The 144,179-nt window shown below is 40.9% G+C and overlaps 3 protein-coding genes and 1 long non-coding RNA gene across 8 annotated transcripts; 2 read left to right on the plus strand and 2 right to left on the minus strand.

Moving 5' to 3' along the window:
- The first annotated feature begins 651 nt into the window (after positions 1-651).
- Positions 652-38,179, plus strand: LOC104580756 (neurabin-1). Of its 2 annotated transcripts, XM_010228282.2 has the most exons (18): positions 653-2,328; positions 10,340-10,472; positions 11,012-11,132; positions 11,655-11,759; positions 11,956-12,076; positions 13,497-13,640; positions 14,804-14,857; positions 18,300-18,529; positions 19,128-19,224; positions 19,306-19,489; positions 20,054-20,205; positions 21,722-22,055; positions 24,092-24,179; positions 24,986-25,057; positions 25,329-25,527; positions 30,318-30,434; positions 34,924-35,112; positions 36,742-38,179. In XM_010228282.2, the coding sequence occupies exons 1-18, from the start codon at positions 709-711 to the stop codon at positions 36,907-36,909; spliced, it is 4,128 nt and encodes a 1,375-aa protein (XP_010226584.2). In that variant the 5' UTR covers positions 653-708; the 3' UTR covers positions 36,910-38,179. The 2 variants fall into 2 exon arrangements, 1 of the variants encoding a protein (XP_010226584.2); XR_015913071.1 differs by lacking the exons at positions 25,329-25,527; positions 30,318-30,434; positions 34,924-35,112; positions 36,742-38,179 and having other exon boundaries at positions 652-2,328; positions 21,722-22,069; positions 24,103-24,179; positions 24,986-25,047.
- A 2,952-nt stretch (positions 38,180-41,131) lies between these two features.
- PDK1 (pyruvate dehydrogenase kinase 1) lies at positions 41,132-51,332 on the minus strand. Of its 2 annotated transcripts, XM_088519441.1 has the most exons (11): positions 51,190-51,331; positions 48,989-49,130; positions 47,872-47,943; positions 47,083-47,267; positions 46,664-46,753; positions 46,299-46,376; positions 44,280-44,356; positions 43,503-43,601; positions 42,534-42,644; positions 41,670-41,783; positions 41,132-41,539 (listed from the first exon to the last, which is right to left on the minus strand). In XM_088519441.1, the coding sequence occupies exons 1-11, from the start codon at positions 51,302-51,304 to the stop codon at positions 41,399-41,401; spliced, it is 1,224 nt and encodes a 407-aa protein (XP_088375567.1). In that variant the 5' UTR covers positions 51,305-51,331; the 3' UTR covers positions 41,132-41,398. The 2 variants fall into 2 exon arrangements, with proteins under 2 accessions (XP_088375567.1, XP_088375568.1); XM_088519442.1 differs by lacking the exon at positions 41,670-41,783 and having other exon boundaries at positions 51,190-51,332.
- Positions 51,333-56,352: 5,020 nt separating this feature from the next.
- On the minus strand, positions 56,353-96,996 carry ITGA6 (integrin subunit alpha 6). Of its 3 annotated transcripts, none has more exons than XM_088519431.1 (26): positions 96,818-96,995; positions 76,577-76,704; positions 76,078-76,157; positions 74,806-75,061; positions 73,158-73,289; positions 71,770-71,886; positions 70,658-70,865; positions 69,955-70,148; positions 69,732-69,820; positions 69,015-69,142; positions 67,879-67,974; positions 67,273-67,334; positions 65,844-66,001; positions 64,829-64,984; positions 64,197-64,312; positions 63,092-63,281; positions 62,924-63,007; positions 62,641-62,720; positions 62,370-62,447; positions 62,144-62,246; positions 61,322-61,495; positions 61,069-61,167; positions 60,617-60,727; positions 60,425-60,523; positions 60,015-60,140; positions 56,353-56,709 (listed from the first exon to the last, which is right to left on the minus strand). In XM_088519431.1, the coding sequence occupies exons 1-26, from the start codon at positions 96,976-96,978 to the stop codon at positions 56,551-56,553; spliced, it is 3,384 nt and encodes a 1,127-aa protein (XP_088375557.1). In that variant the 5' UTR covers positions 96,979-96,995; the 3' UTR covers positions 56,353-56,550. The 3 variants fall into 3 exon arrangements, with proteins under 3 accessions (XP_088375557.1, XP_088375555.1, XP_088375556.1); XM_088519430.1 differs by lacking the exon at positions 71,770-71,886 and adding an exon at positions 58,400-58,529 and having other exon boundaries at positions 56,555-56,709; positions 96,818-96,996; XM_088519429.1 differs by lacking the exon at positions 71,770-71,886 and having other exon boundaries at positions 96,818-96,993.
- LOC148595771 (uncharacterized) lies at positions 60,045-70,946 on the plus strand. The gene is made up of 2 exons (XR_015913072.1): positions 60,045-60,165; positions 70,629-70,946. It is a non-coding gene; the product is annotated as an uncharacterized LOC148595771 (long non-coding RNA).
- Positions 96,997-144,179: the final 47,183 nt, after the last annotated feature.

A 144,179-nucleotide genomic window follows, 5' to 3' on the forward strand; every position in this document is an offset into this window, starting at 1 on the left:
CCGGCGGCGCCGAGGGCAGGAGGCGGCGGCCCCTCTGCCTCCCTTCTCCAGGTAGGCTCAAAGTTGGCGGCGGGGCGGCCCCGCGGTGCGGGGCACGGAACTTGCGGCTTCTTCCCCGCGGGCAGCGTGGCGGCCCCCGTTGCATGCGCCGGGGCCCGGCCCGGCCTCGGCCCCTCGCCGCGGCGGCAGGAAGGGCGCGGGCGGCGCCCCTCCCCCCGGGGCGGCCGTTGGCCGGGCGGGGCAGCCCCGGCGGGAGCGGGAGCAGGAGCGGCCGGGGCGGCGCGGCCCGTCCCGTCCCCGCGGACACAATGGGCTCCGTCCCTGGGCAGCCGCGGGGAGGTCTTGGGCGGCCTCTCCCGCCCCGCCACAAGTTTTAGATTCGTGTCACACGCGCCAGCGCGGGCCCGAACTGATTAGAGCTCCGTGTGCCCGCAGATGTCCGGCTGGATGCGGCGCTCCGCAGCGGGGGCGCTGCCCCGCGGAGCCCCGCGCGCGCAGTGATTCCTTTCTCCGTCTGCTGTGGCGCGCGGCGCTTCCACGCGAGCGCCAGGGCTGCCCGAGGCAAAGGCTGCTGCTTGCGTCGCGCTCGTCTCGGAGCTGGGCAGGACCGGAGCTGGGCAGGACGTGGCCGTGTGGCGGCTGGAGGCGTCGCGACCGACAGGTTTCCTTCTCCCGCTCGCTCCGGAGCCCAGGGAGCTCTCTCTGACAATGATGAAGACGGAAGGCAAAGGGGAAAGGACTTTAAGAAGTGCTTCTCCACACAGAAACGCATATAAATCTGATTTCCATGCTATCAAATGCTCTTTTGATGGAGTAAACAATCCTGAAAACACTTCCAACAGAACAGGCCTTCAGCAGAAGCTGAGCACCTCGTCCAATGGAGGGGGAAATGATCCACACAGTCGAGGCAGAGCTGCCACTTATGGCAATAGAGTGCACAAGATCAAAAATATGTTTCTGCAGATGGGAGGCACCTCCTCAACACCCTCGTGTGAAAGCAGTCCCCCTGCTGAGACCAAATTAATCAGCCGGGCCCCACCAGCAGATCATGGACCTTCTTCAGGTAGCCCATCTTTCCTTATTGTCCAAAAAAACAATCTTCTTAATACAAGTACTAGCCCCTGCGGCAGTCCTGTGGATTCACTGTCTGTGCCTTCTACTGCTGACAAGATCATCCGTAGCAATGATGAGGCAGATCTGGACAAAGTTGCTCTGGCAGAAAAATTTTCTGAGACCAGGAAACTTTTTGAGAGAAATATAAAACAGCGAAGCTCAGTGGACAGATATTCTCCCAACAAATGTGAAAGAAGCGAGGACAAGAGGAGACGTGGTTCAGCCTCTCCTGATTGCAGCAGCAGTGCCGCGGACCATTTCAGTTTTAATACAGAAGTGAGTCTTCCAGTTGCCCTGGAGAGAGTTGAAAATCAAGGCAGTGAGGAACTGAAGCAGCAACATGCTAGCAGTGGCCCCAAATCCTCCTTCCTGAATGCAGGACCTATTTCTAGGAGACTGGAAAGCTTTCTGGGTGACAGTGATACTGAAGAATCCAAAGAAACTTCCAAAAATGATAGTACTTCAAATCAAGATCATGTGAGAGGCCACTGCAGTTTGGATTCATCTGCTGCTGCTGAAAGATCTTCAGAGAGGACGGCATCCTCCAAAGTGTGTGTGATCATCGGCAATGAACCAAGCAAGGCACTTGGAAAAGACAAGAGAGAGCAAGCACTCCTCGAGAGAAGTGGGCAGGACATGAGCAGTGGACCTGCTCAGGAGGCTAAGTGGAGACCAGGTGGTGATCTCTACCAGATTTCCCCCACAGAGGGGACTTGTACAAAGCTGGTGGTGCAAGACGAAAGCTCAGGGTACAAAAAAGAGAGTTTGGAGAAAGATCATGTTGTTCTAGAGGATCAGTCACTCAAACATCAAGCAGAGGAAGAGAAAGGGAGTGCCTATTCCTTGGAGGTATCAGAAGAGTGTAGAGAACACAGTGAGACCAATCAGGAAGAAATAGGAGATGGGATGTCTGTGAAAGATGGTCAAGTTACAAAAGTTCAAGATGTTCAAGAGTGGGAAGAGGGTACTGAAGGAGAAGAGGAGCGAGTTCTGGAAAATCAGAGAGAGAACTTCAGTGGTTTTGGAATAGAGAATGAGGCTTTTGATGAAGATAGGAATACAGAGCCAGAAAGCCAAGGGCCTGAAGGTAAAGACATTTTGGAGGGAGAGGAGGAGTATACGTGTGATAGTGAATATGAGGAGTTCCCTGGACTTTCTGAAGAAGAAGATCCTGAGCCAGACCGAAAAGTCAAGTTCTCAACAGCTCCTATTAAGGTAAGGAAATTTGATTTTTCAGTTTTTTGTTTGTTTTGTTTCTTTTTCTTTTGCAATCAAAAAATACCCAGTAATTACATTTTTGCGGTGGTTGCTTTTTTCTTTTTTTTTTATTTTTTTCAAACCATTTAAACTCTTTGAAGATTGTGAATGGATGACTGTTATTTAAAGCTGCTTGGTTTTCTAATCAAGAAAAAATGTTCAAGGTTAGTAACAAGTGATTTATAAAACAGATAACACAGCTGACATAAGAAAATATTATTATATGTAGTGAAACATTTTTACGTATTGGGTGCTTCCATGAACCCTAAACTTTTATGAATAAGCAAATGGCCTTTAATATTGCATTCATTTGTTTAAAACTTGGTACTGTATTAGGAGGGGCCTTTTCTATGGTATTGAGTGTACAAATGTTATTAAAAAAGAAATATTAAACTTCAGATTTGCTTTCAGAATTGCCCACAAGAAAATATCAAAAGACTGATTCCTATTATACATGATTATAGGATTTTCTCTAATAATACTCATAATTTTATATACTTGGTCAATATTCTGTAGCAGTGTTAACATGGATGTTAAGTGGTTAAGAAGTTGTGGAAGCAGGAGGAGTGACAAGGAGTAGTGTATAAGGCAATGTTGACAATTAAAAGATTTAGGAATCTGATCCTTACACAGCCAAAATAGCCGGTAGTGAACAAAATTGTTCCACAACTCCAGCCCTCTTTACCTGTAGTCTTATTGCAGATTTCAGTTACTCTGGTCCCACGCAGAGTTTGAGAAGAGAACGGGGGAATTCGGGGACAGGATGGAGCAGGAAGCTGTCTAGGCTTTCTCAAACATACTTTCCTTCTTATGCTATTGCAGGAAGGAAAAATTTAATCCTTTATGAGCAGTTTTTCCCCTTTGTTCATTTCTGTCTTATCGATCAGATGTAAAAATTCCGAGCACTCTATTTCTTGCAGCAGAGGATTGTAATTTCTCAGATTGATAATCATTCATCAGCCAGTGTGTACTCCAGAAAATGTTTTGGGTGGGGCAAAATGCTAGCTTTGTTAATTGTGGTTTTTCTTATAGGCTCTCCATAGGGAGGATGACTTTATATGGCTTTCTTGTAGCTGTTTTAGTGGTGCCCTGGAGCACTGAAGGAGAGTGCCAGTACTGGAGTTGCACAATGCCCATGGCTGAGGGCACATCTCCATGAGAGAGCCAGAGGAAAGGAAGCTCCCTTGAATTTGTGCACTTGAGCATCTGAGGAGAGGGCCGTGTATGTTGTCTGAAATGTGTGTTAGGTTACTGATCGTTGCTTTCCTGCTGTAGGCAAGAGCAACATCTGATGATTGCTGAATTCCTACTGAAGTAGCCATGGTTGTAGTTGACTTTTCCTGCATTCTTTGTTATGTCTGTGCCAGATTTAGTTCAAAGTATAAATATAGATCTCTGTGCCAACTTTGAAAACTGTCTTGTAGACAAAACTGAGGTAGTTTCCTGTAACTAGCACTGCTCAATTCACCTGCTTCTGTAAAAGGGTTGGGGCCACCCTGTTCCAGATTCTCAATTTCGCAACCAAAAGATTAACTGTTAATAGCAACTGTTACTGCTTTTCCATTAAAATTACATAGTTATTTCCATAATGTCTAGCTGTTGGATTAACAGAATAAACAATTGTTTATGTGCTTAATAGTGAGCTGTTGTGTGTTCAGTGGTAATATGGGCAGGGAACTTCAATTTCAAGGCCTTAAAAAGAAAACTTGTGATACTTGTCTTCTTTTGTCCCTTTTCATTGAAACCTGACTATATGTTTCCTGTAACAGGTATATGAATGTCTTGTATGCTATTTTCTCCTTTTTTTTTGGCTTCACATATAGGTTTTAGTACACTTTAAATTGGAAGAAGAAAAAAATCCTGAGTGTAACAAAAATTTATTTCTGCTGCCTACTTATAGCTGTAGGGAGAAATATATCCTACAAACCCCCACTCATTTTACCATTTTGGTCTAGACTTAGATTTAACTTGACTTGAAATATAGCTGCCATTCAGGTGTCTGTGGGCACTGAAGGAGAAGTTCTGTTTTTCACCTTTTCTTAGAACCACCTGAGTGAGGCCAGGTGGGCCTGGCACTTTTGTTTTTGTTTTTCTCCTGCACAGTGTTATGATGAATCCTGTTGCTCTGCCCAGTCTAACTTTGTAGTGGTTATGAAGCAATATTCTCTGTATTTTCACAGTTGCTGTTTAGCAGGTGTCTCACAGAGCTTGGAGATGGAGCTTGGTGATGGAGCCCTGACCGCTGTGCTTTATTTACTCAAAATAGAAGCTGGGTCTCTTTGTGGCTAATGGCTATAGCATATAGAGAAGGACTTGAAAAACAGTATTTATGCTTCAGTAGCAGAGAGAACTTAATTCATGTCTCTAAGGAGAAGCTTCTAGCCAGTTGTAAAATTGGCAAACTTAGAAAAAATTTAAGCTTAGATAAAAAAAGAACAAGAGGGGATGGAGATGGATCTGGGAGCTGTGAGGGGGCATAGGATGAAGCCACAGGTAAAGCTATATGTGAACCATGCCAGGTTTGTGTAAATATTGACATCTGGAGCATGGCTTGAGAGCCTAATTTGATTTGATGATTTCTAGGAAGATGGAACATAATGATGTAAATGCTACATTAATCTAAGAAGCTCTGTGCCTTTGAAAATAAACATAGATGTGGTTTTCTAAAATAAATGTTTTAGTTCTGTTGCTGTTCAGAAGCTCATTGTATTGTGCCTTGGGAAGCTTTCTTGCCTTGGGTGACCCGACTCTTAAGTCCTGCTGCTGTTTGATCTCTGCAGACCTTAAGGAGCATTATGTCATGGTTCCTTTTTCCTGCGGTGATGAAAAGAGTAATACTGTACACTTAGTAGCAGGTCTCCACTAGCACACAGGGTTTGTGTTATGGGGCATGGGCTATTTTTAGTCTCTTGTTGCCACTGATGAAGCCAGTAAGAAATGAAAAGCACACTCAGCTGTCCAAGGTATTCACATGGGAGCTGAATTTGTTCTGAAGTTTTCTAAATAAACTGTAAATACAGTCAGCACTGCAGATAGTGCAAATAATGTCAGGTAACTGTGCAGCCATCCCTTTATATTTCAATATGCTTTTGCAGAGATTAAACTGACTTTCAATTATGTGGTTACCTTGACAGTTCCTGGTTAACATGAATGTAATGACAAAAGTGCTATTTGGCACTTGCAGGTTTGACACTTTCCATTGGCAAAATGAATGCCAGTTTCCAGATTGACTTCTTGGGATGTTTTTTCCTCAGATTGTGTCAAACTTCCTTCCAAACTTTTAAGAGCACGGTTACTAAGTTCTATAATGATTGTGATCCCTACAAAATCTGTGTTCAGGTAAACTTAAAAGACTGTTCTGCTATTATTTGCATTCATGGATCTGTTTAGGTTAGTGTCATGCAGTTTATGTTGCATGGGAGTGTCTGTCCCCAGCTATTTGTGGATAGGACTTTCTTTCAAGATTGGAAAGTCAAGTGGGGAAAAAAAAACTTTCTAAAGGCTTTGCTATGGTATTTGTCATAACTGAGCGGTAGTCTAAACGTCTTAATTCTTCTGAATAAAGGAACTGAAAGGTTTTTTGTAGCTTGTGTGTTCTGATTCTATCCAAGTTTTGGGGAGGATATACAAGTCCTTCATAATTTTGCTATTTTTCCAAAATGTGTAACTGTTGTATGTATAACTGGGACATAAACAGTAATTTTGTTCAGGTTGATATACTCTTCAGTCTTTAATGCAAAACTGTTTATTCTGGAAGTTAGTGAAGAAATGAATGAAGATTTTTCTGTCCAGTGGCATTATTTCTAAAAGCTTGCCACTCTCACAGGCAATGCAGTTTTCCTAGGCCAAAGTGTATGCTTGTTGAACTCTTCTTCACAAAACACTTCACTTTCATGCATCCTGTGATTTTTAGAGCTGTAATTTGTAGATGTCCAGATTTCATATACAGCAGTGGATGCAAAACACACTAAATGCTAGAAGACTACCACACCATGGGATTTTTCAATAGCTGGAGAACTGATGACTGTGTAAATGATTATGTCAACTGTTGGTCGAGCAGTTCAGTGAGATACTTCTATGGTGTTAAGACATTTGAAAGTAGATTTAAGCAAAGTTTCCTTGTAATTGACAAGTCATCTGTTTTTTTTTGTTTTTTTTGTTGTTGTGGTTGAGATGGGCAGCATGCATTGTTTGGGGTCTTTTGCAGTTACAATTTGTTATGCAAATTTTAAAGATTGCTGTTTTGTGTATGTTAATTCTGTTGAACTGTAGACGAATAGGAGCACAGTGAGGTGGTTCTTCCTACTCTTAGTCTGGTTATGTAAGGAAATAATGTGGTCCATTACCATTGTGGTCACCTATCAGACCTCACTCCTTACAGTCCTGCTAACTTTTTACTTCCTTGAAGGTCCATTTGGATTAGCCAGGGAAGAGAAAGAGTGCTTTTTTTTTTTCTTTCCTTTTTTCCTTCTTTTTCTTTTAAATATACATATATGTCTGTGTGTATTTAGGTAGGTAGGTAGCCATCAATCACTCAGTTTGGAGAAAATTGTCAAGTGTGACAAAGAAAGGTGCAGATAAGTTCCCGTATTGACATAGCTCATGTTTGTTACTTCTTGACCCAGTGCTAGCTGATCAGTATGGAATGGGCTGTGCTTGTGTGGAGGAGAATTGAGGGGAAGAGGAGGGAGGAAAAGGGTTAAACAGAAGGCACCTAAGGTTTCATGAGAGATGTACTCAAATACATCAAGAAGATGTGATAGAGAGCAAACAGAAGAGCTGAGATTGTTATGGAGAGGAGAATGCAGGCAAAGGGATTTATAAAGGAGAAAAGTTCGTTAGCTCAAATGTTTAGTTAAGGAGCTGGAAGCTGCTTTTTAATGATGATAGTTGCTACTACTACTTGAGGATACTTAACCTAGATCCAGAAAAACGTCTGAAAGTAGCAAAAATTTGTTTGTAGTATACCTTTTGAGAGATAGGGGAAAAAAATGAACTGTCCTTTTTTATATTATTGTGATGTGTAAGTGTACTCGAAAAGGCACCAGCAAAAAGAAGCACACCTCAAAAAATCCAGTTTGAGTGCATACTTTGAAATCTTGATTGTGAAAATATAGGGCCGCAGTTTGTTTTTTGAACAGAGTTCTTATAGCTTTTCTTGAGGAGTAAAATATTACATTCTGAAAGACAACATATAAAGTCTTTAGATTTATTTCTCAAATACTTTCTCCATCACCCTCTGAAGTGAGACTATCCTTTTCAGTACTGAGGTGTTGATGGTTGTTTCTAGGGACAGTATTGCTGTAAATTACTTAGCTGAGTTGATCTGCTATGGAGATTATTTTGTTGTTTTTCCTCTGCTGTGGTTACAAAGCAGCAAAACTAATTTAACTGGACTATTTTGTTTTCAGTGCTACTACTTAAGTAGTTCAGATCCGAAGTTGTTCAATAGTTTGGCAAATGTGTTTCACTGGGCTCATGGTGCTACTGTTGTTGAGTAATACTGAGTTTAATATTTTGCCACAAGTTTTGACAGATGTTGGAGTTCTTCAGAAATTTTTAATGTTTGTGGTGTTAAATCATCTTGTTGTTTAAGAATTAGAAACTATGTACCCAGTTGCATTAAAATAAGTATGAGGCTTCATGTTTATTTTCAGTGCCAATAGCAAGAAGCAAAGTAGTTCTGGACTAACAGACATATTTTTCAAATACTGATTGTTTAATGCTTACAATAATTGACATTTCACTTAAAAATTCATTAGATTTTGGGATGGAGTGAAAGGGATTAAAAATGTATCAAGTTTTTTACAGTAGTTTAGTTGTCCCAGGAACAAATTGACTCAGGATTTTTATGTGGCCTAAAGATTCATATCTTAACTGGAGTTCTTGTCCGGTGAATGTACTAAATTTCTTAATGCAAGTTTTCAATCAGTACTGGCTATTACACATCTTTGTGCATTAGAACAGATATAACAGATATAAAGAATCAAGATAATAAATAATTGTCTCCAAAATAAACCCCAACATAGACTATATCCTCCACATCTTGCTCATTCAGGGTTTTGATAATTAGTGTTTTTTAACATCTTGGTCATATCTAAGTTATTAACACTAGGTCCCATGTACACTTATAAGTGAGAAAACTTGATTTCTTTCTCTCTTCATGCACCTAGTATTCTAGGTGCAAGATTTCTGTATTCAGCAACTCAGTGCACATGCTAAAAGGTATTTTTTTGAAATTTCCTAAACTTTTGAACTTTCTTGTTCTTAGTTGAAAATCCATTTTAGCAGCATAACCTGGCTGTCTCCTTGGGTAGAGATCAGTTCTTGCAGGGCATGACAAGGAACCAAGCTAGGCAGGTCTTGTTTCAAACAGAGACATGTGCTTCATGAAACCAAAATACTCCTACTCTATCCTATTTGCAATTGTTCTTGATTAATTTAAATAATTTAGTGAGCTTTTTTGTTGTTGTTTTTCTGATAGTGGTAGAGTAAGGATTCTTGAGGCCATTTGGTTAGGCTTTATGCTCTATTTTGCAGCTTTTTAAAAAAAGGTTATGGGAGACAGGTACCAATTCATTCTTTGTCATCCCTCTGTTGCTGATTTTTGTCTGCTGGTGACAGTCTAAAGGTCTTTTTTATTATTATTTTTATGCCTTTGTGCAACACATGAGAAGAATTCAAATCCTTTTCAGGACTCCTTATAGTAAGACTTTTTTTTGGGGGGGGGGGGCGGGGGCGGGGTTGGGAAGGGAGAGACTTCCAAAACATGGATGCTTTTCTTCTCTGTCAACCCAGGAAATCTAGACTTGCCTTTTTTACTTGACTACTTCATTAAAGATATGGCCGTGTCATGCTGGTGGAATGGCCTGGGTTCAACAGGTTAATATAGCATTTGGCAGAGTTTCTAAAACAGTTTTCCAGCTGTAGTCTAGAAGTTGCACCAGTTAGTCCCATAGTGTGAAATACATAGTGTTATCTTGGTCGCTTTTTGATAATCTGTTTTAATAACTTTCTATATTTAAGGTTGCTGCTAGACGTAGCTAGCATTATATAATTCTGTGTTATTTACATGCTTAGTTAGTTACATGCCTAGGTAATCTTTGTGTGAAACTACCGAATTTGCAAAAATGCAGTAGCTGCTGTAAATTAACTTTCTACCAGTGCTGGACATCATCAGTTAGGTGTTTTTTGTCTTAGGAGATACTGAGGAAGATAATCAGCACCTGCAAAAGACTTAAGGATGCAAACCTTGTTTTTTTCAGATGAGTGTTGTTTTTCATCTCTTGAAGGTTTTTGAGGCAGGAAGAGGAGGAAGGGAATATGACTTTCTTACCTAGATTTTCTTCTAACTTATATCTATTTAAACACAACTAATAAACATGCCAAATTATTAAATTAACTTCATTATTTCTTCCTTTCTAGATTTTTATCTTAATATGGGTTACTCATTTGTGTTGTTTGTTTATTCTTTTACCAATTCAGAAGTTCAGCTGGAGTGATTACTAAAAATAGTAATGTATGTAACAAGGCATTTCCTTTTCCTGGCAAACTGCGTGATTTCCCTGCAAAATCAGAAAACTACATCTGTTTGAGGCATTGTAATTGGCAAATGGAGTGGTGGGAGGGCAGAAGAGAGGAAGAGGGATTTGGGGAAATGTAATCCAAACAGCATAAGAGACAAAAATTATCAAAGAGAGGGCAAATGATTTCTTTAACTGGTTTATTTTAAAGATTCGCCACATTTCCTCAAAAAATATTACTTCTAAAATACTGCTTCTGAGCAAGTCAGAAGCTGCCTTACGACAGCAATGTTTAGTGTTACTACAAAGAAATTGATGGTTATTTACAAAATTATTTAGAAAAGAACTTTAAATGTACTACTTTATTTTTTCTTACTGATTTTTATTTCAGTTACATTATGTGTGGAAGGGCAAAAACACTAAAATTCTTCTCTTATCTTTCCTAGGTTTTCAGTACCTATTCAAATGAAGACTATGATAGACGTAATGAAGAAGTTGATCCTGTGGCAGCCTCAGCTGAGTATGAGCTTGAGAAAAGGGTGGAAAAAATGGAAGTGTTTCCTGTAGAAATAGAAAAAGGTGCAAATTAAACCTTGAATACTTGCTTGAAAGAGGCATATGCAGATGAAAGATAAAGAATTTTTAAATTGGATTTTCACGTTTTCTTGAATATACTCTTTTTTACTTTTATTTTCTTTTTTTTTCTTCTTTTTTAGGACTGGACTCTGTTATGTACAAACTGTCATACTTAATTGAAAGTTAGGAAGGCTACATTAATGAGTGGCAGGTAGTTCATATATCTTTGAGGCAGATTTTTTTGCAGGTATCATGATGATAACATTTTAATCTAACTGGCAGTCATAATTACAATAAGCAAGGGCTTTAGTGTTGAATGTAGGTAGAAAATATCTTCTTTGGTATTCTTTACACACACACATATATATATATATATAAATATTAATACACAGACACACACAAAAAGGGGTGTGAGTGTGAAATTTTATATCCTGCATTAATATGAATGGGATCTATGGAAGGATTTGGTACACTTTGAAGCCCCTCTGTATGCGTTACATCTTGTGTCGTGTGGCTGATGTTAGACTTTTTGAATCCTTTAGGTGACAGTGGTCTGGGCATCAGTATTATTGGAATGGGAGTTGGCGCAGACCAGGGACTAGAAAAACTAGGTATTTTTGTAAAAACAATAACAGATGGTGGAGCTGCTCAGCGAGATGGGCGGTGAGTTTTCTATTGCATTGACTGTGCTTTTTGTTAACTTTCAACTAATCCTACTTTTTTGATTGCATATGCTAAATACGGTGAATAAAAAGGCAGAAGAAGAACGCAATTGAATAAATATTACTTTACTGTCTTATGTGAAGTTTTTTTAAAAAATTATTTGTTTTAGTGTGGGCATTTTTGTAAAATAAATATAGATCTACTGGATCTGTAGGTATACTATGTATGTGCGGAGTAAAAGCTCAGTATGTGCCTATTTGTAGTGCTGCCACAGGTTCCTACTGACAGCCAAGGACACCAATCAATATGTAAATGGCATAAAAATGCTATATAAATTCTTATAGGTGATATGCGATCATAACTGAAAATCAGAAGACTGAGTCTCCAAAAATTCATTGCTTAAAACCAAGCTTCCTTCTTGTAAATACTAGAGAGTTTCAGGTGGTGTTTGCCATATGAAATAGTCTGTCAAGCTGAAATATTTTTGTTGAACTGCTGGCTAAACATTTATTTATTTTGCAGAATTCAAGTCAATGATCAAATTGTTGAGGTTGATGGTATAAGTCTAGTGGGAGTTACTCAGTTCTTCGCAGCCACGGTACTAAAAAACACTAAAGGCACAGTAAGGTATGTATGTCTTCTATCAAATGCTACCTTTTAAAAATTATAATTTATCATTAATGAAGAAAACATAATTTGAAAGTTTTACAAAGGTGTAAGATGGAGATGTAGCAAGATGATAAGATGTAGCGAGATATAATCTTTTAAGTATGGCTTAAGCTTTTTGCTGCAAGATAACTTTTATTTTACTTTTTCTTTGTAGGTTTCTGATTGGAAGAGAGAAACCAGGGACTCAGAGTGAAGTAGCCCGTCTCATTAGTGAGACTTTAGAGCAAGAGAGATGTCTATATGAGCAACACTATGCTCCTGATGATACAGAGCAGGTAAAATGCCAAAACTACCTATATATTGTATAAAGTAGATGATCATCTCTGTATGCAGTAACTTCTATAAATGGAATAAATGCTTTTTGAATCAAATTGGAGTAAAAAGATGCAAGGTCTAGCTGGAGGCCAGTAACCAGTGGTATAACCCAGGGTCGGTACTGTATCCAATTCTGTTTAACTTACTTGTCTATGACTTGGATGATGGAACAGTCTGAAGCATCAGCAAGTCTGCTGATGATGCAAAACTGGGAAGAGTGGCTGATAGGTCAGAGGACTATACTGCCGTTCAGGGAGAAAACTCCGACAAGCTGGAGAAATGGGCAGAGAGGAACATCATGAAGTTCAATAAATGCACGTACAGTGTCCGACATTGAGGGAGGAATAACTCCATGCACCAATACCTGCAGGAGGCTGACACGCTGGAAAGCAGCTTTGTGGAGAAGGACTTGGGGGTCCTGGTGGACAAGTTGACTGTGAGCAGCAATGTGCCCTTGTGGCCAAGAGGGACAGTGATATCCTGGACGGCATCAGGAAGAACATTGCCAGTAGGTGGACAGACATAGTCCTTGATCTTTCCCCCTAGTCAGCCCTGGTGAGCCACCCTTGGAGTGCGATATCCAGTGCTGGGCTCCCCAGGACAAGAGAAACATGGAGCTACTGGAATGAGAGCAGCAAAGGCCCAATAAGATGGCTAAAGGACTGGGACATCTTTCTTATGAGGAAAGTCTGAGACAGCTGAGAGTTAAGCCTGGAGAAGAGAAGATTGAGCAGGGATCTCACTAATGCACTCAAGTATCTGAAGGGAGGGTGTAAGGAAGATGGAGCCAGGCTCTTGTCAGTGGTGCTCAGTGACAGGCTGAGGGGCAGTGGACACAAACAGAAACACAGAAAGCTCTGAGGAGAAACTCATACAGTGAGGGTGACTGAACACTGAAACAGGTTGCTCAGAGAGGTTGTGGAGACTCCCTCCTTGAAGATACTCAAAAGTAGTCTAGACGGGAGAGCAGGACTAGATAATCTTAAAGGTCTCTTCCAAATTAACCATTATATGATCCTCTGGAAAAAGAATAAGACAACCTGATTAAAACAGAAAATAACAATTTTATAAGTCACCATTATCAAGGCACATAATTGGCACTTCTTGCTGTGCTTCTGACTTCTCAATAATTCAAAAGTTATTTCTAAGAATCAGTCAGCTTGTTTTGTCGATTGCTTACTTTAGAGTCTTTTTTGAAATCTGCCTGAAAAATGTTTGCAAGTCAACTTTAAAATATATTATAGGTATAAGAAACTAAAAGGAATAGTAACTAGTCCAGAAAACACTTGGCAACTGTTTGGATTGTGTGCTGTTTCATTGTTGCTACCATGATGAGAAGCATGTGTGTTACAGGATGTCACGGTTTTTACATTTTGTCAGGATGATGACTATGATGATGATGAAGATGCATTTGAGTCACATTTGCATGGAAAATCTGTAGAAGTTTTCGATCTTCCTGAAAATGAAGATATCAATTTACCATTGGATATGGATTCGGCACAGTTTCTTCTTAAATTTAAAGAGGTGCAGTTACACTTTCTTAAACATTCTTTGAGGTGTTTTGGAGATCATCTGAATCTTACAAGATTTGGTATAATCTCCTTCATGTCCATCTTCTTGTGTTTTGGGGGCTTATTTTTGCATTATCACCAGCAAGGACTCTTATGTCTTTTGAAATATTCTTTAACTTTCTCAATCCTGCTTCGCTATGCAAATTTATGTGAAATGGTCATTTGATTTAATTAAAAAAAGCTTGGAGGAGCCATTAGAACTCAAGACCACCTTCCTCCGTGTTGCTATCTGTGAACATGGCATGCCATAGTTCATGATGTCTCTCTTATTTCTGTGCTGGCCTATAGGACCTTGCACTTTTTGCAGCAAAGTGAAATAGCTTTAGGTGCAGATAGAGGAGGAAGGTGAGTATCCCCATTCTGAATGGTCCCTAGCTCTATGGCCCTGCTTTCTTCAGGAACACAAGAAATACGTGTCTAAATCCTGCCAGACCAAAAGTCATGTGGCACCTAGACTTCCAGCACCCGGAGCTGAAGCATTCTAACTTATGAACGCATTTGTTTTAATGTATATTTGGTACACAATGCATTGAGCAAAACAAAACAAAAAACCCTGTTTTTCCAGAATTACAGATACAAAGTCAAACATAAGAAATAACAGTTGTCAAGGAGCGTGCTTAACACTTGTATGTGTGCTGTTTTTCTTAAGGCATGTTAATAATCATCTTTACCTTTGGCTTAGATGTAGCCTTTATCCATCTCTAATAATTCTAGAAGTGTAGTGCAAAATATCATCTAATTTAAAAACCAAAAATATTCAATATTGTTAAACTTTTACTCCCTTTTATGGACCTTTTTTGTCATAACTGCATTACTGCCTTTATGTTCTCCTGCACATTATAACCTTATTTTAACCTCTCAATATATAGAAAAGAGTGCAGTTTTTCTTACTCTAGATGATCACATATTGATTTCTGTAGCAAATCAAATACTGTGGACTTTCTTAAACTGTCATTTAGTTCTTTTAGTAAAGTCTCTATCACTTTTGTGATTAACAAATAATTGAATTGATTTTATGCTACTGTAAAAATGGCTTGAGAAAGAAAGGAATCGCATTCAAAGTACTTTAACAATTCATTTGTTGGTGTGTTTCACAAAAGTCTTTTTTTGTTTCAGCTACAATTAAAGCATGCAGTAACAACAGCTGAAGTTAATCAACTGAAGGAGAAGGTTAGTTTTCCAAAAATCTTATTTACTGAATTTTTCATTTCTGTGAATTTTGCCATGTGTAAGTTGAACCAGAAAACTGACAGCAGTCTGCTTTAGGCTTCAAGCCCTATGTACCGTGTTATGCTAGACTGCAGCTCTTCAATTTATGAAAACTTATCGAATAGAAGGAAAAAAACCCACTGTGGTAATACAAAATGAATGCTTCTATATTGCTGCTTAGAGCAGAATTGAGCAGAACTGAGCTGAGTATTGTATGAAGCAAAATCCTGAAGAAACATGATAACATTTTCAATGGATAGGACTTGTCTTATCATAGAATCATAGAATGCTTAAGGTTGGAAGGAACCTCTAGAGATCATCTAGTCCAACCCCCTGCACACGCAGGGTCACCTAGAGCACGTGGCACAGGACTGCGTCCAAGTGGGTTTTGAAGATCTCCGGAGAAGGAGACTCCACAACCTCTCTGGGCAGCCTGTTCCAGGGCTCTGTCACCCTCACTGTTAAGAAATTTTTCCTTAAGTTCCTCTGGAACTTTTGGTGCTTCAGTTTCTGGCCATTTCCTCTAGTTCTGTCGGTGGCCACCACTGAAAAGAGACCAGCACCATCCTCTGCACTCCCTCCCTTGAGGTACTTATAGACACTGATCAGATCCCCTCTCAGCCTTCTCTTCTCCAGGCTGAACAGGCCCAGCTCTCTCAGCCTCTCCTCATAGGGCAGATGTTCCAGGCCCCTGATCATCCTTGTGGCCCTGCGCTGGACTCTCTCCAGCAGCTCCACATCCCTCTTGTACTGTGGAGCCCAGAACTGGACACAATACTCCAAATGCGGCCTCACTAGGGCTGAGTAGAGGGGCAGGATCACCTCCCTCGACCTGCTGGAGACGCTCTTCTTAATGCAGCCCAGGATTCCATTGTCCTTCTTGGCCACGAGGGCACACTGCTGCCTCATGGTCAGCTTGTCGTCCACCATGACACCCAGGTCTTTCTCTGCAGAGCTGCTTTCCAGAAGGTCGGTCCCCTTATCTGAATATAGATTTGGTACTTAAAAGCAATGGTTTGTGCCTGAGATAATTTTTTGCTATCAAAGCACCTTTCCCCACCCCCTTTTCCTCACTTAGTTTTTAACCTTCTTGGGGAGGGAGAGATGTTTTCCAGCTTCTTTTGAAGTGAGTTATTCACTTCTGTTTTCTCTGAGAAAGACTTTATTGTTCTTTTTGTTGCCATTTCCACTAACGGAGATCTGTGCATGGCCTTTTTCTGGAACTATTTGCTGTAGGTGAGCAGCTTCTTTTGTTCTATTGCCCTTCCATTTTACCTTGCTGAGCAATCTGTACCCTAAGACAAGTTGCAGCAGATTCTTCATGGGTGGGTGGGTGTGCCCCCTCGTCCTTCAGATTGCAGTTATTTAGAGTAGCAGTATCTGCTGGGGTTTTTCCTGCACTCTGCAAACTGGTGCTTCACACCTCCAGGTGTAGACAGGCAAAGCAGCCACAACCTTTTTGCATTCCTATGATATTTCTGATCGTGCCTTCTGATAGTGCTTCTCCTTGCAGTGTTCTTGAAATTTGATCTGCTGGATAAGTAACAAACTGTTAAAACTAATGACTTTGGTACGACTTATTGCCCCACTTTTAATTCAAGAAATTCTTGAATCTCTCAACACTTTAGCTTCATCAGCAAATGATCTTGTCTGGCTTCAGAAGCAATGATTTCCTCCTTGTAAATAGTGTCCCCAAAGGAGGATGCATAGATTAACTAAGCAGCATCCTGTCTGCACACTCCGAGGCCAGGAGAACTGTACATACATTAACATTCTCATTTATAATGATGCTGCTTGCTGAGAAACCGAAGGGGCCCATCCCTTTCCGTTGTGAGGAAATGCTCATGTTTCATTCATGAGCACCAGGAAGGCAAACCAAAGTGTGTCATAAAATTTTGAGGAAGCCCTTGTCTTATTAGACTACTCTGGGAGACTACTGTGGAAGACTAACTGTTCTCTTTTGTTTTACTCAGCAAGCTGTTGGTAGCAGAGTAGTAGGACAGGAAAATCATCTGGTGCAAGTTAAATCTCCGTATCTCCAGTCGCTTTTGAAAGTAGAACTTACTGTCTGCAAGCTGAGATGTTCGGTCATATTGTGTCCAATATAATGTGAAAAATAACATTCTAATGTGTGGAAGAACGTGCTTCCACAAAGCAGTTTTTGGAAAACCCCAAATCCCATTGTTGTGATTGACATATTGGTCATCACATCATGTTGTAATCTGTAAAATACTGTACTAACACGGCTAATAAAATGATCTGGATAACTGAATGATTAGTCAAATAATCTATTAGATGAAACAGATTCTTTAGGTGGGTGTTCTCAGAAGTTTCATCCATTGGACTGAGACAACTAGATTACTTCCATCTGCAGTCTTTCAACACACATTCACCGCAAGTTCAATGCCTCTATTTCCTCTAAAATCAAATATTTTAAAGGCTTTGTTATTTACTCTAATTATCCACAGGTATTTGCTGCTTAGCTGCCTTTTTGTGCTTGTTGACTCAGATGTTGTTTGGAAAAGGAATTGAGGGCCCCCCACCCACTTTGCATCCTTTGTGACAGAACTTTTTTTCTTTCCTTTTTTTAATATATATATACATACACATGCACAGAGTACATGTGCATTAGAGGAAGTAAATACTGAAGAGATACTTAAAGAAACCACATCATGGAGAAATATAGTAACAATATGTGGAAGAAGCTGTTCTGGAGAGTTTGGGCCACTTGGTTTTTCTCTGCAGAACAGCCCAACTATAGCTGGGAAATGAATGTCACGTGTGCAGATGGCACTACTACAAGGTCAAGAGCCTTACCTGGCAATTGGACAGCCTTAGCTAATCTAGTAAGCACATGGTTTTCGAGGTGGGAGATGCTTCTGCTTTTATTAAATTTTAAAATTTTAACATGGCTGAAGAAAAACTGGGAAGAGTTTGTGTTTTTAATCAGAGACAAAACTGCTTATAATATTTTAATGAAGAACAGAATGTTCCAATTGCATACCTGCTGATGTTAGTGGAAAGAAACATGCACCTGAATTTCAGTCTTGCTGTGACCTTGGTTTTGTGTTACTGGGCATTGAGACAACATAATATCGTAATAGTATATCTGATAACAGCAAATGGTAAAGAGGAAGAAAAGGCTGTATTCTTAAGCAACAATCTAATTCATTACCTATTTCATTAGTTGGAAGAAGAGGGGAGCAATGATTCCTGGTTAGTTTTTCTACGGGATTGGTATCATCTCTCTCCACAGATAAAACTTCAGCTTTAATATTACTGATAAAGTATTTAATTATTATTAACTTATTAACTATTTTCTACATAAACATGTATAAATAACTAATTGGATTACAGTCTTTAGTTTAGATTAATTCCTTAAGTATTAATGTTTTCTTTTCAGTTAAAAGTTGTTGAATCAGAAAAAAATGAATGGGAATCAAGTCGAGCGCAACTTCAGCAAAACATAGAAGAAAACAAAGAGAAAATTAAGAAGTTGGAAACCTACTGGTTAGAGGCACAGAGTTTATGTAAAACAGTAAATGAGCATCTTAAAGAAACCCAGGAGCAGTGTGATTCCCTTGAAAAAAAGTACTGCAAGGCCAAAAAACTGCTCAAAGATTACCAGCAAAAGTAAGTATCCCAAAATTGTAAGTCTCCATTTCTTGCTTGGATGTTTTTTTATATAATGAGAAGAACTAACATCAATCCTAGAGTTATGATAGAGAGACTGAATATCCTTCTCAAACCATCAGAGGTTGAGAGTCAGGATTACGCATGGTTTTGTTGAGATTTCAGCTCTAACATCTTTACCTCAGTTCCTCCTTAGTAAGGCAAATAGTTCAGTAGCGTCCTATTAGTTTTCTACTAAGAATTTGGCCATAGCTTTTGGAATGAAAACACTATTTTTGCCAGTAGCACATTGTATCTGTGTTTATCTTTGTAGAAGTGAGTAAGATCTAATATTTAGCATCCAGTGTACATCTGATGTAGAAGTATGGATAGATGTAATTTTGTAGAAAAGTGTTGCAACACATTTTTTTTCAGTAAATTATAGCATCTTAATTGTATTTTTATAAGGGAGTAAAAACATACAAACACATTGATCATATGGTAAAGTTATAATCTTAAGAAATCATACTTGTTATAGCTCAAATATTTTTTTTCAATATCCTTACTAGTAAAGAGCATTTTATTACTGAAATTCAGCTGCATATATTTCTCTCACCAGAGAAGTAGAATTTATGAAAAAAGAGGAGGATCATTCAAGGATGCTTGAAGAGAGAGACCAGAAATATGCGGAACAGCTGAAAATGTATCAGGAAAAAGTAAGGCTATATTATTTTTTTTAAATCAACTTCTGTGTTCTTGGAAAGTGGTATCTGACTTTTGAATTTTATCTGTTGTAGATTTCGGAGCTTGAAAACAAACTAAAAATATATGAAAAAGTGCCGTATATGTTTGGAAGTGGCAGTGAATTGGCAGATGCCTGTCAAAACACAGGCCAACTGAATGACTCCTCAAAGATAAGAGAAGAACAAGAAACAAATGCAGTAGAGGAAAGGTTAGATTCCACAGATATGTTAATTTCTGGTAAGTTGACAATAGGTATAGTATTTTTGATTTACATTTGATTAAAAAAAATAATAGGAGTCTGTGTGTGGTGTTAAAAGAAGAAAAAGATTGAAAAAAAAGAAAAAGTAGGTGCCTACTGTTTCTTGCTGACTAGATAAATGGCAGCCTGAGCCACTGTGGACATTTAAGTATTATGGCAATTTTATGCTCGGAATGTTCTCAACTGGTAGATCAAATAAGCATTCTCTAAAAAGATTCAGTAGGTGCTTAAGTACTTTTTCAAGAGAGTTGATTTGCTTAAGGAACAAGGATAGGAAAGCATATTCTAGGTACACATTCTCATCTATGTGAGATTTCAGTTTTTAAGTCACAATGCAATTATATCCTGAAGGATTTATATTCTTAAATTTGAAGAAAATGGTTGGAAATTTAATTCTAATTGGAAAGTTTTTATCACTTTAGTATATAAAATTTTAACATAAGACCATATAATAAGAGCTGAAGTGATTCTGCTTTAAATTTTGAAGATATTTCCAGGCAATGAGTTATCTGGTTTTTTTAAGGAGTATATATTTGTTACAGATTTTGATGCTTTTGTTGGAGATATTCCCAGATTAGACACCAGTGCCCACAAAGCAAAAGCTCAGCTTGCTTTGAAAGTCAAACGCCAGCCACCGTCTCGATCAAAGCTGAAGGAGACTCTTGGGGCTGGACAACAGATTTTAAACTTACAGGTAACAGTAGATAACTGTACATCTAGGAGCCTGACTATATATTCATTTTTATTTATATTCACAATTTTAAGTGTTGCCTATGCTTTGTTTAGATTGTGAGAAAGTTTCAGATTTTATGCTTTGTCAAGTGAAAAGCTGTTCGGGTACATACCACTTATATGTTTTCTGACACGGTCTTTGTGAACGAAATGGTTAACTTGAAGTGACCAAAAAAGTATGTGTTTGCTGTATTCTTCCTACTGATTGAAAGAATCTTTGTCTTTTTTCTACGTTTATGTTTTCACTGATAAAATCTAACTGTGGTAAATTTTTTCATATTTATTCATATGATGGTTGACTATTCTAAGCATCTTTTTTCTACTGATGAAAATATTCTTGTATCTCTGCATGTAGTAGCAGAGAAAAAAATCTCTAAATAATACTTCAGAGAGGAGGCTGCTGAACCATAATTAGCCTTTCTTGAAACGAGCATAAGTTCCAAAGCACTCAGACCTTTGTTAGCAGCATGAAGCAAAAGATATCGAAGCAAGAGTCAGTACCAACCACTGCTTTATTTTTCACTGTGGCCGCATTCCTTTCCATGTGTCTGAGTCCACTTTTTGCTCTAGACTCCTGCTCTAGAGGCTGAATTCCCTTAAAATTAATTTACCTGGAATTTTATTCCTAACTTATCTTTCAGGTCCTTGCCTTTTTTTTTTTTTTTTTTACTCCTTTTTTAAAATTAAATTGGCAACATTGTTTACATTGTGCCACATTATGAGTTGTTGATCCTGCCTTTATTTTCATGGAAATGCATTGCAACAATCTCTCCCTGGTTGAAAAATCTAGAAGTTAGTAAGTTAGCTTGTGGCTACTCCTAATTTTCACTAGTGTAAGATGATGTTAAGATTCATGTCTGTATTCTCCATTAAGGTGGCAGTCCTCCATAACAAATTATTGCTTTGTCAACAATATATTACCAGCTTGATGAAGTCTTTATGCAAAATATGGTCTTGCAGCCCATGAAATTCTTAATAGAAGCAGGTTCTGGACTTGAGATATTAGGTTTCTTTAGTGAAGCAAGTAAGAGAGAAATAAAAATTTAACTGATTTAATGGTCATATGCAGTCTTGCAGAGTTTTTAAGGTGAGAGTAAGATCTTTGGTGCAGAAAGCAAAGAACTGAAGTGTATAACCAGTGTATAAGAGAGACTGTGTCAGAGTGAAAAGATTGAACTACTTTAGTTGGACTGAAAGGATTTTTAAAAATGGCTTCATTGAATTGGGATGACCACGGAGTAACAGAATGTTTCTTGATCAGTTAAAGAAATAATATTTGGGATGTACAAAAAGAGCTGGGATAGGGGGTGGATAAAGGAAATAAAAACGAGTCCGTGTTATTTAGATGATAACAGTCCATGCTTAAACTTCAGTCTATTTGCTTTGGTTTTGAATTGAGGGAGTTTGTGTCTGGTATAACATAAAGATCAGATAGTAAAGTCAGTGATTGCATGTTGTGTTTGCGTAATTTTTTCAAGGATGAGGATTCAGAAGATACTGTTCACAACAGAGAGCCTTCTGCCATGTACCTAGGCAAGACCTTAGAGATAACTGAAAAGTTAACCCTCTCCCGGGTGGATGACCTAGATCAAAAGAGTGAAAAGCCCGAGCCAGCAGAAAGCACAGAAAGTCCTTTAGAGTCAAGCCCTTCTGCTTCCACCCAGTCGTCCCCAGTACACAAAGCAAACAACGGAAGTGGCACAAGCAGCACACAGTCACCTCCTTCAGAAGAGATTGTCCCAAGTTCTCCTCAAGGCTTTCCCGTGAATGTTAAGCAAAGAGAAGCAAAGGGGAAAGGAAAAGAGGCCAAGGGTAAGACTTAAAGGGTTTTTGCTTTTGTTTGTGGTTTTTGTTTTTTATTTTTAATCCTTCACAGTCCAATTATTGCTGAGTTTAGATATAAGGGATTATTAAACAATAAACTCCTTAGGAAGCAGGAAAACGAATTGGTTACAAAGTTAGTTATCTGTTTTAAGACCATTTGTAAACTCTTCGGGAAATAAACTTGTTTGTTCCTAATATGATACAAAATGCTTAGAAAAGACTTATAACCCACAACAACAGTTTTTATTTTGTAATTTAGAAACAAATGACCAGGTACAGGCAACTTCTCAAAGAAAAGTAGTGATACTGTCTCAAACTCAGCCTTTCACAGAGAGGCACACATGTATGTTGACAGTGTGTCAAATAAAGGAATAGAAGCAGCTACATGTTTTCCAGCATTGGCACAGCAGACAGATGACTGAAGAGTCTGCAATGGCTGACTCTAGATTGCAGCACCCCAGCTTGTGTGTGACTGCATGCAGGCATACAGTGAGATAAAACTGTCATCCAAGCGCCAAAAAGATACTTATTCCTCCTACTTTTGCTCATTCTTTTAGTTGGTCATGATGATTAAGTCAATACTTTGTAATTAGGTGAGTTTGCGTTAGCTGTAGTAAAAGGAGCAAGGCGTTTAAAATGGTTTAGAAGAGAAAATGATAATGGCAATAATTAGTCAGACCTTGAGACTATGATTTGAATGATTTTTGAACATTTCTGAAGTATGTTAAAACTAGACCCACTTCTAAGTAGATATTTTTAAAGTTTTACCTCTGGAGACAGAGGAGGAAGCAAAAGTCAATATTAACACTTGTGTCCTGCATGTAAGCTTACAGGAAGAATAGCCTGTTTAACTGGTAGATCTGTTTTTTTAAATGTTAAGTACTTGGCAAAATTAAGTATTTGAATGAAGTTCTGCTGTTAGTTCTGTTGTCCCACTACTGATGGGAGAAGAAAGAAAACAAAAGGTGAGGAAAAAATCCCGAATATTTAGCATGTAAACATTGAGGTAATCATTGTGTGCTTCAAGAAGCCACGTGGCAGGTAGGGTGGAGTCTTGTGTGGTAGACCCTGATTTGCAGTTTTTAAGATCCCTGAAGGCAGTGTATGCGTGCAACTTCCCTCATGTCAGAAATATTCTCTTTTCTTGAAGACTAAGCCTAAAATGTGCTTTGCCTATGAAAGAGCTCTGCAGTATGCTTTTCCTTAGATGTCACCTGAAACACCTAATTCCAGGCAATTCCAGTTGGCCACTTAATTATTGAACAGTTGGAGTTGAACACACTCCCCCTGGTGAAAAGCTGGATCCTAGCAGGTGGTTTTCCAGTTTTGTGAATACAGAAATCTTGGAGAAATCTCAGACATGTCGGAAATTTGCAGCACCTTGGAATGAATGTTTCTGTCAACTTAAGACTAAAAGGTCTAATAATTGGGACCTGGCGTGTAGATTTCTGTTCCTTTGGAATACTCAAAGTTTGTATGCTACTTCCAAAGAAACTCGGCTTGTTAAACTTACTGTCTGCTATCCAGGCACCACTGTCGTGTTGCTCAGGCACTCAGGCAGTAACTGACAGTGCACGTGTGTAAGGCATGTTCCAACTAAGTAGCATAGACTAGCTTTGGACCAGACTGAGGGAAAGGCAACAGGGAAAAGCTTAATATACCTTGATACTAAATGCTGTAGTTTTGAAAGTTGCTTTAAAAATGAACTTCTTTTATTGATCTTGTGCTAGATAATGTATTTTAAAGCTTACTTTTTGCAGAAGAAAGATGCTTAAATCAAAAACCAGCTTAAGCCATGTTTTAGTGTAACCCATTCAAGTAAAATGTTACATAGAGGGGAAGATGTCAGAGAGAATCACTTAGATATATGCAGCTGTAGTATTATCAGTCAGCATCAGCAAGCGTGAATGTGAATGTAAACTCAAGTTCTCTTATTCGCTTCGAAGCATCTGTACTTCTTTGAGAATACTTGGAACTTTCAGTTATTTCCGTTTAACAATTTCTTTCCACCCATCTAGAAAAAGCAGAAGATAAGAAAAATGAAGACAAGACTATGGAAACAAATGAAGGAACTTCATCAGGGAAGTCTAAAAGGCGATTTCCAGATTTTGGGTAAGATACTGTTTGTTTGTTGAAAAATACAGGGCTTTCAGTTTTACTTGTTGGAGATTCACATGTGCTCTGAATGAAAACTGTTGAGGAAGTCCCGTTAGCCTACTTGATAGCAATACTGCATCACAGAGTTCTTTCTTGGGTTCCTAATCATAGAAGCATAAATCATTATGGTTGGAAAAGACATTAAAGATGGAGTTCAACCATGAACCATGAAGCAGCGTGCCTGGCAAACCACGTCAGCGAGTGCCTCATCTACAGGTCTCATCAAAACCGGCAGGGAGGGTGGTGCCACCACCTCCCTGGGTACTCTATTCCAATTCTTGACTATTCCTTCTGTGTGCAAATTGTTCCTAATATCTAACTGAATCTACCCTGCTGCAATTTATTATCGCTGATGCGATAATAAATCATATAGTGCAAAGAGGATAATTAACTTATTTAATGTATAAAGAAGTTGTTATTCTTCTTTTCTTTTAGTTCAAGTCATTCTATATACACCCATTTATATAGCAGTAAGACTGCATTCTTTCTTTTGAAATATCCACTGGATATTAGTCTTATATGGATGCTTTTTGTATTTATTTTGATTATATGTGCTTTTTCAAGGGTATTTTCATAATTCTTCCGTAATTTTTAAGTGAAATATGAATAATGATACACCTTCAATTACATGCATAATCTGTAATTTATCCATAAAAGAACAGGGCATTTTGTAAGTATTGAAACTGATTTTTTAAAAAAGGTATGTTTATTTTGCTGACAAAAATGTCACTCTAAATGTAAATGGTGTTTTTCCACTTTAGAGGATTACGGAAATCTGGGGGCAAGGGCAAGAAACAAGAAAAAGAAAATCTCAGAGGTTCTCTGGATAGCAGGTAGGTTTTTTTGTTGTTGTTTTTTAATAAATACATATTGCATTGTTGTAATTTTAAACCATAAAGCTTCTTTGAAATTAAAATTGCTTCATGACCTTAAAGTACATCTAAGTATAACGGCAGCAAAGTTCTAAAATATCTTTTGTGTATTTGAAAGCAAATATCAATTTTCATTTTAAAAATCACCTGTGCCCTGAAATATGTACAATGAGGATTTTTTAATCCTCATAATAGATTTAATCCTCATAATAGATAAATCTGTTTATTTCAGAGGTTCCAGAGAACTGTTAGATGACTCTGGCAACAATTTATCTGCATCCGATTCGGATTCTCCTGTACCCACCTGCATGCCTTTTTCTTGGTTTGGAGACAGTCACAAAGAGCCACATGTGTCTAGTAGCAGCCTGCATTTTACTCAAAGTGGGCAGGACAGCATATTTGAACAGGGTCAAGAGAAGAACAAAAGCAAGGTAAGATGAATAACTTCTGTTTTGACTTTTTAAATGTGTGGCATCTTGCACTTGTAACTGACAACTTGATCCCTGATCACATCACCTTTTACAAACATGGCTGCAGAAGTTCGTGTCTTTACCACCCTTCTGGCAGGAGTTACCACCTCAGAACTAGAGGTTATGAGAGTGCTCCATTCTCTCCCACTTAGTTTAGGCATCAGTGCAACGATCACACTGTGGGTTTGGGGAGGGTGGTGATTTTGGTTTCTAAAAACAATGCTAGCTTTAGGAAATATAATTTTAAAATCCAAATCATTTTGCCTTGTGAACATTAGAACAATGTGTTATACTTAGACTATGCTTGGATAGAGATCAGCTCCCCAGGCAGTTGGCCAACCAGTTCTTACTGTAGTGGTCCTAGGCTGGAGTACCAGCTACGTGGATGAAGAAAGCATCCTGGTTTTTCCTTAGAGGAACTGGTATTGAAAACTGAGAGGAGCATGGTTAGAACTCTACTAAAAATTGTTTTTGAGTATCTGCTAATGTTTTAATAGGCTGAAGACTTTTTAACTAATTTTTTAAAAGCAATGCTAAACAATTCAATATACAACCATAAGTTTGCCATCTTAACAGTTCAAAGTATTCGGAAAAAGTGTCTGTGAGAGATAACAAATTTAATGAAACCATATATGATGTTTCATTTACCTGTTGACAGATCTAAGATTAAAGTTTAAGTAAAAGTGCCATCAAACAATGCTTGGGCTGGCTAAATAATTTGTTAAAAACTAGTTCCACTTAAAACTGTTTTTGTCACTCTTGTTTTCTTTGGATTTTGTTAGAATGAAAATTAAGTCAGTCTTAGAAACCTCCCAAACTAAGTTTGTTAATTTTCACTTAATTTTCACTTTTTGTTCTTTTTCTGAAATACTTTTTTTTAATTAATCTTGCTTTGTATTATTAGAAAGAGCTATGAAGCTTATCTAGAAGGGAGATTTTGCCAGGCACCGTTGGCTGATATTTTACAAAGCTAGTAGATAAGTGAGCTGGTTTTCCATGCTTCCAGATGCTGGTTGTACTAAAATGCTGTTTAAAAAAATTGCTTTCTGTTTTCTTAACGTGCATTTACGATGGTTGTTACAAAATTAAGATGGCTGTATACATAGTGCTTCAAAAATTTACAAAAAATACTCTTAAGTGGTGTTAGAACTATCCAATAACTTACTATAACAGCTTCAGAAATGTAGAAAAAACTTAATCCCTTAAGTAGAACTCTACTTTACAAAATACTGTTAAGTCTGTGTGACTTTTGTGCATTTAGTTTCTCCATCTTCCGTGTCCAAGCATGTAGTGGCCAAAAGAGGCATCCCTAAATGGGCCAGTGATTTGAAGATTGCATGACCCATGGTGAAGGGAATATGCATATATTTGGGGACATATTTCTAATGAAATAAGAGTGAGTAGCTGATCCCTTTAGAGGCTGTAGCAAAGCCATTGAGAAATGCTTGTTGTGTAGATAAGACATTTGGTGGCTTAGTTTTCAAAAAGCTGCTGGTTCAGGAGAACTTGTTGTTATCTTCTTCGTTCCTCTGTCTGTCCGGTTAAAATAATTGTTTAGAGGATAGTGGAAGTCCCACTGCTACATTACTACTATAAACACCTGCAATGTGCACAAGCATCCTTTCTGTGTTTATATAGATGCTTTTGTCAGCCATTTAAAAAAGAAATTCTTACATGTTTGTGTCCTCTCTTTGCCTTTCCATGTTATCCTGAAATAATACTCTTTTCTCTGTCCTCTTTGTATGTTTTATCCAAGCTGATCATCACTTTAACCTTCCAGCTGGTTTCTTGCCCACTTTTATTTCTTGCTTCCCTCTCATGCTTCTGTATGTAATTGCTGCTTGCTGTTCTTTTCTTTGCTTTAGTGCCAGTTGCAAACTAGCAGCTGGAAGGATACAGTAGTCTTCAGGTATCTGGCTGCTTTGCAAAGTGGTAGAAAGCTGACCCTGAATCTTTAACAGGTTCTCACACACTACTTGATCACAAACTCACACTCTGCCTCTCTCCTCCTCTCCAAGGTCAGACTGTTTTTACTGCAACGTTTGGGGCTTTTGTTATAGCTGGGAATGCAACAGCCGCTACTGCTCCAGTCAGTGACTAATCTTTGTACTTAGCTGATCAGTAAGTTTGCATTATAGTAACAAGGCTTTTGCAGGTAAACTCACTGTGATAGAACACTAAAAATGCAAAAGAAAAGAGGCTGACTGTCCAGCAATGAGCACTATTACTAAAACAGCGTAATGGGACAAAATCATATTTCCAGAATTTAAGGGAAACTTATTTATTTTAGCCAATGGTAGTTCAATAATACTTATTGCACTTGTGACTGTAGTATCCCATATGATCAGGTGAAAGCTTTAAAGAGTGAATGTAAGTAGAAGCCCTGAAACAAGACCTTTTTTCATGTAAAAATCTCCTTTGCACTGAGGCATTGTGTGTAACTTCTGAGCTATGCTCTAATACTGATGGTGTGAGGACTTTAATTATATTATTTTCTGTACCTACAAAATTTACCTCTCAAAAAGCCTGTATCCATGACAATTTTGTTTTCTTAAAATTCTACTGAAGTTAGTTTTCAAAAATTGAAAGTGAATTTGTGAATTTAAAAATTTGTGAAGTAATGAATCAACTTCTTGTTGCTTGAGAAAAGTAGAAACAGAAGAAGGCCTGACCTGAGGGTTTGCAACTGTTAAGTCTTATGGGATTGGTAAATTACAGTCCTTAAATAGGTCCCCTAACTTAATCTGCCCTTTTCTCTGGTACAGTACAAATGTGCATATACTGTTCACATTCATTGTTTTCCAGAGCATTAGTTGTCTTTTATAAGATTATATTCTGTATTTGAAGGGAGCTCTTCGACTTTTGCCCACCACACACACATTTCACACACATTTCTATCAACATCATGTTGCAATGAAATATACTGTGATGTAATACATTGACCACATGTTACATACACAATGTGAGTTGCAACTTGGGTTGAGAAGCTTTATTTTGTTTGGATGTTCTTAATAGTTTTTCTCGGATTTTACTAAATAGTTCCACTTGTCCTATATGGTTTTGCTTCTTTTATTGTTCCCAATTACTCTTAAGGGTAAGAAGAGCCAATGGAGAGTGACTGGAAGAAAAAAAAGTACAAGACAAGCTTCTGACAGAAATGTTTTTCATGATTGAAGATAAATAGCATGGAGGCCAGGGTCTGAGCTGGAGGCTGAGGTAGCCAGATTAGAAAATATGCCATCAAATATAGATATGGTAGCATTTATCTGAAGCATTTTCTCTTGCAACATAGATTAGCAGATATGCAACTACTTTACCTTTTAAGTCAAAAGAATGCAAAGTGCAATGATTGCATTTGGTTGTATACTTCAGGGAATTCCTGTGGGGTTTTTGTTGTGTTGTTGTTTGATTGATATTTTAATAAAAAAGAGAATTGTGAAGAGACATTTTGCTCTCTTTAAAGCCAGTTCACCTGCTGTTTCTCGAAGGTGCTGTGTTTCTCAGGCAGTTTCTGTTTTCTTATCAGACTTAACCTGATGCTTTCAGGTGCAGCTTCTGTTTTATTGCTGGGGGGAGGGGGAAAATAGGGAGGGTTCATGAGCTTTCACAGCTAAGAGTAAATGAGTCACAGGCTGCTCTGATGATTTGCCTGAGGTCATAGGATTAGTGGCAGCTGGCTAAGTTAGAACCCAGATGCTTCTCCTTTTAGATGCCAAGCCACACGGATCCGGTTGCTTCCTTAAAACACAAACTGAGTGTATAACTAATTATAAACAGTAAATTCTATGAAGATTTTAACATTTTTCCAATGTGGTAGATAGTATTTATATTAGTTGTATTTCTCACCCGAAATTTACGTTACATGCACGTTTTAGACAGTTAAATGTTAAATGTATATTTTTTAAAAAAAAAATACTATTTAAATGTCAAATACATCCATTTCTCCTATTAACATAGTTTCTGGTAAGCATGACTCTTATGTCTTGAATCTATATAGCAACGCAGTACAGTATCTTAAATCAGAATTTAAATTTCAGAGGGAGCTCTTGGCTTCTGTGTGTAGGCAAACTCTTCTGCACCTGAACTAATTAATTTAAGCCCTGAGCTGCAAGCTGCTTAAAGCTCCTTGCTCTTCCAGTTTTCAATACCTGTCAGCCCGTTGGCTGCACAGGCCATTGCAGTCACTGGAGTTGTGGACGAATGCAAAGTCTAACCCTCGTTCCAACTTTGAGAAATTTCTCAAAGTAGTATCTGTGTCAAGAGAATGTTAATGACCATAAAAGATCCAGAACTGGATTTTTATCGCACTGCCAGACCAGCTCCTTTGAAGCATGTTTTGAAGTGCTTGTGTGCTAGTTTCAGTTGAACACAAACTCCACATGAATGATTCCACCAGCTGAACCTTAAGTTGCTTCACTGTGCGTGTGGTAAGCCTGTTGAAAGCCTAACCCGCTGTATTTGTTTATTTACTTTTGCACAACTTCAGGTTAATACTGATGCTCCACACAAGGTGCCATTGGGGATATTGCTTCAAATTTGTTGTCATATTTGTAAATTGAGAAAAATTTAAAAAGGAAAAAAAAAAAAAAACAGACTTCATATAAAGATTGTTTCGTGTGTGATCTAAAGAAGAATGAATAGTATTATTATTTTATTTATTTATTTTTACCAAAAGTGAACTGGAATGTCACCTGATGGTCTGCTTTTGCAAGGGAGTGAGTTAATACAACGTTATTTCCACTTGTTTGCAGAGTAGAATTGTCATAGATGATACATACCATAGCAAGCCAAGTTGTGAACTTTCAGGGTTAGTGACAGAACCAAACCTGTCAGGTCGTTCACACACTTTAACCTTCTCTTCAAATGAGGTGAGTTTCAAAGTGTGTATATGTGTCTTGTTGGTGTTGTTGTTCACATCACATTTGATTGGTAGAGCACACGTTGTTTAATGTGAAACTGGATGGGCATTACCATATTTTTGTGTTGAAGAACATGGTCAAAAATCCAAGGCTGTCACTCTGAATTAAGCACATGGAATAAAAGATGCCATATGAGCTTTCGTGTTCTGCTTTAGTTATATCTTAAAAATCAGAATAAATTCGGTGCAATCAAATTGCAATGCTTAATGTAAGATGCTTTTGTTACTGAAGTAACTTACTGTGTGAATGAATGCTACAGTGTTTTTCACCTTGCCTTCACATAGGTGCATGTTTGTGTTAACCTAAGTATGTGTTATTTGTCTTAAAAAAAATCACTGTCAGGAGAAAGTTGTTCTGACATAGAATAGATATTTGAAAAATCAGGGTTTGTTCTCCTGGCAGAACCATCTTCCTTGCCCTCAGCTGAAACCTGAAATCCATATTTTTATAACATTCTCAGATCATTGTCTCAGGCAATCTGACAATCTGTCAGGTAGGCATCTTTATAAATGAAATGCTTTATTGCCTAGGAGGGGTCATTAAGAGCTGAGCACTGTCATTCCAGAAATGAGGTAACAAGGAACTGGTCAAGCTGGTAGTGATAATGTTTGGGGGGGGGGGGGAAGGTGGTTCATGAATGAGTTATGTTTATTATCAGGTATCTTAAATCAAGCTCTGAAGGGTATTTGTATTGCTAAAACTTCCAAGCAGTATAAATCATAAGGTACTAACAAAGCTAAATATTCCCTCTAATGCCACTCTTTCCCAAGTATTGCAGCTTCCACTCACCCACTAGTTCTAGAATTCCAGGAAAAGCCATGTCTGTTACTAACTGTGCGTGTGCGTGAAGCCGTGGTCCAGCCTAGTTTGTCATAGACTAGTTTGACTTTAGTGTTGTCTCTAGCTTGCCTTTGTATTGGTTGTATATATGAGCAATGAAAATTGTTTGCAGCTTTTTAGTAATTACGGTGATTATCTGCATCTGTTTGGGGTGATAATAAAGGCTGAGCTTGTTCCTCTTTCTGGGAGGGAAGTGTGTTTGGCTAAAGCCAGGTTGTCCTTGGAGGAGAGGAAGGTAGGTTGTTTTAGAGCATGTTTGCTTGTACTTGGCAGTTTTTAAAGCTGTGAGTGGAGATGGTGAAGCATTTTGTGAGGAAGTGGTATTAACTTGTTCTCTGCTTGTGCACTCGGGAGCTATGGAGGTGGGCTAAGGTGAAGTAATTACTTCTGAATTATTCCTAACTGACTCTTAAAATTCTTGTGATGCTATTTGATTACCTTTTTTCTCTAAGCTTCAATTATACAGTTTTGGAACATTCCTAGGGTCATTTTTGGATATTTAAAATTCCTAATTTAATGACCCCTTCACAGGCAGAATTTCTACCCCATATTTATCATTTGCATAGTTTCAAAAATACGCCTCAGGGTCCAGCTAGCTAGTGTAACAACCCCCGTTCCTCCGGGTTAGAGCAGCTGCTGCAGGAGGAAGGTGCTTGTGCACAGCCCAGAGCTGCCCTGCGAGTCCTGGGGATGGCAGCGCATCCGGGGAGCGGAGCAGGCTGCGCTCTGCTGCCTGCGGGCAATCCTTTCCAAGTGTTGGAATCTGTTACTGGTACAGGAGCATTTGGTGCTGATGGTGGTGGTTTTTTGATTGTGTATTTAGAGCCTTCAGTATCTCTGTCCTTACTTGCTCTCTGAAGTGCCAGCATTTCTATGTGGGAGTACATTATTCCCTCATGTTTCCATTCTTCCTAGGTGGTTTTAGTTCTGCTTTCTAAATTCAGGATTGATTTCTCGTTTGTGCATGTGGTGGGTGCTTTGGAGACTATTCAGGGACTTGGTGCAAACATCATGGGACACCTTTTTGATTCTGGAAGGAAGCTTGGAAAAAAAAAAAAGGATGTCTGGGTGTTATGATCAATAAGAATCACTTAAAAATCCATGTTCATCACACTTGTATGCATTTTTCATAAAGTAAAAGTCTGTCTACCCTGTAAGCTGTTTTCTACTTAGTGGAGATAAGGTTGGCACCGATTGGTATAGTTATTTGTGAATCTTCTAACAATAATGTAGTTTTCCAGAAATAGCACTTGAATAAATGGTATTATTTTGAAACTACATCCTTTTCCAGCATCGAATCTACTAAATTCGATTGCTCTGAGAGAGAAATGCTAAATATCTGTCTCAATTTCTCATAGCAGTTGTGAATTGAAGTGGGAATGATGTTACATTAACTTTCTTGAGTTTGATATTATGCTAAATCAATGAAGAAGTGTGAGAAAGCCTAGGAAGTAAATTCTGGTTATAGTCTCTTAATGACATTTCTCACACTTTCATCTTTATTAGATTAGAAAAATGGCTTATTCCTAAAAATAGTTAAAACTACATTATTTTTCTCTTTGCACAATAGTGTGAAATTCAAATCATGTGGGATTAAGTCTTTTTCTTCACTTTTGTGAGGAGATGGTGCTTAAGTCTTTTAATGCAGATTCAGTTTTTGGTACTATTTTTTCTGGTATTAATTTTAAACAATGAATGGGTTAGGTTGTCTTTTAAAATATTACTGTTTACTTAAAAGAAATACCACCAAGCAGTGGATATAATGCTAACAAGCCCTTTTTAGTGTTAAAGGTCCACCAGGCAGTGTTAAAGGCCTCCTGGCTTCTTGTCATACTTTGGAGGCTGGAAAGAAGCTGTATCTCGTTAGTGGAGAATCTTGGATGATTGGGGAGGTGTCAGCTGGAAGTCGGTAGCACCCAGGGCTTGGCTATTCTGGAATATGCCCAGTAGCCGGATGAGCCTGCTTGAGCAGAGCTGGACTAGATGATCCTTAAAGATCTCTTCCAACCTCAGCCATTCTGTGATTCGGTGTAATTCTGGGAACCCTCTTTGATGATATTTTGTGGATTTTTCTGTTCTTTAATGCATCAGCAATTTGGGTGTGTTCACGCTTGTCCACACTGAAATTCTAATTTGTATTAGGAGTTCACTTCAGAATCTCCTCATTGTCCCCCCCTTAACCTGAGCTTGATTTTATCTTGGAAATCGGACCGAGGTGCTCTGAAAATACACGTAATACGTTTCAGCTGCTAATAGGCATTGAATCTGTTGGACTAGGCTATGGCACTTCTGAAGGAAAAGCTTACTTGGAAGGCATATGGTATGGATTTCAGGACCTCAGCACAAACTGTTGTATCTGTTGTACAAATCTGTTTGTATTCATCTGTACTAGCTTATAATGTAACTGTTGTCCTCTGCTTCATGGACTAGGAAAAGCAAAAATGGATTCTAATTGTGTGGTCTACTGACATTTGAAATTTGATGTTCATTTCAACTGAGATGCTTTACTGTTCCATTTTGCCCTCAAAACTAGTTAATCATGCAGTCATGTAACATTGGACAAGTCTCAATCTTTTACATGTAATCACTGGAATTAATGAGGTATACTCAAAGAATTCTCCCATGTTTTTTAGCAGGGGAGATGGATTTTGAGAGATGCTTGGATTTTGGAGCTTTAATTGCTCACTTGAAACTTGCAAGGTTACTTCTCAACTCCATCAGTAAATTGACTCTTATGTTTTCCTCTATACAAATGATATGCATTAAGCTCACTGGGAGCAGTAGGATGCTTCTGGGTTAGTATATGTTTTGCAAATATATTTGATGTATAGGAGAAGCTGCCTTAAGAGCCTTTAAATCCAATGCAGCATGTACTGGACCATGAACTAATGAGGGGTCATTTTGGACAGCAAATAAAGGTTCAAGCAAATCTAATGTTACTCTGATTCAACTCTCGCACCCGAATTTCTTCTTTTCAGACATTAAACTCTGTTTTTAAGTAAGATTTTTCTTTTATGATGAAGTAATGAAGTGATTTAGGGCTAACAGCAGGTAGTCCTTTTCCCCTTGGAGGCCAACTGAAACTGAAGCAGAAAACTTCAAAAGCTCTGTGAACTAGGAAGTATATTTTTAGTGGATTGCTACAAGCTCTGCTCTCAAAAGCACTTTTACTAGATAGACCCTTTAAAACACTGGTGTGATGAGATTAGCTGGGGTACTATGGGGATTGAGCTTGTTTATTGTTTTGGATATATTAAGCCAGGTGCAAGCAAAACTTCTGCCATTTTGTGAGAACAGGTTTTGTGAAGATCATATTTCCTAGAGAAAACCGTAAAATCACTTATGTTCTGTATTTCTGCCTTAATTTGTGTCAAGTGTTGTTGTAGTGTTCACTTTTTTTATTATAAAACTCCAGACAAACTCACTGTAAAGCCATGATTTTAAAAGTAATTTTTGAGCTTTGCACTATGGAAGTGCTGCAATATGTTTAAACATTCATTTGTTACCCTGACTCAGCCTGCAACCTAAATGCAACACATAGTCAAGTAAAACAGAGATTTTTTGTTTTTACTTATGTTGACTTTTCTCGATTGGTTAGGCATTAGATGATGAATTTGCAACAACGGGAAAACAAAATCAATGGCACAGTAGACCTATTTCTGAATGGACAACCCAGCAAGTATGCCACTGGTTAATGGGAATGAACATGGAGCAGTATATTGCAGAGTTCACAGCCATGAACATAGATGGACAGCAGTTGATGCAGCTTGATAGTGATAAGTTAAAGGTATGTGGCCTCCTCAGTATACATTTGTAATTGTATACATTTCTCTGCTTACTCAGATTTTTTTTTTAGCTGTGTTCTTAGGGATAGAATTCTGGTTTTAAAACACTTAAAATATACAGATTGAGAATGTAATAATTGATATCAAATTAAAAATGAGCTGGTTTTGCATTACGAAAATATATTTTGTCCTTACTGGCAGCCTCAGGAAGTCAAAAAAGCATAATTTTCATGAGGGGGGTTGATATGTTTATGATGCATCTCAACATCTCATAAGATCTTATCAGAAGGTTTTTATCCACTGCAGTGGACGTGTTCACTAAATTTCCTGTATATTGATAAATAAATGTGTCCTTGGATGCAAAGAAAATACTTGACAGAAGTATATCAAGTGAACGTCTATACTTGAGAAACTTCGGATGTTGATGCTTAAAATTTAGTTTATACCTAATGCCACTAGTAGTTCTGTAGTGTACTTCGGTTGCAGTGCTTTAACTGGAAATCAGATACTGCCATCTGCTGATCAAAATCCAAGGTGCACTGACTACTCATTGAATACTTTATTGTTTTAGAGTGAATGTAGGTCCAGTTAGTGCAAAATATAGATAGAAAATACACTATGCAAAAGATAAGATAAAGGGAACAACAGCCCTTGCATAGGAGATGTTAAAGACAAGCAGTGACAGGCATACCAAGCTAGCATATCACATATCGATTAAAAGAAAGATTAATCTTGAAAAAGAAAGTAACTGTTAGTAGTCACATATTTAATAGTGCATCATCAAAGCAAGAAATCGTTCTGATATTTGGTCTTTTGCTTAGGTCTTGTTACCAAGAAACTGTGTTTGCTTGCTGTTGACATATGTCAATGAGTTATGTGGCAGAAAATATTTTGAACTACTGTTGTAGTGTGGGGAGGATTTTCTCTTTTCCTTTAAATAGCATTGTTTTCTAAAAAGTGATAGAACGAACCAAAAAAAAAGCCACAAGCTTTTTTTATTTTTTTTTATTTATTTTTATTATTATTATTAATGTTACTTTTTGGGGAGTGATTATTGGAGTTTTTTCCTTCAATGACTTTTATTTGCTGTGCAACTTTAAAAGAAACATGAGCTTTTTGCAATCAGCTCTCATGGACCGGATTTTTCCCAAGCAGTTTAAAAACCACAGTTGATTGATCTGAGTTCAGCAGCATTCCTAGGTTACCAAAAGGAGGAAAAAGAGAGAAGAAAAAAAAAAAAAAGAGAGAGAGAGAGAGAGAAGACTAGTTAAGAGAAGTTAAACAGAAATGAAGATAAATTGCTGCTATGTAGAAAAATAGGAAAATATTTTAAAAATTATTATAAGTTAGAAAATTATTAGAAATTTTCAGCTGTGTCTCTGCATATGAAATGCAATAAGAAGCTGTTATTTCACAGGCAAACAAGAATAGGCTGCCTTTTCTTGGCTGCTTCTGTTACTGAGATGACCCTTTATGGTGCCCTTGAGGACTTAGGTCTGCATTCAGATAAACAGACTGTCTTGCAGCAAAGTGAATAACCCTTTCTTGAACTGTTGGTGCTTAAGTGATATGCTTTGCCGTTAAAAAAAATTAATAACAAGGTCCTTTTCTTTCCCTCCCCATCCCCAAAGGCTTTAGGAGTTTCCAGTCAAAATGACCGATCAACAATAAAGAAAAAAATTAAGGATATTAAAAAGACACAAGAAAAACTGGAAAAACAGAAGGAAAAAGTTCAAAAGAAGGAGCGAGAAGTTCGGAAGAGTGGCAGAGTGGTAGCCACGCTTGAATCAAGCTGCTAAAACGAGGCTGTTTTTTCTCTTAGCACAGGCTTGCTTCATCTTGAAGTTCATCATTTTTGTATATAATTGTACAATTGAGGGAGGAGGGAAAGTGCAGCAGTCTAACATGGTAGGGTTTGGGGTTTTTTTACTTTTTAATAATAGTCCCTTCCCATTACAATCCATTAAATTGAAATAAATATTTTCAGTATTTTTATTCCTAGTTGACTCTGCCTGTACTAATAGACAATAATTTAACTTTCTGCCTTAAGTACTATTTGTGCTTCTAAGACTGGTTTAAAAAAAAAAAAAAGCCCTTCTCATTGAACTTGAAAAATATTTGTGGAGAATAGACTGTTGTATTAAAAATCATTCCAATATTAGTTAGCTAGTATTTGATATAGAGTTGAATCTGATAGAGGGACAATAGAAAAATCCTGCCAAATTTAGTCTGTGACAGTTTGTTTATATGTTGCCACTGAAGTTGTATAGTAAAAATTAAGCTTAAGAAAACAGTAATGTCAAATTAATTTAAAAAGAAAACATGTATTTCAAATTTATGAAGTATTTTCTTTGAATTATTTTATTTTTCAGTGATGGTCCTTTTTTAAAAAAAATCTAAATTCACTGTAGTAACACATTTGTTTTTGAATTCCATGTGTTGCAATTTCTTGAGAAAATAACCAGAAATATTTAGTAGTTTCTATAAACTGCATACACTAATTACAACATTAAATTTTCTGCACACTACCCTGTATGGTGTTGGGACAAGGTTTAGACATATAAATAAGATCTTTTTTAACATATTTTTCCTAAACAATACATAGTTTTATACATTTATGCTATGAATAAGATCAATTTGCAATACATGTATTTCTCTTTTCTACTTGCTACAAGATTTTTTCGGACCAAATTTATATATTTGCTAATTTTAAACTATGCTGTTTTTCAAACTTAAAATACTGAGGGAAAAATTGTAGGAAAAAATATCACTGAAGCACTGGGTTATCTGCATTGTATTTAAGTGTTTGATTGTAGACTACAGGTTATTTCTCTTTAAAGGAGGATTTGATTCCCAAAATAGTTTAGAAAATGAATTGGTGTTTGTATATTTACATACTGTCTTAGATGGATACTGCAACAGCACTTCTTTGATTAGATTATTACAGAAACGTTACATAAAAGTGTAATTTCCATCATAGAGTGGACTAGAACAAAATTAATTAATGTGGACCAAGTTCTCCTTTAAATCTATGGACTGTTTTTCATTTTAATTAAATGAATGGACTTCCCCATTGGTGTTTCACTTCTTTTTTTTTTTTTTTTTTTTTTTTTTTTTCTTCTTCTTCTTCTTCTTCTTTGGTAAAGATCTTGTCTTTTTTGAATGTCAGCAAAAAGACTCCTGAACACGATGCATTTTCAAAATAAAGGTTAAAAATCTTAGTGGTCATGACTTTTAAACAGTTATATTTTCAGTTTTGAGCATTAACAAACAATCATTTTGTCAAGATTTAACTCTTATTTGCTATGTTTCCTGTAGATTTGAATTTGTGTTCGAAACTTACAGACTTTGAGCCAGGCAGGAAGAGCTGCCCTACTGCTGAGAGAAGAGAATTAGGAAAAAAAAATGGACTCACATGCTTAAACCTGCACCTTTGCTAGCTTAGCTGAGAGAGCTAAGTTTTCAGTGAAGCACTTGCAGTTAGAACTGGGAATGCTGGTACAGCCTCTGTTGTTTTATTCTTTTAAGCCAACTGAGCTCCATGTTGCAGCTTGTGGAGTGTGTGTTTTTCAGGAAACAGACGGGGTAAGTAACAGCTTCCCAGGCTTGCTTGTGTGCAGGGCTGTGGCCGGAGCAGCACCAATAAACTCCCATGTAAGTGTAAGAGGGAGGGGGGTAGAGCAATGATTAACACAGACCGCAGTACTCAGCAGCTGCCAGAGGTGGAAGGGCTGACTCCACAGAACAAGCTCACAAAGTCACAAAGAATCACTCAGCTGGAAGTCTGATTTTTAAATAAATTTTATTGAATAAATGTAGTGGATCTTTCAAAAAAAAAAAAAAAAAAAAAAAGATAAACCAAAATTCATTTCAAAGTGCAAGACTGAGGTCATTGTCATTCAAAACTATTAATCTCAGCATTTTGATAGCTGAGCTATTATACTGTCTTTATACCATGATTCACTTTAATCAGTGTTCTAGCACTGACTTCAATGCAATGAAAAATGTTCTGAACCAAAGCTATGTAAATCAAGATAAATTGATTAAATTTCTATGGGCAGGATAACCAAAATATACTACACCATTTTTATAATTAGTTGTAGGGGAAAAATAGAGTATACTTACAGGTAAGTTACTCTAATAATCAGAATTCAAGTTGTATAAGGCTGACAGAACAGGAAAAGATTTTTATTTCAGTAATACCATATGGTATCTTTTGATAGATTTTCCTAAGAAACAAATTGTTTTTTTTCAGTAACATTTCTTCTCATATATTACTAAAATCAGTTAATGTTATTTAAAGAGCTTAACATTTAAAACGTAGCACAAGAGCCGGAATGAAGTTCAGCTTCAGACGTGCATTGTTGAAATCCCTTGTTACGATGTGCAGCTTTGCCTTAGCAAAAACAATAGCTGCAAACGTTTCCTCCAGCTTTCCTGCTGCCACGCTTTACAGGGAGTGCAATTGGAAGACGGAAACGGCTGCAGCTCCTTCTCCCTTGTAGCCCTGCTGTTTGAAAGGTACCTCAGTCACCAGGTTGCCTTCTTGTATGCAAACAAGGGAACTCCCCCCACCTCTGTGCACAAGCTTGCATGGAACAGTTAACTCTGCTGTTCAGGTTGCCACAGATGGATTAACCCTTCCGCAGAGGGCCAGTGCAGCTGCCATTGCTATTATTCTGCAGTTCATTCCTGTTGAACTGTCCCATGTTAGCTTGAACAGGGTATAAAGGGATTTTTGCGTTGCAGAACTGGGCTAGGAAAGCCACAGGAAAAAGTTGGTGATAACCTTTAATCTGACTCAGCTACAAGTAGAATAACAAGAATTAAGCTTGAATTAGCAGTTATTCTCATCGCTTTGGGTAGTATCGCTGTTGCCCTCTTCTCTGAGCTGATCTTGTAAACTAGCAAAATTTATGCAAAAATTTATTCTTTCTGAGAGGGATCCTGTGTGTCTACTACTGCTGAAGCTCAGAACCATTGGTACTGTATTGGTTATCTGAGGAAAAAGCTGGTATTTTACACATCTTTTCATCATTGCCAAAATGTTCACTCATGATAGGAGTTAAAGGTGCAACATGAATGTGTATGAATTGAACACAATTGGCACAGTAGGCAGCAAGAGAAATTGTGTCCTTTATTAAGGAAGAACTGTGTATCTGAAATGTAATACTCATTCTCCTCCCCAGTGTGTTGTTTTGACAATGCCTTTGACTGATGGACATGTCCTGCTTACCTTATTTAGGTTATAGTCTGAGTTATTACTTAAACAGTCAGAATCACATCGCAAATACAAAGCTATTTTCAAAAGTTGTTAGTAATTCCCCATTTTTAAAATACTCCTGAGAAGCTGGTATCTAGTGTCAAAGTAACACAGATGCCCTAGTAAGGGCAAACATTAAAAATCTCTTTATTAAAAATAGTTCTCCTTTACACATGTAACCTGACATTCCCCCAGAAATCTTATTGGTGCTATAACATTGATACTGTGTTTTGGTATTACCTACAGAAATATAATCAAATATTGTAAGACATATTTCCTGTGTACAAGCCAACACTATTTGCTAGGTCACAATGATCACACCAAGATAAGCTTATCACACATATTATTCACGTTACAACCAAGTACTATAAAGAAATACAACTAACACCACATACCTGAGATACATTATACCAGTGATAGCAGCTAAAACTTCTTTAACTTTGTTTTTATTTTAATTCTACAGATCCAAAAGTGGTTATTTCTACAGCTGCAAAAAATTGGAAGTATAAAGTTTAGGCAGAATTTCTGACTTCAGAAAATTAGACATCAATGTGCTTAAGAATCAAGGAATAAAAAGTGCCATCCAGCTGCAATGGTATAGTGTTAAGCCTAATAGTTCTTCTTATAAAGATTTTTTCATTAATCTGGTGCACTCTGTACTGACCAATTTCCTCTGGTGAACTGTCAAGAGTTCTTATTTTAAAATAGTTTTGAAAATGTATGAATTGGTCCCTATAACACCTGAAAATAGTGTTCCCTAGATTTAGCTACTGAAAGAAGTCATAAATAGAAGGTGGAACAAATTAAGTGTGACCACCTTTATTGAAAAACTGAAAGTATGCAGAGTTCTTAATTCTTCTGAGTACTGGCAGAAGACAGTAATTTGAACTAAGCTGCTTCTTACTTCACTTAAATTGTTTTTTTCACATTTCAAACATGGCTTAGCTACTTGTTGTAACAGTTTGTTTCTTTACATTCCCTTTAAAAACATATGTCTACTTATGCACTTCTGAGGAAAAAAAAAATTATATACTGCGAAAAGTGGTCATGTCCTTGGGTTCACTGCTCGGCACACACCAGTCATCTGCTTCATGGTTTGCCTTGTAATGTTTCCAAGCTGCTTTGTTGTATACAGGGAGTCTCTCAATAGATTCTGTTGATAAGGCCTGCAAAAAGAGAAGACATTAGCTGACTAATTTTTGAATCAAAGTTAGTTAGACTAACAGAACAAAGGTGTCCATTAATAGTAAAGAGTTTATTATGAACTTAAAATGGTAAAGTATTAAGAAGCTGTACCTTTATGTAAATAACTGCATCTGTACCGTAACCTTCTAAAGAGTACAGTTTCAGGTCTCCTTGGAAGTACTGTGCATACAGACGTGATATGGGCAAGCCATAACCAAATCCAGCCTGATTCAGAAGGAGAGCAAGCAAGAAAGGAAAAAAAAAATCCATTAATTGCATCAGTTTGAAACAGCTTTTTTTTCTTTTTTGACTTACGAGGTAGAGACAAACTATGCATGATGCTTGGCAGTAAGATGAGTTCAAATGTTAGGCATAACAAATTTAAGGAGAGCTGTTTGGCGGTTTTAACTGAGACAGTAAGATTAGATTTCTTGTGCAGCTATAAAATTTCAGAAAGGCCTGAGCTCGTCCCGTTAACTTCACTTGAGACAGAAGCAGATTTTTTCATGTGCCTCGTTAAAACTGTGCACCTTTGTTCTTGTACTGTATAGTCAGTTGTACCATCCTCTACAACTGAAATAAAGCACAGACCCCATCCAGAACTACAGCTATATTTATCTTTCCTTTCATTCAGTGGCCACAACAGGAGTTTAGAGTCCTCTGCTTATGGCAACATGTGCTGTATAGTGAAGTGTTCTACTTAGAATGCTTAGGGTTGGAAGGGACCTACTTGAGGTAGCTGATTACATTTGACCAAAAAGATGGGAATCTCAAAGCTTAAGTAATTGGGAGTATTTTAGGTTTTTTTATTGCAATTTCCCAGTTATTAGAGCTTTGAGTTAAGCTCTAACATCCAAATGGTCATACTCATATCTGTAAAATTATTAATCCAGGGTCTTTGGCTCTGTGGGGTTTTGTTTGGTTTTGTGATTGTCATCTTGGATACGATGAGTAAAGTATAAAAGACTTGCATACCAGTGGTGTAGCCCGTGATGTCTCAACACGGGGACGTGGTGCTGTTGAATACATATAGTTGAATAATCTGTCAATTTTTCTCATAGGCACACCTCCACCACGATCACTCATCTTCAACAAGAAAGATCATGTATGTTAATATTTTTTATTAACAAAAAAAAATCCAGAAAAAGTTCAGAGTAATATAAAGCTGTCCTTATTAAATCATACATTTTTCTTAAATTCTGATCTCTCAGCTACAGCAATGACACAAGAGAGCTGAATCCTTCCTTTCCCTCCCTCACTCAAATCATTTAAACAACACTACAATGGCAAGCATTAATAATCCCTTAGAAGCAAGAAGAATCTCAATTCTGAATTGCTTTTATTTTATTTCTAACTAATTTTGTTGGAAGTTAGCATCTCAATCTACTAACTTAAACAAATGTAAAGTTCTATATGTTCTCAACTTTACTTCTCAGGAATAGTATCAATTAAACACAATGTGATAAAACCCATTACTAGGAGCTGTTTTACTAGACTTTAGTGAGACCTAAGAAAAAGACAGTTACTTGCAGCTGGTATTTGGAATTCAAGCAGGATATTGTACAAAATAAAAAGAAATTTTGCTGGAAACCAACTTTCATGCAGATCTGATCTACATGGAACATGCATTTTCCTTCCCAGCTTACACATCACTATCATTTTTAATTACAAAATGCTAACATTACAATTGTACAAAACTGCCAGCTTCGTTTTCAGTCATGCTGGCCTTTAAGTTAAGCACAAAATGACCAAGACAAAAGCATAAAACTTCCTTATGGACCCTGCCGCACGAATATGTAACTGCTTCATGCCTGCATGCTACACAATCAGATAGGAGGTACTGTTGAAATCAGAATCACTAACTAAACCTAAAAACATGCTGCCTCTGTCAAGGAAAAAAAAAAAAGACAAAAATATTTTTTAAATAATCAAAAAAAGTGTTACCTTCACAGTTAAATCCTCATTTCCCAATGTGACATGTACATGAATTGGAGGATAAATGCATCGGTCAGCATTATGTTCCATGGTGGCTCTCATTGCATTCTGCAGTTTCCAAATTGAAGTACAAGAACTTAAATCCTACTGTTACCATTTTCTGTATTATCTTAAGACCCCCACTTCAGGAAAATAAAATATTTCTATCAATCAGCTTATTTCAGAATCAGGACAACAACCTTAGAATAATCTTTTATGTATTTCTGGTTTGTTCAGTATTTGTATTATTTATTAGAAGGTAACTACACGGACTTGAACTATTTAAAATATTTTAGAATAGACATCTAATTTTACTTTAGCTTTATTTGTAGAATTCTCTATAATGCATTGTACATGCAATATGATACGAAGCTGAAGAAAATTGGAAGACTGAAGAAATTGCAAGGGGAAAGCTCTATAACGCTCCTCTCATATAATATCAGATTTAAAGGTGGCCAAATCATTTATCATATTTGCCACTGCTTTTTAACGAGGGTCTTCATACATTTGAAGATCTTGACAATGCTGCCCATTGCTGACGTTGTCAGATGTATTCAGTCATTACATAAAAGACATGCATGTTCATTTTCTATGTACAATATTGAGGTATACTGCTGCAGTCAAAAAGCTAGAGGATTGCGCTTGCTGAAAGCAGGTTACTAGCTGCAGCTCATTCAAAAATTAAACAATTACAATTTCACTAAAAAGTATGTATTAAAAAAAAAGTGTAATGGTAATTGCACAGACCTTGAAAAGTTCAAAAACCATGTGATAGAGATGTGATGGCACATATACCACTTGCATGGGCTGTCCTGGTGATTTAGCTGGAGAAAAGAAAGCCTAAATAGTTAAATAGCAACTAGATACCCTTTATTCATTCCAGCAGTAACTAAAAAATGTATGTTTGTGTTACCTGAAGGAATTTACAAGAGAAGGAAAATTTGAGCAGAAGCCTTCCTAAAATGTTATGTTCAAGATTAAGCGTGCTTGCTTTTTTAGAAACTAATCTTAAACAAACTGTGATAACACTGACTGCAGCACACAATAGCAGCCTGCAGTACCTACATGGAGGTTGGTAAGGTGGAGACAGGCTCTTAGGACCATGAAAGGACAGGGGACAGCGAGTGTAGGATGAGCTAACAGCTGTTCAGGCTGCATATAAAGAAAACTTTTGCACCATGAGGACAACGGAGCATTGGAACAGGCTGCCACCCTTGGAGGCTTTTTAAAACCAGACTAAGAAGCCCTGAGCACCTGGTCAGGCTAGAAACTTTCGGAAATCCCTTCCTACCCAAATTATTCTGTGATACTCTAATGCACCAAACAGTAACTACAGCACAGCCTCTGCTTGGATTACTTTAGAAATCAGCTCATATAACATGAAACCTTAAAGACTATTTAGATAATTCTGTCTATAAACTGGTATAACTTTCAAAATACTTTTTAAAGAGTAAATTTAAAGAGTAAATCATGGAAATTACATTCATTACATGCAAATCAAGAAAAAGAGTGGCTCTGAACGTTCTACTGTCCATGAAAGTCCTTCCAGTTCCACAAATTAATAACCAGACTGTGTTAGCAAGAAACGTTTATCAACTATCAATGATAAAAGACGTATCAAAAAAATCTAAATCGAATTACATAGTGGTCAAAAATAAAAGAAAAAAAAATCGCACCTGGAAATCTGATTCCTACCCTCAAGTTAACTATTTTCCATCACCCTGCCCCCAGCCACGTGCCTCAGTTTTATTTAAAGGCCTCCATTCGCAACAGAGGAGGAATGTGCATTTGGCTCGCTCAGGTTTAACTCCCCTTCACAACTCACTGAGCAAAAGGCTCTTTATAAACTACCGGATCTGCTTTGGCTTCCGGAGCGCACGCAGCGTTAGCAGACCCCTTGGGACAGAGAATTAGCACGACTGAGAGGGCCCTAGGGGTTATTTTAGTAATAAGGCTTAAAGATGGAGAAACAAACCTTTAATCTGGACAAAATTGACATGTTTTATAAGACAGGAAGGAGAAAAAAAAAAGAAAAAAAAAACAAGAAGGCGGCATGTGCAGTTAAGGCCACATTTTCTTTGCCCTTAGGTTTGCAGGCCAAGTTACTGTGGGTGTGTTTTGGCTCTTGCAATTATCTGTAGAGCTTGTTTTTATATCGCTATCCGGACTGGGCTTTTAATAACTTGAAAAGCACTCCAGTAAGCCATGCTATAACGAGAGGACTGGGTGGACTACAGCTGGTCTCCAAGTTCATAGCAGCCCAGCTAGAAAGAGGTTTTTTTTCTTTTTCAAAAGTTACAGGCAGTGGGTGCAATTATTATTTTTTTTTACAGAAATGCATACTATATCCAATTGCAACAACTACATGATAGCTAAGTAAGGAAGAGAAATTGAACAGAATGTTTGCTACCAATTTTAAAAGTCTCACAGAAGAATGCAGAGCGTGTGAGATGTAATAGTCCTGATCTCAGCAAAGAGTGTAGGGCTGGGGAGGGAAGGAAGCTGTTAAAAGCTGTACAGCTACAACCTTTGCTACTGCTTTGAACTTCCTAATATTGAAAAATAAAAGGAAAAGCAGGGGAAGCCTTCTGCCAGACCCGCCCCCCCGCAAAAAAAAAATTAAAAAGTAAGTCTTATTCTTAGTTAGAACTGTATAGAGAGAGTAAATAGAGATCACATTAAATACATGAGAAGTAGAGGGAGAATATTTTAGTATCAGATACTTCAAGTTATTACATTCAAGAGTTCACTTGAATGGTCACTTACCATTCAGCTCTTCAAGGATGAACTCTGGAGAGCTCATGTAATATAGATCACAAAGACTCTTAGCGCTTTCATAGCCATCTACGATAAAACACAGAAGGTTTAACTTCTGCCTCCTCCCTTTCTTATTTTTTTGCAGTTTGCCAAAAAGAAATTCACAAACTGAAAACGCTCGACACTTGCAGGCAGTTTTGTATTTATTTTCTTACAAAAACTGGACTTATTGTGAAAACTAACAAGACTGTCTTACATTTGAAATGAAACTTCTGCTCCAGGTAAAAAAGAACTAAACACTATGTGAATATATTAGCTCTCAATACAGATATTCATACAACTTTACAGAATTCTTTTTAATCTGCTGAATTTACCTCTAATAACTTCAACAACATTGCAGCTAGGATCAATGCTTCCAATGTGTTTTGGATGAGCTGGATTACTTTTCCCGCCAAACAATAAAGCTGCCAACAAAGAAAATAATGATGTTTAAATATAACTTAGTAATTTTAAGTTTTTTATAACTTAGTAATAACTAAAATATAACTTAGTAATTTTTAGATTGTGTCTTAGATATTGTTGAATAGGAATTTACTAACATTATATAATTGCAATCTTTAGCATACTTAAAATGGCTATTAATAAGTATTTTAAGAACTGTATTAGAGAAATCTATGAATAGCAAGGTAAATTGTATTCATTGGAAACACTGAAATTCATATTAAGAACATGAAAATGAAAATATACTGACAATACATGTATTATTCTCCCTCCTTACAACAACAGCACTTACAATGTTGATTAAGGAGCATTCGAATTGAAATGCGACTCATGTAAAAACGATCTAAAAAATACTGCACATTTTGAGAGGTCACTGGATCAATGCCAAAGCTTTCCTTGTACTCTGTCACTCCCTGAGCCATAGTAGGAATCACATCATTGTGTCGATTCCGGATTTTTATCACGGTATCTGTAAAACTAAAATTAAAGCAATGTTAAGATTTTCACATTCAAGTCATTTTACTACTCTGGAACATTGAGTAAGTATCTGGTCCAGAAAACAAAGACCACTGTACAGAAACATCACAGATCCACCTACCACAGTAAAAAGGCAGGTCAGACTTGATAGCATGCAAGTCATTTCAGGCAACTTACACTGAAAAATCAATCATAGTGCCACAAGAAAAAGAGAGAAAATTGTGCCAACCCTTTTCATATAAATCATCCCATGCCTGTCAAATAGCAGCTACTATCAGTGAATGATGCCACAACGTACTCTACAGTTACAAAGTTCCATGCATTGCAGCAAGCAAGGAATTCATTTTATTGGTCAAGAATAAAAAAAAAAAGTCAAGAATAATGTCAAGAATAATGCACTTAAAGCTTATTCAGTATTAAAAAGAAAAGGAGATCAGAATAATTTGACATAAAAGGAAGTGCTTTGTCTCACATTCTAAAGTACTTTTCTTTGGGAAGCAGGGAGTGATGGCACTGTAACTGCAGAAATTTAAGATAGTTGAAACTGTTCTTGAGCCACTTGCCAACTCTTTTGCATAAAATAAATATGACAGCAAATCCTTACCTATGGATAGCATCCGAATCTTCTGAACTCTTGTCCTTAAAGTCAAGGATCTCCTGAAGACTTTGGACATACCTTTAAATTAAAGAAATGTGACAAAGACCAAGATAGGGTGACTAAATCTGCATGCAGTTCATAGGAATAATGGACTAACACAGTGGCCCCACTGTATTGCCACCCTCCCCCCCATTCCTACTTAGTTCTTAACAATCTATTTGCGTTCTTGCCCATCTACTATCTTATTCAGAAAAAAATATCCACACTGGCATCAAAATTTCTTTCCTGTTTGTAAGCAAGCAGTCAGACTAGGTAGCTGAGAGGTTGCTTTCTGTGCTTCACTTTGTATTTGTCCAAGTGGAATTCATTTCCCATTTTATCACCATCATTTAGTATCAGGAGAATTTCAGTTTTCATGTTTCTTTGAGACTTTTCTTCTTCACTGAAATCTCTTTTTATATTCATCTATTCAGCAGACCATGATAGTCTATTCGCTTACTTAAAAGCCTTTACAAATGTCTATGCATCTTCAGTAGTTGACAAGCAATCTCTATTTTGCATTTATCCTACAAAAGTTTATGCTTACTTCTAACTTCCTTAATTGAAAGCTTTTTTTAATTATTATTATTTCTGTTGAATAGCCTCCTATTGCGATAAAAACCTTCTGCTGCTTTAAAGATTTAGCTTTGGGGGGTTGCTATTACACTTTCTTCAATACATTCTCTACCTTTAGCCTGAGTCTGCAACAACCTGTCTTTTAAATGGTTCCAGTTCTGTTTTGCAGATGTGGTGCCTTTAACCGCTGCTAAAGGTTTCTTCCCTAGCTTCTTCATTTTAGGTAAGTCCTTTTGAAACACTGCTGTGGTGAGCTTTGGTTGTTAATGAACTCTCACCATGACAATCTGCAATGCTTAGTTGATCAGTGATATTTCATTCCATTCCGGGCTCTCTAATAGCTACAAGAAGTTTTTCCGATATCTGCAAGTTTAGCTTCTAATTTATGTCCCCTTGGAATACTTACTTAGTCTAAATAAGTAAAGTTCATGCAACGAGCACATGAAATGTTCTTTCTATAGAAGAGAATGTGTCATTCCTTAACCTTTAAAAGGAATGAAGTCCTTACCAGCTCTGCACCAGTTGAACTGAAGGTGTCCTTAGAAGGTTGTCTGGAAGAAGGCTGATTTCCTTCATTATGTTTGCCAACCTCACAGGCAGCTCTTGTCGCAGAAACATAAATGAAGTCTTTTCACAAGCATTTTCAGATCCTAAAATCAAGAGAAACAGATTGAAAATATCAGACTAAAGTCAACATCTGTGGGATAGAACTACACAAATGTGTACTTTCTTGTACCAGAAGCTTGTGGTTTAGTTTTGGAGCTGACTTGGGCTAGTTTGGTCAGCCAATAGGTTTCTTTTATGGCAGCAGCTGTCTTATATTTATATTTCAGAATGTAATATACTGAAATCTACCAGCCCTGTCATGATAAGGAAAATCTTCCCTATATGAAGCGTTTATATATGTCTCACTATATATGAAGAATCACTAGTGCAATAATGCAGACCCATACCATTCAGTTCTAAGTATGGTTTCTGTTCATGTAAAATGTTCTGCAACATTTACTGTACCTACTACTGCTCGAACCCTGTGTGGCACTTACCGTAGAAGAGGCAAATGGGACCATCCCAGGAAAGTTGTGTTTTCTGGATATGAGAGCTCTGCCCAGAAACATCTCATTCTTTCCCCCACCAGTCTGCATTTTTGGTGCATGGCTAATACAGCCCTTTCCATAACCTCTAATAAAATACCTTAACAAGTAAAACTGAAGGCACTAAAATATAAAAATAACCTAAACACTCAGCAAATAACATCCCACAAATTAGTTTGGAATTTGGACACAAACACTGCATTGAAGATGAAAGGCAGCTCAGGCTGAAGATCTCACTGAATGAGGAAGCCTCTTTCCCTCCCTGTGTGGTTATGACCTGTCTTTGCAAAGGAAGGATAGAGGACCCTATGGAAAACACTGTGAGCTTATATCCCAGGACATGATAGATACACAAGATCAACATCTAAATTTGCTTAGAGAATACTTTATTTACTATATTGACAAATGAGAGAACTGGAAGCAGATTCTTTTAAGTTAGCCTTGCTGTTTGTTTTTTCCTTTTATGATTTGCTCTGTAACTGCTTTTGCTTTAGCAAATAGAACCAAGAAAATGCCAACTGCAAACACCATCAGATGACAAGGGCTACAGAATTTTATACATACAGTTACTGTCTCAATGTTGTACTCTACTTTTTTTTTTAATCTTTGTTATTAGTTTCCTTCCCTTGTTTTGCTACATGCTTAAGCAAAACAAAACAAAGAAGAAAGCTTTTGAGATTATTTTTACATTGTGTTTAGGTACTAGTAGCAAAACAGTAGCCTAACTTTTGACATGAAGAAACATTGTGCCTTGAAAATAAATATTGATTATAATATTGTTTTATGGGTATAACAATACAGGTTGAAGCCACCTTGATTCGCATGATTCTTTGTTGAAAATAGCAGCAACAAAGTTACATGGTGGGACTCCTGCAGAAATCTAGAGGTTTCAATCATCAAAATATATTGCTATGATGTATAAGAGATTTTTTTCTTTTTAAATCTCCCTCCTCGCCTTATTTGGAGAGTCTGGGACTCGAGGACTCGTTCTCGGTTACGTTTCCAGGTCAAACGTGGCTAACAGGCGGCTCTCGCTGTCCTGCTCACACTCGGCCCGGGAATGGCCCCGCTCCAGCCCTCGGGAAGGCGCCTCCGTTCCCCCCTCGAGCCCTCCCTGCGAGGCGGCTGCGCAGGGCGGGACAGCTGCTAGATCCATCGCACCTGGGGCCCTCCGAGCGCTGAACAGGAGCTAAACATTTTGTTGCCAATTAATTTATTTCCAAGGACACATTCCCAGCCGCTGACACGGCTCCTGGTGTTTGCTTTCTTCTGCTCTCGCGCAACGCCTTCAACGAACAACGCTGCCCTTGGGTGAAAGGTTGTGTAGGGCAAACCCCGCGGCCGCGTTTCAGCAGCCACTGTCGCTTCAAGGCGGCTCCTGCCGAGCCGGCGCCGGGGGCCGCCGGTCCTGCCGCGGGGGCTCGGCGCGGGCAGGTCCGTTACCGGCGCCGCTCTCGTGCCGCGCGGGCCCGGCCCGCCCCGCGGCCCCCTCCGGCCTCGCGCGCTCCCTGTGCCGGGGCACGAGCAGCCGGGCGCCCCAAGGCGCGCGGGGCGGCCCGGGCCGGCGGCAGCGACGCCCGCGCCTCGCGGCGGAGAAGCGGCCCCGCGCGGCGCTCACCGAAGTCCAGGAACTGCTTCATGGAGAGCGGCGAGGGCGAGAAGCGCGAGTAGAAATCCACCTGCTGCGGGATGCTGCCCGGCGCCGCGCGCAGCAGCGCGCGCAGCAGCCTCATGGCGGCGGCTCCGCGCTCCTCAGCGCGGCCGCGCCGCCATTTCGCGCCGCGCCGCCTCCCCCCGGCCCCGGCCTCTTCCCTGGCCGCGGCCGCCTCCGCCGCGCGGCCCCGGAGGAGGCGCCCGCCGCCTTGCGCGTCTGGCCCGGCGCGGCCCCGCCGAGGAGAGGGCGGCTCCGCCCGGCGGGAGGCGGCTCCGAGGGGCCGCGGCCTCCGAGGCGGCGCGAGGCGGGGCCAGGCCGGTAGCGGCGGCGGGGTCCATAGAGGATGAAGCCAACGCAGCCACCGAGCCACTGCCTCGGTGCGCGGTGTTTCCGGCGCTGCTCGGTTCAGTTTGCGCAGGCCTCCCTTAAAAACCGGGCTCAACAGATGGGCCAGACGGTCGGAGGCGACGTGAGTCACTGGACGCCGTGGAGCGGAATCCATCCTCCACAGCGTGAGCAGCGAGCGCGTCCGTGGGGAGCAGGGACGGCTGCCACTGCGGGTGGCGACTGCGGAGAAGGAGCCGTGCGTGAGTCCTTAAAAGCTGGGCCCAGCCTTCTCTGTTGACCTACAGTGGTTTTTTTTTTATTCTCAGCTGGGTTTAAACTACTGATCTGGACACTGATCCCCATAAATTGTGTTATTTTAAAATCCTGGGGAAGGATTATTGAATGGTCTCTCTTTTAACCTGTTTCTCTCATTCATGGTTTTCTGGGAGTTGGTGTTGACCTGATCCATGCTCTGTGGTATAGCACTAACTTCAGCTGTGGTGCGTCCCTTTCTGTTAACACAGCAGCACAAAAAGGATACATTTATTATTTATTTTATTATTTATTTTATTTTTATCCCCAGACATTTGTTTATTGACTACTGTTATGTCATGGTTTAACTTGTGACACTCTTTTTAATTATTTGTATTATATTGCATCTAGATCCACTATTCAAATGGGTTAGTACAGGCAGACTTTAAGAAAATAGAAAATACAGGTTTTAATTTTAACCTTAACCAATTTTAAAAATAAATTTTAAAATTTAAAGTGGCATTTAAATTTTAGGAAGGCATTTGAAAGCATAGCATTCTTGCAGGATGTTAGAAATTTTTGCTAGGGTTGCATTTGTTTGATGTGGTTTTCATCTCTCTCTCTCTTCTTTCCAAGTGTAGAAACAGGACGTATAAAATGGCAGCAGTATTAACCAGAAACATGAAACAATATGTGTTATGATTATGTGGAGTTTGTGAATTTTTGCTATCTACAGGCTCATGTGGCACAAGATCATGAGACAGTTGAGTCATTATTGATTGTCATGATGGCTTTTTCTTTCATAGGAAAAATACAGTATGTAGTTCTTTATTTCTGATTTTTTTTTCTCGTGCAAAGGGGCAGAACAGAGTATCACCACACGCTCTGCCGTGCCGCTTTACTGTTAGCCTCTGTCAGAGGGGAGATTCTGCTCGACATGGATCCGGAGTCTGTTCCAGGGTGGTTGTTTTTATGTTGTTTGCCCTCACTAAACTGTAACCCATCACAGAATATCTTGCAAGCTGCTGACAGCAATCATGTCACTCAGCTCTGTGACATTCCTGTTGGTTCCCTTTGCTTTTAAGAAACCAAGCCCAGGGAAGGGCTTGTGGGAGAGAGGAATGGCAGGATGGCACGGAGCCAACGGGCCTTTCTTGCAGTAAGGTTTATGAAGATATAAAAGATAAATACTATTGATTATGAATCCAGAGCTTTGGGAGACAAATATAGTCATGTCCCAGGACTGGGAAGGAACTAAGTAACGGCAGCGGCAGGAGGGAGGTGGGCTGCTGCGTGGATTCCTGCTTCCACACACAGGTGGACTTGTCTGGAGAAGCACAGAAGCATCTCCGCGTGCCTGAGCTGCCTCAAAGTCCTGCTTTATTTTCCTGTTTAACTGCAATTTATTCCTATATGTTTTTCAAACTGACTGCCACCAGTTTCTTGTGCCTCTCCCTGCCCAAAAGCTGCTGCTTGGAAGCAGGTTTCTGGTTAAAACATGGGTAAATCCTGTTTTTTACCGAAGATGCTGAGCTTCAGTGGCACCCAGGGCCAGGGCGCAGTGTGCTGCAAATGGAGTTTTACTGCCTTCATCGAAAAATCTTTTCTGTTCCACTTACGCCCTGTGCTCCCTGCTGTTTGCCTCAATGTGCACTGTTCCTTCTCTTCCTCTACACAGTTGGTTCTTGAAATTACACTATCATGGTCCCTTACAGCAGCAGCTTTTCTCCTAAGGTCAGGCCCTCGTGTTAGTAAAACATACAAATGTTCTAGCGGTGCCGTAACCTGTCAGTGGTACCTGAGGCTGTGCGCGGTGTGGTAGGAAAAAGTTTGGTTACAGGTAACTTATTTGTATTGAATGGAAGCCAGGCCCCACACTAGATTCTTGTGGGGATACGAGCGCCGTCCAGCTCTGTTTTTGACAGCCAGGCCCTGCATTTCACAGGAAGGTTCTTAGCCCTGCCCGTCCCCAGCTGCTTCGCACGGGAGGAGGTTGTTCCCCACCTCCAACCTGCTCTGAGACGGAGCAGCAGGGCTGGGTGCTCTGCTCTGTCTGCCGCTCCCTATGGCGAGCGGGAATCTCTTCTTAGCCCTGATCCTTAGCACTTGCTGAATCTTCCCTTGCAGCAAAGTGAAACATCCCGTAAAGATGAATGTCTTAAAAACAGATTTGCAAGGAAAAAATTATACTTATCCTCGTGTTTGTTGCATCTTTTGGCTTTCCTGACGCTTTTGTCTGTTTGCGTCAGGGGCTGACTGTTATGCTGCGACTTCTGGCAGCCATTGCTGGGTCCGGGGAGGTGGGTGAAGTCCCTGGTTGACCCTAGGGAATATCCATCCTCTGCCCTCCCGCCCCGTGGCCTTCCCAGCTTTCAGAAGAAGGGCCTGAGCTGGGGCTGCAGTGCGGCTGCCTGCAACGTGCCCATGTGCCGGGTAGCCCCGGAGCAGAGCGAGCGCCCGGGGGCAGCTCCCCCTGCCCACCCGGAGCTCAGCCCCGGAGCAGAGCTGCCCTGCGCGGCGCTGGCTGTGGGGCCGCGCGAGGGGCAGGGCTGCCGTGGGGCCGGGTCGGCTCTGCTGCCATTGCCAGGACAGGCCTCGCGCTGGAGAGCGGGCGCTATCGGGGCAGCTGTTACAGCCGCCTCCTCGCACGAGGCCATGCAGAGATAGGGCCAGATGGGGGCTGAGATGGGGCTTCTTTTTCTTTTTTTCTTTCCTTTTTCTCTTAAGCTTATACTTTTTAACACTTTCACTTCATTAAAGCCTGCTGCTTTCTCACCTCTAATGGACTAGTGAGCTTAGCTGAAAGAAATTCATGCAGAAGAAATCATCCTTACTCAAAACACTGTTTAATTAAAAAAATTTTATTTCACACTTTTATACAAATATCCACAGGTAATTTCTAATCATGGAATGAAGTAGCATTGCTAGCTCGTATAAAAATGTTTTGAGACAAAAGCATACCAGTGATAAATGTTCAAAATGAAAGTATACCAGTGATAGGACTTACTTTTCAAAAACTTCCAGCTTAACACTGTTGAGATATTCCTGTTCCTACAGCCACAATTAAGGGGGCAGGGTGGGAAAGCCAGTGCTTTTAAATCAAAGGCTACAGCAGTTTTTCAAGCTTCTTAGCACCTCATTTGGTTTCCAACACAGATGAGCGTTTCAGCAAGTAAACTAGAATTTTTAAGGGCCAAAAAGTGGATGACAGCTGTGTATGCATGTAAGTGCTCAAAGCAGTCAGGGTCACTAAGTCAGACTGCGTTTATACATTGGGAAGAAGGGTCTAATACATGAATGTACTTTCTGTAATAGGCATGTTCGAAGTTGGGAATACAAATAAAGACACCTGACAAATGCCCTCTTAGCAGGTTTCTACCCTGGGAGGGAAGAAGTACAAAGAGATTTTTGCATAGTTGAAATTACTAGCAATTAGCGTGCATACTTTGAGTAGAATTTTGGAATAACAATTGTGAGCTAATTTTTCATTCTTAAATAGTACTAACACTTTAGAACATGGGTAAAAAAAGGTAAACTCTTTAAATAGTTATGTATTTAAATCACTTATGCTACAATAATTAGATTACTCATAAACACAACACTGTGGCTGTATTCTTATCAACATTCAGGTATTCAAGACGGTTCAGTAGTCTCAGAGAGGATCGTCCAGATCCCCGTAATTAAGGTAAGTTAGGCCTTTTCAGCCCCCTTCAAGTGCTATATAACAGATGCAGTAGTCAACACTTTTCTCCAAACAGAAAATCCTTGTGAAGCCATTTCAGAAAACCTGTCGCTCCTCTTGCGGCAAGTATAAAATTCCATTTAAAACCGTATTTCTGCTTGGTGGCCAAATCATTAAATATTATGAAGTAATATACAAATCATATTACAAGACCTGGTAGTTGCTATTACGTAGAATAAGTATCAGGAAATAAGCCCCCACGTACATTACTGGAATATTTACGCTTTTAGAGAGCATTGGCACCTGTAGTGATTTATTAAATTGCTGTGAAAGCTTCAGGTCTTGTAATCTGAAGTTCATAAACACAGTTAGTCTGAAGGTTCAGTTAAGTCTTTGGCCTAATGGTTACTCAAAGACAATGATTTATAACAAAATAAATACAAAAATGACTAAAAGATATATACAAAAAGTACATCTAATATTCAAGCCTCTCTTTAAAAAAAACCTGTGTATATTTGGTGTGAGCAAGATTCACGCAATCTGATCTTAAAAACTGAGCAACGTGACCTATTGCACATGTAATTTAAGACAATGCTTTTGTTAAGCCCTAACTACTGCAGCAGGCAAAGGTTATGACTAAAGCAGACTTGCAGCTCTTCAGATTTCACTTGAACAAAGTATGTGAAGGCCACTGTTGTGTGCACTGAGGGAAGAATGGAGACCCTGTCTTGACATTAACCACGCACTCCTTGCACACCAGGAATGTTAGGATCATAGGAAAAGGTCTGCCATGATGGATGTGCACATTGCAGAAAAGACCCAAATCAAAACCGCATCTTCTAAAGTGAGTGTTAGATTTGAAGGGAAAAAGAGGCAGTCTGGAAATTAAATAATGCTAATAAAGTCTGTTGAAGCTATTTTAACTGTGCAAACAAAAGCCTCAATGTAAGTAGTAATATCTACAATCAAACAGTGAATGTCCATAGTGTACAAAGGTCCAACTCTATCAGTATTCCATTAATGAAGACAACTAGCTGAACTGTGTGGAGAGAAAAAACTTTTCCTTAAGAATAACTTTCATTCTCATTCCATTTTGTGATCCACTGTTTTGTTTCAAGGTCTTTGCATTTCCCATCTTTGATCTGTCGCTCTTCCTTCCGAATTCTTACAGCATGATACCGGGGAACACTGTCATCGTACCTAGAGCGCTGGAAGAACCCGCACTGGCGCAGAGGAGAAAAACAAGAATTTAGGTTTAAGTTGCTGCCCAAATACTACAGTTAAAGAGACAGTGCATTCCTCCTCCGCGCAGACAGACAGGTAACAAAATTGAAAAGAAAAAGATCTTGGGCAAAAACATAGTGTGCTTAGCTAGGAATTCTTGAGGGTCTAAGTTCCAGCAGCAAGCAATGGCAGACAAACCACACAGTCCAACATTTCAGCAGTCTGAGAGCTTAACAAATTCCTTCCAGTAACTTTCTAAATTTGTTTTACAAGTGTTTGTATTTAAGAAAGATATTTGCTCAACTATTTAATAGTTGAGACTATTTAATGCTGCATAGATGTGAAAAAGGTAACGCTCGAGGAAAGTGTCTCTCCCGATGTAAAGGTAGGTGTGTACGCCGCTATCCTTCTACAAGGGACATGATTTCTATTTTAAAACTTAACAGAAAGATTTCCAGGGCCTTCAAGAAAAATTACACTAGGGCCGTGCTTTCCACTGTAGACATCTTGGCTTAACTACACGTGTGGTATTAAAATGTAAGTCTTGCTTAGTTTTCTGTGCAGTAAAAAACAGGCAGAGCTTAACATTTACTGTAATTTACCATGACAACACAAGACTCCCTAGATGAAGTCTAGTTCATCTTATTTCTGCCCTGCAGTGTTTTATTTTTTAATTTTCTCCCCCCACCCCGCCCCGCCAAAGACAATGTAAAAACTGATCCTATTCATTTAAGGACGGACTGAGGTTATTTTTCAAAATCAAATGGATTTCTGGTGCAACCAATAATCATCTTCGCAGCAATATGGCCAAAGTAGATACTCAACTTTATGTGTTTGCGGTCTATGAGGTTGAGGTTAAGTGCAGGACAGACATCTGTCCTTAGCTATTACTTGCACACAAAATTAAACTGTCAGGGTTTGTTCATAAACTTTGGGTGGTGATTTTGGTGAGCGAGGGTTCATTTTACATTAAATTTCTAAAACTTGCATAGACCTGAATTTAAAAAAGAAGGGAAAGATCAAATCTTTAGCCATCTCCACCCTTCCATTATGCATGACGCTGACAGATTTTAGTGACAAATTTCTCCCCACCCACTCATCCCAAGCCCCACTAGTTAATATACATGCACTTATTGTCTTAAGTTGTGTGTAAAGGTTGCTAGAAGCATAAATCATCATGCACCAAGTAGCTTCAGCAGAAAAAGGATGTGCCCAGGAGAGTATACCTTAGAACTGAAGGGATAAAAGACTCTCCCCAGCAATTATATTCTCACTACGAAAATTGCTCTCATTATGTGTAATGTACTTTTTAGCATGCAATAAATGTTAATAAAGCAATTTTATCTTTTTGTCTTGTTTAAAGTCTTAACTTTAAAACTTAACCCTCTGGAGAGTGTTGATCTCAAAAGTTTAAAACGCATACTGTTGAAGTATCAGTGTAAAAATAAAAAAGTAAAAACCATTGCAGCAGATCAAGATGTCTTTAAAGAAATAAACAAAAAACTTTTCAGACCGAGGTAGACATCTCTTTGTTCACGTGCACCAAAAGCTGAAAATCTGTCAACAGAATGAGTAAGCAAGTACTGATAGCTTGAAATCCAGCAGTTAATATATGCAGCAAAAGCTCAGTTAGCCACCGCAACCACAGCATTTGCCACAGCTAGAAATGAAAAGATACTGGTCGATTACCAATTACAGAAGTAGATCAATACTATGCATCAGAAGTAAGCCTCTCTTTATCAGATGGCTGAGCATGGATCTCAGCCTTGTGATATGTGGCATCATAATGATCTTTCTTATTTCTCTTGAAGAAACCACACTACAAGGAAGCAAGGTATTTAGTCAATTTTTGTGGCTGGAAAAGTCAAACCTGTTAAAACTAACTTAAATTAACATTATGAACTGTGTTCCTGACATCCCTTTCACAGGTTTATTGCCAAAAAAAAACAAAAAGGAAACACACACACAAGAAAAATCACAGCTGCTTCTAAACTAGAGAACTAATTTAATCTATAAAATCATAGAATAGCCTGAGATTAAGAATTTACCTTAGGGTTTTCTTTTTGATAGATCTGTGTATTTTTTAATGTTTTTTGTTTGTTTTTACAATGAAGTATGTTCATAGCAACTAAGGCTCTAAAGAGTAGTAAGAAATCTGTACAGAAATCAAATCAGTTCATGCACTAGTGCACAAGGTAGCTGAATTACAAGATACACAAGCTTCTTGCTTGGGCCTGTACTATTGAAATGGCAAAATGTAAGTTAAATCTCTTGAGAGAAATGCTCAATTGTACCCAATCATATAACTGGCTCTGCAGCACCATCTTTGTTCTTCATAGGATGGCTCAACATTTGTCACCAAAACGTTCTACATTTGTGCATATCTACATGCAATAAAAAACTTAGTGTAATGAAGGTGTTATTCTGTGTAATTCATCAGGGAGAGCTGCAAACAGGAGCTGGGCAGTTTTTGAAAAGGAAAGAAGCTGAGATTATTCTGTAAGAAGTGACCTGCAGCAAGTAGTAGCTCCCCAGTGAAGCCAATTGCAGCAGCTTCTCCACAAGAGAGTAAGTGACAGTCAGACAGGAGATGCCTCTTCACCTCTTAACAACCTGCACTCTGCTATTCTCTAGCAACAAACACAAACTGCCAATGTGGATTAAGGGGCAAGAGAATCAACTTCTTCTGCCTGGGACCAAAATTAGTTATAGAAAATGTCAAAGCTTTTAAGAAAAATAGCTAAGAAAATAGCTGCAAATTGTTATCCTTGCTTTTTAAGCATTTATTGGCTCCCTTAAGGTTTTTAAGAAAACAAGCCAATACTAAGGAATTTAGCCAGCATATTAATCCATGTGTTATTTCTGTACCTTTTGAGGTACAGAGCAGTTTTATGCTGTTTCTTATATGATGAGAAGTTAACTGCAAAGCTACTCATCTGTAGATAGGTCACAACACAAAAACAGCTTTACATCTAATTGCAGACACCCTAAGTAGCTGTATCCATATCTAAGTAACTACAGGCTCTGGGAACTTGTCTAAGTTTCGACTAGAACTCAAAACATTTCCTTTTGAAGATCTGGAAACAGAAAAATTGCATGATACAAGAGTAACATGTGTTCCCATATGATCATTTTCATTCCAAATGTTACAAAATTGAAAAAGATAGCATAATTTTTGCACAATTCTGCTTTTTGTTTCATGTCTCAACTACAAAATCTTAGACCAGTTGGTTAATTAGTTTCCTATCTTGTCATTTTTAAATTAAGAAATGTGAAATCTAAACCAAGGTAAATAGAAACTTACCTTCCACAGTAAGAATACCAACAGTGCAAGCATCAGTATTCCAGCAAGAATTGCCACTAAGATGATCCACCAAGGCACCCCTGTATAAAGTGCTACTGTTTTGGCAGGGAAGACAGTAACACGCACCTAAAGAAAACATGTGAAGATGATGGTAAGAGTATTTCAAAAGCATCTGTGTTTATCTAATCCAAATCAGCAACTTTCTAGGGAAGATTTATCACATGTGAGCACTCTAGTTAATTCTTTCCATCCGATTAAAGGTGTAAAGAATCAATAATTCAAAGTGCAGTTAAAGATGTAACCTATAGCTCCACTTGTTTTAAAATGTTTCATTTTCTCCAGTCTTTTCAGATAAGCTGGGAACATGATCATCACAATTGTACATAGTTCGTGTTAGATGCTGAGCCTACCTGAGCAACTTCATTTGTGAGTTTAACATTCTTAGCTGCAGCAGGAACACTGATTGAAGCCCTAACAAGAATGTCTAGATAGTTCATTTTGGAGTATTCCTGTTTCAAAAAAAAAAAAAAAACCACAAGCATATCAGAGACAGAACAGGGAAGAACTATCATTTCTCAAAAAGAGCAGGTAAACAAACTTACTTCTAAGAAAGTACTGTTCCACAACCTGGAACGCAGCACAATAGATGCCTTGCTGTCCAAACCATTCAGGGGGCACTTGATATCCACACAGCGCGCATTCACATTGCAGTCCTGCAATTACAGATTTTTTACAAAACTACTTCCTGGCAACTTGACTAGGAAATCCCTAGGGTTTGAGGTGTTTAATACATTGGATGACATGCATCTTCTTTATGTACAAAAACCAATTCTTCTTGGATTTAAAGCAGCAGGAAAATGTGATGATGATACTTTAGTTTAATGTAGGTGACTATACAGAAATTCTTCCCTATTCTCTTTCATCGGAAAATAATATAAAATGGATCCAATCCCAAACAGTATTTGGGATTCAAGATGGAAACAAAGCAAAAAAGGACACCTTATTGCACCCTGAGAAACTGGCAAAAGCTCTATGAGGAGTGTGATGTGCTTACCAGAGTCTTGTATTTTCGTTCTGAGAACAAAGAAAATGTTTTGCTGTCTAAAATCTGTTTCTCTGCAACCTCACGTTTCCTCCTTGAGTTATGGGATTCCTCAAAAAAAAAAAAGTTTGATGTTAGAATATTTTAGTAGTATAGCTCCAGTATTTCTTAATTAATTCTGGAGAGAAGCACTTAGGCTCTACTATTGCATGCTGGGGTACTTTAATGTACTAGTTCATCAACATGAGAAGATTGGGTAACATACCGTAACACGCAAATAATTGATCTCATTCTGGGGTTGACAGGACACTTTTTCCAAGCCTTTGGAATCTATTTTCATCAAGTAAAGCAGCCATTTGCCGTTACTAATTTCTTTTGGCCACTGGATGTCCAGAGAAGCTGTGCCAAATGTTTTAAGTGGTCGACCCAAGTTAGTTACCTGTTGAAACAAACATTCTTTAAACTGTGAAATCTTTTTTAAAGGGATTTTCTTTTCGAAAAGAATGGTTCTTGACTTTGGCAAGTCTTAAGCATTTGGCTAACAGGAAATTTAAAAACCATTGAAAGACAATCTACATACAGCATAAAGACAAACCATATACTAAAAGTAGCATATTTACATAGCACCTAAGATACAGCAGTTCAACACATAAAGACTAAAATTCCACAACAAGTATGATAAGACATAGATTTCTAAAAATCAATCTTCATAGGAAACAACAGCATCAACTCTTTAGAGTTAACAAATCATTCAGTTGCAAAACTGATAGGAATTTTAACTTCCACAGGAACTCTGACACAGTGTACTTTCTGAAGTGCTCTGGTAGTTTGGAAACTGTTTCACAATCTGGTTTTGCTTTCTTTTTCCTTTTTTTTATTTTCTTTTTTTTTTTTCTTTTTCATTACTGCTTTTGACAGCAAGTTCAAGACAGATATTCTAACTGCTTCTACATTATCTTAAATCCTTTAAATCCTTTCTAACTTAGTCTAAGTATTCATATACATAAAGAGAGATATTCAGTGATGATTACTGATATTCATATTCACTGATTCAAGGCAGCTCTTGACATGAATCTCAGTTACTCACTCTGAAGTCATACTCTATGAGGCTTCCAATGTTGTCCTCAGACTTCATAGCACTCTCGCCACGGATGCTGCCTCCGAAGTAGACCTGCGAGGGGTTGGCAACGCTGGCCGGTCGCAGCGGGAGAGAGGCAGAGGAGAATCGGACTTGAATGAAGGCTGCAGGAAAGGTGCTTTTCCCTGCTGCCTCTCCCCACAACACCCTCATTCGTTATGCTGTGAGCACTTACCCAGTGAGTGATAAAAGCAGTTCAATAACCACTTTAGCACTAGCAGTAATTGTAGTCAAATTAACTTGAGTGCTTGTTCTACAATGAAAAGGAAACAATGCTGTTTAATTTTACAATTTCAGCAGTTTTATATTACTGTGAAATTGCCCTTATGAACCAACCAAATTAATTCAAAATGTTTTAGAAGTGTTCATAAAAACTCTACAGGCATGCACATGCATGGACCCCCACCATCATCCCCCACACACCCCCGCCCCCTAAAATTTCTTACGTTTCCAACTTCAGATTAATGTCCAAGTCTGTGGTATCAACGTTAACTTTAGAGGTACTTAGGATGAGATAAAAGGTTACCTAAACAAGAAAGAACATCCATGCAATATGTAAATGTTGTATAGAATGTATTACCATATACAATATTATAGAAGTCCACCATCATGTTCAAATGTTAACAAAGACAGATCCGAATCAAAGTGCCAGATGTGACACACATGAAATCTGGAAGAGTGCAGCAAGGAATCAGATTTTTTAACTTGAGTAAAATAGACACAACTTACGTTGGAATTTCTCTTGAAAGGATTTCCAAGTTCACACTCTGCTTGAGAGCCATTTTGGTTAGCACCACAGGTTAGCTGCTTTTCCTGAATTAATGGAACACATTTAGAAGTGAAAACAGGCTAAAAATATTTTAAATTTTGAGTATATTTTCTCTTAAAAATACTTACAGGATAACCCTTCATCTCCCTGAATGCAGAGTAGGTCAGACTATCTGGAAAAGTTGCAATTAGTTTAGCTTCATATGCATCTTCACCATCTTTCTGTGGATTTTTTGCATCGGATGGATTATTTGTCACTGTTATTTCCAGAGCAATATCTTTCTGATCTTTTAGAACAAGCACTGGCATGTCATTTTCACTACAGAAAGAGAATATACATATTTTTGTGCATTAGGAAAACAAAAACGTATCAAAATTTGCTTCTTACTGAGATATACCCAAACAGAGTTCACATTCCTATTACTGTAAGATCTTAAACATAGAAATGGTCTTTTTTTTTTTTTACTACAGCATTATTTCACTGCAACAATGGCCAGCAGTTAACAGCTTATGATTTACTAACCCACCCCTCAAGCAGTCAATAGTCTGTAGTATTCATGAACTAGCATTTGCATCTGTGTCATCATGTTTAATAATGATGAATCCTCTCTGACACATCTCTTGCCCCCATTATACGTGGTTTTGGCTTCTAGGACAGACTGTGGGACGTACTGCTCCAGGCTAACTGTTCATGGTAAGTAAACATACGTGGGTTTGGTTTATCCCTTCTTTCTAACTTTGCTGGTCTTCCCAGAAGGAAAGATGAGATAGGCTTTGGGTGTGTGTTTATAGGGAAACAATTTCTCTGTTCACCTCTCTAACTGCTTTTCTAAAGCTACTGGACTAAATCAAGTCATGCAGTTCTTTGGTACAATATTTAGCATAATCTTTTGTCCTATTTGTGATCAAATTTCATCTCAAAAGTAGTTAACAATAGCAGAGGCAATAAATCATTGCAAAGTTGCTTTAGAATCTGAACTCTCTAGTGATTAGAAATCTTAATTTTTAGCCTAAAACCACATGGTTATGGTCTCTTTGTACCCATATGCTACTGTACCACCAAGTTTCCTTCAACAGGCTGACCCGCGCTCTCGTGTGTTTGTGATCTGTCCCCTGACGGATCAGGCCTCCTGCAGCTAGGCTAACACATCCAAGCTTTTCTAGGAGAGAATTTTGTTACTGTCTTAAAGTCATCTTAACCTTGAATTTTAGCAATGCAACAATCAAGGCCTACATTGGTAAATAGGTAAATCTGTCTTCATTTCCTTCTCTAGTACAAAATCGGTACTGAAGTTTTAGATTGCTGTGACATTCATTGTCTTCTCCACATCCTTCCTTCAAGAACTCCACCTAAAAACAAACAAAGCACTCTTAATACATGCCATATGATACTACCTTAAAAGAAGGTTGCTAATGTGCACTGCATAAAGCAACTACATGGAGCTCACAGTTACATTTGTGGCAAAACAAATAAATAAATAATTTTTTTAAAAAAATTAAAAAACTAAAAGCCATTAGCCTGACTCCACTTCTGGCCTAAGGAGTCAGGAGAGATTTTCTGTGCGAGACAGACACTACTGCTAGTAAATGAAAACCACAGCCATGATTAAAATGCAAAGTTAGGTAAAACTTGGTGGTTTGTCCTTCTGTGTGAGAAGTACACTCTGCGGAGGCAACCGGAGTAATAAAGGACCAAGTTCATAACATTTTACAAAAAAAAATACAAACTTATAGTCCTAAGTCCAGTACCACCCCAATTACTTCCTTTGATCATAATTTAGTTTTCTATACTCTCTAAAATTTAGAAACCCCATAAAGTACTTATTTCTTGGAAACGTGCTCTATATGCTCTAAGGAAAAGCTTACTTTTGTGGTCTTTGTTTCCGATTCATCTGAGTTCAGAATTGGCATAAGATCCGGAAGGGCTCCTTCTTTCCTTACGGATGGTGAGCTAGACTCCAGGCCAGCAATTTTCACACCAACCGATACAGGAATGGGACGTAGCTTATCTTTAATTTTTTCCTGCCAAAATATTTCAAATGGCATTGTTAGTGCACAGTGTAGAGAAGAAGAAAAATCCAACACACAGAATGTCTGTTCTAGCTTTTCACACATTCTGTAATGCGTTGTGAAGCTAAATCTCTCCTGATATATTTTGCAACATTAAAACTATTCTCTATAGGGAATTCTCTAACAACACACAAGAACAGAAGGATCTTGGAACTACTGCCTTTTTTTTTCTAGCTTCCTGGTTTGATATCTCTCACAGAAGAATTACTAATAACAACAGAAAGTAACTCAAGCAGGAGAAATGCACATTACAGCAGTAAAATTACACAATTCCTCCCTATTCCTTAGAGCCAGGCTTTTTATTTCCTGTAGCCATAAGGAATACTGGAGGATAATAGAGAATTTCACCAGCTTTTGGAGCAATGTCACCTTTCAGGGACAGCACAGCAACAAGCCACAAAGCATGTGTAAAGCTTTCTTGTCTTGTCCATTCCATTCATCCCCTCCAAAGGCTGTGTGTGAAAACTCCTTTCCTAGCCACTCACACCATTAAATTCTACATCATCTACTTCCATGTCTTCCAAGAGCTCTCCAATTTTGGCATTAATTTCCTCTCCATTCTTCTAAATTAGGTCAGCTCTTTTGACCTGCAGGGTACACAGCAGTAACTGAAACTTTTATTCATGCTTTAGAAGAAAAGCTAGGGAAGGAAGCAACATGTGTGCAGGGAATAGCAAGGTGCTTATTTAGCTATGGTTGGTTTATATTGCATGCAACTTTTCAGTTATATATAAAAAATACTGTGAGACCGAAAGCAAAGCATCCCTTTGCTTCAGATGTGAGTATATGAAGTAAAAACACTCTGCCTTACCTGGAGTACAAGCTTGGTTGACACACACTCTCTCGAATTCTGTCCCCTTAGGACTGTCGTTGCAGTAAACTGATCAGACAGACGGTCTTTAAACCGTACTCTAGACGGCAGGCCTAACTGTCTCCTCTCATTTTCTGCTTCAAATGTATAGCTGATCTCTAAATGAAAGAATAAAGTAGGTCACTATAACAAAGAACTCTTGCCATATTAATAGTTTTCCAGGTACGATGTTACAGTATTATGCTAGAAGACACTTTCATCCAGTTTTACAACTGTTTTCAGTTATTTACAAAACTTTCTTCATCTACCAGTTTTGTCCCTTTCCAGTTGAGCCAGATTCCTCATGCATTCCTGCGGAGGGGGCTCCTCAAACAAATCCTCCTTTATCCCACAGTATCTCGTTGCTATGCCAGCATCCAGGGCTGGCAGCAGGGGCCAGCAGGGGGCTGAGATGCAAACCTTTGTAAATACTCCAACCCAGAGAGCCCTCATTTCTGGTTTGTCCCAATTCCTCCCTGAGCAGCTTGTGGGGTTTTGAGTTCCAGGCGCGCTGCTGCTTTTGCCAGCGAGAAGTGCAACTAGAGGCAGGGCTGCTGAGCAGGGCACAGCCTGTGAGCATCGCTTCATCCCCTTCCTGTCGGCAGAGCGCCCTCAGCACCGGGACGCCGGAGCAGTGCCAGGCACACCAGGCAGCTCGGCCATGCCACACCAGTGCAGCAGCTGCCCCCAGGGCTGCCAGCACTGCAGCAGCACAGGGACCACAGCTGACTCTAGCATGTCCTACGGCTTTCGCCAGTACTCAAGAGACTCAGACTGCCCAGGAGACAGAGGTTTCAGCTTAAAATCTTCCCATCTTGTCTCAAAATCCTACAGAAGATTCTGATCTGCATTAGCAGCAGCATGCTGACAACTTAAGAGAAAAAAATAGATGACATTAAAAATGATACTTTACATTTTAAGTACATTTATGGTACAGTCTGCTAGGCACCTAGTAATTGAAAGATTTTTGATTTCAGTTACAAATTTCCACAAGGCTATTAGCATGAGTACAGAATACTAGCTTATAAGCTAAGACTCCCATAAGGAAATAATGTTTATTGATGGAATATAAAGATATTTTTAGACCTATTTTCTATAGCAGCACTGACATGAAGAGTGTAAAATGATTCTCTCTGTGGCAGCCATTTGTTTACTGGTAAATACACCTAGAAAGCTTCAGGTTTTTTTTACCCACAGAAATTACCTTAGTAACACACTAGAATTTGTTTACATGATCCTATACTTTTCTATAAAAACTGATACTGCGATAGCTGATTTTAAACTTGACACAGTTTTAAAGTCGTCACTGTAATTTAAGTACAGTTCCATGATAATCTCTAAAGAAAAAAAAAATGACAAATAGATGAAAAACATTAATCTCAAAACTTACTTATTCCTGGATTTAAATTTCTAGGGTTTGCAGTATATTGAAAACATGCTTTCACATCCATCCTGTAAAAAGTGTCAAAAACTTAAAGTTAAGCAAGGCCCAACTGACTGAAAAGTTTTTATAGTCCACTGACTGATGTTAGGCGTCTTAACACTGTGGTACTCATGTTACAACAGTCTTTTACCGCCTACTAATCTGAGTTACAAAACAAGGAACAAAATTTAGTCTATGATAGAAAAAAAAATATTTTATTTGCTTTTACTTTTCTACTTTCATGAGTAAGCCATTCAAGTTAAGATACTTTAGATGTTCAAATTTAAGAGGTCAGAGAGTTAAGTTCATTTAAGTGGCAGTGACATTCACTTTCAAATTGGACATTGTGAACAGAATATATTCCACTACATATATATATACATATGCATCTGTAGCACAGTTGTCACAGTAAATTTAAAAGGTCAAAATGATAACACGGATATATTTGTTTAATCTGCTTGACTCATGTCCACTCACAATAACATCAGCACTAACGAAACAAATTTTGAAACAAAGCTTAAGACCGCCAACTCTTATATAAGATACAATGATTATAATTTTTGAAAATCTTACTGTATTTCGCTAGGTTCCTCAGAGGTCTTTTTTTTTAGATCAATTCTGTCAGGATTTACTGTAATGCTTTTCTTAATGCTTATAACAGGCCGAGATCTGAGGGAGGAGAGGCAGCATGTAAACAGGTAAAAATGAAATGAAAGTTTCTGTTAAAATTAATGAAATAATTCTTTTTGCCATTTATATCTGCACCAATTTGCCATCTTGCAGTTCATATAAATGCAGGGAGTGGCTCTGCAAATACTTAGAAGCAAAACACAGCAATTTAAGGTTATGCTAAGCAAGTCAGAAAAATGACTACACAATTGTGTATCTTAATGCCTGATGGAAGAACAGAGGACATTAACATAATGCTGTGGTTGTCATTTCAGACACCCATTAAAACCCGAGGAACTCAAACCCACCCCAGTTGTAATGCAGCCCTGGGAGCAGGCCGTAGATGCTCAGGTCATTGGGGTTAGGAGCCTGGATGGCTGGGGGAAATGCCACTTCCATTTCCTGAGTCCTCTCCACACCTGAGCATCACTCATAATGCAGCCTCACAACGTTGCCTTCCTCTCTCTTTTGGAAGGGACAAAGAAAGACAGATGATATCAATGAATAAGCTAATGCTACTCTTGTGGAAGTACCTAAGGGTTGTTTTTAAACCTCATCCTTTTTTCTAAGCAAATTTCTTTTACTGGGTCATCCTTTTACGGTTCATCAACATAAACCTTTTCAGTTTCATTTTCTCTGTAGAGGTTCCTAATCAGCAAACAGCTAATGCTCCTTTTGAGTACTACCTGTGAAAAAAAAGTCCCCAGCTTCATCCCGGTTCATCCCTAACTAAGGCACATGCTAAGCAGTCTGCAAGTTCCCTCACGGCTGCTTTATGGACCTTGCTGGATCCTCAGCTAAAAAGAGCAGCCTCCTTTTTTCTTCCACAAAGCAGAATTAGATTTATGTAACATCAACAAACAAAAGCTCTAGCTCAAAACAATTTATGGGTGCTTTTTCTCCCATAATTTCGAACCTTTGTAAGGAAGCATGTTCCCAGCAAACAGCTCTTTTGTTATTTCCAGGCAGCTTGTTTTTTTAAAAAAGTGATGAAAATAACATATTGGTGCAATTAGTTACAGTCCTACCAAAAAAAATACCTGAACACAGATACAGAATCTGAAAGAGAACCAACAGCAATGTCAGGGTAGGAATTTTTATCCAGGTCCATGTTTCCAGCAATAGAATAACCAAAGAAATTGGTGCCGGTTTTTTCACCATCAAGAATCTAAAGAACAAACAGATTGTTGGGATTAGGACATTCAAAAGTTGTAAAAATGAAATATTTACAAGTGATCTTCACTGTTTTATGCATTTAGGTAAATGACACTGAAGTGCCACGATCACTTGCTTTCCTTCTAAAAATTTCCTTTACAAGAGCAATGAGCCAGAAATTACTATTTTGTGTAGAAGTTTTGCCTAGCTTACCTGTATTTGCAGGGTTTATATTGCATAGGCACTTTAAACTACAGAAATAATTAAGTTCTTTTCCAAACTTGAAAACTAACCAGAGTGGTCTTCTAAAAAAAAAAAATGCAGCTTTATTTTCCCCCTGCCCCCGCCCCAAAAACCCCAGGACATTCACATCTACCTGCCTTTTTGCTTCTCTGCATCTTAGTGGTATAAAGGCCTGCCCAGAAAGCCAGCTGCACAGGAATCCCTAATCTTAAAGGCCAGCAGTACACACTGATGAGTCCCCTAGCTTCTCTGCATACCCATTATCCCACTAACTGCAATGGAAAAAGCAAAGAAGGATAATCCTATCATGCCTACAGTATATTATAGTATCAAGACTACAGTAAAGATCGGTTATTTACCTGTGCTGGTTTTGTATTTATTCCGTTCTTGGATCCATGATAAATGTAAACTTTGCCAAAACCATCATATGGAGCCCCTACTGCAATATCTGTTGAAAATAAATTGAGATATCTAAAAGAATTCTCCTTTTTTTCAGCTTTCAATGTTGACAACTAATATGTTCCAAGTCTGATGTTAGCAAAAATGTCACATACATTCGTGTTTTAATTGTGCTTCACTCACCTGGAAAGCCATCCTGATTAATGTCCCCGATGTTTTCAACTGCAAGACCAAACATGGAGTCAGTGGTTCCATTTAAGCGGATAGGTTTTACCCCTTTCCATTTGCCTTGCTGGTTCATGTAAATATACACTGCACCACCAATATCTCCACTTCTGTCAAAATATTGTGGGGCTCCAACAACAATGTCTTGCCACCTTAAAATGAAAGAAAAGAAACACTGTATTTTGCACAGCTGTGAAAAATAACTGAAAATACTTGATAAGGACTACGGTCTCAAGGTCAACTAGCCAAACAGCTGCTACAAATCATTAAAAAGTACATAAAACCGACTCAGTCACAGGAACTTACAACAGCTCTATTGACATTAGAAGCTGATTATTCTGTCTTTGAGACATGTAAGAATCTTCCTGGTTTTTTCTTTGGATATAAAATTTGTTTCTTGGTACTTTGTTTATATCAACTTTTTAAGTTAAAAAACCCTCTCGCTATTAATTGTTTATAGACATTTTGCATCTAAGATCCCTAAAGTAAATCAATAATCCTTGCAGTTAAAATGGAGAGTGTCCTGCCTCATTCTCCAAGATGTTCACCCTTTCCTCCAGCAAAACATGGGAGATGGGACTTGGCACTCCTTGTATTTCTAATGTGAAAACCAAAGCAATCTTTCTTTACAGAGGCAGCACGAGTTAACCAAGGGCCATACCCATCACCGTTGAGGTCCACAACAGCAACATCATAACCGAAAGAAGAGGCCAGCCCTTCTCCTTCAAACATGTGCTCCAGGGCAAGGGCTCTCTGATCTTTCTTTTTCAGGAGAACGACTGCCCCACTGTGGTTGGCTCTTGGCGCACCCGACACAAAAGTCATCTCATCTTGGGAGACTATTCCTTTACCAGAGTCCAAAGAGAAACCTTTAGAAGAGGGAAAAAATGTAAATAAAGGCTTATATTGTTAACAACAAAAATAAATTCCCCTACTATATTGAAGTGGTATATTGGATACGAGTTTTCTCTCAAACAAGACTGTACCGCTACATATAAATATTTTCCACACAAATTATATTGCTAACAGTTTCCTCCTCACTCAGTTCTATCTTTTGCAGACATCAAGTACAAGATTTTATATATTTTTTAAACATACCAGCTTAGAAATGACTAAGCTTACCACTTTAATATAGCTCGAGTACTTCAGCTGACAAATTATAAGAATTTGTTAAATGTCATTCTATTAAGCATGCAACACATACTGTGCAAGCATAGTATTTTATGTTAATGATGTAGGCAGTATTTGAGAATCACCTTATATAGTAATGGTGAAACTGACAGTTTTTATTTAATGTACCTTTAAAGAAAGTTCAAATGAATTTATTAAGTATTCTTTATAAAAGTTAATAGATTAAAAAATCCTTGAAACAGTGCATTAGAAGCAAATATTGTGTAAACTAAAATTTCCAGTAAAACCCAAAGTAAGAAATTACATATAATGTAAGGAAGGGAATTACTGGACGGGACAGTAATCTGAAACACTTCACCACTACCATTCAAATTCTCAATTACAGCAGTTCACAATGAAACAGAGTTTCAGAAAAATTCAGTAAGAATTCAGTAAGAACTCCAATTTGGGGGCAGAGAAGAGGGTCGGAGAGATGCGTCACAATTCAGTGCTTTTCCAAACGCATCTTATATTGCAAGTTACTCTTCCTCTGAAGCCCTGTTGTGACATGCTTTTACTTGCAATGTGTTTGAAAAGAAGGGTGGGCTGAAATGGCATGTCAGAGGTCTGGAGCTGATGCCTGAGCAGGTGCTGCCCACAAACCTAGGTAGCTATTCATCATTACATCCACCGCTCTGTCCACCCGCACGCGGGGAGGCAGTGTTTTGTACACAAACTGATCTGGGTGACTGTCAGACACAGCTGTCAGAAATAGAAGACCTGTAAACACATGAGTGAGAGATTAAAGAGAAAAAAACACAGTAGTTCGGCAAAGTAACTAGCTGTGCATATCTTTCCTGCCTGACAGTAGGCAGCAGCAATGGCAGTGAACACCCAGCTTGCACAGAAGCAGTTCATACTGTAATAAATCCAATGAGGGCCTTCATGTTTAGGAGATTTTATATATTTTGAAATAAACATTACATTTATTATGAGATTGCAGTGTAAAAATAGTCTCGCTCTGTTCACAGTAAAAGACAACTCCTTCCACAGCACTCTTCTCTCTACTGTTTCTCTCTCACTAGAAAAGGCTAGGAGCCTGTAACATACCTTTTTATGATTTTTTTCCACTAGTAATTACTTCTCATATTTAACTGCAATTTATGCTCTGTTCTGTTTCTTCTAACAAATAGCCAACTGGTTCTCTTTTCAAATTGTTTTTTTTTTCTTTAATATTAGCAATGCATTTCCCAGCCGTTCAACTTTCCATCACTAACATCTAAATTCCAGTTATACACTACCAACAAACTATTTGTTGCAGATGCCTGTTGATGCACTGGATCAATATACCACAGCATTCTGCACTAGAGCAGAAAGGTGCGATCGCTTTACACTCTGGGTCTCCTTAAAAATGCAGCAAAGCTTTTTCTCTGCACCAGCTTACTCAGCTTGCTGACCTACAATGATAGCCATTAGGCTAAGGACATCTTGCCTTCATGTTTGCAGAAAGCACGAGACTCTCCTCGCTCAACACACACATGCACACATAAACACTTCTCACATTGCAGTACTCTAAAAGACACCTAAATCGAAACATTGCATGTGATTTAAGACAGCCTGCGAAAAGGCCACTGATGTTTTAAAAACCCTAGAAGATAAAAAAGATTGAACTCACCGAGAAGGAAAGAAAAATTGCACTCTTTAACAGCCAGCAACTCGAGAGTTTCATAAATGTGGTGATCCTGCATGGCAAAGACCTTGTGCCTGAGGTCTACAGATCTGCAAACAGTACTTACCACTGGAGCCACTGCAGTCACTCCCTGAGAATACCTGGGTCCTGACCACGGCTCTTGAACATCTCATTAACGTTAGCAGCTCTCACCATCTTACACTAGCCCATAAACTGGGGGGAGGATGTGAACTGCCCAGAATAGGTAATATTTTGCAGGGTTCATAAATGAAAATTTTACTCCCGTTTCATATTATTGCACAACACTGAGATCACAGATGTTTAAGAAGCCTATACAGATTTACCATGTGCTTAATCCTACCTAAATAACTGTTAGCTGGAACAGGAACTAGATTCTTATCTTGGAGATTCTCATCACCAACTTCATAAGGCCCATCATCAAAGATACCCAGATCATAAAATGTCTGATTCTTTTGCTCTGCACGAACCATCCCTAAAGAAATGAAATGATAAAATAAAAACAAATGAATGGCAAAGAAAAAAAATGATAAATGGTTCCTGGCTAATATTACAATAAACGAGATAGCAATAGTTATTTAAGTGGAGACAAATGTAGAATAGCACACAGAAAGAAATAATTTTGAAAAGATAATGAATTTGTAAGTTCTAGCTGCGTGCCAGAATCTCATGATATTTTACACAGACACCATGCAACAAGTGGAAAAATATAGGATATGAACAAAATTCTCAAAAGCACCAACAAGCTTGGTCATCCTCCTTCCACATATCTCAGTCTCATATAGGCTCTCTTAAAAGGGAGGTAAATGCCTAAGATTACAAAAAAGGAAATCATATAATAGCTGTTCAATTACGACGAGCACTTGTGATGTATTTATGAAAACATTACGTAAGGGCAAAAGAGTCATAGCTCAATATAGTGGGTGCTTCCCTTTTATTGACAGGCATATTTAACAATTTGGTGAGCACGAACACGGTCTTCCATGATATGAAAGAGTGCTCCTATGACTGATACACTGACATATCAGTTCTCTGCAATTAAGGTAAAGCAGTAACTCCCAACTCAATATGCTGTTTCAGCTTGGTCAGATTTTGTTGACAGAAACAGAGAGGTGGAAGATTAAGTTTTCACAAAAATACACGTTGTGCCAGAGCTTAACTTAAAGATTTTTCATGGTTCATATGGCAGATGCAGGTTTTTGAAGGAAAAAAATGTTAATGGGTCAAGGATCAGATGTTCTAAAGAGAAGGAGAGAAGTATTTCCAGTTGTTGGTGTAATAAAGTGCAAATGGGAAAAAAAAAAAAAAAAAAAAAAACCACTTTAAAGAAGAGAAGAGACAGCCCTGTCCATTTAGTTGCTTTTTCACTGGTATAAACCAGTGAAGAATTTTTTTTTTTTCCCCCCTTAGGTTTTGGAGTATCTCCTACATGATACAAGAGTCCTTGTGGCTTTTACTGAGATGAACTATTCATGGAATTTTACTCAAGTAAAAACTTATTTTTTAATTAAATAAATAAATTCAGTTAGCTTTAAATCCTCCAGCATTTGATTTGGGAAATATTACTTTCCACATATTTCTATTAAAAGATAAACAGAGATGTCAGTGCAGGTATTTAACATTTGCTCAAATGATAATAAGTTGGTCAAATTATTTTAGAATAATTCAATAACTTGTTCCAGGGTAAAAGTCTCAGAACAAATACATGAAATTAAGACTAATATGAGAAAAAAAAATACAGATATGTGCAAAGTCCTGTTAACCATTCATAAGTAGTCCCCTCAAAAAATATTTAAGAGAATTTCACTAAATATTTGTGATATAACAGCAGTGTGTGTTGTGAAAATAGGGTATAATGTCCCCCATTAGATCCCCATTATGTTTATTTCCAAAAAACTTTTTTAGAAACTTGGATGCCACATTTGAGACAAATCTAGAAGGAGATTGGGGAGGGAGGTTCACGGGTTGGCAGGATGGCAGACAGGTCCTACCTTTCCAGTTGTAAGTGCCTGGGGCCCCAAACACAATATAATGATAGTCCTTGGTGAAAGTAGCAGCAACGCCCTGCTGGCAGGAACCAAACTCCTCATGGCCTCTTCGGCGGCCCTCACAGAAACTCCACGCCCCGTGCTCCAAGTCATCCGTTATGGTGAGATCCTGGCTCAGCACATAGCATCTCCCGATGATGTCCCGAGTCTCCTCCATTGTGTTCACCAACTGCCTTTTCTCATAGCGATGGGCACAAGTCTGCAACGCAGAAGAGACATTAGGGAGGCTGTCTGGAGGCTGCATGCAAGTCAGCAAAGCAGACGGCTGGCCTCCTTAAGTAATGCTTTGTGCTGGCAATACTTTAAGTCTCCCTGTGACCATATCTGGGGTGCAATGCAGAGCCTTTTATACCCTATGGGATATGTGTAGGAATAGTTAGGCATCTATGGAAACAATTAACAGCAACCAATTTTCTGGATTTCAGGGTTCTTTCTGTCTGCCCTTTCTCTCCTCTTGCTGTGAGTTTTGACAGACGGAGCAAGTCATTAACCCGAAGTAACTCCAGAGATACCCTGAAGTGACCTGCATCCAATTCTGGAAGCAACAAGCTTCAAAGGGACAACCTGCAAGACTACAATTACAAAGGGAAGCTCCACTGCACACCCTTTTCATGATAAAGCTGGCAGCCTGTGACACCATGAGAGGCAAATTTAATTCAGAAAGAGCTCTTAACCTAAGAGATAGATGGTAACATTCTCTGGTAACTCCTGAAAGCTTCTTCTCTCCATATAGTATGAAATAACAATTTGCATCAACTTCTCAGTACAAGGTCTTACTGTATCATGCTTTTCCTCCAAAGGCCCAGCACAACAGCCACACTACCTTACTGTACAGGACCAACTCAGCCGAAGTCTGTGGTGGCTGACGTTAGTCTGACACTTTTAAAAATCTTATTACACTCTTTTCCCCTATCATCGTAGAAAATGGTATTTTTAAATCCAATGTGTACGTTACAAATATAAAATGTGTATAAAAAGAAAATAACTGCACATTCTAGTCTGATACCAAGATTATAAAGACAGGCAAGTATATTAAAAATTATAATCTCAGGTGTCTCATTTTGCTAGGGAAACCGTTCGGTTTTTATTTATAAGAAACTGCAATCCATCCTTAAAAAAGCAGCTATCTTTCAGAAAGCTGGGTAGAAACAAAGAACATTCAGAACATTTACTGTAAGCCCAAACTACTTTTGTAAATTAGTCCTACAGACTTACCACCACGTTTCCTCCTGGCCCCTGACTTTGGACAGTTACACCCATCCATTGGTCTTCTTTGCTCTCCTTCCTTGGATCAGCTGCAGAATGTCACAATTTAGCTTCAAATATCAACAATTAACTTTTATTTATTTATTTATTTATTAAGTCTGTGAGGACAGCAGCTTCATACCATACACAAAACAGTCTGTAGGTGGCGGTGCCTACATACTTTACGATTGCCAAGAGTCCTTTTATAAAACATTTCTAGCACGTTACTTTATGTCACATCATTAGCTTATTAAAGAATGTAGGAGCATTCAAATCTATCAAGATTTGAGCATCTCATGTTACCTTAGAAATCAACTACTATTTGTTGAAATGCAAAAAAAGGGGAAAAAAAAAGTTTTATATGAATTCATAAAAGTAACTGACTGATTTACTGTGGAAAGGACCACACCAGATGAGAAAAATCAGACATCCATTTGAATCCAAAACAAAAGCACTGAAAAACACTTACTGCCTTCATCAAATACAACCCGTGTGCAGCGGGAACTCGCAGTCGTAATGTCACAGCTGTACAGGCCTCCCGTTCGGTTGGCTTGTTGGGACGGAAAAGCCTTTTCTCGAGGGGCTCCAACCAGCAATCTGTTGGGAAAGAAAAATAATTTCAAGGGACTTTCAAAGGTGATTGAAAACAGAAAACAACAATAGGAGAGGACATTCTGATCATATTGCTAAAGATCTGATAGGCAAGCATTTGAAGGATGAATAGCACATCATGGCCCCATTCTTCTTTAAAAGAAAAATAAACAAACTTTCTCCTCCAAAATCTGTCTTCATTAAAGCAGCACTAGAGGGGCGCACACCTTCAAACGTGACTATCTGGCAGTTCTGCAGAAACTATCCCTCCACCACAGCCTCCAGTGTTTGAGGAAGAGGGGGCTGGGGAGGATCGCCTTACATCCTTGGCAAGAGGGGAGAAAGTATGTCTGCTATCCTGACTCAAAACTACTACAACACTGAATTCACCTGCTTTCAGACTCTCTTCTGGTTTTACATCATCCCGTGCCATCATCTGGCTGAATTTTGAGACACCTTCAACACCTCCTCCTCGGCCAAGCACGTTTCAGATCCTTGAACTGCTGCCGACCTTGGGCAAACTCTCACCCCACTCTGCTCCTTTGCCCAAAGAGCCTTTCCAAAGCTGCAGGGTGCACTCTCCAGCAAAGCTCTCAAAGATGAGCCGTTCCCATGGGCAGTTTTGTTCCCCCTCACACGCATCCCTGTGAGCAATCCACATACTGCTCTGGTAGTGATGTGTAGGTTCATATTTTGAGTCCTGAATAAAGCAAGTTTTTCTCTCACCTCAGCTCTACCCTCCGAGTATTACCACAAGATCACTCAGAGACATATTCACTGGCTAAACAAGGTTTTTCAAGAAAACAGAAACCTGGGTATGTTTTCCCAGCTGTCACCCCCCTGCAAAGCACAGACCCAGGGAGATTGCTAGCTGAAATCAGGGACCTGCAGCGAGGGCCCTTTGTGGAGGACAAGGAAGCCTGAGCATGTGGTTGAGCAGGGGAAAGGAGCCCGGCGCAGCACAGCACACGTGCCAAGGGCACCTTAGCAGGAGTCCGCGCACCTCCGTGCAACGAGCACTGCTGGAAAGCAGAGCTCTCCGGCCCAGCCGTGCGGGGAATCCGGCTGGGTCCCCAGGGCCGCCCAGGAGGACTCGGGCTCTCTGTAAGGCTTCAGCTGCAGCAGCACCCTCGGGAACGGAGGCTTTGCCACAAGTTGCTCCCATGCAGCCTCCCAAAACACACTTATGAACTTATCAAGCGCAGAACTCACTTTTGTTCATATCTAACATACAGCAGCTTGATCACTTAAGCTTAATACATGGATTTCCACTATTAAGCAAATTATTACTTGAGATCAATTCCATATGAGTGGAAATGACTATGATCTATTATGAAAAAATACAATTTGAAAGAGAAAAGTGTGTTGTGAAGAAAAAAGAAAAAAAAAAGAAGAGTTTTCACTGATTTTGTATAAATAAATTCTTCAAAAATCCACAATGTGACCTGCTGAGAAATACAGTCTTTGGCAAAACATTTGCGTTTGATTGATCCTTACATAAAACGTGGTGTGTTCTGCCCCAAATCTTACCTTCTCTTGTTACCTTCTCTTCCCCGGGCATTTCATTCACTGCTCCCCTCAGGAAAGCAGCAGTCATCACAAGAGCTGCTAACCCAAACAGCCTGGCTTTTAGAAAGGCCATTAATAACTTGACTTGCTAATTCTAGCAAGAGGGCATTTAATGCCTTTCTTTGAGGAGTGATTCTTTCACCCCCCCCCACCCCCCCCAAAAAAAGCAGTTTCTGAGCTAATTCTAGTATGGGAATAGGAATAGGGTTTTCTCCTCAGTTCTGTTATCCTCCAGGAAAAGACAGATTAGATTTTTTTTAATATTTTCAGCAAGGCATTTTAAAAAGCAGAGGCACTGATTTCCTAACTCATAAAGGTTTCCTTGGCCAAGGAGAAGGTTTCAACTTTTTCATCCAAAGCTTGGAAAAAAATAAGTGAACTTGAAGAAATGCTTCAATTCTGTAAGACAGAATGTCAAAACAAAAGATTTCTGATCAGATTTTTGTTAGAGAAATTCAGTGATTCCAGATCACCACCTGTCGGTGTACGGCTGCCTGAAATGGTGCCAGATCAAGAAAAATACGACCCTCTTCCCTTCTACGGGATAGCTAGATTATAGTCTCTCCCCGGCTAAATTATATCTTTTATGACACACCATGATGATGTGCCCATAATCATGATTCAGCCAGAGGGAAGACCCACTGAGGCATCAAGGAGTAAGCAGCTTAGCCAACAGCAGCAAATGAAAAGATGTCTCACTTGATCTAAAATTCCCCCAACACGCTACGACATCTCAGACAGAGGATGTAAGGACAAACAGATGAAAAACGCAATGGTTCAGCCTGCTAAGGAAAAGTTTCAGTTAGAGTAAACATGATCTCAGAAGAAATATTTTACCTTAGGTATTTCCCAGACCATATCTCAATTTTTCCTAAATTCCTTTTCACTGAGGGGGAAAAAAAAAAGTATTTTGAAGCAGACTTATATAAAATCCTCCAATCTTCAAAAAAGTTTCATCAGAAGTTCTGTCATTAGTCCTCGAGGCTCATGAAAACCTGTAGAGTCCTGCTAGGTTCACTGTTGCTGGACAATGCTGCAAGTCTCTCTGCACACACAGGACAATCAAGCTTTCGGACGTGCTCTGAACAGGCCCTTGTAAGGGATTAAATCCATTCAGATCGATGCAATGGTACATACTGAAATGCATTTTCAAGCCAAAGACGTAATAAAACAGGAGGAGCCCACCTACATTGCTTTGCTACCTATCCGCCTGAAACGTCACAACAGAGTAGACTAAACTGTCGCTCCCAAATTCTGCCAGACAGATTACTAAAGGAGATGAGGATTAACACTATTAGGAAATGTGAGCAAGAAAGTCACGTGCATCTAATCTTTGACTGAACAAATCATGTGAAACAACACTATGAGAGTCACAGTGTGCTTGATGGGGACTGTTACTAGTCTACTTGCCTGCCTGCTGTTCAGAGAGGCATGCTTGAAAAAAATCAAAGCTCTATTACAGACACTAAATTATTTATTTAAAAATGAAAACGTGGTAATGAGAAAGTGTGCATGAGGCCTAGGATGCATGACACAAGATCACGCACCAGGGAGAATTTCAGCATGACTGAAGCAGTCCCAATCCATCGGATTGTGCGCAGCCTGAAAACACTGGGCTGCCTGCTCTGCAGAGACTTGCAAGCTAAAGACACATTCCAGTCATTATCTCATGGCTACTTATTCTGTTGAGCTTTAATAAGGGAAATTTAATAGAGTTTGAGCTCATTAGGAGAAAAATAAATAAAACAAACACAGCCAAGGTAATTCTGTTTGCAGCTACATGCATTCCAGTTCAGCATTTTCAATGGCAAGCAAAATCTCCTTCTGCAAAGGAAGGAGATAACGCGAAGGAAGTGCTGAGCTAGATATCAGTATCTACTTATATTAGCACATGAAACACAGAGAATAAAAGTGAAAGACCTTCCTTTGAAAACGAGGACTGACAAAATCTAAGTTCTTCATTTTTTCCTTCTGATTTTGTTACGATTAATTTATTTATTGTGGCTTCATCTTTAAGGTGTGTGAAGGCTATAGCCAGGGCTTTCTGCCTGCCCAAAGGCAGCTGTATGGCAGCTACACCAAACCCACGCCCTGCTGCCCAGTACACTCTGCTGGAGGCAAGAACCTCACTCTCCAGCATGGGGACATTTTACTGACTTCGACACATTGTGTTACCACGCAGATAGCAGAAGCTCTGCCATACAATATGCCAATATGAACCGATCTGAGCACTAGTTGCTGATGGAGCCTTAAGATTTTACAATTTTTAAAAACCTGTTTTTCCCCATTCATTTTGCTTAAATACAAACTGTGAACTGACAGCATTTCCCTTGAGCCCATCAGACTGCACAGGTGTTAAAGGCACTTCTGTTAGTAGTTTCTTCTGTTACCCTCAATAAAAATGCGATTTCCATAAATCAAAAGAAACATCTACTAAGTGATAAAAAAGTGAATTGTCTCACATGCTGGCACAAAGCTACAATGCTCTTTGCTTTCATTCACACCCTATAATTAAAGCATGTGCTTTCCACTTTCAAACTAAAATTCCAATATCAAACCAAACACATCAGTCATGCTGCTCTGTTGGTTAGAACTATGTTAAGTACTGCTTTCTCTTAACTACTTTTTGGACCTGGGGGATAATGACTGAAGTTCCACCAACAATTACTGAGCACCTGACAGCTTCTAGGACAGATTTACTCCATTACGACCCCAGATTCATGGCCATATTTCAGGTAATCCTACAGACACAGGTTAACTGCAGGCCTGTGCATAATGCCAATCTAACTGACACAGAGAAACACCTGCAGCACAGGTGGTTGGGTCCTGCTGCCCCAGCCTCCTCGGGGTGTTGCCCAGCCCCGCTTACCCCAGTATTCCCTGCAAGAGCAGGACACAGTGAACACTGAGCCCCTTCCAGACCAGAACACAGCTCTCCCTGGTCCAATTCCTGGCTGTCATCTCAAAGGAAAGGGCTGAGGTAAGAAACACTTAACCCCATGAATTATGTCAACATTATTCGATCCTCCAAAGAGACATCAAAATTCTTATTGACTTCATCTAACACTGGAGGAGATCTTTGGCTAAGTGTATGCTTAAAGAAAGCATGCTTTATACCCACCCACGTGTTCTGAAGAAGAGCAAGGAGGTAGGAACAAGCTACTGAGACATAATCAGGCAGCCCTCGTGCCTCAGTTTGGTGACCTGTACTGACCTGTACTCAGCAACAGCAATCACACAAAGATGAAAAGCTGCAACATTAAATCAGTAGTAGACCAACGCTGTTCTTAAAATCCAACAAAAATACACTACAAATAGCTTTCTCGCTTTACAAATAATAAATATTAAGCAAAAAACTGCTGATTTAAAACCCTCTCTGCTTTCATTGATAATACTTGAGACATTTAATAGGCAGCTGTGACAGTTTTATTGCATGGCTACAAAATCCTTCTCAGCTAATGAAAACCACAGTAACAGTGAGAAATTGAAATAGTTTTTGCTTTAGGCTCTCTCAACCTTCACTGTTGCTGTTTGAAAAATTACCCTGACTACTTCCAAAAAAGAAAGCTGCAGCAAAGATGAGAAAAACAAATCATACAAAATACCAAAAAACTCTCCAGGCTCTGAGCAAGCAGCTCCCTCACTCATAGCATGCCACTTTCAAAGGACAAGACACAGTTTTCAAAATATACTTCAAAGAAAAACTGTGATTCATAACAGTATCTCTGGATTAGATACTAACTCAGAAAAAAAAAAGGCAAAAGGAAGGAAAAACATCATTAATATTTTTGAAAGAAAAATCCTGTCCATGAAAGCAAACAGCTGCCACTAAGTCATATTTATATTTTTGAATTTAAATAAATGAGAAATACCCCAGGCTGCACTCAATTCAGATACTCTGCTATCTTCCAAACTTTTCTTCATTCCTCAAATTCCTTCCTTTTCCGCGGTATCTTCTACTCTGAACAAGGCACTGCATCTTTGCCAGCCTTTCTTTAAAAGTAACAGTAGCACTTTAATAGTGCCAGCTCTGAGCTTTAACAGACTGGAGCAGAAATAACTGCAAGGGTTTCCTGGGTAACAAACCATTAGCCATTTGCACAAATAGGCGGAATAAAATAGTCAGTGGTGTAAACAATTTCCAATTTTTCAGCCTTCATTGAACACAAATGTTCAATTTAAGTTTCCTGTTCCCAGATAGCAATGTTGCCACTGTAGACTTCATACTTCATTGTGTTTTTAGAGAGACTCCATATACACGAGACGGGTAAATTTGGAAAATGATGAAGGTAAATGCTGTGTGGTATGAAACTTCTTCCCTCCTGACTAGGCACATACACACACCTGCATCCTTTTCTTGCCACCCTCACAGTACTTAGTCCTCAGAGACTTTAAATCTATTGGGCAAAATGACGAACTTGAGTAATTACCCATAATTCATATTTAGGACAATTTGCACCAAATCAACAGTCATACACCCCATTTTATATCAGATGCTTAAAATCTCCAGGCAGAGATCACTGATCTCAGTGTGAATGTCTAGACAGCTTTCCATGGAAGACAGTTTTCCAGTCGTCTTTTACCAGTTTGTCCTTTTATATTATACATCCACCCCGTTCAGAGGCTATAACTTGTAGCCCTTATGACCCCAGGATCAAACTTCTGTCAGTCCAAGCCAACATTTAGGAGTTATTATTTACAACTGCATTGCAAAAGAAGGAATATATTAATAATTCCTAAGACAGAAGTATTTTATGATAGCAACAACTCAGGAGAATGAGGAGGTGACAGAGCTGGGAAAGGGCCTGCACAGTTCTTCATTTGCTCTTATTCACATAAACAGATGCCAAGTCCTCGTCATACTGGGAACAGGATTGGGCCTTGGCCCACGAAGATGCTGCTCCTGCCCTCCCAGGCCAAATCGCTGTCACATAACAACTTCCCTCAGGCAGTTGTTATCTCAACAGTTTTCAAGCTTTAGGAAAGCAGCGGGGAGGATCCTCTTAACTTGCACAGTATTTCTCAACACTACCCACTGAAGTTGCTCAATGGCCCAGAGACTGTGTCTGAATACTAGAAGCACCACCTCTGCTCTCCGACTAGCTTCTGCTTTAGCCAAAGAACAAGGTGCAGAAAAGAGCACCGCAGGCTAGTGAGTGCAAAGGGATCTTCCCTCCACACACGCTAGGATGGGAACTGGAGCTGAACCAACACACTGAGCTTCTCCAGAGAAGCCCTCTCCTGGGAAAGTCAGCAATAACTGAGGCAGTGAGTAACACGTGCGACACCAGCCACAGAGATGCTCACCATTCCCATGTGTTATTAGTATATACGTGTGTATATATATGTATATGTAACAGCTCTTTAAAGTGAATGATAATTGTCCTGATATGACCAAGCACACCATTAAACTCTGCTTCCTTGGAGCCCTGGCATTTAAAGGATTACAATTTTCATTTTATTAGATCAGCCTCTTTCAGAAAACAGATTGTGACAAGAGCTGGTAAAAGAAGCAAAAAGCAACAGAATGACCAGAGCAATCTAGTACGAAGCAAAGCTGGGACTGTAGAGCTACCTGTTATTGCACAGCAGCCACCGATTATTGGTTTCCTCAAAGTCACCTGGAAAAATAAACACTTCCTCCCCTACAGCCAACAGCTCAGTGTGCATGGATTTGAAATATGCTTTGCAGACCAGATTTTCATCCATTATTAGTGATTTGCTTGACCACAAATTGTGTGGATATGATTTGTTCATACACAAATAATGGTGATTAAATGGTCAGAGCAAAGACCTAAATATTAATCCTGGTAGAAAGCACTTTTTCTTTTCTTTTTCTTTTTGCTCTTGCAGGTAAACTACAAAAAAAAATGGTCCATTTGTTTCCAAAATTCTACTTCAAAATACAGGTTTCTCGCTCAGGCTCTATTATTCTCTGGTTACAGACTAGGAGATACATGACATATTTCACACTACCAAGCGAGAAAGGACCTGAATAATACCCACAGCTTTCTGGAGTCTCTCCTTTACATTCTATACATCTCTTCAGATTTAAAGTAAGAACAACAACCATCCATGCACAGGACAAAGGCTGCACGAAGTGAGACTGCGAAGAGTACTAGACACTGTCAGAGTTAAGGTTAGATGGCTATAAAGCAAATAAAGCCTCACTCAGCACAGCCCTGCATGACAGGCAGGTGCGTGTGCTGAGGCTGTGGTCCTGAGCAGCAGCTACCGCGGTGCCCCAGCGCTCCCAGCGCACACCCAGTCCAAGCTGCAGCCCTGCTGCCCACTCCTGTGAAACACGTCACCGCCAGCAGAATGTCAGTGGCACCACATGTGCTCTCAACAAGTTTTGTCATGCACTACACTACTAGCTCAAATAAGTACACGAGAGAGCTTGGGAATGACTATCTGCTGGAAAGGGGCCATTGACCATTCATGCCGCATATGACCTCAGCTTTCTGATTCAAACTTCATCTTTTCTGCAGGTCTCATCTCTGTGCTCCCCACAACACACCCCACCTCCCTCTGAGCGCTGTGAAAAATGAGAGCAGTGTCTCCTAATTCACTAGCTGCATTTTAGAAAATGAACATGGGTAATCAGAATATGAAAACACTTGGTTAGTCTTCTTCCAAAAGGCCATTTGAAACAGTAGAGCTCCCAACAATTATCTGAAGGCACTATTTGTTAGAGAGGTAACAACCGTATCAGGCACATACTGTTCATTAGTATGACAAAAGCCATTAAAAAAATGTAGGAGTTTGAACAGAAGTGCAGAACAAACATTTGGATTCAAATTTCACTCCCCTATTTCTGTTTCTCTGAATGAACTACATCAGCTTCATTTAAGACCATAATTAAATCATTAAAAGGTATGAAGGAAGCTCAGAAAGAGGCACAGATATTTCACACTAAAACCATGGACAATATACCACATTACAGCTTCTACACAGCCTACTATTATTTGAAGAGCAGACCATTCCTGAAGCCAAATGAAGCTGCACTCCCAACTATTCGTTCACAATACAACTAGTACCACACAGCTACTGCAGATTCACGAGCTGACAAAAGGAGCCTGTCACCACATTCAAGTAACACGTGCTGACCAAAGCCTTAGTGGGAAATTCACCCAGTCAAGACCAACAGAAGTTTTGAGCGGACTTCTTCCCTACACTTTCTCAAAAACAAGCCCAAACAACCACAGACACATATCCTGAGGAAGCAGAATAAGAAGTTCTCCCCACAACGCTCGCTCAGAGATGTAAATGAGACACTCTGACATATATATTTGAAAAGCAAGTACATAAGCTGTGGGCAAACATTTAGGTAGCCAAAAATCACTTACAAACTAAAACATAGCCTCCATCATAGCCTTAGACTCACTGTATAAAACAGGATCAAAAGTTTGAGTGAGACTTTTCTTCAAATTTAAACAGAAAAACAGATGTGTTACTGGATACATTTACAGACACATATTTACCAAATTAACTGAAAACATGTCACTTTGAAGAGTCACATGTCACTCCAGTAAGATATTTTTGAAGTGGAAGCCAGTCATACATCAAGAAGGTGCCCATTCAGTCTAGCCACTTAATTAGTCTCATTTGCTCCATGCAGGTATTCAGAAACAGCTCAAATGGATAAATAGAATTAAACTCTAAATACACAACAAATTTCTCCATGGACAAAGTGAAGAAGCAACACTGCATTTTGCTGTCAGCAGAAATGTACAAACTGAGAACTTCAGCAGGTTTGCAAGGTCTGAAACAAGCTGCTTCTGTGTGCATAATTATTTAGATTTGAGACTGTGCCAGGAAATCCACTGCATTCTCCCCAGCGACATTCTGCTCCGCCTCCACTTGCGGACGTACTTAATTTTTACATGCTTCCCCTTGCACATGCATTTTTTCCATCTTCCCCTGCTCCTAGGAATGATTGGCTTTCAGATTTTTTTAATACCCTATTTTCTTGTAGGTTGCAAGTTGTGCAAACAGTAATTCACCTATTCCTAGGACTCAGCAGACGACAACAAAGTATTCTATCACTGAATGCAGAAATGCAGCATGGCTAAGAAGAGGGAACAAACCTAGCTCTTAAGCAATATTCTGGGGCCAGGTTACATGATTGCCATCACTTCTCCAGCAGAAACATTAGTCGAATGGACGAAAACTTTCAGGACTTACACAATTATTCTTAACATCGGCTACAACAGTTGGTTAAATATGAAAAATAGATTATTTCTGGTACCTCTAGCCAAGAAAATTATGTCATTTTCACTTATCTCTCATTTCATACTAAACAAACACGGGTGATTAAATAAGAGCCATAAGCAATTTTCATACACTTCACTGGATGAAGCAAAGGCCCAGACACAGTCAGCAGGCTTAACCACCATACTGCTTCAGCAGTGCCAGTGAAAGAATGCACAACCAAACAACCTTTACAAAGCTCTTTACAAAATTACTGAGAAAAAAAGGCTGCAGAAAAAAGAAGATCCCAGGAAATTCAAGGCCAGCTGACACTCCTGGGCTGGCCGGCAGCTGCAGGTGGCTGCCAGAGCGGCTCCCAGACAAACACACGTTTCCCTCCGATCTTTGACCTGTGCCTGTGCTGAGCAAACAACCAGAGGTGTTACAGGCATCAGTCGTTCCGACTGCATTTTCAATCTTGTGCTGCTTTGTTTTTTAAATACATACTTTAGAAAACTAGTTTGGAAGGGTGTGATTACCAGTGCTATCTGAAGCAGGCAAAAGCAAAATATGCTCAATTCCAATGAGGGGAAAAAAAAAAAAAGCCTCTTTCATCTTCACTAGAAAGAAGACCCTAAGTCTCTTATCAGATATTCACTCATTTGTGCAGATACTATCAGCATGTTTCAGCAGATTTAATTAACAAATTGCTGACAGATCTTATTTGCTGGTCCTTGTAGGGACATCTCAAAGATCCCCAAAGTTCCCTGAAAGCTGGAGACAAATGCAAGTAAGAATAGAGCTAAGAGTAACCTAGAGGCTCATGCATGAACAGTGAAATCCATTGTAGGACGTGTACCTTGTTAACACAGACAAAATTTTATGCTGTAGACTGCAACCAGACAGTAGGTTCATCCCATGAACCTACTTCCCATCCATTTTTGATCCTGAGAATCCTCTCCCTTCCAAACACAGTCATAACATCCTCACTCATAGTATAACGACAGCTCAAAGGAAATCAATCTTAGGAAATTACATATTTTTAGATGCAGTTCTGTAACAGGAAATGAGAAAAAAAGGCCAACACTCCAACGGAGCCAAAGCCAGTCAGTCCCCACTAGCAAATGCTCTGAGAAACATGATTTGAGAACATGCACTTTCTGCTTTTTACTGTGATTTCCAAGCCATACACAATTTAATCCCAGGTATCTAATAGTGGAATACATGTGGCTTGCTCTTTAAACTAAACCACAGAACTGCAATTCTTTATTATTCAATGTTTTACAGATTTCTTTTTCATACATAATTCTTTCTTCAAATGTTCCTGGGCCTTACTGTACCCTACTCCTGCTAACGACTACTATGAAGTGTAAATTTTCTAGTTAACATCACACAATACCATTTGCTCATTGAATAAAAGGGATTTTTGCTTGCTTATTTTTAAGTGACCATTAGCCTCATAGCCTAATCCCTGTGCATTCTGCAGAATATCTTCACATTGTATTTTTATGGTTACAATTAGAACGCTTCACCCAGTTCCAGCTTGATTGTAAAACACTATAAGAAACAGCAGCTGATTTTAAACTGCAATTCTTCTCCAATGGATTACATATCTTCCATGAAAAATTTACCCTATTACGTTCCTTGCAAAGGCACAAAACTAACAGTTGCTCTGGCACATGTGGAAAGAGTTTTGAGTAGAGTTTAACAGAGAGAGCAAGACTGGCACATGCTGCCTGGTGAACAATTTACCTCTCTAGCATACCTGCAATTCAATAAACATTCATAGGAAGCCAATCTATCTGTAGTGCTTCTACGTAAGTTTATCTTGTTCTATACAAATTAACATTAGCAGCATTGTTAAGGCATATGTTTTCAATGTGCTGAAAATTGCACTCCTCTTAGCTGGCTCCATGGTGCCTTGTGCACCTCTTTTTTTTTTTTTTTTCTCCCTACTTCAAAGTTAAAGAAATAGAAACAATAAACATCACTATACATTAAACTGCAATCTTTGGTTGAAATAGGTTAGACAGCTGCATGCTATTTATTAAAGAATCGCCAATAGTAAAGAGACCTATATAAAGAAGTTTATATAATGAAATTGTTTAATTAAATAAAAAACATTTTGTAGTCAAATTACAGCAGACTCGATCCATCAAATACTTCAGGTAAAGACTGGACAATAGCTCAGTGTTTCTGAAGTAGTTAGAGCACAGGCTATCTCTCATTTTCAAACAAGGTACAAGATATTTTTCTGCTCCACCATGATAAAAGGATGAATTAGAACTCTCTACACACATTGATGTTATTTTTAACACTAAACATAATGCCATACCTCTACAACCTGACATGTGAATGAAGATAGATCAATACTTCTGTTATTCCTTATCCTGATTTAAAGTATATGCCAGTTTAAGGAGTCTTATTCCCAAATCAAGGTAGTCGCACAAGAGTGACAGCTGCTTTCATTAGAGGCTAACCATCTGACCAGAAAGAAAACAGTAAGACCTGTAATTACAGAAGTGATATAAATTTTTCATCTTACCTTCTCAGAATAATTCTGACACAGCCTGTATCCAAACCTACCACTACATCCCAAGTCTTTGTGAATACTTGCTTGAAAACTCTTCACTGCCTGTAACACCTCAGAAAAAAAACAGAAAACGGAAAGAGAAATCATGGCAAGATTTTAACATCCAAACTTGCAGATCACTATATGACTAAACAGTGCTCCGTCCAACAACTCTGCTGCAAGAAGGGCTCTTGGCAAGCCCATCCTAAATCCTGTTGCTCTGAAACAGTCCATCGTGCAGAAATGCAGGCCTTGTGCTGCACACACTGCATACTTCACATACTTGCATGGCAGTCTCCTCACACCCCTGCAAGCTGATCAATATTCTCTCTGTTTCCCTTGCTTTCCACCCTCCTGTAACAGACACTACAGTCACTTTTTAAGTCTAAATAGCACCATGTTCCCGTCAGTCAGTGAGATGAGACTGCAATCAGCTCCCCAAGCAGCTGTTTGCCAGCTGAACCCTTGGGGATGCCAGTGCACCACAGCTCAATTCTGGGCGCAGCAGCCGCCAGCAGCGCCACACAGCAGTGCAGAGTGAGGCCACGGCAAGTGAGGCCACAGCAACCACTGCCTGCAGCGCTCATTGCAGCCTTCAGCTGAGCACAGGGAAGGAGACACGCTTCTCCAGTCCACTCCCCCTCAGGTTTAGGTGATAAAGGTTCCACTCTTCAAATATATTTTAGCCCACCTAGCTCACGGCTACAGTCCTAAAACTGGTCTGTATCAGATAAGAGGGGCAGAGGACCAGCCCTCATCCCTACTTGAAGTAAACATTAAGTATTAAGGCCTTTTCATAGCGGAATCCTTCGGGGAGACTTTCATTGAAAGCTTTAGCCAGCCTTTAGCAGTCAGACATGCGTACACAGTCATGACTGCTCTGTCTGTCTGTGTTTGCCTACACCAGCCAGTTTGAAACCAAAGAGAATAGCTGCTGGTTTTTCTAATTATTTAACCCTTCTTCCAGCACTGCTCTGCCCAGGTCTGCCACACAATTTCGCACTGGGCTCTTTAGGGCTCGCTACCCATGCTCAAGAACACAACCTGTCAAGAACTCTTTGCCTTTACTGTTAGCTTATAGCTTGTTCGCTTTCACTTAGCTTAATAAAAAGTACCGCCTTTCTTCTTGCCGAGATCAGGGTCTCTCCTTGTTCGTACTGTGCTATTTTGTTCTAGTTAGTAGCCTACAGAGCAGTTAAGATTAACATTTTGATCATATTTCTCTTTTGTTTTCAAGAAATGTCTAATACTTTGGCTATAGTAGCTGAGCTAGTATATGCTGTGTTCATTAGCGTTAATGTATACTCTATTATTATTTCCTAAGAACTAGGGTGGTATAAATTCAGTCTTTTTAGAAAGAGCTGAGTACAGTATGGAGCAAAACTTAAAGCAATTTTGGTTAATGGAGCCAAGTTGTGTAAGGGTTTGACAGGTCTATGTTCTACATGCAGAGTAGTAGCTTACAGAACATCACTTCTTTCCAAACACCCAGCCTTAAGAGAGATGAGTTTGTGCCTCCACAGATTTCTATTCAATTTTAAATTCATGGCATTTAAAAATAAGAACATTTAAAATTAATAGATATTTAAAAATAATAAATCTGAAGCCATTATTCTCCTCAGTCTGTCACCATTGCCACTCTGCAGAGTTTACACTCCAGCTACAGCATCAAACCAAGGACAGGGTACCTGTTACATTAGAAACATATCAATCAGTGGGGCTCAGCAAATATAAAGATAGAAAGCTGTGAAACAAAGTTTTTCTATCAGGTACATGTGCCTTCCACTGACAGCATAATAGTTTTATGAGCTTTAATTGAAACTGATAGCCTGAGCTGATTTTAAATTCCATGTCTGAACACAAGGCTGTTTATCAGCATGCAGACAAAAGGCATATCCTGGAGTCCTTCCTCATGCAGAGCTCTACTGACACTGCAACTAACTACTCTTTTGTTCATTCTCAATAATAGCAATGTAATAGAAGTCATGCAGGTTTGGTCAAAAATCTTAAAACATCTGCAGGTGAACATAAATGGTGTTATCTAAAAAGTGTACAATCCCCTAAAAAACAAGTGTCTCAAGGAGACTGAGTACCTGGATAAGAGATTTGCCATGTATTACATTTGAAAGTTATTTCTACACTACGAATTTCTGCTGTGCCAGTCAATGCTACAGTGCTGGCCAATTTACACAGCTAAAGGGAAAGGACTGTACTGTAACACATCTTTCCTGCCACAGCCTTTTCGGAGCCACCTGAACTAAACTGTTCTGAGAAGCACATTCTCACTGTGTGACCTGTGACTTCGCTGGTGCCTTGCAAGTATCTCCAGAGCTACACGAGCACGAGCTACCAAGAATAGGCCCAGTCTGTAACCCGTATGTGCTTCCAAAGCCACTTATCAGTCTGGAAAATGAGTTGGAGGGGAACAGAAAAATACCCTGGGTATAGGACATACCTACACTGGCAAAACATTCACGCAGACGCAACCTGTATCAATCTCACTCCTGTTGTTCAGGAAAAGAATTCTCCTATACAAATAGCACAAGAACTTCCCCGGCTAGAGTGAATCCTACAGATGGGGAGCAGGGCCAGGCACCCCTTGCCTGTGCTGCGCACTGGCACTCCTGGTGCAAAAGCTGGGCCTGTCATTCAAAGGCCAGACCTGCAGAATTGCAACAGTCTGGCCCCCATAACCAGCTTTACTGCGTGCATTTCATCACTGATTCCAAGGTTACCTTTTCAAAAATAACAGATAAAAACCCCATGGAATAGTTAATCGAAATAGTAAGTACACAAGTTAGCAGGAATACATTGTCATGTTCTCTTGCTCTTCAGTTTTGACAGTGTGCCAGCTCCCTTGCCTTGGATTCACTCAGCTTCAGGTTTCAGCTGCACAGGGCTGTATTAGTTACTGAATTAAATTCTAACTTTATAAATCCATCAATTCCATCAATTCAATTTAATTCCATCAATTCAATTATATTAGCGCAGAAGGCTATACTAATTTTATTTTGGTTATTAAGAAAAACAAACTACTATTGATTTTAGGCCAAACTAAAATAAATCCTTTTTAAATCAAAACACAAGCAAGTCTATCTACACAAAAGCCTTTTTCACATCGATACAAGGGAACTAACTACAGCAACTTTCTAGTGTGTATCAGTGCAAGACTCCACTTCATCCTCCTCACCTTATTAGTACTGGGCAGGACTAACTGCAATCTTTCCCTGATCCTTTCAGGAATAAATAAATAAATAAAAACAAAAGATCCTGAACTTTTCCCCTAACAAGATTACAAGTGAGATAGTGGAAACTATCTGGTGGGGTTTTCAAGCTTTTGTAAACATGACCTGCCCCACTTGATGACTAGACAGTTCACAAAATGCATAGCCTCTCTGCCACCCTTCTCTGCCACTTACAGTTTCACCCATTCAGCTGTGTCTCTGCAACAGGTAACAGGTCAGCTCTGATTTAACATGCTGGGGGGTGCAGAACAACCCCCAACACTAACAGAAATGTCCCTCGCACTCTCTGCAGTTTGACTCCATCTATAGCAACCATAGCAATTCTTCTTCCTTACCTAGTGCTAACAACTGAGATATTTAATTCTTTTCTTCCCAGCATATTAGTATGACGGATTTTTTTTTCTTTACATCTTTCCCTTACCACCTCCGAAATCAAGAATCCTGTTGCTGTCCTAGCAAGTTTATTCCTTAACTACTTCGCTCTCTTCTTTCCCAGCTTCCCTTAACCCTGGCCTTTGCCACAGAACCCTCATCTATCTGGGGCACAGACAGCAACCTGCCCTGCTATCGTAAATGAGGAAACTAAGCATCCAAGAAGGTCATCCAGGAACAGTTTGCATAGACAAAAGAGAGACACTAGAGAAAATTACTGAGTGTAATAGGACGGTATGGAAAAGGGTAGGGAGGAGGGAATTAATAGTAACTTTTATTATTATTATTGTTAGATGCTGTAAAGACCATCATTATTAAGGCATTTAAATCCTAAGGAAGCAGATATGTAGTGCTACTAATTTCAGTCACATCTAAAGCCTAAACTACACTACAACACTTCTGAAAGCAGAAACTGGTGCTTCGCACTGCAGAGCGGCACAATCCACCCTTTTTATTACAGGAGCAGAAAGTCCATAAGCTCAACACAGGCACACTGGCTGACTGCCACCGAGGATGCACCACAGCAGCACTACAGCACTAGCTGCCATGCGACCACAGGCAGCTTTGTCATATAGTGATATAATGGCTAGCAGTAGGAAAATGCAATATCAGCAAAACCTGCCACAAGTGAGAATTTCAGCAAAATATTACAATTTTTATGGCTTCATAGCTGCTAATGGCCAATGCAGACTTGCGCCTATTCACAGCTTTTAACACAGTTTTTCTTCTGATGAGACCATCTTGACTGTTGACTGCTACTGCTTCCATCTTTCAATCTTTTTGCTTTGAACAAGAAAAAAAAACACATTTAGTTCTTCACTTTTATTTAAAGTAATATCAGAATCACATGCAAATAACATTATAGACTAATGTAAGTATTCACGAGACTTGAGTTCTAATTCATGAAATTTGCTTAAATCATTGTTGAGTTATAACCAAAAAGGACTGGAAAGGACCCCGTTGGACATCTTACATGGAGTGCACTCATGCATGTATCCAGTGAGTACAGTCCCCATTAACATACACTACATACACTCACATTCTCCATCAGACCTATTTAATTTTTAACTTTACTCCTATAGTTACAGTCTCAGAAACTCAGGCCCCTCAAAGCTACAGATCTTCTACCTTTCAGACTAAGTGAACTGCAACTGGGCTGCCACCGTTTCTTAGTAACAGAACTACCTTATTTTTATCACACTGACAGACTAAAGCCACAACAATCTTGTAAATGGCAACAAGCACAGCTCTCTTGGAGCTTCATTAGCCCTTTCTGCTGTCTTCCACATCCACGTATATTTAGTAGCCCACTTTCCAATACTGCAAAATGATAAAAGTTTTTCTCCTATCGTGCTGAGGAACTTTTCAGCTTCTCTCTCTAAGATACACACACACACACACACAATTTACTATCACGTCATAACTTTAAATTTGGTACCACTTACGACTAAATTGAAAGCAGCTCTTGAACAGTCATTTACCCATACTGCTTAAAGTAATTCCTCATTAGCAAACACGGCATTAGTAATTAATGCTAACAAATAAAAAGATTACCATTTAAAGCGAATATGCATTCACAAAGTATCCAGTGACTAAACAGAAAGGTGATCAAAAGCAAACACTCTGTTTAATCAAAGGCTACTTCCGCTGTGTCTCCATTTGTCACACTTCCTAGACCTCCTCCACCCTTATTTTACGAAGAATTTTCATAATGCTTAACACTGAATCACTCAGTGAGAAAAAAAAGATAAAAATTAAGGATCATTTAGCATGCTTTACCAACCCTTGTTCAGAGCCAGACTACAGCAGCCCTTGAACAGAATTTATATACTTTTTTCACATTAGCTTGTTTGCACAAGGATCCAACAACCTTGCACATCAGCAGCAACTCAGTTCTGATTTTATAGTTTTTTTTTTATTATTATTATTTTTTTTTGAGGGTGGTAAAGGTAGAAAGGGGAGGTTGGTTTGGAAGGACAGGCCGACCAGATGACAACTGATATGTCACTTTTAATTAAGTTTCAACAATGAAATGAGTTTTGTATATTTTAGCAAGTGCTTAACAGTGTTCACACTCAAACAGCCATGACTGAGCTTTGAGGTTAGCATCCCCTTGAGAAGAAGCGGTGAAATAAGTACTTCTACTGTTGCCTCTTGCTACTGTGCCACTCTACATGACTGAAGGGGTAGCTGGGTATAAAGCTGCCCCTGCAACAGGGCTGGAGCACAACATTACCACTAACAGGCAGCACATAAGGATTAGATATACTTGTTTCTCAGTGGACCTCCATTCCCACCTTCACTGTACATTTAGATAGCAGACATGGTTTGCTCTAAACTGCCATTTGTTGAACATGCCAAACAAGTTACTCAGGATTAGCTTAAATTTTTAACTGGCAGTTTACAAATGTACAGCCCAACATGGGAGCCCTCAATTCAAGTTTCTCCATTAAAACTCCTATCTATTTTGTACATCATAATTTACATGAAAGGAGCTGAACACAACCCTGTCCCTATGAAAAATGATCAGTTTGCACCAGGAAGGCAGTTCAGCATGTTTAACGCCTTGTTCTCTCACAGGCCAGCACGACTACTCTTGTAGACACAGAAAAGATGCTAACAGACTCAGAATGATGGTAACACACTTATGCTATATTGAAGAACTGAACACAGGTTTTCCAAGACCCAGAGCAGAACTCAAATCATAACACAATCTTTCTTTATGCTACAACACAGAAATAGTCCCCTAAAAAAGGCAAGATATCTCATATTCAGAGGTTCATTATCAGCATAAAACATGGCTTCCCTAATCTAGTCATGCCTCTGTTAGAGACCCTTTTTTCCCATGAAAGCCTGGATTCAGAAAGCCATGTCAGAAGCAGACAGAACCATGGTGCTCTGCTCTGTCCTTGAATCTGGACTGACTTTGGATACTGACAATGCACTTACTATATACTGTACAAACTGAAACTTCCATGCCAGTAATCAGTAAAGCATTTCAGGCAGACACTATAGGCCTGCTTGCATACTATGACCAGCCTTCTACTGAATTCTGAGTAAAGAGCCTTCTATTACTGCGTATTTGGACATGCTCACTTTACCAGCATTTGACAACACCATGGGATACTAACAAGCTCAAATATTGTTTTCCTAATGAAACGAAGACCAATGAATACTTAATCCTTCTAAGAACTAGGATAGAGACTTCTCAAAAGCAATCCTTGATGTGTACTTTGTCCTTCAGAATACCCTGAGGACTTCCTGTATACTGCAACCTAGATGAAATTTGGTTACCTGTGATTACATGCTTCTATGTATTATGATTTCTATGCAATCACATTTTTAACCAAGTTTATTAACAAACTTCATTAAGGATGTGATTTCTTTCCCCTGTTCTTCTCCCATATTGAGATTACTGACTCGGCTTCCCTCAAATTAAACCAAAACACTGGCGAAGATCCGCTCATCTCCAGGCAGTACCCAACAGGAGCCGCGCTCCATCAGCACTGCTGTGCAGGGTGGGGTCTGGCAGCCTGCTCAGACACAGCCGGGAACATGCGAGGGCTCCTCCGCTCTCCTGAGGAGCCCGCTTTCGCCTTTGGATCTTCCTGACTTTCTCCCACGTGCTGCTAATTGCTTTTTTTTTTTTTTTTTTTTTTTTTTTTTTTTTTTTCTCCAGTCCTCCTCATATCATCCCCTACTTTCACACCCGGGCAGGTTTGGTCTTGCATTACATAAATCCAGGACAATGGTAATCCCAGGAGGCCAATTTCACTTTTTTTTTTTTTTTTTTTTTAATGAAAGCGCAAACGGCACTTTTCTTTCCCCCAGAGCCGCCCAGCCCGCGAGCACGAGGCCGGACGCGCGGCCCGCGGGCACCTGCGCTGCCCCCGCGCGGGACACGGCGCGGCCCGCGCAGGAAGCCGCGCTGCGGAGGCGGAGCGGCGCCCTCCTCTCGCCCCGCCGGCCCCCGCCAGCCTGCGGCGGCCCCGGCGCCTGCAGGTGCTCGCTCCGCGCTGCTCCCCGCGCCGCAGGGACCGGCCCGGCCCGGCCGGGAAGTTTCCTGGCGGTGAGAAGGCAAAGAGGGAGGGAGGGTCGTGGCACTTACAGCCTCCGCTCCTGCGGCTGCAGCTGCCGGTGCATGGCCAGGGAGAAGCCGAAGAGACTGCCGGCCTCCCCTTGCCGGATGATCGCGTTGTCGGCGTCCAGGTTGAAGGCGCCCGCCAGACACGGCAGGAGAGGCAGGCACAGGAGCAGCGCGGCCGCCATCTGCTCCGGCCGCCGACGGGACCTGCTGCGCTGCTGCTACTGCTGCCGCCGCTCCCCGCGCCGCGGCCGCCCGTTGTGCCCGCGGCCCCGCCTCGCCCCGCCTCCCGCCTCGCCCCGCCGGGGAGCCCCGCCGCGGGGAGGGCGGCCAGGCCACAAGATGTCGCCTGGGTCCCCCTGCCCGCGGGGACAGCGGCCCCCTCGCCCACGCAGACGGGGCGGCGCGAGCCGCCGGCTTCCCTCAGTCACTGCCGCGGCGCTAACGGCCGCGGCGCCCGCACGGAGCCGTTAAACGGCCGCGCGGCGGCGGGACGGGTGGGGCCGCGCAGGTAGCGCTAGTGGCTCACGGCTGCAGTGAGAACAGGCAGAGGCGCCGGGCACGGCCCGAGGGGGGTTTATACCCCCTAGCTGTTGGGAAACAACACAAGATAAGGCGGTAGGGGATGCAAAGCCACCTGCGCTCGCTCACAGCCCACTCAGAGGGCCTCCTCATTTTCAAGGGCACCTCACGGCTTTTAGTCATCCAGGAGAGATTTCTGTTCCTTGTGCAACTAAATTTTGTTATAGCAGTCGAGATCGGATAAGTGAATACATGGCTTTTAAACCTTTGCAAGTGTTAAATCAGTGGAGTAATACTTTTTTTTTCCCCCTCCCTTTTTCTCTCCTCTCCCCTGCTCTAAGACTTTAAGCTGCAGACAGACAAGTCTCTCTTCACAAAGGTGAGTCCCATAAAAAAACAGCAAAGAGCAGTGGGGACAGAGCACTCACAGATTAACATTCCCAATAATTCATTCTGGAGCAACACTGTGCTTCCATGGAGTTAATCCAGATTACTTTTTCCAGAGTAATTATTCTAGGATAACTCCCTGTATAGGGGTCTTTGGCTCAAGACCATCAGCAGAATAGAGAAAACACACCAAAAATGTGCATCCAGGGTGAGAACAAAACATTTTGTTAAATTAGGCTCACAGACATTTCTTCCTGATAGAAGCCTTCCCTACTTTCTCTTTGTGCCCAGCTCATTCAAAGGTTTAATCCAGGGCTCACTCCCATTACACTCGCCGCCACAGCCAAGAGCTGCCCTGGCATAAGCACTGCCCTGCAATTTCACTGAAGGACTGGTGAGAAGAAGGGTCCCGGGCTCACTGCCGGAGAGCACGGTCAGTGCTGGCTCTGCACTGTGCAGCAATTAGCAAAGACTGGAAAACAAGACTTTTAAAACACTTTGATACAGCCCTCAAATGCTAAATAGTTTGCCTTTCAGAAGCATTTAAACTTGCATGTTTACAGTACTCTTACAGTAACTATAGTTACTTTGAGCAATACTTAATATTTGATAACTTCTGTAAAGGGTCACAGAAGAACTTCCAGGCCGTATCCAGAGCCCTTTGAATGAGACTTCTCTCCCTTCCCACTCCAACCAGCATTGCCTAGACATGTTTTACCAGCTCGTTATTATTCAGAGACTTTGCTGAGGGCTGAGACAGAGTTTTCTCAACTCCAGATGCAGAAACAAGAATTCCAAAACATAGTTATATTAAAACTTGTCTCCAGCGACCACAGCAGGAACAACAAAAATAGACCGTACACAGGGTGGAGCAGAACTGCACACAAACAGCTTGGAGTTACCTTGGATGGTCTCTCATCATTTTGTTCTATTTTAATTTGCTCTAGATGAGGAGGAGGGGAAAAAAAAAAAGTTTGGAAAAATCCCAATTTCCTTCCTTTGCACTTCCTCAAAAAAAAAAAAAAAAAAAAAAAAAAAAACAACCATTGTGGGTTATCTAAAACCAACACACACTTCAAGTGTTCCTCTCATACCATCCCTGTATAAAGGGGGGACAAAGATTAGCTACTATGACCTGTTAAATTTGACCACTGTACTATACCCAACACAGTGGTGATTCTAAGAAAAGTATTAACCAGATCAAAGCTAAGTCTCTTTTCTGTATCAAATGCTTTGCTATAGCTGAGCTTCCAAACTGTTTGCTTATTAATGGTATGTTGGTACTCTGCCAAAGGGCTGCAAGGTGTTTGCCTGCTGTGTCTGCACGTTGAGCAAGCTTTAGTGCCAGTAATACTTTCCTCCTCCAGACAACTGTGTAGTTAATTAGCAAGGAAAAAAATAATTTCTGGAAAATAGAAGAGGTGAGATGGAAAAGCTAAAGCTTGGTGACACATTTTAAGCTTTCCCTAAAAGGAAGGCAAGGAACAATGCTTTACATTTCTGAACTTTTATCATTTATATGACCAAAGTGTCTTACACAAAGAAATACACAACTTGTGGATACCCAGCGGTGCAGCTTTAATGCAGCACATGAAATGGTTCCGAAAAGTCCAAGTATGTAAACATCCCCTTCACATTTCAGTAAAAAATAAATAAATCTTATAATTGATGTAATTCCAGGTGAAGTTTTGATACAGGGCAAAATACACTTGGTTCATTGTGCAAGTTCTAAAGCTATGAAGTTTGTTTCAGTTCAAAACCATAAACTGCTTCTAAGCTTTATTAACCTGGATCAACCTTCTGAATGCTTTCTTCTCAATGCAAAACACATACCAGTCTTAGAACTGCTTGTTCTCCAAATTATTTACTCTTTTATTTTCTGAACGAATGCATCTCGTGAGCTACATAAACAGCTGGACTGTTAGTCTTTATTGCATCCAGGCTATTAGGCTATTTTTGCTAGAATTTCCTTTACTGATGTTTTTGGATTTGATTTAGCAGCAATTTCAGGACTAGCAAACACAGAAGCAGAAGTAATGTGCTTGATAACGAATAAGCAAAATATTTTGCTTTTAACCAAAGTTTTAAAACAGTTATATTTACATAGTTACTGTTCTGAACTATACAGAACTGACTCTGATCATATTTATATCATTTGTAAGTAAATGAAGATTGCCTCATCTCACTCTATTATCCTTTCAAAAAGATTCCTAAACTTCAACTTTTGTAGTTGTTGCTATATTGTTTTAATCAGATAAATTTCAGTACTCAATTAAGATACTGCTGTTTTTATAACTTCTTTTTCTCTTGAATATATAAAACTGTAAACAACATTCTGCCATTCTTTACTGGTTTACAAAGTGAAAACATTTTGCCTTTGTAGATAAAATATCTAGAATTTGACATAATATTCCTGATTTAGAATCCCTAAAGACTGCATGTCTGGACTTCTAACATTTTGTGTCTTGGTTTTAGCATGCCTATATAGAGCATGTAAAGTATTACACATACAAAAATCTGTGATGAAAGAAAAATGTCCAGACTCTGAGTTGTTCTGCATCCATACCGAATTTTCCAGAATACCAGTTTCTTTAAATCTTTTATAATAAGAAAATATTTTTCCACCCAAGCTGTCAGGTACCTACCTGAAGTAGTTTTAGCATAACTAGTGCAGATTGTTTGGAGAATAAATGTCCTTGTAAACACACTGGAGCAGGCACTTTTTCTGAGCATAGCTATAGAGAAATGAGAGAAAAGGAAACTAAACATTAATACTTTGGATTATTGTAGAAATAGTTAAGGATGTTTCTTTCATATTTACTGAGGCATAAAACTGCAGTCATTTTGGACGTATACATATTCTAATTCACTGGTCACATACTGCTGTGTTAATACTTCCCCAGTAAGGGCAGCCTAAGCTTAAACTTGCATTGTAGGCACCTTTGGTGAGAGCACCCATTTTGGGGCTCTCTCAGCAAGACCCTTATCCCCCATCCTCTTGCATCGCTGTAGGTGACACTTCTAGGACTGTGTCCCTGACCTGCCTGTTCCATGCATGTCCCTGGATCTGCAGCGCTGTGCTGCACATAAAGCCTTGCTTGTGCGATGGCGCATGTCCTTGCAAAAAGGGAGGCATAACCCAGTACCAGATGCAGGCTTTCTGGCTATTAATCCACCCATCTCTCCCTTAATGTCTATGTATATGTGGGCCTTGCAGCATATCTGGGCCAAAGCACCCATTGCTCCAGCCAGCCCTGTGCTCACAGCCAGAACATCTTCTTACCGCCTTGGTGAGCCAAGGCTGCAGCCTCTGCCCTCTCTGTAAGGTAAACATAAAAGACCGGGAGTCAACAGAGGTTACCTGGGTTAGGTAACGTGGCACAGACTCCTAAAGGAGATCAAATAAGGGAAGGAACACCTCTCTTGGGTGGGTAACTGTGAGAAAACTGGGGAGGAAAAGAGAAGGTTTGCAAGCAAAATTCAGAGTCTCCCTGGAGACAACCTCCAGGAAATCAAGAAGATGAGTCTTCAAGGGGAATATTTTAACTGATTATTTTAAAATAGCTTTAGGGTTCTTGATTTTCATTACCTATAGCAGTTTTACAACATCAGTACTAGAGCCACTTCATTCGCATGTGCCAGATAAACCACGTCTGCCCTGAGTGAGCCAGAGCTGTGTTCAGGGCAGGTTCAAACACGGTGTTCAAACCACTGGAGGCAAAGCCAGCAAAGGTTGCTTTTCTGGTTAAGGTCTAGATCTATCAGCCCCAGAAGCTTTCTCTCCTAGCAGCCTTCTTTATTTTCTCTGCTTTTTCTTTGCTAATAGAGGCCATAGGTTTTGTTTGCTTGTTTTGGTAAACATAAACCTGGCCCATGTATTCATTTCTCTTTTTAGATTAACATCCATATTTTTGGATAAGAAACTGGACAAACAAGCCCCGAGTATCACAGGCATCCTTTACACTTCCTTTGGAGGATAATTTAAGAATACTTTTTGTGAATAACGTCTTAAAAAAAAAAAAACATGATGAACAAATCCAGTCTTATGCTATATTCAGTCACAGAGTTTCTGCTGTTATGACTCACAACAATGGCAATTTTAACTATGCCAAGGCTACAGCCTGAAGACCCTAAATAAAGCTTGTGAAAGCCCGGTCCTGTCGGGATCTCAGCTACTGTCTGTGTGGAAAAAAAGAAAAGAAAAGAAAAGAAAAGAAAAGAAAAGAAAAGAAAAGAAAAGAAAAGAAAAGAAAAGAAAAGAAAAGAAAAGAAAAGAAAAGAAAAGAAAAGAAAAGAAAAGAAAAGAAAAGAAAAGAAAAGAAAAGAAAAGAAAAGAAAAGAAAAGAAAAGAAAAGAAAAGAAAAGAAAAGAAAAGAAAAGAAAAGAAAAGAAAGGAAAAGAAAGGAAAAGAAAGGAAAAGAAAGGAAAAGAAAGGAAAAGAAAGGAAAAGAAAGGAAAAGAAAAGAAAAGAAAAGAAAAGAAAAGAAAAGAAAAGAAAAGAAAAGAAAAGAAAAGAAAAGAAAAGAAAAGAAAGAAAAAGCAGGTTGTTGTTGGCACTCTCCCTCTCTCCCCCTCCTTCACTTCCGTATGAGGAACAGTTAGGCAGGGCCAGGACACACTGCAGTTCCCACAACACCCCTGCTGCGCTGCGCAGCCTCCAGCTTCTGCGCCCTCCCAAGCTATTACACAGCAACAAAGGATTCCTTTACCCACATTCCAGCCGATGGGTATTGCTAGTTTATATGCTAAAACTATCAGATATTGTCACTTTCTCCTTCATTCTAACAAATTAGGAATATCTGTTATCCAAGGCCACTTTTTAAAAATATCTGTTCTCTACCCAGCCACTAAACATTTACATTCAGCCTGGGAAAAAGACCTAGGATGTCTGCACAGTGAGTATTTTCCAAGTAACTGCATCTGTTTAATCATTAAGCTACTATCTTAAGCTTAGCCGGAAGATACTTTTATTCCAGAAAAAGATTACTCATACATGGAGTTAATCAGGAACAATTCCAGGTTTAAACAAGCACTAAGGATGTATTCATTGAAAAAATAATATATATATATATATATATATATATATATAGTGTTCCTCTAACTGCAGTTTTATTTTCACGAAAAGGTTCGTTGCGTGATTTTTCTACACCCAGACTGGCAAACGGTTTTTTGGAAGCTGCTGTGTTAGCTTCACTGACTTCAAGTGATTTGCACTTTCATCCACTTGTCTCAAACAACTAAAATTAGGGACCGGGAAAGAAAGGTCATTCATTATGAAAGTACCAATTTTTATATCTTACTGAAAAGGTTTCTAATACAAGCTTTTATATAAAACATTACATATTCAGTTTTCCCGCTACTTTTTCCTCATCTTTCTATGCTTCCACACTTTTAGTGGCCTTCCTAGGAAAAGGCAAAATGTGTAGTAACTTTTAGGCAATTCAGATTTAGGAGGTTTTAAAACAATAACATCATAAAACAGCAAAAGACTTAGGGCACAAACACATTTCCTAATTTCTATACACTGCTTATTTTCAGAAAATCGTTTTGTCATTCTTTGCAAATTAGTTCAGGAAAAAAATATTTCTGAGGGGTTTCTATATTTGGCTATGGAATTCCACTTCTGTGCAATTCTGATTGTTTTCTGTGAAACACACATCAGTTGCTATTGCCCAATTCCTTCTCAAGTCAGTCAGCATCTCCAAGGATCAAGGTCTATTTTTAAGCAGTTCAGCAACCTAACTGGCAGTTAGATAAAGGCATGATCCTTAGTATATACTTACTAGGACTCAAGGAGCAAATAACACTTTTACTGTAGATCTGATCTTCAGGCTAACCAAATAAAATGCAGTTATTCTAAAGCAATTAAGTATTTCCATGCAAAATAAAAAGGTTTTTCCTTCTCTCCCTGTGAGGTATGGAAATATTCTAATCTCCATTTCTCATCAGTGGAAACGACTGATGTACCTAAGGATGCAGGAGTGCCTCAGTATCACAGAGGAGCCGCCTCTGAAGCCAGAGTCAGGTCTGACTCAGGTTTCTGAGTTCTCCTTTGCCTGGTTATAAAGGCCCTGCCTCAACCTGAAAATATACAGCTTGCTTCTGCATAGCCATCAGGGGGGAGCTGCGATACCTGAACATACGCACAATTGGCTGATGGGTCCCACCCTTGCAGTAACGGGCTTGGTTTGTAGAAATTATGCTTTGCTGCAGGGAACCACTGTAATAATATCCATCCTGGCACTGTCTTGCTCCCTATCTATGGGAAGTTTTGCAGAACATTGTGGTTTACAGCTGTACTTATCAGAGAATAAGAATTTAGTGCCGTATTCCTTCAGTCCTGTTTCATCACTTCATGTTCGCGCAGCATTTAAAGAACCCTCTCCAGCACTCTGCTGCATTTCCACCTTTGATGTGCTAGTTTACAAGCTCTTTCCGGCTGACCCAACCATCGTTGAGAGAAGGAGCAGATTTGTCAGCAACGCGGCACTACCCCATGAGACCTGCCAGGCGTGCAGCAGCTAGGAAAGCAACCTGGGCACGTGCACGTTGTGCGGCCAGTGCACGACAAGCACCAGGTGCTCCCAGCCCCTGCTGACCAGCTGCAGAGCACGGGGATCCAGTGTCGGCACACGGCGGTGCCTGTCCGCCGCGGCCGCGAGCCGTGCGGGTCCCGAGCTGCTGAGGCCCCACACCACGTTCGTTTCAGCATCAGGATGCCAAAGTGACAGCTGCTCTCAGGGAGAAGACTTGGTATCAGCCTTACCAGGAAAGTCTGCATCATTCAATGATCTATTTGGTGTCAGAAAGGAAGCTGTCCCAAGAGGCAGCTACTTTGCAGATCCGTGCAGCCACCAACCATTGCCTGCAAGCAGAATCACAACTATGAACAAAGCACAGGGATTAATAAAGTCAATTAGGAAGCCTTCCCTACACATGTAGGTTTTTTTTTTTTTTTTTTTTTTTTTAAAAAAAAGGCATATCTGGAAGCCAGAATATTGTGGTTTAAAATAGCAATATAAAAATACTATGTACACAGATATACTACTGTTAACGATAAAAGTTGAAGTTCATTTGAAATGACAGTTTTAATATTGCCACATTGCTTTACCTCAGATCTATAATTTTTCCATAAATCTGTTCTACATGTTTAGTCCTTATGTGGACAGATCTTTATTCCAACTTTGTTTTCATGGTAATAGAAGATGCTTGTGATTTGCTTCTTCAGTTTGAACTGTGACTTTTGCTAGTGTTTGACAGGGAATGCTGCCTAATTTCAGCATATTAATTCCATTATTTCGTGATTATTGTTCAGTGTGCATATTCTTAAACTGATTTGCGACTTTACACCACAGTGCTCTGTCCCTTGTCATGCATGAAGCCTCTTGCTATTTGAGGTATAAAGGAGGAAAGACAGTGTCATGTCACAGTTCATTGGGAGAGTTATTTTAACCACACTTGATTTGTGAAGTACCTGAGTTCTTGCACCTTCTGCATGACACCACACAATCTATTGAAATAACTCATTCCTAAAAACAGTCAGGCCATGGCAATATACATCATCTTACTTTCCTTTGCTGATCAGGAAAGGACATTTCAGTTCTCAATCATTTCTAGTAGAAATAGGAAAAGACATTTTTACAACAGCAAAATTTTTAATGGGGGCAGGCAGATGAGTAATTTATAGGTAACAGCATCTGTAAATCTTCACTTTACAAGCACCTTAAGTCAGGAAAAAAAAAATCCAAGTGCCAATACACTTTTTCATTCTAGCATCACAAAACTCAGGGCTTTCAGTTCTCAGTATGAAGAGTGTTTTACTATGGTTGGCTTGAGGTTAATGCCTATCCTGATCTTCCCTTTTTTTTTTTTTTTTTTTCTCCATTATTACTAGTAAGTCAACAGCAGGCTTTTTAGTATCTTGCAAGACAAGTTTCAACAAAGCTACAGCATGATTTTTCCTCTGATTAGTAAATCAAGACCAGAACATATGCCTACACAGATCCTCCCCAATCAATCCACAAGAGAGAGATAGGATGATAATCTCTGTTGTGTCATTCTCTCATTTTTATCGCAAAAATCAAGATCCACTGAGAAGGAGGGGGCATGGCCTGTGAAGAGACTAAGGGAAGGGTTTTTGATTAACTCTGTAAAGGCAGAGGCTGCATTACCTCTACCACAAATCACCCTCTGCAGGGATTTTCCCAGCATGGAGGCATTCAGGAGGGAGCCACAGCCGGGAAGGTCTCGTTATCAGCAACGGAGCTTCACTGGCAGCAATGGAAGGAGGCACAGAGATGTTTTAGGGAGCCACTAGGGACCTACGGGCCATCTCCAAATCTTGTAATCTCTGAAGTTAGAAGACAGGGCTGTGATTCATTCAAGGGACGGGGCAAATATTCCCTTTTCTTAATAGAGCAATATGTAGGAAGGTCTCAATATAACCCTCACAGTTTCACCAACTACAACCTCTCTCCCTAGCTTTTTCTTCTGGAAAGCTATTGCCTTATCAATTCCCCTTTCCAGGATTTTGTGTGGTTGTATTTAGTGCTTAGTTGAGCATGCATTTTTATTTTTAGCTTGTTTCTTCTTTGAACTTGTTGACTGTGGTTTCCAGTGCTTATCTCTGTTTTAGAACACTTTAAAGCCTACAACAGCCGTTCAGATTTGTAAGGAGGATGCATTCGTGCACACTGTTCCCGTGGTTTACACTTGTATTCTGTCTACCCTATCTAATTCTGAAATCATCATTTTAATCTCACCTAAGAACAGACACACTGACTTGGACAGAAGTTCGGCTAGGCCAGCACACGGTCTAGCGCTTGTCAGTAGCAGGATGCAAGGAAGTGCAGTTTCTCTCACTGTTTGCTGCTGGTAACCTGTAGATTAAGGATTTCATACACTCATAGATACATACAGGACATTATTTATTGACAACTTCTAATTTATATTATTTGATTTCTATTTCTAATATATATTACTGGCCTCCACAGCATCAGTGGTACGATTCAATTATGCAGTGTTTGAAAAAGGTCTTTCTGCTTCAAATTTTTCTGCCCAATAACTTCTGTTTGCCCACTGCTACATGAACACAAGTGAATGAACATTCCTCACTCGTCCTCTCAATACTAGTGTCTTTATAATCTTCTGTCACTTCAGTTGCCCCACTTCAGTCGCCTCTTTTCACATAGAAGAATCCTTATCTAATTAGTATCTCAGAGATCATTGTTTCCAATCACTTGTGACATTCTGACTTCCACCATTTTACTATATTCTTTTTGAGACAAAATTATCAGAACACCCCACGATATTCAAAATGCACAAAGGCTTGTAGCAGTAGTGCAACCGTGTTCTGTTTATTATGCTAATCCATTTTCAATTCCTAAATCTTTAATTTCCTCTTTGACTGCTACTAAACACTGAGTAAATCAGTATGCTGAATGGAACGAATTCATTCAGAATCTATTTTGCATATTAGTATACTTTTTCTTGCATATTACTTTGTATTGTAATGACCTTAGTCCTGCTGTTTTATTTCAGTCATTTATATTACAAGATCTTTCTCTACAGTCAGCTTTAGTTTTGACCCACAAAATTTTCTAGAGTCAGCAGATACCCTCTCCTTAATACCCACATCCTTTCTCAGGGTTTGAAGCATATAGTAGACAGCATACAAAATCTCTCTCCATCTGCATCCCTTTTCTTTTCCAGCTAGTTCTTAATTTACAAAAGGAACATGTCTTTTTTTTACATCCCACTTTCAAAGGCTTAGAGCCATGTGAAAATCCAAGGAAACTGTGACAACTGACTCGTTGCTTGTTGTCTGCTTGAAAGAATTCCAGCAGGCACAATTTCCTTCTGCAAACTGCTTATTTTCCAGGTAGCCACTAATACTGTTCTCATTACAGCTCCTATCATGTTTCTGGCTTAGAAGCAAACTTAAGTTTCTGTAATTCTTCCAATCACCATATTTCAATTTCTTCTCAAATCTGCAACTCTAGTTCTCTGATACCATGATGATATAAGTTACAGTTAAAACTTCATTTTTAGAAGTTCAGCAATGTCATACACATGCTCCTTCAAGTCTGAAGTAAATTAATGTAAAACTCACTACTACTAGCCAACTAATGATGCCCCGAACAAATAGGAAGAACATGCACACAAAAATCTTTACTTGCATACTCATAATTATGCACTAAGGTGCTGTTGGAAAATGTGCAGCTGCCAAATTGAAGCCTAAGAACTGCAAGCTGTTGTCTGTTCCTCATTCCCAATTTTATCATGATATGACCTCAGCAAATGAAGAACTATCATGAACCCAGAGGCCATCCCCACTCTTCAGAAGGTTATAAATATCTTCTTACTCCCCCCATCTAGATATTACTAGCCAGGCTGTATGTCTTCCTAGCACAGATAACACCGAAGTGCATCTGCCCTTTGAAAGCAGGTTGCTGCCTCATGGTTAGAGTTCAACTGGCAGCATGAAATCCACCTGGAAACCAAGAACTCTTATCTCAGGAAAATCTGTTTAATTTACCTGGGCCCAGATCATCTTCCAGCTATAACATCAGAAGAATGGGCTCACTTTTCAAATATCTATGGAGAACCTCTGAAAATTGGAGTTATTTTTAATAGCTCAGCTCTACTGCCTCCTCATCTCCTCTTTCATGATCAGCACTTTTGAAATATTCCTGCAAATTTACTTCACTTTTTTTCTTACTCAAAATATAGAAAAAAAAAGAAGTATTTTTAAAAGAAAAGACATTATCTCTTTCTTGCTTAAGAAACTGCATGACTACAGTAAGCCAACGCCTAAATATTTGCAAGCCTTGTCTCCACATGCCTTCATTAGAGAGACATAACCTCAGGTGTTGTTTATATGAGTGCACATGCATAGCTGTAGCATTCCTGGCAGTCCCATGCTATCATACTTACAAACAGTGCAGATGACTACAGACCCGGCATGAGCAATAGCCCTCCCACAAATCAACCACCGTCACTCCAGTAGTTTGGGGCTTTTGGTGCAGGTTTGTTAACTTCTGCATAGACAACCAAGGCACAGCACTTTCTCCTCTATGCAAATATATGTCCCACATCCAAAAAAAAAAAAAAAAAAAACACACTACTTAACCCTAGAATCCCAATACACATTCCAAAAGCAATATCCAACATCGCATTTGATGATACTCCATAACATTCAGAGATTGCATCCAACTGAATGACTCTCTGCTTTAAGAAGCACAGGCCCTTTATTTGCATCTTAGTACTTTCCCACACACTGCACCTATGACCCTTTTAAGCTCTACAGCACTCACAAAGGCATTATGCAGAAAGCTCATTGTTTAAAGATATAACAACTTTATTTTAAATCCTGTAGCTCAGGAATTTAGATTTTAGAGTGGGAAAAAAAAAAAAAAAACGAAATGTTTCCACAAAGTGGAAGTGTTTCTGTCTCAGCCCTAAGCACAGGGAATGGTTATATTGCTTCTATATCGTTACTAATGAGCAATGACACAGGGAATAGAGAGCACTTTAAAAACATCTTTTTATTTTGCACCAATTGCTGCAAATACAATTCCTTTTCATGAAAACTACAGCTCTTGAACTTCTAAAAAATGAAAATCTGTTTCCTGTAACTGGAATCTGCAATCAAGTTGTTCTTCCAAAACCTGCTACAAAGTACATAGCTGTCAGAAAACTAAAAGCACATTTGAAAGACCAGATCAATCCATGACAGCAATAAGTGGCAATAGGTTTTTGGTTCAACAGCTAAACTTCCCTCTTCTTGTCAACTCCTATATAAAGCAGTAACTGATTTGATTCTTGTTATAAAACTTAATTTTCTAACTACTTTTTTTTGTTGTTTTTTTCTACTCACCCATATCGCTTAGCTTGAATACTGAGGAAACAGTTGGGAAAAGAAGTAAACAATTTAGAGATATTTAAGCTCTACTTCTGCAGATATGCTATATACGCTAACTAACATATGCTAACTTTATTTACATGAGTACTTCTGACAATTTTAAAGAAAGCAATCATTGGAATACAATTAAGCATGTGAATAGACACATGAGAAACAGAGGTCCTGCTCAGCTACTAAATATAGGAATTTACTTGCTTTCTTATTTAAAAGAAACATGTTAAAATGAGGTCTGCAGAGCTCTGAAATAAGGCCTGTGGATGCTTGACAAGTGACTTCTGGACAACATATCCCCAAACACCCTTTTCAAAGAAGCAGCAACATGCTGAACACCACGGACACGATCCTGACCCCTGCCCAGCTTCCAGCTCCCATCCCATCCTTTAAGCAGTACGCATGCTAGCACAGAAAACATACGGTTGCGGCTCCCTTCCCACTGGCCCTTCCAAAACACAACCACCATTTGGTGCAAAAACACCGGAAATGGGAACAGCGCAGCACAGCACTGGCACTCTGCTATCACCGGTTGTGATTCGTGTGGTGCAGCCACCACCCTGACACTGTAGCCAGCACGCCTGTGTGCTGGCTGACTAGCCCCAAAGCAGAAAAGAAGCCTTTAATGACCTTCCAGCCTGCACTTTGGTTTAAGCCACTGTCTTTCCTCTGCAGGGACATTTCGGGCAAGACGAGTAGCAAGCAGAAGCTTCAGGTTCACCTGCTTAGTGACACTGGTGGCACAACACAAGCCACCCCCCCAGGCTTGAGCCTTCTCCTAGCGCAGGAGACTACAGGAAAAATCTTCCTCCCTGAAATAACGTGCCCGAGAATGAACCACGGAAATACAACTTACTCAAGAGGAACAAACCCCGCTTTGTTTTCCAGAGAGCGGCAACAGCCTCGTTTCCATTGTATTTGGCATACCAGAGCTTTGCTTATGGGAATACTAGAAATGCAGACAGTTTTCCAACCATAGCCTTGTCCTTTCCAATAAAATAATTTTCCTGTGGTATCTTTGTATTCTCCCTTCCTCCTTGTTCTTCTGAAAATTCTTTTTGGAATGGTACTTACAGGAACCTGGCAAGTTGGACCTGCTTCACTTACAGCCTAATATTGCTTTAATCTTGTATTTAACCTTGGAAAAATTTATACAAAAGATGAAACTAGAGACCCAATTCCAGGGTGATACACATATCTCTGTTTCTACAATATTTCTGTCCCGTTCAGCTAGTTTTTAGGCGCTTTCATAATCTTTGAATTTCTCATGCAGAGTGGGAACAAATGAACTGTCACGACGTATCTCATTTCTAAGAAACATCATTTAAACCATGAAAAGAATTAGCAGAAAGATTTGTTCCATTAATATCATGAGATCATCCCATCTGCTTCATGGAATAGTGGCAGGTTTCAAGTGAAAATATGTGGAGAATGCGTAGTGCACTCTGATGGATGTGGCATTTCAGTGAGCTAATTTGGAAAGAAACTTGCTAAATGAATCCTAGAGAAGAGCAACTCCATTGGAAATTTCACTGCAGTACAGTTTGAAAAGGAGAGCTTTACAGTTTGCTTTGAAAAGAAATCCATTATGGCACAATTTTCAAGCCACTTTCCCTGTAATCTGCAGTTTGAATGAGAAGTTGCTATGCTACAGGACTCTCTGAGGACATACCCATCCTGTGCTAGAAAAGAAAGGAAGAGCAAACTGGAATTATTTGCTGGAGTTTGTCAGTGCCCTTAGATCTCAGTAATTCATACAAGGAGATGCCCATGATCCCAGCCCCAATTCCCCTTCAAGCAGAACATATTTTTCCAGATTGTTTTTAGCTTTGTCATTTATTTCCTGCAATACCCAAGAAAGCAGCAGACAGCATCATGAGGCTGAACAGTCCCACACGCCATCTGACCTGCCCTGATCTTAGCCCCTCTGAAAGTTAATCTTAATATACATTGGAGTTAGTCTTCATTCTGTTGGTTCTCAGGCTCTATTTAAGACTCTGAAAACCACAACTGTAAGTTAAAAAAAGCACCCCAGTATGCTGTGAGTCTACGAAAAACAAGTGTCGACTGTCTCAGATCTCTGCCCAAATATGTTGGAGACGAGAACGCTCTGCAGGCTCAGCTAAGAAAACCCAGGAGATAAAGCAGGCAGGACGGATGGAAAACATGTTTGTGACACAGGCTGGCGCTCGCAGGAGGGTGGGAGCAGAGATAAGGGGCTGCCGGCTCCTCTCCTCTCTGCTCTCCTAGGCAGCGCCTTTCGGAGCCGTCACCTCCAAACGCACACGGGGGACACTCTCGCTCTCCGACGTGAGGAGGCAACAGGGTCTTCAGGTCCCGTGCCCCACCACCACCTGCCCCCTGGAGCTCCGTGGCCGGGAAGGCCGGAGAAGCCGCCAGGAATTCAGGGCTCCAGCTGGGCCCCTGGCAGCTGCTGCCTGCCAGGTGGCCGAGGCGAGCGAGACGCAGCCGGGCCGCAGCCCCCGGCAGGCCGCGCGCCGCCGCCAGACACGCACGCAGCGGGGAGCGTTCCGCCTCGGCCTGCTTTAAAAGTCCAAGCCCAGCCGCCACGTTTGTTTATTCTTGGCCATTCATCCAAACCCCATTCCAGGATGGGTGTCCCCGTCCCAACATACCATTCCTACAAGCCCCATGGTGTAACTGCAGCGAGACAAGGTCTGACCCAAGGACATCGCAAAGTGCATTTTGTTGCAGGAGAAGGCACCTTGTGACCCGAGTACTGCATGTACACAGCAGGACCACGCACACCAATGTGTCCCTAACCCTCCTGCACCATGTTACATCTGCCTTGCTCCTGCTTCCCTCAGGAGGCAGCCCAAAGCCCCAACCTCTGTCCAGCAACAGTCCTACTAAATAACTGCAATGACATCTCCTACATTTGCTGATCCCTTTCCGCACTGTGGGCCGAGGCAGCAGAGCTCCTCCTGAGCATATGCAGACCTGCAAAATCAGCATGGATTTGTAGGGACATGGCGCTCCAGGAGCAAGAACCAGTGTGTAACCACGAACTTCACGTTAGCAATGTGCTAACATGCAGCTAATTCCTGACCCTTGGCCTCCCTGTAAACCAACACGCCAAAACCCGACCCCCTCGGCGTGATAAAGCACTCAGCATAAGTTAGGGGGAATGACCCCGCCATCTGCAAAGCAAAAGCAGCATTCACAGTCCTGGTGATGCTTCCTGCTTTCCATGGCACAGGTAGTTTCAAGTCTCTGCAGCAAGCAGTCTTCATTATTCGAATTATTATTATTTATTACTATTTGAAATCTCCTTAGATATTTTGGAGCAGAATCTCATGGAAGATTATACATATAATGAATGTCTTGTTAGCAGAGATAAATTACACAAAACTTTGCTAGAGCCTACTGCTCCCAGGCAAACACCATGGTATCAGTGAGATGTAAAAGAACCTTTACAGCACTTGACACAAGATAAAACACTAAGATGTTTTAAGACGAGAATAGTCAGTCTTTATAACTGTGTCACTGTTTGCAGAAGGTTTGGGGTTGCTTAGTTTCCTTTCAAGTGCCCCAAAATTGTAGAGGGGAAGCAGGTGTTTCCTGCATACCAAAATACTTTGTCATTTACTCAAAAATCTGCCTGAACCAGCATTTGTTTCCCCCTCTTTCCCAACTAAAGATGCAAAGATGTAAAAGCGTCAAGTCTTCCCTATCCTCCCATCCACCGCTGATGCTGTTCTGCCCTTGGCAGCCCCGTCTGCCCTGGACAGCAGGAGGAGGCTCACCTTGAATTTCCAAATTTGCATTTTAACTGCGAAGTTCCTCCCTCCCCGCAGGATACACGTGGGGCCCTTCCGGGAGGAGCAGCAGTAACTGCTTTAAGCAGCAGCTTAGGCCGCAACAACACAAGTGTGAAGAGCTGCCTCGGGGGTCACCAGCGAGGTATCGAGAGGTGACACAACGGGGACATGCAAAAAAAGCGTTCTGGGAGAAGCAGCTCACTTAGTCTCTTCCCAAAAATCACCAGTCCTCAGGAGCAACGCATTAGGAGGTATGGCTGTCTTTTGTGGAGGATCAAGAGCATTATGGAAAACATTAAGAGAAAATTTCCCTACCCTCCCTACAGCAGCTTCTGCTGAGCTGCATCCCTGCAGAGTGGTCAGGGGGGCTGTCTACCCTGCTGGCAGCTCCAACCCTACCTTGTTGCCACTGTCGTTTTTAACTGCACATTTACCCAGTTAACAGTAAAATCTATAAACAGAGTCTCCAGCAGCCCCAGGAGCTGCTGGCTGGCATTTTGCGGCACGCTCACAGGCAGCATTTCCTGCCACGGCCACACAGAGCATCGTCACGGAGGCCGGGTGACGCCAACAGCGATAAGGAGCTGGTGGCCGCAGCAGCGCACTCAGCTGCGCCGGGAGCAGCATTCAGACACTCACCCTGCGGCTGACGCAGCGAGGCAAAGGCGATAGCCGAAGACACCGCCGTGTCTTTCGTTTCCTAACATGCCATTAATAGCCACCAGATAAGGAGGGATTTGCCAGTCGCTCGCCTCGCGCTGCAGAGCCCACGCAGCCCCGCTCCTGGCACCGCTGCCAGCAGCGCCAGATTCATGTTTCATTGCCTGCCTGTAAATCCCCCAGTCTTAAGGACTAGGCACAGAGTGAATATGGCTTAGTGGTCTCAGAACAAAATACATGGAAATCCTGTTTGATGCCCTGATTTTTTTTTTCCCCGGGGTTAACTTTTAAATAAGATCTAGATTGAAGGATTTACATTTTTTCACACAGATGTGAAGAATTAAGTAATTGTGGTGGGAAACTTTCTATACCGCAACAAAACTACTTCCACAACCTGTGAAGCTCCATTTGAAATCACTGCAGGGAGACTCATTGTTAAACACACTATCAGCAAAGGCTCGGTTTCCTCGTGAAGATGGGTCCCTGGGACAAACGAGGTTTTCAAAGATCCTTATGTCTCTAAATAGACCAATATGTTCTTCGCATATATATATATTTTTTTGCATTTAAATAAGAAAAGCACTAATTACCCTTGATAACAATCTAAACTTAAAACCAAAGTTAAACACCCAAACACTTGGACACTTCATAAACCCTCATGTATACCTATCTGCAGCTGTAAGCATCTGCATATATTGAAGGTATGCTATCTCTACAATGTTACTCTATCTGTGGAATATATTATTTTAAAAGTCCAGACTTCATACTACATCAAAATCAAGGGGAATGTGAAGATGCTGTCCTCATCGAAATGAAGATTAATGCTAGAAGTTCAAGACTTACAAATAAAAATCTGATTGTCATTTTTAAAATCAGCACCAAAAATTATCAGTCATTATTTGAAAAGCAGATTAAGTTACTAGTATGTAGTTTTCTAAAATTAAAAACACTTAAAAGAAAAATCAGATTTTTTTCTTAGATCAATTCCTTTCAAATTGGTACAAGCCATCTTTTAAAACTCTCTACTTTGCCATAAAAAGCAGTTTAGGCTAGAGCTGGCAAAAGTGTAGCACTCCCAATTCAATGCACTTCCAGGCATCTCTTATAGTCCTAAAATGTGGACTAAACAACAACTGAGCTCATATGGAAACAGTTTCCATGGGCTTTTCCAGGCCCGGCTGCCCTCAGGGTGCTGGGGAGGAGGCTCCGCATGCAACGCGGAGCCGGGTGGCTGGAGCCGCACTGCAGCTCAGGCCCTGGCCACTTCGGGAGCCAGATAAATTGATCCTCTTGCCTGAGACACGAGCGCTCGCACGACCCCAAGATACGAGCGCTCACACACAAGTTCACACACACACAAGCTCCCACGCAAGCACAGGAAGGCCTGGACCACACTGCTACGGGGAAGCAGACACGCTGGCTTAGACCTCCCCATGCAGAGCCCTCCCAGGAGGGTCTAAACTTTTAAAATCAAAATAAAAACAAAAATAAGCACTGCTTCGTCAGCTAGTCAGAAAGCAAAATGGTTGTTACATCCAGTCACAGAAGTGAGTAATTCAGACCACAAATACAGGACACGACAACATTTCTGGAAGGCAGATGCATTGACTTGCAGCCCTCTTACAGAGCCTGAGTACTGTTAGTGATGGCAGAAAGAGGCCAGTCCCCTAGTTTAAAGATGGATCTCAGTTTTCTCAGGGATAGGAGTAGTGATTACTACAAACCACTCCACCCCTACCCCCACCCAAAAAAAAGCTCCCCACACTCTGACCTCCTGATCTGGGCTCCTCCAGTCTGACCAGGGCCACGTCCCACATCTGCCATCCCACACTGCGGGGAGGGAAAGGGAACACAGAGGTCATCTTTGTGACAACCAAAACAAAATCAGCATCTTTTTCTGCCCGTTTCAACAATCAAAAGGAAAATAAATAAATAAATAAATGGGCACTTGCAGGCACAAATAGATTTTACATTTACTGACATACTTTCGCAGCTTTGCAGGTCCCGTTAATAGTCACAGTGGCTATAAAGCAAATTTGTGACTAACCAGATAAAAACTGTACATGCCGAGGCGGACCTTGGCAGCAAGCAGGCAGGGAATAGATTCCTTGGAACCAAGCACTCCTAATCCAGGGCCCACTGTGCATTCACGGCCCTCAATGGCTATGGAAATTAGGTTGTCTCCTGCTATTGTGCCCCACCATCTATCTATGGGGACGCTCCAGGGGACCTCCTGGTCCTAAACCTACTAATTTCACATTTAGAAAGACTCAGGCGTTGCAACAATGCTGAATTGAGATGCAGAGCATTCCAATAATTTCAAACACTTGCATCATTGTCCCAAGACGTGTAAAAAGATCCAGGCTCCTTTCACACGCAGGCTGTGCCCATGGACGGGATGGCCTGGGTGCGTGGCACTGCCCAAAGGCACATTCAGAAAAAGACAGAGCCCTGAGCACAAGGACCTTTACAAGCCAGGCACTAAATTTAAGCTGAGATTTACAGGAAAATTTCTGAATCTACACTATCAAAATAATAAAATCTGTGTGGTACCAAAGTAATTAAACTGAATGTATAATCTTTTTAATTTGAAATCCTTCTTGTTAATTCATCACTGTTTGTAGTCACTATTTTCAATCATGATAGAAACTAATGTAAAAAAAGCAGAGTACACTAGCGGTTATTTTCTTGAATAACTTACAACCCAATTATAAAGTTTCACCAAGTGATCCCACTTCTGTCTTTAGCAATATAATCCTGTTTGATGGACTCCTAATAAACAGCCCAGAAAAAGCTACAGACTAGCGCTACCATTGTGTCAAACAGCTGCTCTGCACGCTGCTATTTGTGCTCTCGGGTGCCTCAGCAGCCCAGTCTATCTGCTGGGTAGTCATATGGAAACTGCAACCCAGCTTCTGCTGTAGGGCAGAGCAGGGGCACAGGTCAGACAAACATCCAGCAGTCTGCCCTGATTTCACGTGTGAGAATCCAAAGGTCTTTGAGATCTTCCCATCCCCTTTACCCAAATCTAACCAGAGCACCATTTCCAGGAGACTGGTGCAGCACAAGCAAATATTCCCCAAGAAATTCCGGACATTGACCAATGAGTTTGGGAGAAGCTTGGCAGCTCCACGGAGAGGCATCACCGGCCTCATCCCTGGAGCCCTTCATAGCGGCGGGAGCTCTCCGGGCCCCTGCGGAGCAGGGAAGGGAGGCAGAAGCGCACGTTTCCCAGCCACCCTGCCGGAGAAGGGGAAAAAAGAGGAGGGCAGCCCCCCAGAGACAGAAATGTCAGACTGGCACAGCAAAACTTGCCAGAGCTTTCAGAGCCCTTAATAATGCAATAAATTCATCTCAGAGTGGGTTAAAAGAAACTCAAATCACTACCACAGTAAATGCTTAAAAATACATCCTCTGGGTTTGAGTGAATTCAAAGTATGTACAGCTCCTCCACTGAGAAAACTAAGTGTATTTATCTTTTTAATTGAATCTATCCATATAAAATGATCCCGTTAAGTAGATTAGAAATCTGCTGTCCTGGGTCCTCCTGTGGTTTGCCTTTAATATTTGTGCATTCAATTACTGTTTTCAAAAAGTAGGAATTACTGATTGCAACCCTACTGCTGTATTTATTCAGGATTTAGGCCTATTTTAAGATTAGGCCTGACTTAATTGTAGCAACCTATCAACAATGCTGGAGTCAGGCTACTGAAACTCATTACCATATATCTGCCCAATATTTGCATTCAGTGAATCTGTAAAGAAGAAAAAAAAAGGGGGGGGGGAGAGAATGTTGCCTCTTGCATTTGTTGGAAGAGCATGTCTGGGGAGTCTGAAAAATATTTTTATCCCCTAAACATTTTCTCAGGGAAAACATTAACAGTGTAACCTGTTATAGTATAAATAAATAAATAACACATAAATGTAGCTCTTGTACCATGGAGCTCTTCCTCTGGGTTCTTGCTAGACACAGGGAACTTTAAAAGACCCGGGAAAATGCAGCGAAAGGACTGTCAGATTTCTATTACAGCACCACTATTCTGCATTCATACCTGAAATGTCAGCAGCCGATTACCTCGACATGAGCTCCTTAGAGCACTCACAGTTATCTTCGCTAAACCAGTAGCTGACTGCACACGTGTGGACACCTACTTTATTTTTCCCAGTTTGCCTCTCCTTCACTCGCATTGCTCTTTCTAGGCAGGTTCCCGTCATTGCTTTTGGAAAAGTCTTAAACATCACGTTTAAGAGCCTCCTGGCTTTTGCATCAGGCAGAAACGCAGGCCTTGACCTTGTTCAAGGTGAAAGGTGCCACCAACGTTCAGCGCAGTCTCATGTGGTTCCAGCTCTCATGCTTTGTAGATTAAATAACTTGTCTAACGAACCTCAAGTGTTACCTTAATTTGTCAAAAGAGATTAGAGAACAGGGCAGCAACTACAAGGACAGGAAAAGATAGAATTCCTAGGGAAACATTTGCTTTTGTCAATCAGTAAAATAGTGCAGTAAATTTGCACTGTATTTGTCATGAAGGGGGAAAAAAGGAAGGGGGGGAGATAGGGAGGTAAGCAATGGCCAAGAACCCAGTGTTTGTTCCTGTGCATGCAAACTGGCCAGTACTTGTAAATCAATGTTATGCATCAACAAGAACAGCAAATTAACAACACAGTAGTTTTCAACGAAAGACAGTACAGGCTTTCATAACACAAAATGAGACCTCACTGAGACAAGGATAACACTATTGTCCATCAGGTTATCAAAAAAAAAAAAAAGTACTTTAAATGATTTCAATGTAGTCTGATTTACATTTTTTCTATTTTATTTTTTATAAGAAGGAATGGTGTTTAATATAGCTTCTAACCCACAGTATATCTTCAACTTAGTTGCGTAAAAATAGATGTTTTCAGATTTTTCTAAGGACACAATTGTTTCAACTATTACTTAATTTGAAATAGGAAAAAAAAAAAAAAAAAAGAATTGACTTTGAGGTGTTAAATTTCTACCTTGCATGGAACGGACCATGTCAGAGAGTCCAGACACTTGATTACAAGGTTGCTGTTATCAAGAGACAAAAGTATTTGAAAAATGCAGCAGCCTGGGATGGTTGTGTTTTGGTTTGGAAATAGTCATTCTCTCCGAAATTTCAATCAGACTCTGAAGTGAAGGTGAAAAACCTAGCCTTTAGGATTTATCTTTCATGCAAAATAAATGTTTATTGTGGAATAGTTCTACAAAGTATACATGAGTCATTTTTAACCACAGTATTTCCCAGATAAACACAACTGCTGTTCAGTTACGTAGACAGCTCAGCTCATAAAACATCTGACAGAATGGAAGAGGTATTTGACAGGCCCCAACTGGTACTTCTTCCTTTGAACTTTCAGGTACTTTTTACTTGGGAAAGGAGGAAGCAGTAAGAAGTTATATGCAGAAAGAAAATCACATTGAAACAAAATCCTTTCTCCCAAAAGCAGGGCTCAGTGGCAGGGGCAGAAGAGAGAAAGCAGGTGCAAAAAATCCTATTCACTCCTAGGATCCAACCAACACACACCTAAGCAGGGGTCCTTCCATAGCAATAGCAAACCAGTCTGTTGGAGAGGAGAGAGGATCTTCTTCCCCAGGTCCTGCCTCTTCCAGGGTTCACACACACTATCATTTCCTAATTATTCCTTCACCTTACACCACGAGGCCCTAGGAGAGAGCGAGCCATTCGCCTCTGTTCCTTGGAGCCCTGATAAACCTGCCCCAGACCTTCCTCTCTCGGCACAAGCAGCAGCAGCATCACAGGCAGGAGAGAGAAGGGTCTCATACAGACATCAGGGCCACTGGAACCTGTACGTACTCCAGAGGAGCGCAGTGCCAATGTCAGAGAGAAAAAACACAATTTTGAATGTGTTTTTATAGATGATAAACTTGAACTCTGAACTGGATTTCTAAGGAGAAGACTGAAAGCAAAGCAGGTATCTAGCATGTCGAGACAGAGAGTGGAGCTGCTGCTAATGACCTTGACTGTCTCTTATTGCTTAGTAAGCTAATTATATTTAAAAAAAAAAAAAAGCAGAGGAAATTGGAAGGCATGCTGGTGTTTCCATTGCTTCAAAATCCAAACAGTGGTGTGATGCAGGAAAGCCCCTCAGGTTACACGCACCGAGAAGGCAGTCGCCTGGCCCCCGCACACTCGCAAAACCAGCAGCGCTCCAGTTCGAGCGTCCATAGGCCGTTGGTACCACGGCTGTACCGACACCTCGCAGAGCACGGGCTCTGCGAGGCAGGAACCTGCAGCCGCGGCTCCAGGGACATTCCCGGGGGAGTAGGACAGGAGAGTGTGGAGGGACCATGCACCTCTGCCCGCTGCTGCGAGTGTGCGACCGCTCTTCTTGAGGAAAAGGCCCACGATACTCTTTGCTAAACGTCTGGTGAAAAAATGGGAATTACTCTAGACAAGCAATTTGTTTCAAATTAGGACAGATAAGTAGTAACCTGCTGGGCTTGGGGAAAACAACAGTGGCCTCCACAGCATCAACTCAGCGGCCGGTGCCAACCTATGGCTCCCCACACGCTCCCATGTGTCCCGACACACCTGCAGACCCCAAGCCACCCAGCACACGGGGGCCAGGCCGCAGGCAACCCGCACGCCAGGCTCTGCCTCCTGCCACGGCTAATGCAATCCCGCAGCCAATAATTCAATTGCACAAAGACCAGGAAGTTCAGGGGGTGACAGCTCCCATCCCATGCTTAGCACTTACCTCATAGGCATAAATTCAGCACGCAGGACGGTGCGTGCCCAAAGGGATTTATTGCTGCAGGCCTCTGCCAGGCCAGGCCTCTGCAGGCAGCGCCAGCGCAGAGGCACTTTGTGCCCAAGGCAAACGCAGCCACCAAGCCCGCAGGTCGCAGCGTCCCCCGCGCGCTGCCCCCTCGCCCCACTCGCACCCGCAAGACTCCCCAGAGCATCGCAGCAGCTCAACCGAGCCCGATATTTAAGCTACAAAAATATCGTCCAAGTGTGTCAAAACGGGTGGCCTACGTTTAAGAGTACATAAAGATCTCTAATATGATAGGAAAGTTTAACTATTTTGGTTGCTGAAGGAACTTATCTTTCTAACCAGCCACATGCCCAGCCACTTGCGGCGCTGGAAGCAGCCAGTCAGCAGCACGGGCAACACAAGCGATGTGCAGATGGCCTAACACTTGTCCCAGTCAGAACAGTGAAAATAAGCATTAGTTGTAGATGCTAGGTCTGTATTTCTGCACCTCAGCAATTTTTGCACTTTAGCCAGTAGATCTAGCAGCACGTATGCTAAGTGAGCTACGAACAAAGTTAAAAACCCTTAGTCTTTTCCTGGATTTACAACTGACTAGTTCAGTGATTTTAGATAAATCATTCAGCTTCTATCTCAGCTCTTCTAATAGCAAAATAGGATTAACACGTGCTATATATATAGAATACTTTCAAAGTTTCAGATTTGAAAGATGCTTTGAAAGTACTGCAGCTAAGAGCCAACAGTTACCCCTATAAGGGCCAGACCGGACTGCTAGGGAAACAAAATTGTGACTGAGTAATCGCATTTAGATAGCGGCTTGTATATGGGGACTAGAGTATTTTCAAAGGAAATGTCACTTTTTAAGCTACATGTGCCACAACCACATTTAACAGAAAGCCAGCACGAACCCTTTGGTGCCCCAGGTCTTTGTAATGAAAGCGTTTGTTTTTGTAGCTGCCTATAATGGCCCTGCGAGAGCTGTCAGGATTTATCACATCAGAACGCGCCTGCACGATAAAAGGAGCGAGGCCCGACGGGTCGGTGCTCTGCAGACAGCAGGGGCTGTTCCCTTCAGCGAGCTCTGTGCACAGGCTTTGGGGCTCTGCTCTTTCCCAGCGGCTGCTGTTGTGAGGTGCCGGGACAAGACTCCACCAACAGCAAGCACAGTGAGTGTTTCCACGAGCAGGAACTGCCTTTTTCCACAGCTTTCCGGTACCCAGTTTATGTTTACGCTCCTATGACCAAGAAAAAAGTTGATATATCCCCTAATGTGTCTGTATGTTTATCCTGGATGCCAAGGACCACAAGGTCGTGAGCATGGCAAAGCACCGATGCATAATTAAACCATCTTTACTTTGACTGCAACACCCCTGCGTGCCTCTTCCTCAAAAACCAGTGTTTGTTTTACAAAATGAGATTCGTTCAATAGACTTTCAGTAGGAAGTTGCATTGCAAGGAGGAGGAAAACAAAACTCCAAACAAAACAACCCACAGGAGAGTTATAAAGAAGTTTTCAGCCTACACAAATTACTAAAAGGCACCTTAGACAAAAAGTGGTAACGCGGTCCAACTGTGCTTCCATTAACTGTAACACAGCAAAGAAAGCCAACACACAGTTTCAAAACATTTCAAAGCAGATTAAGCTACCGGTAAATCACACTCAGCTGAACCCTGTACACACACACATCTATAGCTGAGGCCTGGAAATGTCACTCTACAGGAAAGCAGAGTGATAAAGTGGAATAAGAGAATACCTCAGAAATCAGACAAGGTCCTGAAGTAGCCAGAGCACAAATAGCAAAAGGCCCAACACAGCTGTCTCTAAAGAGCAGTACAAAATGTTTAAGTTTCTTTAAAGCAGCAAAAAACAGATGAGTTCTGGGGTAGCACGGCAAGTGAAAGCACAAATTTCTACTGAACTGGCTGAAACTAAAGCTGATGCACCAAACATCCAGCCTGTCGTGTTACTATGTTTTTTTTTTTCCTCTCCTGTTCTGTATGTTGGTACATACCATTATCAAAGGGGTTGAGGGGCACAGAGGGGTTTCACAGAGGGGTTTTGCGGCAATGTCAAAGTGGGAGGGACAGAGTTTTGGTTGAGTTTTGGTTGACTGAGGAATCGGGACATTGGTTTCTTGTAACTAGCAGCATCTTCTGTCTCAAGTAAAAAGCAATAGTCGCACACCTGCTCCCTGCTATATAAAAAGCCGTATCACAGCACCTTCACTTATACTGCCACAATCCTGAAGAAAAACAGCAGGCAGAAGAGCCAGGCCGACAGAAGGTGTTTCAGCAGACATGCACTTTGGGATCAGGACACCATCACCAGCCTCCAGCCACAGCAGAACTCGGCTGCGCAGCTTTCCGAGACAACTTGCATTTTTTTGTATGTTAAGAACGGCCTCCTTTCCAGCTAGCTATGGTTTTCCTTCCTCACAGCCTGCCAGCAGGTTGCCTTAAGGGTAACTGCTTGCCAAGCAGCATCAGCGGGCTATGGGAACCAACATGCTTGTTGCAGAGCACAACAAAATACACATCTGGTACCCAGTGGGCAGAGAGGCTGGGAGCACTGCTCCTGGAACCACCAGGGCTGCACTGCTGCTGTATACTCGTATTTCCCTTTCTTTTAACGCTCCCAACTTATTTGGTACCGCACCTCTTCCCCTAAAGCACTGAGGCCAACGACCGAAACCGCTCCGCAACACCATGTGTGGAAGGGAAGGGAAGGAAAGCAAAGTAGGCACCTGAGCCACACCAAGTATTTACCCACAGCAGCACTTGGAGCTGCACAAAGTCCACCCACTAGTTAACAAAATCCGGCTCTTTTCTCTGTGATATCAGTTAACACCAATCACATTTCAGTAAAGCCAAGGACAAAGCAGCTCCCTTCCCCTAGGGCATCAGACAACCAGTCTCAAGTTTTGTCTGCCACTCCCTACCCGCTCTTTCCTCCTGCAATTAGGGAGGAAAGAATAGGGAAGGATGAGAAAATATATTGCCTGCTTGCCCCTTGGCTTGGTTTCCAACTTCAGTGAAGGAAAAAATCACCAGCTCTTTGATATTCATGTGAACATTAAAACATATCTCTACCTCTGAGAAAGATCTTGAGTGAAAAAACACATGCACTGTATAAGTCATGAGACCAACTGAAAAACTGCCCCCACAGCAAGGCCAGGTCAGCCAAGCCAGCAGGCACTGGTGAAGGAGCAGGGGGCAGAGTCCGAGGCAGGAGGAAGGTTGGTGCTGGCCTGGCTGGAAGAGGAGTCAGCAGAGCAGTGAGTCACATGGGCAGGAAAGGATGGCTGGGGTGAGCTTCTGCCCTTGACAAAAATCCCAGCACTCTGCTGAGTTTGTAAAAACTTCCAAGAAAAAAAATGCCTCAGTAAACAAGAGTATTTTGCTGGCATTTCTCACCTATTCAAAAAAAAAAAAAAAAAACCACGAACAAAACCTTTGGGCTTCAGCAAGCTTCAAGGATGTAAGCAGAATTACACAGACTAAGAGAAGGGTATGTGAAGACTAGTAAAAGCGTTCTTCATTCTTTCCTTTTTTCTGTGGATTTATTTTTATTGAATCCTCCCAACTGCTTCAGCCCAGCCTATCGCCACACAACGGCTTCAGTGAGGAGTCAGAAAGAGAGCTCAGACTAAAGTCCTCTTAGCAGCCTTTTAAATTCACTTATTTTCTTACCAGCACTTGACATCTAACTTTTTTATAAAGAGCAGCATGTGCTGATAGACTCATGACACGTCTGGGTCCTACTACATAGCCTCTTGGGACCTCCTGAAGCTGTTTTGCTCAGAGTGGCTCCAGATTTGCCCATGGGCAGGTACAGATCACCCAACAGGAAAGCAAAACGCAACCTCCAGGGCCAGGCAGCCTCCGTTGTGCAAGCTCAAGCCAAGTGAGAGTTGAGCAGCCACCCTCCTGACAAAGCATCTCGGCCACTTAATAGCCTCATGCCCAGCATGCTTATCTTGTGACGGATGTCTTGCAGGCTGATTTAAAGGAAACTTAAGCAAAAAAGTAGGCAAGGTCACAGGCTTGCTTCCTGACTCGGATTAGACCCATGTAAAAAAGGAGAAAGCATCCAAGTCACAGACTTCAACCTTAGCCCCAAGAAAGCTCAAGAGCCCCGAGGAAACTGAGCAGAGTTGCACGCGAGTGCTTTTGGTCAGCCCAGCATCTTGTAACAACTGCAGAAAACAGATTTTTCTTGTGTTTCGACGCACACACTAAATGCTGCAGTGAAGCCAGGCCGCTGGAGGGCCCGCGGCCCCACGGCAGCCCCTTTGCAGTCCGCAACCACGCAGACCTCGCCTGCAAGCGGCCACGGAGGGAGAGCGGAGCCCAGGAGCCTCCCCGAAAGGCCGTGCCATGAACAGGAAGGAGAAACTTCCCAAGGCTGCTCAAACAGACCGAAGAGCAGCAATCTGGCACATGTCTCTCTAGAGCTGCTTTATGAGGGCTGTGACAAACAAATACCTTCCAAAATCCACAGGTTTTTAAGCCAAACTCTTAACAGCCTTATCCTTATCTGGATGCCAGGAGTAGCCCATGTTTCATGGGCGACTAACTAAAGAAACACAAAGTCTTGCAAGACTTTGATACTATCCTAATCTGAACAATGCAAGCAGCTAAATAGAATCAGTGCACTCTGAGTTAATTTTCATAAGCCCATAGAAAAAAAAAGATTGAAATGCAATTTGCTTAGTGATTCATCATTGCTTCCTTAAAAAAAAAAAAAAAAAAAAAAAAGGGGGGGGGGGGGATACCGTAATCCTTGCCATGGGAATATGCTTCAGCTTGCAAGGATCTATCACCAAGCACCAATCTACAGAACAAGTGATTTTAATCTTTTTCTTTTTCATTGCTCCTTTTGTGTGACCAATCTTTCTTTTTTTTCATTGCCCCTTGTGTATGAGGAACAGAATTTAAAATATTGTTGTTTGTTTATAATGAGCTAAAACAGAACACGCAACATATTTCAAAAATTCATAAGTGTCCTTTTTTCTCCCCTGGACATACATATAACAAAACTGCAAAGGGGAGAAACACGCACCCTATTGTTATTGGCAGAAAGAACTGTGAAAAAGGATTAATAGTTAACAAGGATAAAATCGAAAAGGCAACATCTGCTCATGAAGGGTCCCTTGTGGAGACTTACTCCTTCAGAAACATATGATGGGAATAAGTTGAGACAGACAACTGCTAATCTTGAGAAGCTTGAAAACCTGATTGATTATATCTCGTTCCCATCCGCTGGCTTTCATTACTGACATAAATCACAGCAAGCGGCAGCTTAGCAAGCCTTGAAAGACAATAAAAACACCAAAAACTGGCAGTTAGAGCTAGCAGGAAATGTTGTGGCCAGAAATACCAGATGCCTCTATGAAAATAAGGTATGTTTTGCTAAGCACTGTCTGAAGAGTGTTTTGCAGCCAAGTGGAGCTTGATCTTTATTTAAGAGTTGAGCAACAGAGGTCCTTATTATTTAATTAAGCCCTCATTCCAACACACATTTATTTAAAAAGCCTATGAAATGAAGCGATTTTGCTGTGAGGCAAGTAGGTGAAAAGGAAAGAGTTTATTCATGCGAGCCCAGGAGTCATGAATGAAGCAATGATTTCACCACACGGAGCATCCGCTGTGGAACAAGGAGCTACTGTAGAGCCCAAAGACGCAGCAAGCTGGTTTAAGAGAAGAGCTCTTTTTCCCCAAACTGTCTCAGTGTCCTGCTCCTGCAGGGACGCTGGGCTCTGGCTTTGATCCGTGGTCACCAGTCCTTATTTCCTCTATCCACAGCCCACTTCAGATGATGGCCAACAAGTGCCTTGCCAGGGAAGCCTTGGACTTCTCCACCGCTCACGCACTGCCGCTCTCGCTCTGTCTGTCCGGCAGCCCGGCCTGCCGGTGCTGGCAGCGCGTGGTGCTCGCATGGACACACGAGCTGCCTTGCAGACAGTGTGTGCAAGCAGCCGCCTTCGAAGCCGGCCAGGGCACTTCCCCACGTGCCAGCGCTGCTCCTTTCGGCGCCCCACTCAGCACCTGGTCTTCCCGAGCCCCCATGCTGCAATGGGATACATCTGTTCTGCCTGCCCCTCCAAACGTGATTCCTGGGGCACGCGAACCTCGCTGAAGGTGTTACAGCTTAACCTGCACAGGGCACATCCTTCACTTCATTTTAACTTCTCCTGAGGTCTTCTGCTATGCTAAAAAAAAATAACCCCAAATTGCTCTTCCATTTCTGTGGGACATTTTTAAAGCCTGGAGAAGAGCACTGGGGTCATGTCACTCACTTCACATACTCAGCTATTTATGGTGCACTGTTAACAGCACTGAACTTGGGTTGGTTCCATCTACAGGCACAATTCAACCGAATTTGCAGGATTTTTCAAGTGGCATTAGCCTTTTCATTCTCATTAGATCTTACATTCTATATATAGCAGAGAGACATTATCCAAGATGTTCCCATTCCTATAAAGGGGCTTTCCACTCCGTGCTGCCACCACACGGGACCCACGTGGTCCCAAGCACAGAGCTCCGTGCTGCTCCTGGACAACCCTGGCTCTTCCTTTCATCCAGTTGGTGCCATCATTTGTCCCTTAAAACTCACTGTAACATCAACTACGGGACACACAGAGAAACCCAAGCATCAATATTCATTTCCTTCATCTTCCCCATGGGAAAAAGGAAGACTCAGCACAGGGCCATACACCCAAAGTTCATTGCAGAAAGGACAACCATCATGTTCAACTGAATAGAATGAGGATGTAATTTAAGAAGCCTAATTGCTACTACACAGGAAATTCATTTTCTAACAACACAAGGACAAAACCGTCTCAACCACTAAACAAAAATCCCTACCCTTACAATTTTCCTTCATTTTCAGTTTTACAAAAATGGGCTCAACTCCTCTTAGAGAGGCACCAGCATCCAACTAGTCAATCAACCACCAGACTCCATCACCACCCCTGCTGCCTCTTGCGTTAGTCCTTAAATAAAACCGTAAGCACAGAAAAACACAGACCGACAAGGATCCACCAGGGGCACATTAAAGGAAAAAAAAAAAAAAAAAAAAAAAAAAACACATACACAATATTCTTCACAATCTGTAACTGAAATAAAAAACCTTTTAGAAACTGCCAGTGAAAATGATTCTCTCAGAGGAGAAAGAAAATTTTATAATCTACAAATAAATGTCACCACAGTGACAAATAACCTGAATGTGAAAATCAAAGTCATCTGTTAATAGCTCTTTCCATTCACTATCCTCAAGTCACCATGCCAAGGAAATCAGTATCACCAGAGATGGCAAAATTTAAAAGATCTCAGCAATGTCAGATATCTGTAGGTGAGTAGAAAATGTGGGAAACGAACTCAGATCTCTGATTTTAGTTCAAACTTCTGGAATGGCACAGAACAGATTATAGACTAATTTTAGAATAATCTGTAATAAAGTAAAATACAGAAATCTGAAAAAATACATATATGAATCATTACATTACCAATCTTAATAATTTGTTATTCTTGTCCCTTAAAGTCAGGCATACCACAAAAAGTTACGCTAGGTAAGGAAGGAAGAATACAGGAAGCGTCAGGTTTTCTATCGGCGCGTAGATCAGTGCCCTGAGCAGCTGTGTGCCTCTCCTCCTCTGCATTTAGTGATTCCTTACAGATATTTCACCAGGATTCAGATTCAGTTTAGAAATGCGAGAATTAACACACAAATCCCTGGCTAGAAAAGCCCAGGTTTTCCATGTCCTCATGGTGACCGAGACAGGAGCACTGACAGGACTCAGGAGCCCCCATCCCAGGGCAGAGCGTCTCCACACCAGCCAACCAGGACTGAGACCCGGGGCAGCACTTGCCAATTCATCCTCTGTGGATTTAAACCGGGATCTTCTCCAGCCTCCTAAACCTGCGTTTTCTCAAAGGAAATCCTTGTTGTATAACTACATTTGAAACTATCATTTCAAAGTGCATTGTGAGGGTTTTTTTTTTTTTTTCTCCACATCCTGGCAATAAGATGGGCATTTCCCATTTGGAAAAAAAAAAAAAAAAAAACCTAACTTCCATATCACAAAGTACCAATGCTTCACCACAAGGTTTAATGACTGGGGAGGGGAACAGGAGAAATAATACACACTGTCCTCGCTATGAAGGAAATATATTTAAATATCCATGAAAAAGTTTCTTCAAACAAAGGTGTTTCCCTCAGAATCACGTGCTACACACGGGGTTTAATTCTCTTCGGCATTTTAATACAGCACAGTAATCTGAGATAAGTGTAACACTTTAAGTATCTTAATCTTCATCCTATTTAGGAGTTATGGTTGGGCAAGACATTCCCACAGGTCTGGTGATTCAAATCACATAGCAAATCTTGCGCTAGCCAAAACTGTGCAAATGTTATGGAATTAGTGTATGCTTGCTACAAACCCTGCAGTATCAGCACCGCAGCAGCTATCCAAGCCAGCAACGTGAAGGTGTGCAACTCTACACAGTTTGTCAGAATTAACACCCTAAGGCTGGATCCAGCTCCATTTCCCCACAGTTCCTCCAGCTTTACTGGTAGCGTGCTGGACCAAAGGATTGCAAAGAGTGTTCAACACAAAAAGGAACAGCTCACAGGAATGTGTCAGATCCGCTGGAAGATGCACAAAGACTCTTGGATTTAGATACCTTTTCTTTTTCATGCCAGCAAAGGCTGTTGTTCAAAGAACAAATCCATGTATCACTTCCTGACCCTGCCGCTGGGCAGGGTATCCTGCTCCAGGGTGGAGCATTAAATTGTTCAAGTAAAACACTGGCCTGCAGCCAGTGGAAATTTCACGTTTTATAGATCGCGCTGCTATTCTACCATGATTCACCAGCTTCAGCAGTCACGGTGAGGCGGGTATGAATGGAAAAAAGAGCATGTCCTTTCATCCAGAAAGAAATGCCTGTTTATAAGAGCTCAAATACAGATGCCTGTTGCCATTGCACTCTCCAGTAGCATGTGCCATGGGATATACATACACACACACACACACACACACAAGTATTTTCCCCTGCTACAGCAAAACTTGCTTACAAAATATTCTATCACCCTAATGTGTTTATCCCAGACTCAGCTAGGGGCTGCGGCTGGGCCCAGCAGCAGCCGTACCTGCCCCGAGGGCAGTCGCGCAGATGGTGGAGCCAAACTCTTGTCTTCGGAGCAAAGGGTGAGGGACAGGGCAATAGCTGCAGGCTGGGGCTTGCGAGAGTCAGCCGGGACATTTGGAAAAACGTTTTTGGCAGGAGGCTACCCTGGGGAACTTGGAATGGGTTACACTGAAATGGGTTACCTGGCATTCGTCTGACATAATGGAAGAAGATGCATCTTACAGCATCGTGTGTGAAATTAATTTCCTTTGGCAGTAAGAGACAAGCTTGTCACCTTTCGCTCCAAATTGCCAGGTAGTCTCCTGCGACACTGCTAATACATGTGTGTAGTAAAAGAGGAGAAAACTCTTCAAAATGAAACCTTCCTTTACAGAGTTCTCACACGGATGAGGAAGGACAAGAACAAAAGGCAATATGTATGTCGCCAGTATGCAGAAGATATTCCAAAATTATTTTAATAACTATATTTGATTTAAGATACATTATTTTCTTATTTCTTATTTTTCTTCATATTTAAAATCTAGATTTTCTCCTCTTTTGTTATGAATTTGTTCATTCTCCAGGGCTGGATGAGGAAGTGGAGTAGGAACCGCACGATGTATCTAATTTTGTACTTATGCACATAAGCAACTTTATATTCTTTTAAACCCAGTAATCTTTATAACTGTGTGCCATTGAATGTGCTTTCTTTTGCTGAATGGACTTACTTGAAATGCAGGCTCTATGCTCCCCTACTCAAGTGAACAGGAGTTGCCAATCGATTTAATTTGAAGCCGGATTAGGACTTCTGTGAAAGGCTTACATATAGAGAACCATGTACTGTAAAAATGTAATCCTCCTGGGGGAAAAAAGTGATTTATAAAAATCTTCCAGCGAATAAAGAAAATGCACAATATTGACTTAGGTAATCATTTAACAAATCTGACAGCTCAAAGTAAATAATTCTTGTGCAAAGTTTCTAAGATGAAAGGCTTGACCTGCGCTTAGATCTAGAAGCTGCAAGCTGATTGACCTCACGATTCTGTGGTTTCGTTTCAGAAGCTTTTTTTCCCTTGCTTTTTTTCTGAATCGCATGAATATTTCATGACTAACTGCACATACCATGGCAGACAAAGAGCTAATAGATTAGTAATTTGACCTGCTATTTATTTGAGTTGCTCCAAACATGCAATGAAAGAGAGACTGATTTTTCTTTTGAACAATCATGAAACAGAATATGTTTGATTCTGGAAACTTTATCTTTACTTTAGCTGAGCTAATTGCAGTGGGTATAGGAGGCAAAGGGTATGATAAGAATTCACATCTGGGAATGAAAGTAAATGAGTAAGTGATACAGTCAGACATGATAAAGGACTATATCTTAATTACTGAAATAAACACTAAGCCTAAACGCATTACCTAGAAACCTTGTTTATACTGCTTCCACTGAACTCCAGCACTGGATGATTAAAAAACACAGACAGATGGACATGTAAGAGCCATTTTCCTTAGAGTTGACTGTATTTACACTGAACTGAAAGACCTCTTCAGTTACATTTTTTTTCCCCAGATTATGGATGTCAATCAAGATCGTCAGGGAAGTCTTTTAAATGACATGCAAAAGCTGCCTGTAAGGCAGTTCTTGGAAATCAGCTCTGAAGATGCCCTAATGAATCTTGCTGGTAGAAAATGCAAAGCTGTAGGATAACAGCAAAAGTGGTCTGGGTTGACTAAGTGGACACAAAATTTAATTCATCACACTCTTCCTGCCTTCAAACAAAAAGCAGCTAGGGAGGACAAGAGAAGTATTAGATGGGCATGGAAGGGAGACATTTAACTGTGAGGGCATTTTTGTGTGTTATGAAAGTATACTAATTCATATAGATTAGGCAGGCAAGAATATTAAATTTAACCAAAAATTAATAATAATAAAAACAGCACATTACACCACTACACAGCCAAGTGTAAAACTTCACAAGTTCAACAGCCTAGAAATTGCCAAAAAGAGCATCTGGAAAAGGCTGCACTGACTCCCTTGTGCATCAGCACAGCCTGAAGCTGCCTCAAGCACCATATACCTTTAGGTACCTGCTGTGCCTGCAGGCGCCCATGCGCAGGTCCCTGTCTCTATGCTCTAGCACTTTGGGTGCCCATGGGTGCTGCCCAACAACAGCCATCTTGGCGAGATTTCTGCCATTGATTCACGGACATTCTGCAATGAAAACAGTATCATGTGTCATCCTCAAATAACCCTTCCACAACACGGTGACCAGGCCGTGGTCTGGAAGCCGTCTGCAGCCCACTGGGACAGCTAAGCTCACCACTTATTCACGTCCCTTCTCCCCACACTGAGTTTCTCTTTGCAGAGAGGACCTCGGAAGGCTGCATGCTGGCCAAATACACACCCGGTAACCTGTGCAATAAAAGTGCTTTCACATGTTACTGAAGCAATCTCTCTGAAGTATCTTTGGCTTCCCAGATACTGCTACTGAGGAGACAAACACATTAAGAGTGGGAACAAAATCCACTGGGAAAGGAAATTGCATCACTAGACTTTGTTCTCAAGTACCTCTGCCCATGAGTCCATGCAAGAAAGCAGCTAAGCTTGGCCAGAGCAGTCACAGTAAGGGACACTTCTGACTCCAAATAATTGATATTTAAATTGTAGCTAAACAAGGAAAAAGGGCAGGTAGCTACAAGGCAGCTCAAACCACTTCTCCTGGAGGAGGACAGTGAGATCCCAGACTGCCAAAGCAGCCAAAAGCCTGTAACCTGACACAGGTGTAGAAAAGAAACGGAAAAGGGTAGAGAGGAGCTGTAAGGACAGGGATTAAGCTAGACCTACTGAACAGGAGAGCAATTAAAGAGCCTGGTTTCTGTTTCCTGCCCTATATATTCCAGGAACACAGAGAAGTCATTTCGCTTCTCATATTTTCCTTCTGCAATGCCAGTATTATGATACAATCTCAGTGTGTACTGGAAAGGCACAGCAGAGTAAAAGTTGGAAGGGTGAAAGCCAAAAAAAGAGAAACCAGGCTGACCCCCTTAGTAGATTTGTAAGATGGGAGCACAAAGCTCACCTCAAATGACACCCCTACTATTACTCAGCAATGCTATGGAGCTCCAGAGCTGTCCTGAGAATTTTGCTCTTCTGGCAGAAGGAACAGCGTGCAGGAGGCTGCGCTGGACAGAAGACAGCGCCCTGGCTGGGCAGTGAAAAGTCCCACACCGTTTCCTTGGCCGTGCTTGCTCCCACACAAGGACACGGCAACACACACGTGCCAGGACATGCACAGTGAAAAAAAAAACTCCCCAATAAAACATTCCACAATCCACCCTTCTCTCCCAACAAGAGGGCAGTAAATCAGCACATGGCAGATACTAGCCATAGCACTTCCTTCACTACTGCAGGGCCATCAGTGCTGAGTGTATGGCCAGCGTCTCTGGTGCAACGGAGAAAAGCACTCAAGCGACTCGGTGGATTTTATAGCACCCAGAACAGCACATCTGCACCCAGAGCAAGGCTCAGCTTTAACAGCGGGTCCACCACTGATACACTGTTAGGATATAATGTTAAGAGTCAAGATGCCTATTTCCCCCCATTCCTTCCAAGTCTGAAAACATTAGCCTTTAGAAGACTACAATGAAGCTTTTTATTATTTCAGTGCATAGAAGAAAAAAAAATGTGATTAAACTTGTACTGCCTGGATATTTTTAGCACAGTTACATTAATTCTGCAGAAACGCATCCTCAGCAGGGATGCTCCCTGCCCGCAAAAGGCTCATAAAACCCCATGTGAGACTGCATCGCACTCTTATTCCCTCTAAGAAGTCACAGCATCTTTATGATACCTTTTAGAGAGCATCTCAGTTCTTGTTGGTAATTTTCTTCATTATGCTCAAAACGTCTTTTTCCCTGAAGGGCAGCCTGACGCCGAGTTTGCAGGACATCACAAAAACGTTCTGGTTAGCACACTACTGCTTGTGCTTATAACAGCAGTTTGCTTCCTTTCAGATTAACGGCAATGGAAAGCCTTGGCTCCTGCACATGGCGGGTGCCTCCAGGACGCACCCGGGCGGCAGAGGACAGGGCAGCTCACTAGCTCTGCGCGCACGGCGCACTGCCGTGCTGTGTTAGCACGGCAACGCCACCGGGTCGGGGCGAGGGGACGCGGCCACCCCGGAGGCTGCGCTGCGGGGGAACGCGACCGACCTCCAAGCAACATCAGGAACTAGGTCTGGCCCAAAGCTATTGCTGTCTTTGGCATCTCCTTTTGCATTAGAGAGGCAGGAGAAACTGAAGAATCAAATAGCATTGCTGAAGTGCAGGAATAGCATCTTCGAGTACACTTATTAAAGCCATCTATTATTATTACTTTATTAATAAAGAACTCTCTGCTTCAGCTAGGGCCACAAGCCAACAAGTACAACCTAGGTTAAATAATGTGCCAGCATACTGCAAGGCAAGCATCTCACTCTTCATGTGGAGTTCAATGGAAAAGGAATAAAAAGAAAGAATAAATTACTAATGCATAATAAAGCAGTTTTATACTAACCTTGTTCAGTTACAACTAAAAAAAGATGAAGTTTAACCTGCTGTACAGGAGGGGAGCCAGGAGGCAGCACTGTGAGGAGACGTGAAATCTTGCAGCAGCGGCAGCGCCAGATTAACCCACTGCCTCCTCGGGCAGCCTCGGTCGGGCTGCAGCCGCCTCATGCTGAGCTGTCTGCGCGGGGTGATGCACTCCGAGGTGGTGCTGAGGCCCACGGGCACCCCGAGGCGCCGGCACCGCCGCCGCACGGCGCAGCCGGGCAGGCACACACTGCGGACGTGGCCGTGAGCCACCAGCCCTGCAAGCGGCGTGACAAGGACCCCGCAGTCCAGGCTCATTCTTGCCTATTTATTCTGCCACTTTTGACAGTGCTCCAGAGGCTCCTGTATATACTCAAGCTACAACCACGCTTTGCTTTCTTCTCAGCTGTGTTTAAAAACTGTTTCCTGAGTTGCTTTAAACAACAATCTCGCACATACATACAGTACTCGCACATACAAACCAGTACTAACAGAGTAATTGATTTTTTTCCCTCCCCATAAAGGAGTGCTGATTTCCGAAATACTGGGGCATTCTCAGGTGCATCTGGATCCTCTGGATGCGGAGCGGGAAGGACGCGTTAGCACGACGGTGAACATGGATTTATAGCATGTTACGTCAGGCAGGGGCAGACAACAACCATCCAGTTCCCCCTGGGGCAGGAGCACGAGGCGCCGGCCCGAGCGCGGCTCCCACGGCTGCCCGGGGGCACGAGGGACACGGCCCCAGCAGCGCGGGCCCTACTGCCACCACAGACACACAGGCAACCTCAGCAGGGCACAACCGATGCTACTACAGCTTGGGCCAGTCACGATAGGAAAGGAAAAGACGGTTGCAGGAAACAACCCCTTGCCACACAGGTTCTTCCCTCTGCTTCTCCTGCTACCATTCCCTTTCTTGGGCAGCCTAGAGGACTGTGGGCTGGAGCCAGTACCATTTCCTTAAATATCTGCAACCCTAAGTTTTCCCTCCTGTTCTTCCTGGGCTCTGGGAAAGGGCACTGCATAGTAATGAGGCATGAAACTAGTTATAAACTAAAGCCAAACCAGTCTCTAATCTCCCTCAGTCTACCCATGTTTTGCCTTTTAGCTCTCCACTGGAGAGTGAGCACAGACAAGAGCCTCTCCCTTTCCAGTTTGCCTAGTTCTTCATTCCTGACATCAGAAATAATGACCTTCCTGCAGGAGGACCAACTCTGTTCCTCTATAAAGACAACTTGTGCAGATGGAAGGTCTTCGAAGAGCTTTCCTAAAGCAACTATTTAATCAAAATTTTTGTCTTGCAAAAATATTTGACAAGCAAAGACATTTATTTGGATAAGTTTTCAGAGCAGCATTTAGGCTTTCTGCAGTGAAACCATTGCTTACTTTAGAGCAAAGGCAGTAGGTGACAGCCTGAGCCGATCAGCAGTCTAACAAAGCAGAGTCAAGATACATTTGCTAAAGTGCACTGTGAGACTCTGTTAAGCAAACATTGCTCTTTCCTAAATAAAGACTTGCATGTAAAATATATCACCTATTACCATGCTATGTAAGCAAATTTCAATACTGAATGGCCAGGGTGATTTACAGATGCTGGGGGCATAGGAAGGAAGGAGCACAGATGGCTCCTGTCAGCACTACCAAAGGCTTTGGAAAGAGACAGGAGAAGCCAGAGAAGCTGCTAAGGATGAGCTGAAAATTGCAGTGGCCCTTTCATGCTGTATGAGGGGTGTGGACTAAATTTTTAAATTAAGGTCCATGATCTTTCTCACAGATTTTCACTGGAATGATTAGTGTTTTAATATCTAAGTCCAAATTTTTAAAGTTTGGTTCTCACTTTTGTGGGGTGAAATGGAAAGAAAACTGCTAATTTCCTCTAGCAACTGTGCATTGGTAAAATACTCTCTGTTTGTACCTGCGTTTTGTGAAAGATTTGATGTGTGAAACATGACATGCCAAATTCTGCTGGGAAGAAATAGCACAGACTAGACAATTACAATCATACATCACAGAACGCAAACAACAAAATGTGTCAGGCACGTGGAATGTTTGTGGTGAAACAAAATGAACATTCCCTAGCATATAGGCTGATGGTAGGTTTACTATGATTGTTCCCCCCCGCTTTTGGAGATTATCTCTCTCGGGAGGTGTCATCCACTTAAGGGACAATGAACCACTATTTATGTAAGTGTCCATCAAGCAAACTCTCTCTATAATCGCAAATATTGACTGGCATGCAGCAGCATTTGTCTTTTCTGTCTCCGAGATAAGTTGCAGATAGCTCCTGTGAAATACCAGATCATATACAATACAAATGTATTTGACACATCCCGACTGAACATGGAATTTCTATGAACAACAAAATAAATGTTAATAATCATATTACTTCTCTAACAGAGACATATTCCTTCCTAATAATATAAGGATAAGCAGTGATACTTTTTCTAAGAAATACTTTTTTTTCATCATAATACTAGAGATTATTGGGTAATCAGTACAGTGCTATGCTATCAAAGGTTCTCGTTTTCTCAAGAAGCACCTCCAAGAGATCCAGAAATGCAATTCCTGCTCTGTCCAATCCTAAAGTTATTTAAGTGTAGGGCACATCCAGCTCTACCATACACAGTAGTACTTTCCCAACTTGCAAGAGCTACTTTCATGTGTTTTTGCTTTCATTAATAACAACGGGTCCTTGGATTCAGCCGCAACGCAATTAGCAGAGCCCCAAACGTGAGTCGAGGGCGTGCGATGGCAGTCAAAGCGCGGCAGGACAGCGCTAAGGGGAGAGCGGCGCGTCCTGCTACAGGCGCAGAGTGAAAGGCAGCCGGACCCGCGTGGCGCCCGCGCAGCTGCCCCGCGCAGCCTCGGCTCTGCGACCCCGCGGCGAGCTGCCACTCGCTGGCCTCCCTGCCACACGCGCACGGCCACCGCGCTCCCGCACCTAAGCGAGACAGCAGCACCACGAGCTGGGAAACTCGATCATGAAGACCTGTTTTTCAGAGATACCAAGTATGTCATTTTTGACTTCCACAGATCTTGGGATGCTCAACATCTCTCAAAGCCAGGCTGCCTGAGGAACTAAGAAAACAAACCAGAGGACCTCCTTGTCTTGCTCCCACTTAGCTACATCCTTTCTACTTTTAGTAGTTTTGGCATTATGCTCTTAATTGGCATCATAGCCATATTCCCCTCTGAGATTTAAAGGAAGGGTACACGTGTGTGCGTATATCAGTGTTAAACAGAAGGATATAGCAGCAGGAAACTGATAATCAAAACATTTTTCTTTTGTATTGCGTTTTAGTTTGTCATCAGGACTTGATTTTCAACAAGTTTCAGAAACATAAATCCTTGTTTTATTCTGTTCGCTTCCCCCTTTCAAAAGCTCCAGCGGGAGAGAAGGAAAGTTGCTGCAAAGCAGGATAATTAGGGACTTACACTGTAATTGCCAAGAGCACCGAGCACAAAGGCAGCGGCGGGACACGGCGCCGGAGCCCTTCTGGCCGTGGGAAGCGGCGTTACCAAGGCGATGGCTTTCCAAGTGTCCAGCGGGGCTGCCGGGAGCGCGCAGGCCGGAGCGCGCTTCCTGACAAAGAGGACACGGGCATTCACTGACGACTCGTAGGATTTCCACGTTTTGTCTTGCATGCGTATTTCTAGCTTGCCGAAAGCTGGAAAGCTGAGCTCATTGTGAACGATTAAGATCTTTCCCTATCACATCCTGAATCTTGCAGTTGATTTAAAAATCAGATGGGACTAAAGGAAAGTAACTTGAAATCACCAAGACTCCATCCAAGTCAGATAAAGAGGAAACTTAAGCCTGGCCTACATAAAAATGGTCAGAGGTGAGAGTGCAAGGAACCACGTTTGTCCCACATTGCAGATAAATGAATTGGCAGGAGGGCGCTTTCCTGAGTGGATCCCTCTGAGCTGTCCCTTGGTGCCACCGCTGCGTGCTAGGGGCAGGACCACTGCATCCTGCATCCCAGCTCCACATCCAGGCAGCTCCTGCGCTCCGCTCCGGCCTTGAATCCTGGTGAAGTCCTGGTCTGGACCAAGAGGGATGCTATTAAATCAGTCTGGGCCCTCACTGCACCAGCTGCTATAGGAGCAGCCCACAGACAATCCACATACTGCCCTCAGGTCTCACTACCCGGAGTTAGACCCTGCTACAGTACACGGACAAAAAACACACGCACTTTGCGGATAGAGGGAGGGGATGTGAAAGCAAAGGCGACAACAACAAGAGCAGCAAGAAGAGGGGGCACAGGACCCAAACCACCCAAGCCAGCATGGGTCAGGCACTGGGGAGCTCGGGACAGTGTGGGGACAGCAGAGGGGTTAGCCTCCCACTCTGTGAGGAAGCTTCTCAGCACATGGTGCTGATGTGCCTCGTCTGCACTGACATTTCCACTTCCACATGGCTATCGTACTCACTATTCTGAAGAAAAAATAAAACACACTGCCAAGAACACACCAGAGATTATGTTTAGATTTGTGCATTTTACATGATCCAAGCCACGCCAAAGTGACCTTGCAGCTGCTTAAAAAAATTTCCAGTTCCTTAGCAAAACCAGTCAGAGATCCCACCTGCACAGGGCCCACAGATACAGCCGTGTAGAGGGGTTCCAAGACTTTCTCTTTGGACACAGCAAGTACAAAACATTTTCCTCCTATTGTTCTGTATTTGGTGCAAGATGTGACTGACAGTTTGAACTATTTCTACACTCAGGTTGCACCAATTGACAGATTTGCTACAACATATATTTTCCTTATGCTCAAAAATCCTGGCCCCAAGTTATTAATCAACCTTTTACTCCTTCCTTACTACTAGGAAAGGTCTAGCAAGCTGCTTCCGAGTCTTCTGACAGCAACAAAACTCCAACACCCAGGAGATGAGAAGCAAGTTTCAGACCCAGGAAGCTTTTGTCAAGGGCATCAACTGCCATGATTAGTCTCTCCCTAAATTTGCACAGCTGTGAATTCAGCACCTCAAATTATCTCAGTTGCCACTATATCAAAAAAACACTAGAATATGATCAAATCTTAGAGGTTTTTAGAAGATACTTAAGTGACTTCTACTTTTTTTTAAATAAGAATTAGTATTAAATACACTTTTTTCATACTCAAAGTCTCCAAGCCTATTGGATCACAAGCATGGCAGAGACAAGACAGACTGTAAAACTGCATGCATTACTCTTGCAGTTTTACAACTACTCTTCTCATTCCTTATTGACATCTTTCTTGAAAAACAGCAGTCCTTTAACCTTGGAACACCATTTCTCTGGGGGCTGATTACATGCAAAGTCTGTTTTGGTCAGTGGTAATCATAGCTGCAGACCTCAAGGTAACCTCAGTGTGTGTATGCCCCTTCGCACACAACACCAATTAAGTGCTCCAGGTTCATTCCTGAGGTTCCTCTAAAATTACATTCTCTCAGAAGATAGAATATTGCTAATATGATTTAAAATATTAGCAGTTATGTCTTTAAAATTGTGATACCTAAGACTTATTCCCTTTGTGTCAATAAAGTTGGGGGGGGGGGTTGACACTCAATTTGCAGAATACCTCCATGTTATTGTTTTTAGGGAGTTTGTTTTGTTTTTTAAGAAGGGAAATTTAGCGGGGGGGGGGAAGAAGAGCTTGTTGTTTTTAAAGGTTTTCTGGGTTTTTGCTGTTGTTTTGTTTTTTTCTTCCTAGCTAGTTCTTCCACGGTTGCTTTGTTTTAAGCCAGGTCTCTCCAGGGCTCAGAAGAATTGATCATTCCAGCATGCAAGAAAAATAGCACCTCAACCATATAACATCCCTCTATCTTGTTAGTGTTGTTAAATATACCAACAGGTTTTAAGAAATGCCAATTTTCAAATTTGGATCAGAGACAAAACAAAGACCCTCCACACACAAGAGACTTACTGAAGAGTAACCAAACAGGACTGCAATTAAGGCATCTTCCCCACTGTTTGGAAAGAAGGGGAAGAGGAAAATAAATAAATACACACACACATTCCACAAGCCTACACTGTGTTAAACTCGAGGTTACGGTTTCTTGTGGTTAGTTTAACCCCCCCACCACCACCAAAAAAATGTCTCCGATGCCTTAGCACCCTGATTAGCATCCACGACAGCAATCCCCAGCAAGGGAAGCTCCGGAACAAGCTCCCACTGGACACGGGTGACCACCCACCAGGCATCTCTTTAGCCTTTTGCTCATTTGTCTCAGGAAAGGTAAAGATCTTCCCTCATGGGGGATAAGTACAGAGTAGTTCATCTCTGAATAATGGGAGGACATTTTCTGTTCACTCCCACACTAGTACAGTCCATCAATTTTCATTGATTTTTTTCTCTTTGCTAAATGAATCTGAAAATTGCATGGTAAAGATTCTGCTAAGCAAACAGTTCTTTGCTTTGTTACATGCTGTTTTTCCCCAATAATATAAAGGAGAAGCTTCTCCAACTACAATAGCTGTAAATTCAGAGTTTTGTTTCCCAGCATACAGCATTTTCAGGTCATCTCTGAGATCTGACTGAGAAAGACACAGCCATGTTTATAGGTAAGAAAGCAGTACTAGAGGCATCAAAGAAAGTGCTTCCATTGGTAAATATTTGCTCTCCCCCACCATCATTAACCAGTATATCCTATGGGGTCGCACCTCTTGCAGTGAAGGTTATTTTTATTTTAGAATCTGCTGTAGTTTGAAACACATCTGAGAATGCATTTCCCAGGTGAAGGGTATCTCATTCTCAATCCAAACCAATGAGCTACAGTAACATTAGCAGCATGTTCTCCATTTTTACTTTGCAAACATCTCCGCAAAGACACGGAGACACTCTGGAACTTCCATATCTTCCATACATAAAAGGATACATTTATCCAAACATGAAGTATCACATTAATTGCCTAATATCACAGCAATGAGGACACAGCCACGGCTCCTTCTCCGGGGAGCCGGGACAGGAGCTAGGACAGGAGCGCTGGCAGCACTTTCTAGCAGCCTCTCCCAAACCACCACTCCACACTTGACTACAAGACTGTAAAAATTAGGTTTTAGAAGCTCCGTAAGCACGTGTTTGTTCACAAGTAGGTAAAACAGCAAATACTGGTTATTACTAAAACATGTTGTTCCACAAGCCCCCAGAAATACAAAGCCTGGTTTCCTACAGACATGCCCTAGATTTCTTAACCCACTTCTCCCCACGCTGTTTAGCCAGACAAGTGACATATGGGCCCCGACGCCCTCCCGGCTACGTGCCCGCCGCAACACCGGCCCGCGCGACGCGGGCGCTCCCCAGCCAGCTGGCCCGAGCCTGGCGGAAGGGCCGGGAGCCAGGACCCAGGCGGCTCTTCCCTGTGGGAAGCACTAATTGGGTTGTTCTCCTCTACCCAGCTGCCGATTGCCCTGACACTTGTAGGACGTTGAATGTATGTGAGACATCTCGTTCTCTGCTGCGTTTTGCAGCTGATGGATTCAAGAATTGCAGGGGATTAAAGGCAGGCAGAAAGAATAGGCAGATATTCAGAAAAGGGCATATTTCTTCCATGTTGTAAACTAGGAAGCACATATGCCACCAGGGCTCACCTCTCATTTCCAGCTTTCCCATTTGTGTGCTTTTTGTCCTCATTACTCTCTCAGAAGTGCCACCAAATCCTGCCATGTCACTTTTCCCCCAGCTTGAAACCCTCCCTCCCCAATTAGAGGCCATTTCTGCTCCCAGTTCAACCCACCTTGACAGGCAAGTAGCAACCAACACACACTGAAAACATACAAGTAATAAGAGTATAGCAACAGACCTCACATTTATAGAGGTACATGTGCTGATATTAGAAAAAGGGAAAGAAGAGGAAATTCCCTTTTCATGAAAGCACAGCCAAGCACAAGTTTCCTGGATTGTGCGAATAAGGAGGGTTCTCTAGAGCGGACAGAGAGCCGGGCTCATGCAGCAGCCCCCGACATACCAAACAGCTTCTTTTGGTATTCAAATATATAGCCTAGCTGGATACAACTGCTAGATTGTCTGAAACAACCTCATCAATTGCCATAAAAAGTGTCACTTTATAAACAGTTCAGGATGAAGGCACATCCGAGATGTCACAGCAATGGCAGATTTACACAGTACTGGTTGTAAGACTGTATGTGAACCCCTTTAAAACCAACTGCAGAGCATCTAGATGGTTGCTTTTAAATTATAAGGTCCAAACTCTCCTCAAAATAGATATGGATTAATATTTCCACTGCAGAAAACACCATATTCTCCCAATCCAGAAGATGGAAGGGGCAGGGGGTACTCCTAACCCTTACATCTCAAAAGCACAGCCCAGCACTATGATAGTTTCATGAGAACATCAGCTCAGTGCCTGGCCACAGTCAAAAGCCAGCTGTATTACTAAGAACAGAACAGGCAGAAAGCAAAACTAAACATTATGCTCCTGAATAAAGCCACAATTGGTCCAGAGCGAGTGCTGTGTATAGTCTGGTCCCCACAGCTTGGCAGACAAGGTCAGCAGGACATCAGGGCAGATCAGAGGTGCAGATCAGCTGGGCAGGCCGTGACCTTCAGCCTGGGGACAGGACAGCTTTGGGAGCACCAGCAGCTCCGCCAACGGGGCCTTCTATCCTACCTGTTTCTAGCCCAAAGCCACTGTGGTGCCCTGCAGCCACAGCCCTTCTGGCTCAGCTACTACTCAACCATGCACAAAACCAGGCTGATGTTCTGGAATGGATTAGCAAGGTGAGCCTTGGGGATGCAACCTAAATTTAATCATGCTGCACTCACTGATTTACACAGAAAAGCTGGCTCAGGAAAGGCTGGGAGCCACAGCTCAACATCCGCTGCGGCTCCCTGCCCTCGCTGCAGCAGCTGCCGCGTCCGCCCAACGCCCAGCCCAGAGAAAGGAGCTATTATTGCACTAAGCCATCAGGATGGGAATTTTATCGGCTTTGAAGGAGGAATGTGACTCTCAAAAATGCCTCAGCTGTTACAGCCCAGGTCCTCCCCGCACTCCAACACCTGCTATGCAGCTGACGCCTCTGGAGCACAGAGTGGGATTCTACGCGTTGCGTGTGCAGACGGGAGCAGATCTTGCCACACGTTACCATAATAACTTCAGCTGATGCTGCAGAGAGTCATCCTAGGAAATAAGATTTGCACTTTGAAGTTAGCAGCCCTTTAAGAACAGCATCCTTTAAATACCGGAGGTTGTTTGACTGTTATCAAGACTTACAAGGAACTCATTTATCTGGAGGGAAGCAATACAGTAGGACATCTGATTTCAGAGACCACTGTAGCTAGAGGGCAAGTTTCCCTGCCTGAGAAGAATTTTTTGCCTTATTTTTAAGGTAAACCAACCAAAAGCACTGCCAGCACTGCACACTAGCTGCAGGATGAGCATTCACATCCCATCCCCTCACACACAGCACAGTGTCCTGCAGAGCCACACCACAGCCCCAGCCCTCACAACCCCCTCGCCCGCTGCCCTCGCTCCCTCCCAGCACACTCACCAGCTGCTGCAGGACAGCTCGGCCACCAGCCCTTGCCAACATGGGAGGAAACACTCCCGGCCTGCAAAAGCCATTTCCCAGCAACAGGCTACAGCTGTGAGCACCAGCTGCGATGCGTTAGGGAAATCAGTCCTGCCCGGCCTGATTGCCAGGAACATGCACTG

Source organism: Tinamus guttatus, unplaced genomic scaffold (genome assembly GCF_059628265.1).
Source record: "Tinamus guttatus ecotype Peru unplaced genomic scaffold, ASM5962826v1 Tinamus_guttatus_pri_ptg000060l, whole genome shotgun sequence".
Classification (NCBI taxonomy): Eukaryota; Metazoa; Chordata; class Aves; order Tinamiformes; family Tinamidae; genus Tinamus; species Tinamus guttatus.

Coding starts and splice junctions, on each gene's coding strand:
- LOC104580756 (XM_010228282.2), top strand. CDS start 709: ATGATGAAGACGGAAGGCAAAGGGGAAAGGACTTTAAGAAGTGCTTCT. Junction 11,133..11,654: donor GCTGCTCAGCGAGATGGGCG/GTGAGTTTTCTA, acceptor TTTATTTTGCAG/AATTCAAGTCAATGATCAAA. Junction 18,530..19,127: donor CTCAAAGATTACCAGCAAAA/GTAAGTATCCCA, acceptor TTCTCTCACCAG/AGAAGTAGAATTTATGAAAA.
- PDK1 (XM_088519441.1), bottom strand. CDS start 51,304: ATGAGGCTGCTGCGCGCGCTGCTGCGCGCGGCGCCGGGCAGCATCCCG. Junction 46,754..47,082: donor AATGCTCCTTAATCAACATT/GTAAGTGCTGTT, acceptor CTTTGTTGGCAG/CTTTATTGTTTGGCGGGAAA. Junction 43,602..44,279: donor TGGTTTTTGAACTTTTCAAG/GTCTGTGCAATT, acceptor TGGAAACTGCAG/AATGCAATGAGAGCCACCAT.
- ITGA6 (XM_088519431.1), bottom strand. CDS start 96,978: ATGGCGGCCGCGCTGCTCCTGTGCCTGCCTCTCCTGCCGTGTCTGGCG. Junction 76,705..96,817: donor CAGCCGCAGGAGCGGAGGCT/GTAAGTGCCACG, acceptor CTTTCCCAACAG/ATTGCTGGTTGGAGCCCCTC. Junction 60,728..61,068: donor AACGAAAATACAAGACTCTG/GTAAGCACATCA, acceptor CTGTAATTGCAG/GACTGCAATGTGAATGCGCG.